Genomic DNA, 144,179 nt, shown 5'->3' with positions numbered 1-144,179 from the left:
TACAGTTTCCCTCCACCCTACAAGATCTGCTTGTGTTGGCAGCCGAAAAGGGTGTCTTTCCACACAGGCTCTTCCCTTTCTTGTGAACTCAGTGCAGAAAGCACTGCCAGGCTCCTTCCAAGCGGGAGAGGTAAGATCACTTACCTCCCTTGCAGGTCTACACAGGAAAGAGATGACGTGCCTGGGGGGCTTTTCTAGTGAGAAGGTCTGAACCTCCTTCTCAGTCACTATGAAGATAGCATGGCTCCACACACCAGGTGGCTGACAGTGGAGACCGAGGCCAACCTGAGCTTCACTGTAGTTTCATTAACTGGTTGGTGTGTGTGTGTGTGTGTGTGTGTGTGTGTGTGTGTGTGTGTGTAGAGAGAGAGACAGACGGGGGGGGGGGGGGAGAAATTAAAGAGATGGCAAAGGAGTCCGGCGTCCGGCTGATGTGGCTCAGTGGTTGAGTGCCAACCTATGAACCAGGAGGCCAAGGTTCGATTCCAGATTAGGGCACATGCCCAGGTTGTGGGCTCGATCCCTAGTAAAGGGTGTGCAGGAGGCAGCCGATCAATGATTCTTTCTCAACATTGAAGTTTCTGTCTCTCTATCCCTCTCCCTTCCTCTCTGAAATCAATAAAAATATTTTTTTTAAAAAAAGAGCAGAAAGAGAAACGGGGCGGAAAGAATACCTTTATCTGGTTGGCCTTCAGCCAAGCCCCCCGGATCTGTCACTCACCCCAGAATCCCCCACCACCGCCCTGGTGCTCTCCTCCTCCTTTAAGCTCCTGGGGCATTTTTAAATTCATATTCATATTCATTTTTTTATTCATATATTCTTAGTATATGTTCTTCAACCCCAGAATTTGGAAATGGAGTGAGTAATAAGTCATCAACTGGTAGCATCTTAGAAAACTTTTAGTAATAAGGTATTGCTTTGGTGGCATTAAAGGAGGCACAATGAAGAAAGAGGTCTGCTGTTGCCTTGCTGTGAGGCTTCCAGGGTCACCATGGCGTGGGGTCTCCTGACCCCAGAGGCTTAACGAACATTTGAGTCTGCCCCTGGATCCATCGGGTGCCTGACCCAGTGTGTGCTGGTGGACACCTGCATTTTTGTATCCTCAAAGAAACATCTTGCCACTTCCAGTTAGATCGTGGTGGGTGGCGAGAAAGCAGGTCACGGGCAAGCCGTTCTTCTTTCCCCAACTTCTGTCCAGCTGGCAGCACGGGAAACGGATGCAGCTGAGAGCACTGCCCACAGGAGCCTCATCCCTGGCATTCCTGGGGCTCTAGAGGAGCTTTGGACACTGCCCGGCAGGGCCATGTGCCCGCAGACACCCAGCTCCCTGGCTTCCATCCTCTTTCACGCCAAGCTGAGCCACCTTCTACACACACACACACACACACACACACACACACACACACACACACACTTACTTTTCTTGCTGAACCATTTGAAAACAGTTATCATGACACCTCATCCCTAAATACTTTAGACCAGTGATGGCGAACCTTTTGAGCTTGGCGTGTCAGCATTTTGAAAAATCCTACCTTAACTCTGGTGCCATGTCACATATAGAAATTTTTTGATATTTGCAACCATAGTAAAACAAAGACTTATATTTTTGATATTTATTTTATATATTTAAATGCCATTTAACAAAGAAAAATCAACCAAAAAAATGAGTTCGCGTGTCACCTCTGACACGCGTGTCATAGGTTTGCCATCACTGCATTAGACTATATCTCCTTAGAATAAGGACATTCTCCCATATTACCCTCAACCCATTATTATACATACGAAAACTGTCATTAATAGTGTCTAAAATAAGTCTATATTCAAATTTCTTTAATTGTCCCAAAAATGTATTTTATGGTTTTTGTTTTTTTAAAAAAATTATAGGATCTAAGCAAATTTCATGCACTTTGTTTGATTGTTATATCTCATTAGTTTCTAGAACAATCACCTACTTCTTTTTTATAGAGAGGAAGGGAGAGGGAGAGTTAGAAACATCGATCAGCCGCCTCCTGCACGCCCCCCACTGGGGATGTGCCCACAACCAAGGTACATGCCCCTGACTGGAATCGAACCCAGGACCCTTCAGTCTGCAGGCCGACACTCTATCCACTGAGCCAAACCGGCCAGGGCAATCACCTACTTCTTTTTGTTCAAGTCATTGACCTCTTTGAAGAGTCCAACTAGTTGTCTTGTTAAATATACAACATTCTGGCTTTGTCTGAATGCTGTCCATGACTGTATTCAGGTTCAACATCTTTGGTTAGCATGTTACATAAGTAATGGTGTGGACTTGTTACTGCAACACTTCAGGAGACGCATAATGTCAAGTTGTCCCACAGGACCAGGCTAAATAAACCTTTGTTGAATGAATAAATTATATTTATGATGTATGTATTTTTTTCCCATAGTCTTAGTAAGGCAGAGCCTTTAACCATCACAATTCTGAAACCGTGCTTAAGGGTGGCTTGCTTCCTATAACTTTAAGAAAATATGTATGTAAGATTACAAATATATTCGTGTAAATCTAAGCACTAGGATGGTATTCTCAATTCTGGCTGGAAATTAGAATCAGCTGGAAAGGCTTAAAAAATACTGATACCTGGGCCCTACCACTTCTCTTGACCATAAGTTTGCTCAGTTGTGAAGGGGGTGCCGCCAGCTGGGTCTCTCCATTGTAGAGGTGCCTTTGCCCCTTAGTATTTAATAAGTAACCTGTGTGATCCTTTAATACCATGAGAATATCCTGACACCCAATGACATTTCACAAAATGGTTTCCGTGTTCCTTGGTGATCTTTGCCCGAGTTAGCTATTTCATTGGGGGTGGTAAAATAGTGAACTTTCTAATGTCCTTTTCTCTCCATTGATTGCCTGGCATTCTTCTGTAAGGAAGAGCTTTTCCTTTCCCCTTTCTCTATTTACTTATTTATACATTTACATCATGTAGGTATTGAGTATCACTATATGGACTCAATAGGGTACTTGTTGCATTCATAAATTACCATCATTATTCTTTTCAACACTCAACATATCCCAAATTTAGATAGCACAAGCCCCTTACAGCTGCTCCTTTTGGCAAGCCCCCATTAGTCCATGAGTATCTGCCTGCTTTCCAGCAGGGATAGTTCTAAGTTCATCTTGTACCTTCCCTGTTCCAGACCTGGAATCAGCTATTTCTCGAAGGAATGTGAGCCTATTCATATTTTTTAAAGCGACAGAGCTACAGATCTCTGTATAGGAAGGAGGGAGACAGAAAACATTAAAAAATACATATATGGGTATTTACTTAGAAGGGAGGTAAGCAGTATATATCAACTAGCATATCTTTGCGGAGAAAAATGCTCAGATACTTTTCATTTGGCCTGGATTAGGGAGACCTAGATTTGTATCCTGACTCCGCATGTGATTTGGGGCAAAACCACTTACCTTGTTCCAATGTGTTTATTTAGGGGATAGGCAAGACATATTGAAACTCTTTCTATGTTCCAAAATGTGATGTTCTGAAGAGCTTAACAATACCTATTTATAAGAATGGTTTTGAGCTGATGGCAGGGGGTAGTTCCTGTAAGATTTCAATGGCAGGAACTCCATCTTCTAGCTTTTCTCTGTTGACCTAGCAAGACTCATTGTACAAAAGTGCTCAGCAAATGTCTCTGATGGTGATGGTCTGTCCTGAAGCTAGAATGAGACAAACAGACTAAGGTGCCAAGCTCTTCAAAAATCATAAGACATGGTGGCAGTGAGACTTCCAGCATCAGGATGTTTACACAGGGAGGTTTTAGTCCTTAAGGTAAGAGGTCCTGCCTGCCTGCACCTGGCCCTTCCTGATGACCAAGGACCAGACTCAATGACCACTCAGTGCTTGTCCTAGCCCCAAATCTCTCTGCTTCCCAAAGAACCCATACTTGCGATTTCTTGCAGTATTTTCTCTTTTATTAGGAAACTCTAAACTACACCAAGAAATACTTTTCTAATACTCCTCCTTACTTGAAGTCAGAAATTGCATTTTAAAAATAATTCTCCCCTGCTTTAATAAATTGGCTAAAAAGGGTAAATGGATTTTCTTTCTGTGTTTGCAGTCACAGAAGCACTTATCTCTCACCCCAAGTGGATGTCCTGTGTAATTGGATGTGAAGTAATTCCAAGGTTGCATCAAAGCCTTTTCAGAGCGTTACTATGACAATCAGACTTCCTTTTTAAAAAATGCCTCAGTGCAAACTCTCTATCATCCTACTGTCCATTCAGTGAAATTTCATCTTATGAAGTAAGTTCAGCTTTTCAGAAAGTTTGGGGGCAGGAGAGGGAATCATTATGCATTCATATTAGCTCATTCTCCAACACACCCATTCTTCGCCAAGTTGTAAAAGACAGTCCACTCATCCTTATCACAGTCTCAGAAAGTTGGCTGGTAAAGGCTTTGCCTTACTAAGACTATAAGAATTAGTGTAAGGGCCTCAAAGAGAATCCATTGTTTGGAGAAATAAGAATTTTAATATGAAGTCACTGACAGCCCTTTCTGATCTTTTATTGCTACCTTTGTGACACAGGCTCCAGCAAAGGCAAAATTTGGGCAGAGGGGAAGGAGGAGAGAAGCCTTATCAAAATCTCTAAGGTCCATGGAAGTTTGGAAAAACATATTCAAAATTGCCATTGCTTTGATTTGGTTTGGACCTCAAGTTGATCTTGACATTTTCTATGCATGTTAACAGAAGGTGTGAGATTTATTTTTTTATTTTGAGAGAGAGAGAGAGAGAGAGAGAGAGAGAGAGAGAGAGAGAGAGAGAGAGAGAAATACCAGTGTGAGAGCGAAACATCAACTGGCTGCCTCCTACATGGTACCCTGACTGGTAATTGAACCAGCAACCTTTCAGTGCACAGGACAGCACCCAACCCACCGAGCCACACTGGCCAGAACTGAGATTTTTCACAGTTATCGAATGGGGGCATGTCTTAAAAATAGTTGAAATACACTGGGCTGGTGAAGGCTTTCTGGACCACTGCCTATTTTAGAGGCTTTGGAGAATCCACTCTGCTGTCTGCATGTGATGCTGTAGCCATTACTGTTTGTTTCTACCTTTTGATTCAGTGGTTTTGAGACCTCAATAATAACTGTAGGGCCCCAGAAATCATTCTCTTCAAAGCTGTGCTTGTAACGTGAGGATCTGAGACTCTAAGGGGTGAAGGGACTTGCTCAGCTAGACACAGGGCAGAGCCAGGACTAAAATCCCATGCCCTTGCTTCTTCACAACTTCATACACATATAACTGCCGCCTTCTCTGGCAGGGCAGTTTGTCTCTTGGTGTTAGAAAATGCCTGACACATAACAGACTAGGAAATGGGCTGAAATCTGCTGCTAGAACGTGGTTTCCTTTATCTGGAAGTGAACCTTTTATGCCCGAGGGCCTACCTGAGCAGAGGCTGTTTTGGCTGAGTTTACAGAACAGCCATGTGGTCGTGTTGGCTGACAAGGGTTTGCACGTGTGGCAGAATCAGAGTTGGAACACCTTAGTTCCTGGAACAAGGCACCTGCTGTAAGGTCTGGTAAGACCTCCACAGCCTTTGCCTGTCTCTAATGTTGAAGGCCGCTGATAACCGCAGAAAGAACTTGTCCTGTGTTGCTCACAGTTGTGTGCGTGCATCTTCTTCTCAGAGCACCGAGAAGAAGAGGACTTCAATCTTGACTCTGTACTTTAAGAAGGGATGAAAGCAGACACCACAGTCCTGCTCAGAATGGCTCAGTGCTTTTGGCCTTTGAACTAGTACAGGTGATTCCATTCCGGTTGGCAGGGGAGGGGGAACAACCTTGAACCTTGTTTGCTTCACTGTGTGACCTCCCTTTGGCACTTTCGAGTGTGTAACTGAACCAGGGCTTGGCCGTAAGATACTTGCATTCCTAGTCAGGCAAAGTCAGCTACTTCTCCGAGCCAAGGAAGGTGAGTGGCAGCTGGGCCTGGGAAGGCTATTAAGAGGGATGGCAAAATGAGCAATTGTAAGTACAACAGCGGAACAAGGTGTCTTCTAAGTGAGAATCTGGCTCCAGGCTGTGGAGGCCTTCCTTTCAGTGTCTAGATAGGTGTTCTAAGGACAAGGAGTATTAATAACAATAACATTTTATGTGCTATCAAGTGCCTTTGAATGTAGCACATGAAAGTGACCTTTTGGAAAAAACAGCCTATATGCCCTAAATATGAGAATGGTTAAATAGGCAATGGTATATCCACACATGGAAATAAATCTGTGAAGTTGTTTAAAATAATGAGATAGATTTGTTTGTGCTGGTAGAAGACAATCTCTAAAACATATTATTGAGGTGGGGAGGGGAAATCAAGTACCAAATCAACACTCAGTAAGGTTGTAATTAAGCAACCTTCTGATACTTAAAAGTTTTGTTTGTAATCCTCACCCAAGGATATGTTCATTGACCTTAGAGAAAGGGAGAGAGAGAGAAAGAGACATCGATGTGAGAGAGAAATATCGATTGGCTGCCTCCCATACACACCCTGACTGGATACTGAACCTAAAACCTAGGTATGTGCCCTGACAGGGAATGGAACCTGCAACCTTTCTGTGTACAGGATGATGCTCCAACTGAGCCATGTTTTAATTTTTAACAAAAACAAATATCTATATCTCTATCTATTTATCTATAATATCTATTTATCTAGATAGATAGATAGATAGAGATATAGAAATATAGATATCACTTATATAGTTAAGAAAATATAGTAAGAAAAAGAAAATGTCTGAGTAGAGGTATCTTAAAATTTGGAAAGATGAAATCGTCCTTGGAGCCGAGCCATTGCACATGAACACGGGGGGCATCTGGGCATGTCTTTAAACCCTGGGTGGCAGCAAGAAGTGCTTTAGGCCCTGCTTCTCTGCCTCTCAGTTTCTCCTCTATAAGCTGTACACAGGTTATATTCTGTCCCGCTGAAATGCACAAATCCTGCAGGCAGTGGGAAAAGGCTCAAGAGAGAACTGGCAAAGCTCAGGGACCATTCCCCTGCTCATTCTGGTCGTGGATTGTTAGCACTGGTTGCTCAGTGATTGCAGAACCAACTTGGAGCTTTGTTGTCTCAGTTCATCTTGATAAGAAAGGGTTACGTATACTCTGAGGCTAGGATAAAGCCAAGTCTACACACTTTGGGATTTACCCTGCTAGGGGAACTTTTACGAATGGAAACTCCTTAAAAACAAGTGAGAAAGAACTCTCTTCTAGTTGAGAAGCTTTGTTTGCAATTTCAATGAATAATGATTTGAAAATACAGTTTTGTCTTATGTGTTGTTTGAGAGCTAAATGTCTAAGTGTACCTAGAATCCTCTTGGATTCTGTGACAAACAATATCAACAGGGGGAAAGGAGAGGCCCGGTGGTGATTTTGCCGGCCCTGAAGGTATCTGAGGATCTGCCCAGCTTGCGCTCTTTTTTTTTAGTTCAGCCCATTCCATCAACCCTTCCTCAAGTGTCATCCTCTGCAAAGTTTTCTCCAAGACTTCCTGGAACCAGCCAGGATTGAGGGGATGATTAAGTGACTAGCAGTGGGAATGGGCATGGTGAGCCATCCTACCCACTTTTACTTGCATTCTCTCAGGTGATCTGAACACTGAAGAGCCTTTTCATCAGTTTTGGTTGGGCGCTGAGTGGGTCTCGGTATGAACTGCCCTAGAAAATCTGCTCTGAGATCAGTGATTCTCTGCTTCTGTTGGATGGAATGAAAACTCTTAAACCTGCATCCACCAATGAGCCGTGTATCTACAGCGAGTTACTTAATGTGTCTGTTGCTCGGCTTCACTTCTGTAAAACGAAAGCACTGATCATGCTTGAACTTTGAGGGCACCAATAGCTCTGGGGTTCCATCTTCAAGACTCATAAACAGGCCCCGGCCAGGTAGCTCAGTTGGTTAGAGTGTTGTCCCAATACTCCAAGGTTGTGGGTTCGATCCCCCCTCTCAGAACATGTAAGAATCACCAGTGAATGCAGAAATAAGTAGAACAACAAATCTCTTTCTTTCTCTTTGCCTCTCTGTAAAATTAATAATAATAATAATAACTCTTAAACAATCCATGACTCTTCCCCCAAGATAACTCCTAACACTCCCCTCAGGTTGAGTTTGACATGGGACAAAAAGGCATAAGAAATGGTAGGAAAATTTAAATGGCCTCTTCTTATGTAAAGAGGCCAGTGAACATGGTAACAGCTGTCGCCACCTCAAAGAAAACACTAGGAAATTTCCTTTAGATAAAATTCCTTTAGGAGAGAACATTAGGAGATCAAAACAGGCATAGGGATTACTGGGAGGGTCCCTCTCAGCCAGTGTTTAGTTTTGGGAGTCAATGTCTCACTCAGAAAGTTCTGGAGAAACCATCCATGGGCTAATTAGTAGAAGGGGCAGGAGAGAATGGCAGCCAGTTTTGTTGAGTGGGTAAGTTTGAAGGCATGTAGACACAGAAAGGTCACTATAACATCCTAATTAGCACTCCCCTCATTAATACTCTTTCCCTCTTCTTTTGTTTCTTTTGCTTTAAAAATAGGTTTTAAATGGCTTTGAAGATAGTAACCCATTTCTCCTTTAACTATTAAAAGATATATATATATATATATATATATATATATATATATATATATATCCTCTCCCAGGGATATTTTTTCTATAGATTTTCAGAGAGAGCGTGGAAGGGAGGAGGGGGGGAGAGAGGGAGGGAGGGAGGGAGGGAGAGAGAGAGAGAGAGAGAGAGAGAGAGAGAGAGAGAGAGAGAGAGAGAAAAGAAAGAGAAACATCAATGTGAGAGAGACATCTCTCTCAAAAAACGACTGGTTGCCTTCTGCACATGCCCCAACTGGGGCTAGGGATGGAGCCTGCACCCAGATACTTGCCCTTGACCGGGAATCAAACCCGAGATCCTTCAGTGCAAGGACTGACTCTCCAATCACTGAGTCATGCCAGCCAGGATGAGACCTAAATATTTTTACATAAGGTAACACCTCAGAGATGAGAAACCTGAAACATCCCTGCCCAAAGCACAGCTCTTTGCTTCTCTGGCAATGCATCGCAAACCTTGATGCATCCCAATGATCTGAGTGCTTTGTAAATACAGATTCCTAGGGCTCACCATAAATGAACTCAGATGCTCTGAAGAGGGGCCCAGGGGTCTGCATTTTCGACAAGCTCCCATAGGAGTCTTTTACCCACAGCATCTGAGAACTTTGGCTCTATGACCTAATCGAGGTCGTACCGTTGCAAATAACTGGTTTCATATAATCTATCTCTGGACCATTTGGATCTTTTTTGAATAAAAATTGCTCCAGTAAGTATGCTGTTTTAGAAGACAGTAGTAAGCATGTCATATGCTAATTATGGCCAATGACGGCATAAAACAAAAGTGCATTACTGAATGCTTTCAATTTCTTATAATGATGGCAAGAAGGCATGTCATGGGGCCTTTTTAGCCCCAGACATCACTCCAGAGAATTCCAACAGATATAGACAAGGGCCGTGCGGACTCGGATCCTTTCCTCTCAGGCTGTTTACCCATGGGAATAGGATGTCCTGAAGTAACACTTCCCCCAAGTGAAGTGCTGATAAGTCCGGTTATCAGAAAGCTATTACCGGGAGTGTGATGTGCAGGGTATTTACATTTTCCTGATAGAGTTAGTCATATGAAAGCTGACAAAGGAGGCAAAAGAGCAGTGTTGTGGTGCAATATCAACAGGCAGCTGTCCCCTGGCTTCCCGATAAATAGGATGACTGGCATTGCTGAGCGGTGTGGTCACTGCCAAAGGAATGGCCCTCTCACATTTCCTCTTGATTCACATATTCAGTGGGGTTGCCTGTCATCTCCTCCCTCTTCTGCTTCCCAGACACTGAGTCTGGAACGAAAATTCACCTGCCTCTGAGCTGGCCACTGGTGGGGGCGGGGGTGTTACTTGGGTTCCCAGGTTGGAAGATTATCTCACCCAGCCCTGGCTATATAAGCTGCCCCGTGTGGAGGAGCCCAGCAGGGCCGACTGAAGGGATTCATTCCGCAGGAGAAAAACATACAGACGAACTTCAGGCCAACATGATGATGCTGAAAGTGGAAGAGCTGGTACGTAAGACATGTTATTTTTATGCAATGAAAACTCGTTTGGTTTTAATTTGAAAATGAAAATGTCCTTTTTCTTTCAGGCATAATGCACAGTGAAAATGTCATATATGGAAAATGGTTGGTTTATGTGATAAAATGAGTGACACTGGAAAAATGGAGCTGGGAGCAATGACTTTTCTACATGTTTCCTATTTATTACCTTTTCCTTTTTGGTTTTATCACTAAAGTGTACACTCACATGTCATTATCAAAATGCCTTAGGGAAGAAGCTCTATGGCAAGAACATGTGTCAGAAAACTTTTCAACTCAAGGCCAAGAGTTATCATAAGTAATAAAATGAAGGAATTTTAAATATTCAGAGGGGGTGGTTGTGATTTTCCTAGGAGAAATGTGACTAAGTGGATTAAGTGTATTTCAGCATATCAATCTAACCTAAACCTTGATTTAACTAAGACAGCAGGACAAGTACCTGAAGGTAGTCCTGGAACATCGCAGCAATGGGTCACACCTGAGATCTGACAGCTGCACGGGGGCGGCTGTTGCCAGGGAGGAGGACCAGGGGCCTCCTGCAGCATCCTCCGCAGAGGACGACCCCAGGACAAGCCCTGCTGCTCTGACCTGCCATCTTCTTCCCTCGTAGGTCACAGGGAAGAAGAATGGCGGTGGGGACACTGGGGAGTTCCTCCCTGAGGATTTCACAGATGGAGAGTATGAAGCTGCTGTTACTTTGGAAAAGCACGAGGACCTGAAAACACTGCCGGCCCACTCAGTGAGCCTTGCGGAGCAGCAGTGGAAAATTGAGAAACAGCGAGAGGCAGAGGTAAGAACCCTCCATGGGATCCCCTAGTGGGAGGTTAGGGATAGCATAGGGAAAAGGTGATGCCAAGCAGGAAGAAGCAAAGAGAGAAACAAAATAAATGCCACCATGCCAAAGATGTTTCATACCAAATATGAACCCCTGTAAAGAGACAACTTCTATGGGATACGTTGTGGGAATGAATTCTTTCACGAGACTATGTCCTCCAGACTCTGAATCAATGATCGAAGGTTCTTTGACCATGTTCTGATTGAAAGACTTGGAAAGAGAAATGTGTCCAGTGAATTTCTGATGTCACATGCATCTAGTTTATCCCAAGAAAGAGAGACCCCTTTCTCTCAATAACATGGTTTGTGGTCTAAGGATCATTCTTTGACTGTGTCTACTATCTGTGTTGCTAAGATCTGTGTTCCTGGGTGAATTTTCATTACTTACTAATGACAGATAAAACATGCATTAGTTAGCTGTAGTCCTCGGACAGTCTGTTTCATGGGCCCTGCTTACTGGGCCACCTGAAAGAGATTGGCATTGATATTTCAAACCTCAGCACTCATTATTAGATTATTTTGGGTAAAAAAAAAAATTCTTGAGTATGATGAAAAAATTTGACAGAAATCTGGGGTTTATGGCAGCAATTACAAAATCATGACTTAGAGACTAGATCCTATCTCCAATTAGTCAAAAGCTGATGCTACATGCAAGATAAGTGAAGATGAAGACAATTAATTAAAAAATCAGACCCCCAAATCCTCGAATAAGAAATGACTAAACTGAAACCAAAGACTTATTTTTTCTATTCTTTTGCTCATGCAGTATACATACTTATTTCAGACCTCGCAGGTTTTGTTTAGACACAACCACAATGCTTGTCAGTAGAACTCAACATATTTTGAAACACGGTTTTCTTTTTTTAGCTCAAGAAGAAAAAACTAGAACAAAGATCAAAGCTTGAAAATTTAGAAGACCTTGAACTTATCATTCAACTGAAGAAAAAGAAAAAATACAGGAAAACTAAAGTTCCGGTTGTGAAGGAACCTGAACCTGAAATCATCGTAAGGGCTTTAGGCTTTATAGTCTCACACGTCTGGCGTGTGTGCTCCGGGGGAATAAACCTGTGGAGGGTGTGATTGAATGTTGGGACGCTCACGGGTAACTCTCGCCCTATTTTGGCTTTAGACAGAACCTGTGGATGTGCCTCGGTTTCTGAAGGCTGCCCTGGAGAATAAACTGCCAGTAGTAGAAAAATTCTTGTCAGACAAGAACAATCCAGATGCCTGTGATGAGGTAAGGCTTACACAAAGCACTGCAAAACCCAGCTCATTCATTTTGTGTTTCTTCTGCTTTACTGCAGCCTTGCTAACATGGTGCCAAAAATCAATCCACCTGAAACAGCTTTCCCCAGCTGTTGCCACATATGTCAGCAGGATAACAGAAGAGTACAGTGGTCCAAAAGAAAAACGCCCCCTCTCCCCCACAAAATCCTGGATTAGTGCTATTGATTGAATAATTGTTTTGGACTCATATATTTCTGGCTTTTTCATTCGCCTTGAGCTTCTTAGATCCTTGGGATAGGTGTTGAATAAAGCCAGGCCAACAAACTACCTTTGCAGAAATAGAGTGCCCCCCCCCCCAAAATGTATATACACTTTTTCCTGATAGCTCAATTGATGTTTCTTTCTTTACAGATTTAACCCATTGGCGTTAATAATTATTCAAAGTGTCTATGCATTTGGGGGGATACCCTGTATATTATTAGCATCATCTCTGACTGGACCCAAACACATCAGCTCTAGGTGGGAAATTCAGAGACTAGTGCTCACGTGCCAGCTCTCTCTCTACTTCGCTACTTGATTTGCATTTCCCCAATCTCAGTTTCCTTATCCCTAAGGAGGGCACTGGCGTGAAATCATGCCTAAAGTTGTTGCAGCTTTAATAAGTCTAATTCACCTATTGGTATGAAGGCAATTTAACAGAAACCACTAATCCTTTTTGTATTCAGAAATGTAAATAGGGAATCACTTCTGAGGTTGAACTGAAAATGAGTGCTCCCATTTTCTTAAAATGAATGGAATACTTTTCGATGTTTAACTTACCAACAGTCCCAGATGAAAGAAAACTGTCTGATCTGCATGATAAATATCACACAACAAGGAAGGTGCAAAATACAATAGAGGGAAAGTCGTCTTGAACCTGCAAGACGTCACGTCCCCCTATGTAGATAGACTTCTAGGCACTTAGAAATGTACTTTGCAGGAAGCACAAATCTCAGTTGCAGGATAATTGTTCTAGTTCTGCAATTTTAGTGAATTTAACATTTTTAATTCATAAAGAAGCACTCCAGTTTCTATCAATTAAGTCATCAGAGTCCCCAGATTCAGACCTACTAGAAAGGATTTATGCACATTTTTATATGCATTTCTCTCTTTTAATCTCTGTTCTGACAGTATAAACGGACAGCTCTGCATAGAGCATGCTTGGAAGGACACCTGGCAATTGTGGAGAAGTTACTGGAAGCTGGAGCACAGGTCGAATTCCGTGATATGGTGAATATATTTCTTAGTTTGGAAATAAGCCAAAATGTATAGACTATATGAAGCTTGAGAAAAGCTAAAATGAAACACTGGGCTGATTGGATTGGAAATTGATCTGAGAGAACTAGGCAAAAGCTTATTTCTCCACACAAGAGATGGGACTAGGTCATGTGGAAAGTATTTTCTATACAGACTGAAAAGGAGAGAAGTGTTCCAGGGAAAAGGAGGAAGTGAAAGCTGTTGAGCAGAATTCAATATCGTCATCAGAGAGCTGGGTCATTATCAAGTCAGTAGCATTACTGAGAAGTAATACAGTCGACACTCGCCTTTCAACATCCCCGCCCTTCCATTATACACGGCAGTCTGCTCGAGGCCCCTGGGCTGCCAGCAATGAATCAGAATTCTCTCGCTGCATGCCTTATATGATAGATGCTGACTGCCGTAGACGTGATTTGGGGCTAGACTGCATACTAAATGAATTGCATCTATGGAAAGCAGCTGCTTTTTCAGACCTCAATAATTCAACACTGTGATTTCTACAAAGACCAGCATACAGCGTATTTTATGAACTGAAATTGAGCTGGGAAATGCTTTATTTATTTAAATGCAGCTCAATTTGACTTTAGAGCAAAGCGGAAAGGGTACATGAAGAGTACAAAGGATTTGGCCAAAACTGAACCCAAAAGACACACAGAAGAACAACTAAAGAAACAAAAAATAAAGTTAGCATGGAAAGACACTAACATTCATGAGTGTGGGATTTGACAGGCCAGAGACAAACCACCAGAGCAGCAAAGGGGGCCCTCTCTGAGTAAGTGCAGCATGCAGTGACCACATGGGATGACGGGCGAGGTGCAGAAGCTATGCTAGCACAAAGGAGAAATGAGGACGGGCAGGAGATAAGAAATAACAGGGGCACAGGAAGAGGTGTCAGATGCAAGTTAAAATCTTTTGGAAGGGACCACTTTTACTCTGCCAGAATTTTGAAGTACACTTTTTCTAGAACTTTTGAGTCTTCGTATTTGGCAAAAGTGATTAAAAGTGGGTTTGCATATCTATCCTGCCATTCACTAGCTGTGTGTCCTTGGGGAGCAAACATGACTACTGTGGAGCCTTGATTTTACCACAGTAGCACCTACCTCACTCATAATGTTGCCAGGAGGACAACCAAGTCGAGGGTGGCTAGCAACATGTTGGCACGAGAAATTCTCATCAAGTTGTAGCTCTTATTCTTCTTAATACATATTTATTAGATTAACAGCCTCCTAACGATGCACATGACAGACGCACACATATGCATGCACATACTCCCGTTCGCACACATAAAAGTTTAGCTAAAATGTTTGGCAAAGAGCCTCCAACTCCAATAGTTGGAATTGGGGATCTAGACGGGGACAACCACTGCTACCAGATGCCCTAGCAAAGCAGGTGTTCCCGGGCCTTAGACACCGAGTCCGCACTAATTCCTCTGACCAGGTTCTTCTTTACCTTAAGTCATGTCCTTTTACCTTCCGGGTATAGCTTGAATCTACAGCCATCCACTGGGCAAGCCGTGGAGGAAACGTGGATGTCTTAAAATTGTTGCTGAATAAAGGAGCAAAAATCAGTGCCCGGGATAAGGTATTTCTCCTCTTGCAGCCCTGCGCCTGCCCCCCGTGCACACCCCCCCCCCCCGCCTTCTCCCTCTCCTCTCCTCCTCCTCTCTCCCTGTTCCCCCTCTTCTCCCTCTCCCTCTCCCCTCCTCCTTCTCTCTCCCTGTTCCCCCTCTTCACCCTCTCCCCCGCCCCTTTCCATTCCTCATTTCCCACCTCCTCCCACCTTTGCCATCTGCTGAGAGCCCATGCTGTGTGTGGGGTACCATAGTGGCCACTGGCCTGGTCCCCCACATGCCTCGGGGTCTGGGACAACCTGGTCTTCACGCCCAGCAAATCCACCTCGTTCTTTAATCTCCCAGCTGCTCAGCACAGCGCTGCACGTGGCGGTGAGGACGGGCCACTACGAGTGCGCGGAGCATCTCATCGCCTGCGAGGCGGACCTCAACGCCAAAGACCGAGTGAGTAGTCAGAGTTTAGTCCTTGTTGATTTGGAATTACTCCCCAAGCCGGTACCCACGTACCCACCTCTGTCCTCAGGACCCCCCGCAGCGTGTTCACTCTGCTTCTCTAGGAAGGAGATACCCCCCTGCACGACGCCGTGAGACTGAATCGTTACAAGATGATCCGACTCCTGATTATGTACGGCGCGGACCTCAACGTCAAGAACTGTGTAAGTGCTCCAAACAAGGGACCCTGCCTGCAGGATTACCAATTTATAAAACTGTCTTGAAAATCGTCCCACAATGGTAGTATTTCAGGGGTCATCTCTAACGGTTTTAGTGCCCCGTTTGGTCCATTCCATCCCTGCTAACCTTGGCAGCCTCGGGTCACCTGGTCAGAGATGGGGAGAGCCATAGTGACTGCTATGACTTCAGTGTCTAATATGGTATCTAGTAATTCTTTTAGAATTTGGTCTTGATAATAAAAGATGGTCCAATTGCTCACCTCCACGGACACAAGTGCAATCTGCTGTGTCCATCCTGGCTAAGCACGGCCTGGGGTTGACAGGAATACAGACACCACCTTCCTCAAGGTGGGGGTCTCAAATTCCACAGTGGTCAATGCAGCCAGAGCCAATGAACTCAAATCAATCAATATCTAATCCCAGGAATCTACAGTCTTCCCCTCCTGACAACATCGCATGCTACCACTTTCTTCCAGGGGCTGCTGTATTGTTGCTTATATTTTTGAGATAATCTCCATCTATTTTCCACTTTGGTTTATCTGCACATCCCTCAAAATAATTTCCTATATTTAGGCCTCGAAAATGCTTGTATAAGTCCCTTTTATAAGTATGTATTAATTTAGCTTCATCTGTAAGCAGGGAACGAAACCAACTTCTCATGGTCCCAATTCCCAGGCAAACATCATCTAATATAAGCTTTAAAAATATCACCCAGAGGAAAGGGTGTAAATTACTGAAAAAATAACTTGAAAGATTTTGGAGAATCGCTTTTTTTTAAAAAAAGAAAATCCCAGTGATCATATAATGTTATTTCTTTCCTTATTGTATTACTATGAGACTGAGAGGAATATTTTATCATGGAAACAATTGGCTTGATGACAGGAACAAAGAATAAGTGCAAGAAATAGAGACTGCTGCTTGGGGTGGGAAAGTGTTAAAGGTAGAATTCCTTCACCCCTGATATTGGGATTGGCTTTATCTAATAATTTAAAGTATCAGAAAAAGAGTAGATTCAACCAAATCTCCAAAGCTGCAGAAAATATGATTTTTTTTTCCTTCAGACTGTGAGCCACTACCCGCAGAGATAAATAGCATACAGATTGGGGAGACTGTGTAACTAGGCAGAAAATCAGGAGATAGATTTCAATAGAGAGGAGTGCCAGGAATTTATGGAATAGCCAAAAATATACAAATAGGGCTCAGAGTTCTGTATATCAGTGAGACCCAGGCATGCGGGTTCTGAAACTATTCATGTCATTGACCCAATGGGTCAATGTTCCACAAAGACCAGTAAGCTATTGGAAACCCTCTTGGAAGGGATTGGAAACAACAGACAATATGTTATTGTGTTGTTGTCCAAACTGTCTTCATGTCTGCTGATAAAGGGAGATGTGTGAGAAGTTCCAAAGTGAAGGTTACAGGGCCACTAGCTCAATATGCACAGGGGCCAGGCGGATCAGACAAGTAACATAAGGGGGTGGGTGCAGGAATCTGTGCACATCACTTTGCAAGGTGGAGGCTCTTCCTCAAGCCAGCCCCTTGTTGCTCTGCGGAATCACAGTCTCATGCTGCCAGCTCTTCTGATTGTTTGTTTTTCAGAGATCACTAATTCAGTTGGGAAATCTCTTATTTTCCAACTGTTGACAATTAATTCCAATGTACAAAATACACACACACACACACACACACACACACACACACACACACACACACACAACCTAAGCTGTTTGGGCCAAAACAAAACAGGTCTCTAGACCAGTGATGGCGAACCTTTTGAGCTTAGCGTGTCAGCATTTTGAAAAACCCTAACTTAACTCTGGTGCCATGCCACATATAGAAGTTTTTTGATATTTGCAACCATGGTAAAACAAAGATTTATATTTTTGATATTTATTTTATATATTTAAATGCCATTTAACAAAGAAAAAACAACCAAAAAAATGAGTTCAAGTGTCACCTCTGACACGCATGTCATAGGTTCGCCATCACTGCTCTAGACTGATTTGCATCTCAAAGCTGCCAATTTGCAATCTCTGTGTTAAACAGAGACTTCTGAATGAATAGAGATGGAAAGTTTTAGAACTTCTCATATTTAAAGACAAGAATTGAGAGGTGCCATGATTTTAATTTTCTGTGACTATCTTGAGACATTCAAAAGAAAAAGAATTTTGGTGTCAAAAATTATTTATTCACACATGTCATTGATGTCACCTCCAGAAAAGTAAAATTTCCTGGGAGAGAGCTCAATGTAACTAGTTGTGAAAAATCTACCCCCTGGAGCAGTAATAGTTCTGAGCAGTTCCTGAGTATTTAAGCCAAGGCGTCGAAGCAGCTGGGTTACCACCAGTTTTTATCAATCAAGGAATCATTTTACAAATTGATAGGAACTGGGGATTTTTATTAATACCTGAAATAGTCCCATAGGGGGGGAAAATTGCTCATCTGAAATGCCAAAAGCATTCCCATGAGAAACAGTGAAAGACTGGTTTGAATAAAAATGGCAAATCACTTAGAAGAAAGCATAAAACACTCCAGTAACACACACCCATCCATTACCTCATTAAACATATCTTGAGAGAGGATGTGAATTTATAGATGCCTCCCATCTGGAAGTCAAATTTCCTCATCTGTTTTGATTAGGCTGGGAAGACCCCGATGGACCTGGTGTTACACTGGCAGAATGGAACCAAAGCGATATTTGACAGCCTCAAAGAGAACTCCTACAAGACCTCTCGCATAGCTGCATTCTAGGAGACACGACCGACCGACCGACCGACCGACCGCTTTCTTCAGCTGCTCCTCACCGGTGGCCCTTGGAAGGCCGGGCCCCAGAGAAGAGCAACTTAGTTACAGAACCCTGCTTCTCCTCATCAACCTATGGTCAGGCCGCACCTTGTAAAGTTTCAAAAAAGCACTGGGACATAGGCATTGAAATTTCCCTTAGGGCGACCCACTCTATTTATTTGTATCTATTCCTGTGGATTTATTTATTTATTCTTAAATGAACTCCACTATCACGGATACTCAGATTCTTTATGCTCATCCTTTGGTGGGCAGAGCTTGATTCGTACACAGTGCTCCAGAGCCTTCCCGTAGAGAGTCCGTAACCCAGGCCAATGAGCAGTGCTCAGTGGCTGCCTATGTGTCACCTCACTCACGTAGGATATTTCAAGGTGTTTCTAAGAGACAAAGGTGATTATTGCCGCCCTCTTTTCTCCTGAATTTTTACTGCTGACGTCTGAGGCAATGGAAACGCATACGGTGACGGAAACAGTAGAATGGAAGAGAAGGACAGGAAGGCCAGCCGCTCTCGGCTGGGCCTGGTGTTCCTTACCAAGTCACGCACTGTGCTAAGGTGAAGCGGATGTTGCGAGTGTGAGCGGAGTGCAGTGGAAGGAGTGGGCAACGGGGCCATGCAGCATGGGATTTGCTCAAAAAGATGAAAGTAACGGCAAATTGTAAATGTGTAAATGTATCTTATGTCGTATGTATATTTTATATTCATAATAAAAGCAAGCACATTCTAAACCTCTTTCTAAGTACTTCTATAAGTGGAAAAGGCCATTTAGATGGGGTGTTGTTATTCTTCCAATTTTATTCTTATTCTTCCAAGTTTTTCAGATTAGGACTGGCCTGTAAGAACAGTATTTCTCAGTAGTTAATATGTATGTGGATCACATGAGGATCTTAAAATGCAGATTCTGATTCTGCCAGGCTCAGAGTGGACCTGAGGTTCTAGAAGTGGTGGTATGCCACCACCACACCTTGGGCTGCGAGGCTTGAAAACCACTGATACAAAGGCGTAAGTTCTTGCCTGGCCGTGGTGGCTCAGTGGTTGAACATCGATGAACCTGGATTCCTGATCAGGGCATATGCGCAGTTGCGGGCTTGATCCCTGGTGTGGGGTGTGCAGGAGGCACGGATCAATGATTCTCTCTCATCATGGATGTTTCTATCTATCTCTCCCTCTCCCTTCCTCTCTGAAATCAATAAAAATATACTAAAAAAAAAAAAAAAAAGAATAAGTTCTTTTGGCCCCAATGATGGGGGAAAGAGACCCCTGGTGGGCAGAATGTTTACTGCATGCTAAACAATGCTCCTTAAGAAGTTCCATCAGGAATGGACTGAGGTTTAACCATTTTTAAGGACAGCTCTGGCAGTGTCAAAGGCCTCCAACAAGAAAACACACCTGGTGGATAACTCCTGATCTCCAAGGTGTTTGTTGCCAGGTTTTGGACCAGGTGCTAAGACCTGTGATGAGAAAATTCGATGAATACTAAGAAATAAATAATCACAGAAATATATATATAGTAAATGCCTGTAGTAAGTACGATGAAGTAAAAAATAGAGTGCTACCAGTCTAAGATGTGGAGGCACATCATCTGATGGGGGGAGGGGATATCTACAAAGACTGCTTAGAGGTGGTGGCTTTCAGAGGAATCGGAGGGATAATCTGGAGTAATTCAAGCACAGAACATCCCAGGCAGTGGAGAGAAGAGCGGAAAGGGCACGGGTATGGGAATAGTGTGGCATGTTAGGGAAATGTCTGAAGGCCATCATGAAACACCAGCACTGGTACCCTCCCCAGAACTCACTCCAGACATAACCTCTTAGCTATGCCTCCAACACTTTGAGAGGACACTCAGGCATAGTCCATACCAGCTCTTGCAGGCAGCTGGTCATGCACACATATGGAGTTCCGAGGATGGTGTGAAATATTTTTGAACCTTTTCTATCTAGTCTCCTAACAATCCAGAGTCAACCTTCCAGGGGCAGCTTCCTTCTATCTCCCTCCCTCCCAACACCCTCCCTCTAAGGTCCTGGCTCTAACTTCTCAGATCCTTAAGGCTCAGGGTCCTTCCCTTTCACAGGCAACATTTCTCTTGCTAATACTGACGTCTCCCATAGCATTAACTTCAGTGTGTTATTATGTGACCAAGTCCTCTCTTTATGATGATTTTCTCGAGTCTCCCTCCCCACAAGAGCGGGGGGGGGGGGGGTAAAGAAGAGAAGAGACGAAGGGGTTAAACACTTTTGTTTTGCCACATATAAAGACCTGCACTAACACAGAGGTAGAGACAACATGGGATACATCCCCTAGAACAAGGGCAACTCAGTTAGCTCTGCTGAAAAAAAAGATAAACCGTTCAGGCAAAATTTTCAAGTCTCTGTTGAATAGGAAGTCAACTTTTACAAGCTCCTTCCTTGTCTTCCCCCTGAGCCAGCTCTGCCCACAGTCTGTTGTCTTGTGTTTTCTCAGTGAAGGGAATATTCCTTTGGCCAAGAGACCCCTGGAAGTTGTTCTTGACATTCTCTCTCCCTCACCCTCTTTCAATCAACCACGGAGTCTTCTTACCAAGGACACTGCTCCGTAACCTGCCCACTTCCTCCCATCCCAGGGCCACCCCCGTCGTTCAGATCACCAGGCCCTACTGAGACCCCAGCCTCTGGTTTACTTCCCTCCAGTCTGTTCTCCAAATTGCAGCCAGAGTGATTTTTCTAAAACGCAAATCTGGTCACGTCATTCTCCTTTGGAAAATTCTTCAATGGCTTCCCTTTTCTCCTTAATGTTTTCTAAAATCCTTAAAATCAGACAGCTGTTAACTCGATTCTCATCTATTTCTCATTACTTTCCTAGCTAAACTCTAAATTTCAACTCCACTGAGTTTTCAGTTCCTTAAAAAATCCAGGCACTTGCTTTTCTGTTTTTACCTGTGGTGGCAGGTCCCTGGAAGGGTCTTCTTCCCACCCGGCCCCACCCCACCCCACCCCGCGGCATCATTCCTCCTTTGGGTTAGAGCAAGCGTGTCAAACTCGCAGCCCACATGCAGCCCACGCGGATATTTTGCGGCCCAGCCAATATAACAGTATGTAAGAAACGTTTTAATAAAATAATAAAAATTTTGTAACTTCATTTTTACAATGTCCTGTTATACATCATTAATAACGAACTACAACGTTCGCTAATGACTGATTACTATAATCGTGTTGCATTCATTTCCCTTACTCGCCTTACGTGCAGGCGCACCATTTCTCTCCACTAATACTAGCAGCAAATATTTTAGCAGCCGATTGCCACATCATTGGTCTTGTCCTGACTTGTTTGGTGTGCACAACAGGAAATATTTTGCTTTCGGAGAACAAGAAAAATAGGTTTATTTGCGTTATGCTTATTAATTTGTGCAGTTATTCAGTGTCTGGTAAGTTAATGTTCAAGAAAAAATATAAATTTTTATTAAAATGTTCTATTATTTTATGTTTTTCAGCCCTTTGTATTTAGCATGTCTCTATCAAAATAAACCTACGTTTCTATGAAAACTGAAGCTTTTGTTTTTTTGTGGCCCACATTAACTTAAACCTTGTTTATTTGGCCCGGGTTAGCCTTTGAGTTGGACATGCTTGGGTCAGAGGCATTTTTGTCCAGGAAGCCATCTGAACCCCTTCCTTTGGACTTTGTTATTCCTTCCAAGTGTGTTCTTATAATTTTCCTCCAGGTCATTACATCTATCACACTGCTTTCATCCCCCAAATGAAAAACTTCCTCTCTCCTCTTGAACAAGCAATACATACTCATTAAGTATTAAGCCAATTACAGAAACAGATACTGAAAAAAGCTACATCACACCAATAATCCTAATTTCATGGCACTCTGATTTTTCTGTGCACATTACATATGAGCACTGCACATTTAGTTTTATAACTTTGTTCTCAACTGAACCTATTCTACACACCTTTATTCTTGTTTCACTGTACAATGGATCATTTAATTAATCCTATTATTATTGGGCATAAGGTTGTTTTCATTTTCCCATTATTTAAGATATTGTTGCAATGAATATCCTCATCCATGCACCCTTTGTATCTAACCAGTTATTTCTAAAGAAATACATTTACAGGAATATCTATAAGATTGGTAACAAATTATATCCCTTCCATGTTAATGCCTTTCCCCACAATCATGAAAATACTCATTTTATAAATTTTTCAACCTGATCAGCAAAAGAAAATTTTATATTTGGTAACTTTTGCCTGATTACTAAAAAGTTCAGCTTCTTCATGTTTACTGAACATGTTTCTAGGTCAACCTTTTTTGCCCAATTTTCTAGTAAGTCAGGTTCCCTTAAAACAGCACTTGAAAAGAGGATTCTTGTGGTTTACTGAGAATAAGTGAAGGTAACAGGATGGGTGGGAGAAGAAAAGAGGCGAAGATGTGGCTTCAAGAGAAGTCTCTCTTCAGCCTAATCCCAGCGCGCCCAAGAGCACAAATGCAAAGGTGGGCCAACCTCAAGGGGTGAGAGCAAAACATTCCAGGCATCTGTGGGTAAGGTGACACCCATCGTCCAGGACAATCCTCTGGAGAAAGATGGAGATGACCATTCGTTCCCACCATCTGAAGTAGCTGAGGGCTGGGTATACCAGCCTGGAAAAACAGATCTGGGTGGACACAAATGGCATTGGGGATGTTGGATGTTTTTAAAAAACAGTTAAAAGGATGCTAAACCTCTCTGGAATCCTATATAATAAAGAGGTGATATGCAAATTGACCATCATGCCCTTGCACAAGATGGCCAGCAGGGGAGGGCAGTTAGGGGCAACCAGGCCAGCAGGGTAGCGCAGTTGGGGGGGACCAGGTCGGCAGAAGAGGGCAGTTAGGGGCAACCAGACCGGCAGGGGAGGGCAGTTGGGGGTGACAGGGCCGGCAGGGGAGGGCAGTTGGGGGCTACGGGGGAGGGCAGTTGGGGCAACCGGGCCGGCAAGGGAGGGCAGTTGGGGCAACCAGGCCAGCAGGGGCGGGCAGTTGGGGGTGACAGGGCCGGCAGGGGAGGGCAGTTGGGGGGAAACAGGCCTGCAGGAGAGGGCAGTTGGAGGCGATCAGGCTGGCATGGGAGTGGTTAGGGCAGTGGTTCTCAACCTTCTGGCTCTTTAAATACAGTTCCTTATGTTGTGTCCCAACCATAAAATTATTTTCATTGCTACTTCATAACTGTAATGTTGCTACTGTTATGAATCATAATGTAAATATCTGATATGCAGGATGGTCTTAGGCGACCCCTGTGAATGGGTAGTTCAACAGCCAAAGGGGTCACGACCCACAGGTTGAGAACCGCTGCGTTAGGGGGTGATCAGGCTGGCAGGCAGAAGCAGTTAGGGGCAATCAGGCAGGCGAGCGGTTGGGAGCCAGCTGTCCTGGACTGTGAGAGGGATCCCAGATTGGAGAGGGTGCAGGCTGGGCTGAGGGACACTATATATATGTATCTGTTGCTTTTGTTAATCCTCACCTGAGGATATTATTCCTATTGGTTTTTTTTTTCATATATTTTATTGATTTTTTACAGAGACGAAGGGAGAGGGATAGAGAGCCAGAAACACCGATGAGAGAGAAGCATCGATCAGCTGCTTCCTGCACACCCCGCACTGGGGATGTGCCTGCAACCAAGGCACACGTCCTTGACCCGGAACCGAACCTGGGACCCTTCAGTCTACAGCCCGACGCTCTATCCATTGAGCCAAACCAGCCAGGGCCCCATTGAATTTTTTTTAGAGAGAGTGGAAGGGAGGGATTGAGGGGTGGGGAGAAACATCAATGTAAGAAACATTGTTAGCCTCCTGCACACATCCTTACCCGGACAGGGTATTGAACCTGCAACCCAGGTACATGACCTTTACTGGGAATCAAGCCTACAACCCTTCAGTGTGTGGGGTGATGCTCTTGTGTGGGGTGATGCTCTACCCACTGAACATACTGGCCAGGGCCTAACAGATTATTTTCAGAGAGACAAATCAATCAAGCTTTTTATTTTCTGGCTTTTATGGTCATGTGTAGGTCTTTTCTAATTCAAACTTATTATTTTTTATTTATTTTCATTTATTTATTTTTTAAACTATTTTTTAAATTTACTTACATTTTTCTCTAGTATTTTACATGTTTTAAAAAAAACTTTATCTTTAATCCACTTGCATTTACTATAGGTGTGTGTGCAGGTATGAGATAGGAATTAGACTTGTTTTTTTCCTAAGTGATAAAATGATAGCTGATAAACAGTAGGTACATTGTACATAACAGGTCCTTCTCTGAGCCTTCTCCACACATTCATCTACTTAAGCCTTGCAATAATGCCTCAGGAAGAGAGAAGAGATGAAGGAGTGAGGCGGGAGTGGTTATGTAATTTGCCCAAGGTCACAGGAGGTACTAGTGAGTTGGTATTTTAACACAGGTAGTCTTCAGTCTTTGCACCCAACTGGCATGCTGTACCGCCTCTCCCACATGGGAAACCAGTTATTCCAGCACCACTAACCAAACAAACCATCATTGCTTCTTATAACTGGAGAGGTTCTGGACTCCCAACTCTTCCATGAATCTATAAGAATTTCTGCACCAATCATACACTGTTTTAATTACTAGAGTTCTCTTGTCCTTTGTACATTAAGCAATAAAAGTCCCTCCCAATGTTCTACAAAATTTCCTAGCTAGTCTCATATTTATTCTTTCAAAACACTGAGTCTAAAAACCAAGCACATACACAAGCAAACAAAAACACATACAGACATGTCGTTTGGATTTTGTTAAATTCATTAAATTTAGGGGAGAATTTGATGCATATCTCCTCATCCAAGAAAAAAAGAATGTCTCCCTCCCTGTATTCCAGTCTTCTTTAATATCCCTTATTTTCATTGAACAGTTTTCTTCATAGACATCCTACACATTTCTTATTAATTTATGTCTTTATGAATAGGGTCACCTTTTAAAATAGTATTTTATAAAACGTTATTGTTAATTAAAACTATTAGCTTTTGTGTATTTATTCTATAACTGACCTCTTTGCTGAACTTTTATTAAAGGTAGTATGGTCATTCTGTTTCAACTGAATCAGTAGTGGTTCATGTTCTAACAAAAGCACACATTAGAAGGAAACCCGCTGGCTGCTATTCACTGGTGACCATCATGCCCTAGTAATTTGAACAACGGGATAAGCACGTATTCCTAAATGGAAAGCGGTACAACTGCAAATATATCACACATTTTTATAAACTAAAAGAGACGTGTATTTCTAATCTTTTCCCAGTTGCTTCTCTTGTTTTTCAAAAAGACAGTCACATCCACAATAACTTTACCTCATTTCTGATAGAATATTAAAGTCCTCACTATTGTATATTGTATCTGGTGCAACTGGGACACACACACACACACCCAGTTGGCTGAAAAGTAGATTAAGGCGTGGTATAAAAAAAAAGCAGTTGAATATACACCCCGTTAAACATTTCACTTCCGTGTAAATTACAGAAATCTACACTCACGTGCGCCAATCTTTTAAAGAAAGGTCAAAGCTGTTCTTGGGAGTATGGATGCACTGGTGAGAGATCCACAGCTGCCTTTTGAGTCCCAGTCTCTTTAAAGAAGAAGGAGAACTTAAGACTCTAGTAAAGCAGGCCAAGTGCAGAATTTTTACTGGATCTCCCCCAAATCTTAGTTATCCCGTTCACACCTTTTTTGACAGCACTTCTTTAATAACTCCTCTTTTTCAAACCTTTCAAAAGCATCAACTTTCGTTTTCCTGGAAATTCTTTTTTTTTTTAAATATATATTTTATTGATTTTTTACAGAGAGGAAGGGAGAGGGACTAGGGAGTTAGAAACATCAATGAGAGAGAAACATCGATCAGCTGCCGCCTGCACACCTCCTACTGGGGATGTGCCCGCAACCAAGGTACATGCCCTTGACTAGAATCGAACCTGGGACCCTTCAGTCCGCAGGCCGACGCTCTATCCACTGAGCCAAACCAGTCAGGGCAGAAATTCTTTTTTTTGCCCCTCATAGTTCATCATAATTTTTAGCCAACTTATATAATTTTACAATGCTAACTACAAGGACAAAATGAACACACACCTAACTTTTGGTGAATCCAGGCGGGGTGTGAGCAGAAGCAAGCTGTCACTCGGGTGGCAGACTCCTGGTGAGAGGGTTCAGTAGCAGTGGCCACCAGCTTTGTGGAGTAGGCTAATCCACCAAACTGCACAAGCGGAAGTCAGTCAAAATGCTTTATTTTAGAACCATCATGGTTAATATATACAATATATACAAACATATATATATGTATGTGTGCGTAAAATAGTCGTCTACTTCTATTTTGCCAAAGGTTTTTTGTTGTTGATTAATTTTAAAATCTGGAGTAGAGTTAAAATTTTATCAAATGTCTTGCTAGTATCTATTAAGATGATCCTGATTTTTCTCATTTGACCTATTGATATTATAAAGTACATTTAAAAGAACTGAAATATTCTTAGATTCCTAGAGTAAACCTCATCTTGTCATGGTATACTCTGTTTTGATGGTTTCCCTTTATCAATATTTTAAAAGTATCTACATTCATAAGTGAGATTGTTATATAGCTTTCTCTTTCTGAAGTGATCTTTTCTCTGACTCTGTCCTTTTTCTCAGTTAAAGAATTATTTATATCAATATAGCAAAAGTGCAGGTATTTGCAAAAAGGCTACCTCTACCAAATGCAGTCAAACCTTGGTTCTCAAACATCTCTCATCTTGAACAATTCGCTTCTCAACCAGACAATCCTTTCATACTATCAGATGCTATCTAATGGCTCGTATAATCATTCATGTGTCTCTCAGGTGATAAATGAGAGGACGTGCTAGTATGAGTCAGTTTACTGTTAAACTTCACATTGTCAACATCTCAGGAAATTGTGCTGTGAATATTACTGAGGTTTTTTTTCTTCTGTTGCTGCTTATTATTAAATTTTCGGGTTTTTTTTAACCCTACATTTCATTTCCTTTTTGTTAAATTTACACTTATTTCCTCTTTGTTTTTAAAGTGTTTATTTATAGATTAAACAGTACACTAGACATGTACTGTATATAAGAAAGGTTAAAACAGAGAATCATTTGGGGGTCTAGAATGGATTAATTCAATTTACATTACTTTTAATGGGGGGAAAAAAAAGATTTGATTTTTAAATAGGCTTCCAGAACAAATTAAGTTCTAGAACTGAGGTTCCACTGTATAATAATCCTGCTCTTAATTGCTTTGATATTCTTAATAAAACTATTAGGAAAAATCAATATCAAGTTTTCAGGAGCTTCCAAGTCAAAGGAGTGAATCCTACTTTCAAGGACATCACGGAGGTGAGAAGCAGCAAAGGAGGAGGCCAAGTGTGATTTCAGGTACACTTCCCCTCTCCTTCCACCAATTTTGTAACAAGTCCTGTTAGAAAGAACTTTGATCTGATGAATAAAAGAGGCTTAAAACAAAAATAGATCAACTAAAAGCCAATCCCTTAATATAAATTTTAATAGTCCATAAAACTAACCACTTTTTGAGTAGTAAGGTTAAAAAATGTATATCAAATAAAGCAGAAAAGCATGAGTTTTTAAATGAACAAAAGAGTCTCTTGAAATATCGAAACATCTAATTTAATTATACCTGCCATTTTTATCAATTACACCAAGAATATAAGCTAGACTCTGTTTTCTCTTACACTATCTCAAAATTCATTTAGCTCAGTCTTTTCTTAAGTGCTTCACCCGGTTTCTTTTGTTAGTTTGAACGCCTGAATATAAAATCGTTTTTAGAGACTACCGATTTCTAGCTCCATGTGAAAACAGCAAATCGTGCAGAGGTTTGATTTCTGTTGTGGCTGGTGGACTATGAAAGGGAAGACGGGAGTGTCAACAGAGCCTGGGAAATCTTTTCAGTCCTCACACTTGGCTTTTTTGGAAGCTGGAAGAGAATCATCATTTCCTTCCGATGGCCGAGGTTTCTTCACGGTGGAAATAATTCCAAAAGCAGTTTTCCTAGTTTCTACAAAACAAAGAAGGAAACCAGCACTTGAAGTTCAGACATGATTTAAAGAGGTAGTTGAACAAGTATCACCATGTTGCTTTGACTGACAGCACTAGTAAATGATAAAACCATCATGAAGTACTGAGTGCTGATGGCATTTAGTGTTATTACCCCTCCCCTGTCCCAAATACACACACATCAATGTATCACCAACATCTAATTCATTCCTAAGGATTACTTCAAGGGTAAAACTGCACGGCAGGTTACCTCTAATGGTTTGTCCATGGCATCTTATACAGCCAGAACCCAAGCCACAGACCCTAGTGCAGCATATGCTTTACATATGGGAGAAAGACGGATAAATCACCAGAGCAAGTACAACCGTCAACTGTACTGCCTCCGGTGTGTGCTCACTTCATTTTACAGCATGTACCACAGCTGTCATCCCTGCTAGATCATCAATGTACCTCTGAGGATTCCACCATATTTATTGCCTGGTATGTAATAGGTGTTCAATAAATACTTGAGTTAATGAAGAAAATGAAACTCACATGTTTATCGATCTCACAGATTGGTGATGATGGACAAAAAAAAAAAAAAGGATTATAAGATGTTTAGGTCAGATTGGCAGCAGAGTTCAACTTAAATTTAGCCAACTTGTGTTAAAAATCTACTAGTGGGACAGGCACTGTGTCATCTATAGAGGATATAAAAATGCCTAACAGTGCTTCTTCCTACAACACACTGAGATAAGTTCACAAGGAGCAAATATAACAAGAATTAACTCTGCCTGGATAAATCAAGGAAGGTATCATAAAAGAGGTGACTCGCTCTAGCTGGTTTGGCTCAGTGGACAGAGCGTCAGCCTGCGGACTGAAGGGTTCCAGGTTTGATTCCAATCAAGGGCACATGCTCAGGACGCAGGCTCAATCCCCAGAGGGGGGTATGCCAGAGGCAGCTGATCAATGATTCTCATCATTGCTGTTTCTCTCTTTCTCTTCCTCTCCCTTTCTCTCTGAATCAATAAAAATACACATATAAAAAAATACAAGAGGTGACTCTAGGGAGGGAAGAGGGGGCAAATGGAGAAGAAAGTATTCCTTTGTAAAGCCATGGAGAGAGAGAGGGGAAAGAAGAACCTAGTATGGTTAGGGGACAACATGCTGGTGTGAAGGAAGAATGTGAAAACATCACGGAGAAATGAGGCTGGCAGAGTAGCTCGGGAAGAGCTATAATACCATGTGAAGAGATTAAAACTTAGTCCTTAGGAAGTGAGAGGACCTAGGGAGAGATCCATTAGCTATGAAGGAGGTAAAACCTAAAGAACTCAATAAACATAAATTTAGTTAAGAATTATTTATTTCAAGTAATAAAAGTAAAGTCAATGTTAAAGAACTAAGCGTTACCTTTTCATTTGTAAGGATTAACTTGACAAGTCTACTATATTTTTGTCAGTTCTTTAAAAGCATTTTAATATATAAAAAGGACAAAACTGCTCTTGAGGTCATTAAAATGACAACATAATCAGAGAGCCTCAAATTAAATAGAAAGTGCCAATGATTTCCATTTCACCAAATGGAAAACGTATTTAGAGATGTTTATTTGTATCACTATGGTTTAAGCAAAAATCTAAGAATCAGGTAAATAAATAAAAAATATAAAAATTAAATTGTGAAAACCAACACTTTGTAACAAAACAAAATACATTTATTTTCAAAATTCTTTTAGTTCCATCTCAGAAACGTTCTAATTTTAAATCACATGGATAATTACTTCTTAATTCAAGCTTATAATTATAAATTAGACCTTTATAGTTATCAGCTAAAGTGTAAGTCTTTTGAAAATACATTTATTTTTGTAATAGCAAGAAGTTACATTTGTATAGGGCTTTAGTTTTCACATACAGGGATTGTCAAGGAAAATCTACAACTACCTCTAAAGCACTTATTTATGAGTGCACTATTTTGTCCAAGAGGAATTAAGTCAGGTGTGCCCAACAGGTCCATCTTGGTCCAATGGCTGCTTGAAAACACCAACTTCAACCACTGGCCAGATCCTCTGGCCCTGAACCTCTTTCTTCTGTCCCTTCCCCACAACCTCAGAACTGCTATTCACTGGTTCCTGGAAACCTATAGGACCCATCTAATTCTGAATCTCTGCAGCAAGACTTCCAATGCTGAAAGCCAGTTACTGTGTGTCCCAAGTTTTCTGTTTTCAAGGTATCCATTCTTGCACTGCTTTCAATATTGCCCTCATGAGACTGTTTCCAGGCGCTCTAAGAACCCATTACCACCTTCTGGGAGAGCTCCAGGGCTCTGCTGTCCTTAAATGCGGAACTAAGGGTGATACAGAAGCCAGCTGGAACCTCATCAGTGCAGGGGACAATACTGAGACCTTGCCTCAGAATCCTTTCTTTCTTGCAATGTAACCTAAGGCTAAATTAGCAATCTTAGGAATACACCAAACAACTGTCTCATACTATCCCAATGTCAAGTGAAACCAGGGTGACTATAATTTATCCTCTAGATGTATGGTTAATTCTGCAGGACAAGCATAAACTAGGCCTATCCTGGGCACACTAGAGTGAACGGCAATGCTACCTGAAGTCCACAAGTAATTTAGTTTAGCTACTATAAAAGCCCAGCTTTACATAGTTTTTTTTTTGTTTGTTATTTTTTTTTAAGGTAAATGCAGAACTTCAGATTTTTCCCTATTTTTAAGTTCCCCTTTCTTGCTTTAGTCTACTTTGGAACACGAATTGTTATCCAAACTCTTGATGATCCCTTACATTCATTTAAAATAGACAAAAATAACCGAAGTGTGAACCAACTGTTCCCTAATTTCAAGAAAATTTCGATAAAATCCTGATTAATTTCGTCAATCCCAGAGCTTAATGTGATGGGGTCTAGGCTACATAATACAACAATCTCATACTAAACATTTGAAACCAAAAGAAAAATTATGTAATTCATGGTAAGTCAGTGCAGTAATCAATTCTCTCAATGGAAATCAGATCACTAAACTCTAGACACAACACACAGGACTTCAGTAACTTAACTAGTATGTGTATGCCAAATAACTTTGTCGATACGTAGCAACTTATTCTGAAGTTTAAATTCCTCTGGGTGATGCCAAGTACATTGTTTCTTGACCCTACCATTAGTGCTAAAAATTTCAAAGAGAATGAAAATAAAACAGAAAAGTGTAAACTAAAAAAAAAAAAATAAAACCTCATTTTCATTCTTCAAAATCTAGGCATACCATATTCTTCTAATTTAATTTTTATCATCTGATGAATGAGAAATTCAATGGCTTCTAGTAGTGAATTAATGTGAAGAGGAAGATACATGTAAATGAAATGTTAGTAAAAAATGTACAGGCTGCACATACTTGATCATGTGAACAAAAAATGCAGAAAGAATCACAAGCTGTAATACATGTGAAGAGGTACAATTTGAGTTTGTTAGTTGGGTTTTTACAATGCCTTTGCTGTTTTTATGTTCTTAATAAGTGGCATAACATATTGTTAACATTTCGGTTCTTTAAAACAGTGATTTCCAGGGGGGAAAGTGTGCTCCTCTGGAGAGGGGGGAGGAGAAAGGAAGAGGAGAAGCCTGTCAAAATACAGGCAGGGACATCCATTCAGCGCTTGAAAGGGTGCACTCAATGCTCATTTCTGTAATACAAACTATTCATCCCACAGACTCCGGAAAGTAAAGCCTGAAGCGAAAGATGGGAAAGCACTGCTGGGTACGGTTAAAGCAGGTTGGGAAAAGATGACCCTACAGGAACTCTGTAGGGAAAGATAGTAAAAGTGGATACGGCGCCATGGTCCGATAAAAATTACTGGCTCCTCACATGACCACTGGATAGTTTTGTTGGAAGAACTGGCTCACCTCCATGGAGAAGCGCTGCTCGGCAGTTGGTAGACACTGCAGCCTTGGCATCGCTTTCAGAGAGTCCAAACAGCAGCCCTCTGTGGGGTCGTTAAGGATTTTAACTGAGTCAGCCAAGGACAGGCGACTAACACAAACATAACTGACAATGCCAACTCACCTGGTCACACTGAGAGACAGACTTTAATTCTATCGCAGTTCTTAGCCCAAATGGAACATGCTTTGAAATGAGGCTCATTTAACTAAGCTTTTTAAATATAGTCCCTCATTCTTGTTCTCCTTTTTCTATCTCACCCTTAGTCCAGAAAACAAAAGGATAAAGCTATCTAGAACCTGATATAATTTGTTTTTGAAATTAATTGGTAAAAGGTTAAGAAAAATATCTTGTTAAAGTATATCGTTTCAAATTCCAATTTTCCTAAGAGAAAATTTCAGTAACTTCTGACTCAGAAAAGGATACAAGTTTGCCACATCATATGGACCTCTTATTTCTAAAGGCTAAAATAAAATGAAAAAAAAACAAAACAAAACAAAAAAACAGACATGAGTGCTGCTATTCATAACGTTTCAAAGACTTCATCTACAGTGAATTAATAAGATGATTAAGTGTCTAAAAATAAGGAATTCAATTGCATAAATTTAAGTTTTTATAATTTTGATTAAGTTTCTGAAAATATAAAAGAACCTTAAAAAGCATTCTATAACAGTATAAAAAAAACCTATTTATATAAATAAAAGTTGAAGCCCAAAAGAAATGGGGATAGATTTTACTCTTCAGCAATTACAATGAAAAAATACAGTTAAAAATGAAAACATGCAATAAACATTCATTATATTACTATTTTACTTTCTCCCCTAGAAACTTTTCCAAGTTTTATAGCTTGAAAAGCAAAAACAAAATACGTAGTGGCAGACTTACCCTTTCTGCAGCACTAGATATAATTACATTCTACAAAACAGAAAGTGATCAATATTAATCTTAGAGGCTCCAAAAAATTGAAGAGTCTTATAATACAAATAATCAGTATTCACATTTTAACATTTAAGGCTCTATAAACACCAACTTCTTTTCAAGACAAGGTAAGTAATTAAAGTGAAAGAATAAAAAGCCCTCATGTCAAACTAAAGGCAGCGTATAATAATAAGCAGAACAGGTTTTCCCAACAGATCTTAGAAAAGATGAATTCATTTTAAAAACTAGTTGAGAAGGTCATATAAACTAAATTCAACTCACTGATGACAAAAAATTATTACCTACACTATTCTTTTCAGTGGCTAAACTACAAATTCCTTATGGAAAGATAAAGGCTTTCAACACATCTTTCCCTCCTTCACATTAATCTTCTCTCATTATTTTCTTCCCCTTAAAACGTACAGAGTTCATTGAAATAGGAGAATTTATTCCTGTGCCATGACAACTTTCTTCTTTAAGGAAAACGAATCAGTTTGATAATCTAGTGGATTAATAATAATAACTGCTGGATTTGAAAGATATCCTGAAATTAGGAGACCATACCTTTCCTTTGCAGATTTGCATCAAATTGAGGGCATTGGAAATTGTGTACCTTCTCATTGTGGAGTCTTTGATGGCTGGGCTGTAGACAAGTTCAAAGCCCACACCTCGGTCAATTGCCTTCACAGGAAATAAAGAAAAATAAACTTCAAGGATAAATACACACTGTCCTACTCTATTTTCACTAAAGTTCCCTCTCACCTCCCTCTATACTCTCCACAGCCCATCTCCTGCTTGTTGAAGTATAACTTTAAACAAAGGTGAATTTACGCCCAAATAGCATCATCCAAAGAAGAAAACAGATCTGTCTCTATCTGATCACAGAGTTTATCTTAGCTGTGGGGAGGCTGACTTTATATAAACAGGAATCATGAAGAGGCTATGGTGAGCAAAGTCCCAGTGCGGTGGCAAAAAGGCTGTTACTCCATGAACTACCAAAAGAAAAGAAGAGATGTGCTCCCCATACTTAGGGTAAACTATTTGCAAACAAGTAATTTGACCCCAAAATGAAGAAACTACGAAATGAAGAGCTGAAAAATTTCCAAAGAACAGGGGTGGAAGGCCTCTTAGGTAAGTCATTTATAAGATATCTGTTGAATGAAGGACTACAAATAGCCATGGCTGAGTGTTATGTGTCAGACACTGTGCTAAGAGTCTTATATATGTATTTAGCCCTTATAATAACCACTATAAGGCATTATGGCAGAGATTGCTAATTGCCCCTGATATCTGTTCTCCCCCTTTTCTTTAGTGAGTCCCTAATTTTAAACTGTATTCATGGATGTCCAGCAAAAAAGATAGAAGAAGGCTGGGTCCCTTGATGATCTTGCCTAGCTCACCAGGCGCTTGGCCTTTTACATGAGAAGAAAAGAAACTTCGTTCTTATTTAAGGCACTGTGAAGAGGTAGACATCTACAGGTAAGAACACAGCCTGGAAGTGGCAGAGATGAGACTGAAATTCACTACAATATTCAGTTTTCTTCTTCACCCATTCACAATAGACATGTTTTAAGCCAACTATGCAAGGGGCTGTTGAGAAAAAGATGACATGGTTCCTCTCTCTAGGAGCTTACACTTTAGTGTGATCAAATAATCACATACAAATACAAAACTTTAACTGTGATAAGTGCTACCAAGAAGTCTGGGATTGGGTGAGGAAGGAATTAAGAAGTTAAATAGTAGACGAAGGAGCATTTGCAGAGGGAGGGAGGAGTATGTGGAAAGGCTCTGGGTTGGAGAGCATGGTAGCACACAAAGGTCATAGGCTGGGGAAGAGAGAATTAACGGGTAGCCTTATGGTGAAAGGTGAAGGCTAAAGAGATGGAAAGGCCAACAGTGCAGGTCTTTAGAACTGGTGACAAGATAATCTTCTAAGAGTAATGGGAAGTATCTAAGGTCTTCAGCATGAAAGCAATAATCAGACTTGCAATGGCAGTCACTACGTTACAGTGGTCTTTTGAATGAACCAAGGAAGGAAAACAGGCCCAGACCAGGTAGTATGGCCCGAGTCTCTGTCTGGCAAATGAACTTCTATTACCCAGAGGATGAGCTGGGACTGGTCCAGATTAACTGCTAGAGTCCACTCCTGAGCGTGTACAGGGAATGGAAAAACCTGTCTTCCCCCAGAACTGGCAGCTACCTTGATTTAATTCAGCTGTACCTGGCAGGCTCCTTCCGATCCTTCCTGAACACAGATTTCCTTTTTTTTACACCCCACAGTCTTCCCTTTCCTTAATCTTTTTGCTGTCTTGAGGCTCCCAGATTTTATTTTGAATTTTCCTACATATTTGATATTAGTTAGATTTTACATGCTATTTTCCACACTGTAACATTCCCCTCTCCCCTTTTTCTGGCAACTTTTCCCCACCTCTAATTCTTTGGCTTGTGCTGTTTCTAGGGATGATATGTGTTAGGATACTCTTGGGGCCACAGTTAAATGTCCACCCCATTTTTCCTGCCCAGCTTGTACATCTTGAGAGCTGGTATAATGCTTCTTTGTCACTCACAACTGCCCTTTATACAAGTGTTTAATATATTTACACTCTAAGAAAATAAATCGTAGCTTATGAAAAAGAGGCGATGTGATAATGCCTATTATCCATCATAAAAAAAACCAGGATGAACTTGGCAAATTGAAATTCAGATAAACCAAAGACACCTCCTTTAGCCATATTCTCAATTATTCCCCTAGCTATTTCTCTTAATAAAAGTACTAGTTAGCCAGAGGATGCCATTTTTTTTTTCTCTTCTCATCTTCTAGTTGCTGATCTAAAACACAAGACAGTGGGCTGGAGAAGAGGGGAAACGAAGGACGTGGATGACACATAGAATGACACATAGAACTAGATGACCAAGTGCCTAAGTATTCTTAATTGTGACTAAAATTTTCCCCCCACCACACCATGGGGACCAGATCAAAATTAAACTTCTTTTTTTTTTTTTTGGAGGGGGAGGGGGAGAGAAAAAGGAATATAATTATCAGCTTGATTATTTTTTAAGATAAAAGTTCTGATTGTGATCTTAAGTATATCAGTCGTTTACCTTAAAATTGCTAACAAAACTGAGACAGAGAAATTAAAGATAATGTGCTACTGGAGGTTGTGAACATTCCTTTCATAACACTTTAAATTTTTAGATAAAGTATATAGACTCATTACTGGGGCTCTTGCTTCTAAGACCATTTTAATGAAAATTGCCTTAAGCTCATCAAATGGTTGTTCATAACAGCCTTTCATAAAGAACGACAGTGCCTGTGTGATTGGCTTTTGTTCACTTCTCTGACCAAAGGTTCTAAAACAGGGAGATTTCTTTACTAATGAGAAATAACGTGGTAATGACGTTGCAAACCAAGGGCAGATGTGTGATACTTGAATCAAGAGATACTGACGGTGAAAAAAAGACCAAAAAAAAATATCGATGGTAAAATTCCAAGAACTAAGCTTAACAGAATGAAGAGAGAAAGAAAATAGGGAGTTGATTTCTGGGATAATATCTGAATTCCCTGCTAATTTCATAAAAATCAGTTATTTATTGAATTCAAAGGATGACACCCTTGGTGTATCACTCTTTAAGACAGGTAATTTGTGCCCTAGCCAGTTTGCTTAGTGGCTAGAGCGTCAGCCTACAGACTAAAGGGTCTCAGGTTAAGTTGCAGGCTGGCCGTGGTGGGGGCACATGCAGGAGGCAATGCGCTAACCACTGAGCAAAAACGGCGAGGGTTATCGTTAGTCTTTTAACTTTATTTCTGTAGGGTTTTTTTTTTTGTTTTTTTTTGCTATACAAAATTTTGATGCTGGCACTGGCCCAAGCATTAGATCAATGAAGTACTTAACACATTTCAGTTCCCAATATATGTGTGATAAAAAAACAAAGTTTATAGATCACTCACACCCAATCCTATATAATCCTATATAATAAAAGAGAAGCATGGTAATTAGCTGTAACTTTGCTACCCTTCCCATTGGCTAATCAGGGCGATATGCAAATTAACTGCCAACCAAGATGGCGGCCGGCAGCCAGGCTACTGACCCAAACAGGAGGCTTGCTTGCTCCAGTGACGGAGGAAGCCAACGTTCCCTGCCTGCTGCTGCTGGGCTCTGAGCTTGCACTCTAAGAAACATTGTTACAAAATATAGAAGCTAAACAAAACCCCAGAAACCTGCTTTCAGCCAGCCGCGATCTCAGAGCTGGAGTCGCAACAAAGTTTCAAATACAGAAGGTAAACAAAGCACAGAAACCTGCTTCCAGCAGCCAAGGTCTGAGCTAATGCCGGCTCTCAGCTCCAGTGACAGCCATATAACGTAAATAAATCCCAGAATTTAAAAAAAAGGAAAAAAGGAGAGGCTGGGAGCTTCAGTCACCCACCAGCCTGAAAACGGCCCTCAGCCCCTCACCCAGACTGGCCAGGCACCCCAGTGGGGACCCCCACCCTGAAGGGGGTGTGACCAGCTGCAAACAGCCATCATCTCCTCATCCAGGCTGGCCAGGCACCCCAGTGGGGACCCCCACCCTAATCCAGGACACCCTTCAGGGCAAACCAGCTGGCCCCCACCCGTGCACCAGGCGTCTATCCTATATAGTAAAAGGGTAATATGCCTCCCAGGACCGGGATCAGTGGAGCAGCGAGGCCTCCTGGCCCCTGGAGCAGCGTGACAGGGGGCAGCGCCCAAACCCCCTGATCATCCTGTGGCTCTGTGTGTGACAGTGGGCGGGGCCACAACCTCCCTATCCACCCTGCTCTGTTTGTGACAGGGGAAGGCGCCCCAACCCCCTGATCGGCCCTGCTCTGTGCCTGATAGTGGGGAGCTCCCCAACCCCGATTGGCCCTGCTGTGTGTGTGACAGGGTGCGGCGCCCCAACCCCCCCATGGGCCCTACTCTGTTTGTGACGGGGTGGAGCCGCAACCTCCCCATCGGCCCTGCCCTTAGTGTGACAGGGGGGAGTGCCCCAACCCCCCGATCGGCCCTGCTCTGTGGGTGACAGGGGGCGGCGCCCCAACGCCCCAATCGGCCTTACCCTGAGCATGACTGAGGGGGGCATCACAACCTCCTGATTGGCCCTGCTCTGTGCGTGACAGAGGGGAGCTCCCCAACCCCGATCGGCCCTACTCTGTGCGTGACAGGGTACGGAGCCCCAACCCCCCTGATGGGCCCTGCTCTGTGCGTGACAGGGGGCAGCGCTCCAACCCTCTGATCGGCCGGCTCTGTATGTGACAGGGGTAGCACCACAACCCCCTGATCTGCCCTGCTCTGTGCGTGACAGGGGGTGGCACCGCAACCTCCCCATCGACCCTGCCTTGAGTGTGACAGGGGGTGGTGCCCCAACCCCCCAATCGGCCCTACCCTGAGCGTGACTGAGGGTGGCATCACAACCTCCTGATCCGCCCTGCTCTGTGCATGACAGGGGGCGGCGCCCCAACTCCCCAATTGGCCTTGCTCTGAGCCCGACCAGGGGCTGCGGGGCAGGTACCTAGGGATTGGGCCTGCCTTCTGCCACCAGGGAGTGGGCCTAAGCCAGCAGGTCGTTATCTCCCGAGGGGTCCCAGACTGTGAGAGGACACAAGTGGGGCTGAGGGACACCCCCCCCCCCGTGCCAGTGCACAAATTTTTGTGCACCGGGCCTCTAGTCAAGTATATATGGCATGATTCCTAGAACAACCAACATCACTGCTTCAGACACTATTTACAGGACATCTCTCAGTGGGGACTAATTGGACCATGAAGATAGAAATGGATTAGGGTTAAAGGAAGTGCTGAGGGAAAACTATCAGCAAGAGAGCATAACACATACAAACACTGAAAATAACTCAATATACTTGAAGTCATTGTTGAATGGCAATAACACTGAAAAAACATCAAAGGGAAAGTAAAGGTATGTGCTGCTTAAGAAACATTCTCGAAACTCGAATTCATAAAGATTATGTTTTAAAATATGAAATTATTGTGTGCTTAAAGAGCTCTGCTATAAAGTAATTTTCCATAGCATTTCCCAGTGGTGGGAAATGACAGCAGGTAGAATAAAAGCTTGAGTACAATTGCCAATGCAAGCCTTTGTGAGAGAAGTCTATCTGTGTGAGTCACACACTACCTGAGTTTCAATTTCAATTCCATTATAGTGGAGTAATTCTAGCCCTGACCCTAAAGCTGCTGGGCTAGAGTAGGTGTAGAAGTGCTTAAACTATAAATGCTAAATAATTAGAAAACATTTGATTATCCGAGGAGCTAAATTCAATTTTTTAGAAACCCAATTATCACATAATAAATGTATGTGACTCCCATACTCTAGACCACTGGTCGCCAACTGGTGGTCTGCAGACCACTGGTGGTCAGTGAGGTCCGAAAGGTTGGTGACTGCTGCTCTAGACTCCAGAAGAGGTTTGTAGGAGTCTTTAGAAGGAATTACATCATTGAAATTATGGTGCCCCAAGCATGCGAAGATAACAAAAGGGACAAGAGCTATGAATTATACAAGTGAAGTGCTTTCGTATACCTGAGCCCAAACTTCATAATCCCAGACTTCTAGGCTGACAATTCTCACACGGCTTCTAGCCTCTAGGTAAAGACTAATGAATTCCCTGTTTTAATCTCCCACTTTTCACCACCATAAAAGAAAAGAGCACAAACCCAATCCAAATGAAGACCTATGCTGTTTCCTCCTGTGCCTAATGAAGGGATCCTTGTAAAGCCAACCTATCCCCTTTTCATGGCCAAAGACAAGTTCATCCTTAAGGCCAACGGAGCAGGCAAGGGCTAAGGCTTAAGGCTGAATTGTTAACCATTCACTCCATGTTCTGTGCTTTCATGGTGAACATACTCCCCTACACATACAGCTCCATATCCAGATTAGATATTAGCAGATACAAATAACAGATACACAGCTATCCAACTATTATTTACCCTGAACAAGCAGCTGGACATCTCTTACCGTATGTTTCCAGCTTCCTCTCTTGTAGATGGGAACTGGGTGAATAAATTAATGGGGACTCTTCTTCCTGACCAGTTCACACTGCAGCCTACTTCTATATTAGGTAGACTGAAAATAATCTCGTGCAGTCCTTCTCTCCACTCCATCATTTAGTTTTTATTAAACAACATATGTAAAATGTTCACACCAGATTTTTTAAAAAGCAGACACTGTGTTAAATACTGCATATCACTCTCACTTGTCAAATTTTCACTTTTCAGAATTCTTAAATTGAAAAATGTGGGAATTAAGCCAAAAATATCATCAAACAGCAGCAGCCTTCCTGAACTTACAGATGAACTGGGGGTGGGATGTCCTATTGCTGCTGCCTCCTCATGCCATCCCCGTGCCCCACTTCCCTCACCTGCCAACACTGACTTCCGGCTAATGACTCGGACAAGCAGGATCTGGCCGGGTTCCCCAAGCTGCACTTTGATATACTAGGCTAGACACATATTCATCCAACTGAGAAGTTTCAGGGAGGACCTACTATAGGCACAATATTGGGATAATTTTAAAAGGATGCCCATGACACAGCTGGTGCTCTCTGGAAGCTCACAGTCTGGGTTGAACAAAGGGCACTTTGGTTTGAGAGCCCTCACCAAGCAGCCACTGGGAAGCTCGCCCTGTTGTGGGACATAAGGAATTGTGTGCACTGCTGTCCAGTCTACAGATTTGGCCTCAGCACCAGGGTACTACCTTCTCCCAACAAGGACACAGCAGTGCTGTATGTGGGCTGACTCAAGCAAAGCCATCTAGAAAATAGCCTTCCTGGCTCATTAAGGTGAAGAAGAGAAAGGTAAAGGGCTTTAAGTTTAATAGCAATTTACAGAGCCGCTGCACTGGCTAACGCCAGGGGGTGCCTTTTACACAGCAACGGGACTGGCAGTGTGAGGCTCTGGCAGGCTTCTAGAGCCAGAGATGGCGACTTCTGGAGAGGAGCCACATGTGAGGCCAACAAGACTGTTGTAGGCCTGGGTACTGGAGTAGGCTATGCCTGTTATCACAGGTAGCGGGGCATGGCAGGGGGCTCACGTGACAGGGAATCAACAGAACTGTCCGGACACTGTGACTGAAGAGCTCCATGGCTTCTCCTTGCCAGTCTTCATTTCACCACATCTGCTAAGTGGGCTGTTAACACAGATCTCCAACTCTTAAACTGTGACAATTCAGGTGTTTTGTTTTGTTTTAGCATTTGCTTATTTATTTATAAGCACTGGCAAGAATGTGGGGAAATGATGATTTGAGCTTAAGCAATATTGTTATATGTTCAGTACTCCTCTCAATATTTATCAGAAAAGAGCTGTTTTATAGTATTCCCTTTAAATACATGACTTTAAAATTTTGGGTACTTTTCAAGTACAGTTTTAGTAGCATATTTTAAGGGGCAGAACATAAGCCAACTAAAATTTTTACACACTGAATTCAATTTTTCCGCACCACATAGATCAATTTTCTCCTCATTGTCTCCCCCTATTCCTGGAATCAAGCCAATTCCTTAGCAGCAGAGACAGGAAAACAACTTGAGGAGGCTGTGATTCTACAGACAAAAGAATAGGACAGTTATCTACCTTGAAAAAATAGATTAAATTTTTAATTTTCCAATTCTGACAGGATTAGGTATATAACCTGGATTGTTTATTAAACTCTCTTCCTCCTTCCATAATACTTTCTGAGAATGGGAGGCTAAGCTTTGGAAGCCACTCTTCCAAAATAGCATCCTCCCCCTTCCTAGGACCTGGCTGCTGATGAAATCAGTTAACAGCTGTTAGTGATGTGAAATATCACCTTTATGACGGAATAAGACTCACAAGACGGCATGACAGATGGAAGAGGAAGGGTAGGGAAAACAAGAACTATGTAGAAAGGTACCATATAGAAAGGTACTGAGAAAAAATCTATAGCAGAGGGAGGAACAAAAAGTCCCCGGGATGCATGGCTCCCCTCTTAGATAATTACAAAGGTAACCCGGCTTTTGTGTAAACCAGCATGCTTCAGTGCAGCTTTTCATTGCGCATGGACCATGCCTGCTATGCTTCCCATGCATGCCCTCCCCCAGCTCACTGGTGCCTCAGGGATCCCCAACATTATTTCCCTTCCCCTTCTTTCTTGACTTCTGCCCCCTTAGTGTTCAATATTCAGACAGTAAGTGTCCAACACTGTTAGCGTTCCTTCCAAGAAATATCCTTCATAGATTTTGATTTGTAAAGCCTTTCAAAAACATCTCCATAATTTACTGAAATTTTTATTTTATTTTAAGCTTTCTTTTCTTGTTTAGTCAGTTTACAAAAATAAAAATGACCTCTTAAAAACGCTTATTTAGCCCTAGCCCAGTGGTTGGCAAACTGCGGCTCGTGAGCCACATGCGGCTCTTTGGCCCTTTGAGTGTAGCTCTTCCACAAAATACCGACTTCTGCGCATGGGCCACGAAGTTTCAATCGCACTGTATGTGCGCGCCCGCACATGGTATTTTGTGGAAGAGCCACACTCAAGGGGCCAAAGAGCCGCATGTGGCTCGCGAGCCGCAGTTTGCCGGCCACTGCCCTAGCTGGTTTGGCATTTGGCTCAGTAGATAGAGCATCAACCTGTGGACTAAAGGGTCCCAAGGCTTGATTCCGGTCAAGGGCACACGCCCGGGTTACAGGCTCGATCCCCAGTAGGGGGCATGCAGGAGGCAGCCAATCAATGATTCTCTCTCATCATTGATGTTTCTATCTCTCTCTCCCTCTCCCTTCCTCTCTGAAATGAATAAAATATATATATATATATATATATATATATTTTTTTTTTTTTTTAAATGCTTACTTAGCCCTAGCTGATTTGGCTCAGTGGATAGAGGCATTGGCCCGTGGACTAAAGGGTCCCAGGTTCGATTCCGGTCAATAGCAGGAACCTTGGTTGCAGGCTCGATACCAGCCCTGGTTGGGTGCACGTGTGGGAAGCAACCAGTCGATGTGTCTCTCTCACATCAATGTTTCTCTCTGTCTCCCCCCTCCCTTCCACTCTCTCTACAAATCAATGGCAAAATATCTTTGGTGAGGATTAACAACAACAACAAAATGCTTATTTATCACCTAGCCTTTGTTTTTCTTCATCTAAGAGCACTGGTTTCTTCTGTTCCTTGTCCAGTTTGTTAATCTAAGTTTCTACAGATTCAAGTATAGAAAGGAAAGTATAACACTTACCACATTAATAGGGGGTCTTTTGAAGTAAAATGGTAGTTTCTCTGTTACAGTTATGCAGACTAAATCCACATCTAGATGTGTACAAGCAACCTGTCAAGAAGAAAAAGCAGGTAAGCTCTTTTTTGTGGCTCCTTGGAGGTGGGCAGCTGCTTCAGGATGAAGGTGAACACCTCCTTCCCAGCCACTGGCTGCCAGGGGCTCACTGAAACGGACGAGGAATGCAAACGTCTACCTTTTGTGAGAAGCGCATAGCCACAGAAGTTTTTGCTGATGCTCTGGGTGAAAAATGAAAGAAGGGGTATGTGGTTTGAATCAGTGGTGAGAGCAACAAACAAGGTTTCCTCATGAAGCAGGGAGTCTTGACCCATTGCTGTATCCACCTGCTACTGAGGAAGGCATTCCTGTTATACACCAAGGAGGATTGGAGAGAGAAAGCACAAATCTGTTCGGGGTTGCATTGTGGATGCCAATCTCAGTGTTCTCAACTAGGTCACTTAAAAAAAGATATTGCTGGTCTCACTGATACTGTGCCTTGTCATCTGGGGACCAAGAGAACAGCAGAATCCACAAACTACAAAATTTCTCAAAAGATGATGATGTCTGCATAAACGTGTGAGAAAGCCCCTACATAAAGAAGGTAAGAAACCTTGGACCAAAGCACCCGAGATTCAGCGTATTGCTACACAAACATCAGTGTATTGCTCTGAAGAAACAATGTACTAAAAATAAAATAATAATAATAATAAGGAAGAGTCTGCAAAATATGCTAAACTTTTAGCTAAGAGAACGAAGGAGACCAAAGAGAAAGGCAAAAGAAAAATTGGCACGCTAAGAATAGGAATGAAGTCAATTCTGATATAAAGAAATATAAATAGACATTACTCACTCTAAAGGTGTTATGATGGCTCTGCGTTGAAATACAAAGGCAATGGTCAGCCATTCCTGCAGGTTTGGCTTGAACGGTTTAACTGTAATCTGGCTGAAGCAGTGTGATATGTCCACAGACCTTAAACAGACAGGGCCTAGAGACCCTCTGACTCATGGTCTGCTACCTAAGGATGGGCTGCTAAGAGAGGTTCCATTTGTGGAAGTATAGATTGTTCTAGAAAGGGAAAACTAACTGAAATCAAAAAAAGAAAACAAAAAAAAAGGCCAAATGCTCCACTTTTCCCGTAAATCATTTATTTTTGTGCTAGGAATTGTTTCAGGCCTGTGGTTCCTACTTGTCTATTGAACGGCTGAAAAAACACGAACATGACACTACCAATGGCATTTTGTTCAAATACTAATGAAAACAATCTTCATAAATGGTCAACACAGAGCTGTTACAAATCAAATGATACTGAATGCATTTTTCAGATTTAATTTCCCTTTCCTTTCTTCTAATTTTTGCTATCATTTGTTGATCAATACTCCAAAAGAGATTTGAAACTGCTTACAAAAGCTGCATGCAAGATGAAATAAACAGATAAGAAAATCAGGACAGAAGGAAAATAAATTTGAGGAAAGGTTACTTGTTTAAGAGGACAAGCCAAAAGACACTGCTAGAAGATGAATATCTGGCTCTGATTTTCCATTATTTGATTTACAGTGATAAAAAGAACTGGCTGTTTTGAACTGTATTAAACATAAGACACACTCACAGTTTTGGTATATATAGAATCCATGAACAAATTCACACTGCCAGGTGGCTATGCTAACAAACCAGTATCAGGGGCAGAGACCAAGGCAAAGGACGGAGTAAGGAAGAGGAGTAAAGAGGGGGTCACTCCTACCCCCACCCAGACTCCCTGGCTTTAAGACAGTCCTAGTAACTCAGTAAGCCTGGGAAGTAGTGCTGTTTTGGCAAAAACACTTGGCTCATTAAGAATCTGCCCCATCCCAACTGCTACAGCTGCCCAACTCATAAAAGAGTCATTGAAAATTTAATAAGAATGGATGAAGAAAAGCTCTGAATAGTAGATAATACAAGTTCAGCTGCTGTCCACCATTTTTTAGTAGTAACTATCACAATGGTAAAGATAAAAATGTTCAGGAATACATGCTAACACAAGAATGAATAAACAGATACTCACAGGATCCTTACTTCAGTACAGAGTCTTAAAAAGTACTTTAGCAATAGGTATCAAAATTTTACTAGTAAGTGCATGCACCATCAACTTCACCTACAGGAATGTATCCTATAGGCTCTAGAAATATATTCTATAGCAATATACTCTACAAATGCTCAGGGATATTAATACAATGATAGTCACTGCAAACACCAATCACAAAAGACTAGATGCAATTGATCATGTATCAATTTCATTTCAATAAATTATATATAGTCCCTTTTTATAATGGAATATGCTGACTCCTAAAAAGGAAGAGGTATATCTCTAATTGTCATCAGGGACCATCTCCAAGATATACTGTTAGGTGAAAAAAAGCATGGTGTTACATAAGAAGAAAGGAAAGAGGGAAGAAAGAGGAATGAAGGAAGGATTAGGTAAATAATATTTCTGAGAAGACACAGAACTGTTAGCAGTGCTTGCCTCAGGAGAAAAGGGAGAGGAAGTTTTGGGTGGGAGAAAAGTGTACTTTCCAATGCTTATCTATTTGTACTGTTTGAAGTTATTATCATGAACAGAAATTATTTTTCACTAAAAAAAGCTGATTCATTTATTTTTAAGTCTGCTGAATATTCTTCCCCAGACCAAAGCTAAATTAGCCTACTTATTACTTATGTATTGGTCATTTTCTCCTTCTTCTATATAACTGGCTAATTAAAAAGTATCCCATGTTGGTTTAAGTACATGCATTTTAATAAACTTTCAGTAAAAGGCCAGTTCTACTTGGTTCCCTTTGACACCTCAAACTTAAAATGTTTCAAATTGAATTCTTTTGCTATTTAGCATTCTATTAATCCAAGATGTACTACCCTGACATCCATAAAAGGGACTTGGGGAGAACTATGAATCCCTATCCTTCTGTTCTCCTTGTTTTATAAAATAAAAAATGTTTGCATATGTATGTGCATTTTCAAGAATATTCTTTCCTTAAGTCCTCATAGGAGACCTTGGCCAAAGAAAAAGAACTGATATGAATTCATATACAACCTGCCAAAACCACTATAATAAGATTTTTAACCATAAATATTATTTGTACATGATTTAATCTTCTTTAATGATTTAAAAAGTACTTTAATGTGAACAATGCTTTTATTTTATGGTTATCTAAATGTATCAAGTGAACATTTGGATTAAAAGAAAGCTAAGTAGCAAAAGAATTCAGGTTGAGACATTTTAAGTTTGAGGTGCCTCCTGCATGCCCCACACTGGTGCACTTTTCTAAATAATGGATTTGAGTCTCCCATATGAGCATCAACCTATGAACCAGGAGGTCACAGTTGGATTCCCAGTCAGGGCACATGTCTGGGTTGCAGCTTGATCCCCAGTAGGGGGCGTGCAGGAGGCAGCCAATCAATGATTCTCATCACTGATGTTTCCATTCATCTCCCTTTCTCCTCTAAATCAATAAAATATATATATATATTTTAAAAAAGATTACCAGGCCCCACTCCCAGTGATAAATTCAGAAGTAGGGCCAAAGCATCCTCATTTTAACAAATATCCCCAGCAATTTTGAAGCTGGGGGAGCCATAAGGACTGTCCTAAAAAATAACCCGTTTCAAGAGCCTGAGGTACTGGTAGCATACTCTACAACAGTAGTTTTTAAAGGGAAGTAGGCATGGATTTTGGAAGCAGGAAGCAAATAGAACTTTCATTTCCATCCATTTTTTAATTCACTCTCTTAAAACTTGTTTTGTGTGTATGTTACCTTTTACAGCACACTGTTATAATGAAGTATGCAAATAATTTATAAGAAAATAAACATATGCCCTAACTGGTTTGGCTCAAAGGATAGAGCGTAGGCCTGCAGACTGAAGGGTCTCAGGTTAGATTCCAGTCAAGGGCATGTACCTTGGTTGCGGGCACATCCCCAGTAGGGAGTGTGCAGGAGGCAGCTGATCGATGTTTCTCTCTCATCGATGTTTCTAACTTTCTATCCCTCTCCCTTCCTCTCTGTAAAAAAATCAATAAAGTATATTTTTTAAAAAAAGAAAAGAAACATACATATATTGGGGATGCAGCCTCAATGCTTATTAGACTTGATAGGGTGCACAATCTAAATAGTTTGTAGACTAGACTAAATAACCTGAATTCACCTCAACCTAAATCTTTAAATCTAGTCACTTTAAATGGGAATCAGGAACTCAGAAGCTCCTGAAGCTTCTCTGAAACTCTCTGCTAATTCCCTCCCCCATCCCAAGAAACCCTGGGAATTCCCAATCCTATTAAGGTGGTTAGGTTTTATACTACTAATTGTTAACATATGTGTGTTATGATTATCTTAGAGACCTTAGTTTTAGATTATATCTACACCTTTTAAATTAATCAACTTTCAAACCAAACAAATGGAATCAATTACAGGATACAGCCTCTTAAACAACAACTGCTTGCATTTGTCCTGATTCCAGACCATGAAAGACTTTAAAAAGCTTTTTAAAATTGATTGTCTATAAAAAACAAGGAGAGCCCCAACTTGAATTGAGTCTTAGAGAATGGGTAAGATTTGGACACATCAGAGAAAGTTGTTCCAATTTTAAAAACGGTTTTTATGTAACGTTTTTAGTATATCTGTATAATCAAACTCAAACAAATACTGTGTAAATTATTTGTAGCTTTCTTCCCTCTTCTAAAATACTTGTTTCACTCACCATCATCAAACATATATCATGCTTTTAAATTCACTTTTTGAATAGTCTGAGAAAAATAAGTAATATGATAAACAACTAAGATAAAACTGCTGTACGGAATTATAATGTATTCTAAAACCTAAAGCCTTAGCTCTACTACATACTACCTGAGATTTAGAGCAAATCACTTAGTCGGAGCCTCAGTTTTCTCTCCTATAAAATGGGGAGAGTAACAAATATGTGTCCCAATTATCCCTCAGGAGTGTTGTAGTAAAGGTAAAACAATATGTAAAAGTCTTTTGAAGGTAATATAAATGTATGTCTTCCAGCCATACTGTCATGCTTTAAGGGTTCTGTTTCTCTAATCACCAGTAAATGGCTATGGAAATGTAACTTATATGCTTACATTTCTAAATCAATTTTGAAAAAAAAGTAGTACAAATTGGGTATGTTACCAGCTTTTAGTGCACAACGTAACTGAACTGTTATTTAATAACAAAGCTAAGTTACTATTTAACAAATTTGGGAACTGCCCACAGTCCTTATACCTACCATGGTTCCATCCATTAATCAGAATCTCCTGTGGAACTTGAAACAAACAGATACCAAACTCAATCCCAAACCTACGGGATCAGAATCTACAGTGGTGGGGGCTGAGCACCCTGATTTTAAAAAGTTCCACAGGGGTCTCTGATGAATATGTACCACTCCCCTTTACTGACCTCTTTTTCTGAAACAAAATTGAAAACTATTATAATTGAACATTTTATGAAAGGAGTCATCAAAAACAAAATTATTCATAGATAAGTTGTGCTGTTCCTCTACAATAATATACACATTTAAGAATTGATTTAAAAAAAAAGAATTGATAGTAAGCCTGGAAAACTAAATTTACCACAGATAAGTCTTCTTTGTCAACAGCTCCATCTACTGGATAAACTTAGGCAAAATCTTCCTATAATTTTAGAATAGACTTTGCTTAGAAATAAACTATGCTGTAAAATTAAAACATCAAAACCAGTACTTTTTTCCCCCTGCAATATACCTTTGGTGGATATACTTTTGCAGATGGATACTTTTTGGAACCTAAAGACAACATTCAGAACTTTCTAAATGTATCTATAGCTCTTTTTACAATGTAAAACATATTACTGAAACACTTCATTTCAGGTGTTTTTTTTCCCTTTTCTGTAATCATTTAAAATGTCCAGAACGTTCTGTCTTAAATTGATAAAAATGACCATACCTTGTTATATAACTTTCCCTCCTGAAAACAATCACAGATATAGCAATTTTAAAAGTACAAAAGGAATTGCATTCACAAAGGCTCTCAGATCGGGAGGGGGACAGGATCAGCAGATGGCTGACTGTGGAGAATTTCTAGAAGACCGATGCCTGACGTGATCCTGCTGGCATATGGGCCACACCTCTCAGCATGCAAAGGGGAAAGATCAGACAAGTGGGAGCTTTCACGCCACAGTAGAACCTTATGCCTTTTTTCCCTAACAGGCAGCAGCAACTAGTAAGAAGGGCAGAAATTGAAGTGATTTTTAGAACTACAAAGAGTGAGACTAACATTTACTAATAGAAGTTGCTAATGAATGAATGAATAAAGCAGAGATAAAGAAACAGGAGAAAACTTGATGGGCTGTTCAAATCTGAGCCCATCAAATGTCTAGCAGGATGAACAAAACAAAACACATGCCACCTAAAGACAGCCTGTGAAATTCCAGAACCGTAAATGAAAAATCCAAAGTTTCCAGATAGGGCGAAACAGATCATCTCCAAAGACATAATCATCAAGGCTTCATTTAAAAAATAACAAACACTATTTTCTTTTACTTAATCTGTTACTTACATGAAAAAGTTTCTCTGTCTTTGGGAAAACTGCAACAATATCATACAGCCGGACCCTCGAAGAAGTTGCTCTCTAGTAATAAAAAGAATGTTGTCATACAGTAACAAAAACAATACGCATGGGATCCTGCCTGTGGTTTGGCTGCACACCTAACATGTCGCTGACAGTTTTGCTTTGCTTTGTAGGTTGGCAGAGAAGACTTTCTAAGCACGTGAGAATTTAGATACCAACATCCATCCCACCAACCTTCTACCTTCCTTCCTACACTGTTACACTTGTATCAAACACTGTGTTTGCAATATAAAAATCAAATTAGATAGCCCTTGCTTTCATAAACTAGTGGAGGAGTTTGTCAGACACTGACTAGAGCCTGTTGTGTGGACACTAGGGGTACAGAATCATTTAAGGCATATGTCTGCCCTTCAGGGAATTCACAATTTTGTTGGGAGACAAGAAATATACTTGACTCAGTGTGAGGCATTTAGGTTCACAATGAGAATACTGTTAAATAAAAATTAAACTGCTAGATGTGCAGGAAAATACCTGAGAAACCAAGGACAGAATGAGAGAAGTATATCAGTTAAAAACAGCTTATCCTAGCTTATCTTCCTCCCATTAAAAGCTGAAATTCCTCAGGACTATCCTAGACCTTATCTTCCCACCTCACACTTGGACCAGGGAGTCTCATCCACTCCCATGAATTAAATTATTCTCTACAGGGTGACCACTTTCAAGTCATTATCTATTATTAGGATCACTCTTCTAAGGGCCATGCCTTTCCAACTGCCATTTGATAGGCTCCACTGGAACTTTTACAATAACCCACCATGTCTCAAACGCTATACCCTCAAACCTGCTTTTCTTTGTATGTCCCGTCTCAGCAAATGGTACCATCAGCTACCTAACTGGCTGCTCAGGCCACACTAAGGCGTCATCATCCTAAATCCAATTAACCACCAAATCCCATCAATCCGCCCACCTGGATGCTTCTCAAATCCCCTTCACCCCCTCTGATCCATTCTCTATAACGCAAACCTCCCTGGGTTAAGATCTGCTCACCCAGACCAACCTCCCTAACCTCATCTCAGGTTAGCCAGCTTAGCAGGCTCAATCCTAGCGGTGGTGTTCCAGTTCCCAGAGCACACCATGCTTTCCTTGGCTTCAGTGCCTTTGCATAATCCCTCCTGTCTCTGAGAACACTCTCTCCCCCACTCAACATCTATGTAACACTTACTGATTTTTCTGGCCCCAGTTTGAACATCAACTTCCTCAAACTGTCCTCCAGAGCATTCTTTATTTACTACCTCCGCTTTTTTAGCTATTTCTCACAGATTTAAAAGGATTGTGTCTGTATTATTCACAGCAATATCCCTAGCACCACCGTACGTCTGGTTCATGTGAGCTCAATGACTAACAATTGCCCAAGGACTCATAGATTGTGGTATCCTGTACATGTGCCATGAGTAGAAGAGATTCTGTTATATTATGTGAATTCTGAGGATGGGGACAGCGGGCAGGTGTCATGCACAGGAGAGGGGGTGTAAGAACGGGTGACGTTGAAAAGCAACACTTTCAATATTAATCAATCAACTTACAAGGCCAAAATGAGAGAAGAAAGGTAATTAACTTACCAAAACATTGCAGTGAGATGGATCCGAAACAATAATCGTCAGTCTAGTTAAAATTTTTATTGGTCTTGATTTTCCCTATAATCAAAAACATACCATCAGAAAAGCAGAGAATACAAATGACTGATTTTCCTCTTTACCAGTGGAGGCATTCATTAAAAAGATACCAGCAATAGGGCAGTAAAACCCAGCCTTCATGCTCAAGAAATTTATATTACAGCTAGAGAAAAAAGATGTATGTTAAGCTACATAATGAGATGACTTAAAGGTTGTAGGACTTCAGGAAAGAAGAGCACCGAGAAGTATGGAATTGATAGTAAGGGAGTGTTTCACAGAAGAGCTGGGTCCTGATGGAAAGGTAAGGCTGGTAAGCAGAGGAAGGGGCATCGCAGGGTAGAGAACCATACATATCACTGGGTGTGTCTGCATCGTAAGAATAGGTATTATGCTTCTTAAACAACAGAACACCTACCTGTACAATTGGCAAAGTTGTAAAGAGTTCTGAAATAGCGACTGGTTTTTCAATTTCCTACAACAAATAATAAACAGTTACCCTAGAATCAGCAGTGGGCAAACTACGGCCTGTGGGCTGGATCCGGCCCGTTTGAAATGAATAAAACTAAAAAAAAAAAAAAGACCGTACCCTTTTATGTAATGATGTTTACTTTGAATTTATATTAGTTCACACAAACACTCCATCCATGTTTTTGTTCCGGCCCTCCGGTCCAGTTTAAGAACCCATTGTGGCCCTGGGTCAAAAAGTTTGCCCACCCCTGCTACATGTTAATGGGACAAAGCATAATGGAAAACTTACTAGGGGTTTGCAGGAAAGATAATTTAAGAAAAGAAGTAAGAAAGCTAATTTCTGGTATTCAGAAACACTAAATTAGCTTTTTTCTTAAAAAAAGAATTAAAGAAAGCAGAGGCGCAGAGAAGCAACTGTAAACATCAATGGACAGGAAGGATGAAAAGCAGTTTTTAGACTGAAATAATCTGTAAGGTACAGTTGCTGGCCTAAAGAAAAATATACACATTTACCAGTATGTTTATGTTAAAGAGTTAAAAAATCAAATATTGTGATTATAGTCAGTCAATAACAATGCTTTTTTTAAAAAAAAAATGACTGAGTGACTTAATTAACATCAAATCAACTTTAAGACTCCTCAGAGCATGTCTATTATGTCACACAAAAACTATTATTTGCACAAATAGGCATCAACTCAACTATTATAAAATAAGAATAGTGCACAGAGAATGCATTTTTTAAAATTACAAGAAAATATGCTTATCTGTAGGTTCCATATTACCAATATAAATATAAATAATTATAAAAACTGGTTATTATTAACTTCGGAAATTATATTTTACCTGTTTCTTTTCCTTAAATTCAACAACGTGATTGATGGCAACAACTGAATAGCCAACTGAAAAGAAAAATGGAACATTCTTCTTAAATATAACAACCTCTCTTTCCTTTACCCATAGTCCCATCCCTCTTCTAGATGTCAAGACTAGGAGGAAGTTTGCAGAGTGGTATGGGCTCTGGTGTCAGACTGCCTGCTTTCAGATCTAAGCATTACCACTTACTACAAGTTTCAGATTCTTCGTCTGTCAAAATGGTGATAATAAAAGAACTTAAGATACACGTCATGAGGATTAAACGAGATAACACACATAGAGTGTTTTAGAACAGTGTCTGGCACTTAGTTAAGGCTTTGACCTCTGTGACATATTCTTAGCATGAAACTAAACACCCTTAACTTTGTGTGTCTCCTTTCCATTTATCATTCTCTTTCATATTCCTTTTTTCATTTCATCCCACCAACTTTATACTTTTTCAGCCCCACCTTTACTCTCACTCATTTTATTTGCTTTTTAGCCTTATTACTTCCTTTTGAGGCCCTTTTCCTGAGAGGAAATGGAGTAATGATGCCCTCACACCACTGTCCACTTCTCTTTTGGAGCTCTCCACCATCAAGACTGGAAACTCTTTGAGGTCAGGGCCTTGCGCTATCAGCCTCAACACAGAGCACTGTTCTGGGCATTTGACTACCAAAAATATGTCTAAATCATATTTTCAAGTTATTTTAACACCAATGGGGTGGGGTGTGGGTAATGACAGGGTATGAAAATATAATGCATATTAATGCCAAAATAGTGGGCCCCCTTTCATCAATTTGTCCAACTTCCTTCTTTCCTTCCTCATGCAAACATTGAGTATCCATTACATGACAGGCCGTTTGCTAAGTGTTGAGAATACAGAAAAACCAGAAAATAAAAGAAACTTCCAGTACTTTGTGCTTCACTTTTCATTCAATCAAATCAACCAAGCCCCATCAGCACACCCCAGCACCATTCTTCTTTACCATACTCCAAAGTCTACTCTACGTTTTCTTGTTATGCCCACTCGGGAAACCTTTTGGCCACTAAACAATGTCCCTGCTGTCCTTCAGAAATGTCAACTAGATTCAATTTCTCCACAAACTTTTCCTAGACGACCCATCTGGCATCTTAGGATTACTTTCCCAATGTCTCTGGTGTAACGTCTATTTATGTAACTTATTTCTGAAGATTATTGGTTTCTTACATCACATCATAAACTAAGAACCAGGGATCTGTCTTCTTTACTCTTTGGAAATTGCCACTCACCAAATAGCACTCCTTTATCAACTAAAATTGGGGTGACTTTCTGTCATGTTTCATTTAATTTTAATTATACACATTGGGTAACAATGTATAGACACTTTACCATATCTCCTTCAAGGATATTTGAAACTGGGGCAATTTTCTAAACAAGTCATCGTTTTCTGTATTTTTAAAAAGGTGTACGGCTTACTAACTCATTCCATAAGCAATAAGTGAGTAATCACTATCTGCCAGGGCTGAGTGACTGTGCTGAGCACAAGGAATCAAAGAATGAATAGAAAGACATGGCCGCTCTCTGTGTATCATGATTCAGTTACTAAGGAAAAAGCATCCGGAAAAGGTTAATTGAAGAAGTAATACAAACTACACCCAGAAAATTTGATTTTAAAGAAACCACCAAATAGTAGCGTTAAACGGCCCAGATCATCATGTCCATCGGCTTCCTTTTACTGGAGAGGAAAGGATTCTCGGAGAGACAATGCTAATTACTGACTGCAATGGAAAGACAAAAGGACAAGAAGAAATGGAGTGACCCACTTTGCCAAAGGCTGGCTTTATCCAGCATTACCCTCTGAAAAGTATCATGACCAGCTCCCACAGGGCTGAGAACGGAGGAATCCTGCAGAAACCTCTTCATTGGTAAACCCTTCTATCCCCACATCTAAGGAAGAAAACAGCTGTCATGATTAGTTTCAATAATTAAAACAGGTTCTTCTCTCTCAGGGCTTTCGCTTCCTTGGATTCAAATATGAATCCAGCGTTCTGGCCATGCTGCTACCCGCCACCCCCAATATATCCTCTCCTACCTACCCTTTCTATAAATATTATTCCAACACTCGCAGTCCCCCCCCCCCCCCCCCCCCGCTTCTCCGAGCCCCACAGTACTCTCCGTCCATGCACTGCTCGCGCGTTTGCTCCGACCCAGTCGTGAAAGGCAGACAGGGCTGTGACATTAAGAGCACTGGTGTCGATTACACTTGGAAGCCCTGGCTTCTACATTCCATCAGCTGTGGGGCCCTATGAAAAACCTCCACCTTCTCATGGCCTCAGTTTCCCCAATTTGCATGAAAGCAGGAGCTAGACTGGGTAACAGCTCCCCGTGCCTTCGAATTTCCCGCGTTAGGGATCCAAACAACACTGCAGCTTCCAGGGACATCCAAGAGACCCGGAAGTTCGGCCTTGCCGAGTCCTTCCAGAACGTAGCCCGACAGTCTGGGGGCCGGCGAGGCTGGGCAGGCACTGCGGCCCGCGAAGCCAGGGCGACTCACGGTGAGCGGCGTTCTCCACGAGCCCGCGCAGCGCCTTCAGGTCCGAGCCCACTCGCAGGTCCAAATCTGCAAACACCGCCATGCTGGAGTCACATGACCGATCCACGTGATCTGCGCAGGCGCTGGGCCCGCCCCCGAAGCATGCTGGGATTTGTAGTTTACTCAAGCATCTGGACCCTCCCTTCAGTTGATTGTAAGTTGATTGTAAGTGAAGGTTCCCAGGCGTTTGCTTCGCTTTCAAGTACCAGCAAAAATTAGTGTGTCGAAACCAAACACCTCACTTCACTCCTTTGTTATTCTGAATGAGAAAGTTTGCTTTCCCCCCATAGGTATTCACAACTCCTACCATTCCTCCTATTACATGGTAGAAAGTAATTCTTACGAAATAATTGCGAGCATTTATTGAGCAACTGCAATAAACCAGAAACTCTTGCTAAGAGCTGGAAATGCTTTTTTAAAAAAAGACATAAGTAACCATTTTTTTTTTTCCTACCTGTAAAGTCCATGCTATTGTTTAAAATAGGCTCAACGGGAAGAGGGGGAATCTGACCTGAAAACCTCGAAAAAGATTGCCTGAGAAAAGCAAACGGTCTTTTTTTTTTTTTTTTTTTAATATATCTTTGTTGATTTCAGAGAGGAAGGGAGAGGGAAAGAGAGATAGAAACGTCAATGATGAGAGAGAATCATTGATTGGCTGCCTCCTGCACATCCCTCACTGGGGATAAAGCCCGCAACCCAGGCATGTGCCCTTGGCTGAAATCGAACCTGGGACCCTTCAGTCCGCAGGCTGACGCTCTATCCACTGAGCCAAACCAGCTAGGGCGGGTTTTTGTTGTTGTTGTTGTTGTTGTTGTTTTTTCCCCAAACAGAGCTGGCTGTGACATAGCGCAGGGCTTTCTAGAACACTTAACATTTCCAACCACAAGATGGCAGGGCTGGGCCTAGGTGAAGAGGAAGAGAAATTGGAAAACAGTCATTGAGTATTTTACAGAGGGCCAACCAATTTGCTACATACTTACCTACGTATTTTATTTAATTTTCAAAGCAAGTGAGCTAAGTACTTTTTTTGTATGTTTTTTTCTTCTTCAACAAATGCATTTTATATCTGCATATTAAGTGAAAAAAAATTGCTCAGGCAACTAAAACTTTTCACTGAAAGAAATTTACAAGGAATACATATTGAAGGCAAGAGAAAGAACAGGTCCTAAACAGAAGCTAACATTTTCAAACATAATAACTATAAATTTTATTGCTCAGTCAGTACCTTGAGAATATAGCTAAGAACTTGTAGGATGAATTACTTTTTAAATTTAGTATATTTAAAAAACTAAATTATCTCTAGAATTTTCTATTGCAGCTGATAAGCAAGTAAATATATAAAAGCTATTTGTATTGTTGAGAACTTTGACTTGACTAAATTTTTTGGAAATGCTGCTTAAAAATGGTACATCATTAGGAAGTGACTTATTTTTGTGTATGGAGAAGAATTTTGAGAATTTTAAAGTTGACTTATTAGAATTGATAACCATGACTAACACTGACTTCTACTGGGATCAATATTAACTTCAGACTTATACAACATAAACACGATGTGACAAGACTTTAGGCAATTTATTGTACTATTAACTAGAAATGACTTTGAGCTCAAAACCTAAAAACTACATAAATAATAGTCATGGTAATTAAACATGTCGCACACACAGTTCATATTCCAAGTAGGTGTAGTGGATGCTGAGGGAATTTTGAACTGCTGAAAGATAATCATTTTCTAAGCTTTCCATGGAAGTTCTCTCTGTGAAATTTGTATTGAGGAATAGATTGCCCTCTAGGGGGTGCGCATGTACCACTTATATTCCTTTTCCCATAAACCATTTCCCATAAAATGGGTAGTACAAAGCACTGTTATAAAATAAACACATGTTCTTGGATCTATCTGTTTTCTGTTCATCTTTTAAAAAACATATATTTAAAGATTATATTTATTTTGTAAAGGGAATGAAAATTTTCTAAATGGAAGAAACCAAAGAAAAAAGGTACATTTTTATAGTTAGGGATAATGCAAAGAAAAGCAGCATAGTAAAAAAGCACCTGTATCTAAATTAAAATAAAACTCACAATTCACTTTAAGCTGAGTAATTATTTAAAAAATCATGAATGACTCTTGGTTATAGGCCATTATTCTACACTACTTCCCTCCTCCCCCCAAAAATGTTAACTAAACACCTATATGTGGCAGGAATAAGAAAACATCCTTCCTTTGGGAAGTTTATAGTCTAATAGAGAAGACAGTCATGTAAATGTAAAGCATAATGCAACACTAAGTGCTATAATAAAGATTTGAAAAATATGCTTTAAGAGTCGAGAAACAATTATATTAACTATGGTGAGAGGAATTGTCACAGAGGAGGAGATAATTCCTGTTTGTTGGACTCTTTTATCCAAAGTAGTCCTCCCCAGTATTTCTGTTGACAGATTTCAGTCCTAAGATGTGTGTTCTGCTTCTATGCTACTGCTCTATAGCCCAACTGGCATCCGACTGTGTTCGGATGTTTATACACAATAATCTTAGCACTAGTTTTCCTAGTTTTTTCTCATCCAATTCTGGGGTCTTTTCTCACCCAGACAATTAGTTTAGTTGAGTGAGGCAATGGGGTGTAAAAAAGTGAGCATCTAAACATTTCAGGAAGTGAAAAATAGTCCTGTAGGAAGTCAGCTGCATTGTCATTGGAAATTACTGGAACCCCAGTCAGCATGACATTAGTATGCTTAACTGACTAGTGAGTTATTGATTCCTATGGCACAGAAAGCTTTATTTTACCTGTGTTTTTTAAGTAAATCTAGATTGTCAGAGTATGCTGATTTATGGGAAAAGAAACTCTCTTATGCTTATGTCCCATAGGTGGGGATGTGTGGTTCTCTATAGACATGATTAAGCACATGCATTTGGATGGGCTAGATGAGTACTTGGGAAAAAGAAGAGCTTATAAAAAGCAGTTCTTGTTGTAGAATTTGCTCTTCTGTACGCCTCCAGAGCAGTTTTGCAAGGGGGATTGCCTGATGGGAGATTACATCACAAAACTGTAATTCTCAGGTGCCCTCATTGACAATTTAATGAGAATGTGGTTATAAGCAATGCGAGTCTAGACAAGGTTTGGTACTTTTTAAAGCATCAGCTATTTTTTAAATGAAACAAAAGAGATAAAATCTAAAGACATGGTTTGATTTAGATGCCAATACTTCTCTATCTCCAGTGTAAGTACCCAAGAGTGGGCATGTGGGTGGGGGATGGTGGTGGTGAAAGAAGCAACACCTTCATGTGGATTTTAAAACACCAGGAAGCCAAGGGCAAAACAAATAACAAATTTAGATGAATGCTTAGGTATTTTATGAGTACTTTTTGTGAAGCTGTATTTTTAGCTTTTTTCAGAGAAAATTATGGAAAAGCATACACAAGATTTTAGCATTTTTATGAAGATAGGATTATTTGTTAGTCAAAGTTAGGGGGAAACTGAAAGAATTCCAGATTGTTCTGTCAGGATTTTGGAATAATACAATGATAGATGAAACTTAAACTCAGCACAAGCAAGGTAATGCTGCAGAAGCTGAGATTTTCAATAACTATTTTTATACATTGTGACAGCTTATAAATTAAATCCTAGAACTCTTAGGAAATACACCCAGCCATCACCAGGGATAATATAATAGAGGTGATTGCTCTATAAAAAGGGAAGTTTGAACCTGATGCTATATGGAAATGGAAAAGGAAGTAAATTTGAAAGTAGAATTTTTCTGAATATTTGGTGAGTTTGTATGTCCTGCAATCGGAAAACAAAAGCAAAACAACATCAGAAGTTGCTATGAAATATAAGTGGGTTGGGTAAATTCTGGTAAGAGTGTAGGTGCAAATTTTATAGAATGTAGATTCAAATAAAAATAAATCTATTGCTTTTCAAGTTCTTTGTATAATTAATTAATGTGGAACATTATTTACTTATTTTTAAAAATATTTTTTTATTGATTTCAGAGAGGAAGGGAAAGGAAGAGAGAGAGAGATAGAAACATGAATGATGAGAGAGAATCATTGATTGGCTGCCTCCTGCACGCCCCACACTGGGGAGAGAGCCCAAAATTCTAGCATGTGCCTTGACCCAGAATTGAACCATGACCTCCTGGTGCATAGGTCAATGCTCAACCACTGAGCCACGCTGGCCTGGCTAGAATATTATTTAAAAGAGACAAGCTGACCTGATTACTCCAGGGGGAAAAAATGAGAAAAGTCAAAAGTATTTTGTAAAATTTATTACCGTGGGAATTTTAAGAGGCCTTGAGACAATTCCAAACCTCAAAAACAAAAAAACGAGACATTTCAATGCAGTCATGAACAATCATGGAGAACTCATTAAATTCCTGCTGGTCTCTATCTCCCTCTCTGTATTGAATAGTCAACACATGGTTTCTTAAATGGCTTTTGACTACAAACTAGTTTTCTTTTGTCTGAAATTATGTTTAATATGAACATAACTAAGGTTGAAGAAATTTCCTCATCCATTTTCTTAATAGCATTGCTTTGTGGCTTACGTATTATCTTCTACTCTTCCTCTGACTCAATGTATTGATCTCCTTATCCCAGGCAGAGGAGAGCCCCTGCCATTTTCATAATATTGAGAGAGCTGTGAACATTGGTTCACCTTTTAAGGATTTTTCCTACTTAAATTTTTTTTTTTAATATATTGCCATTTGATGGCAATAGCAAATGTGTTTCCTTCTCTGAATGAATAGGGCTAATACCTGCCTTGAAGAATGAGAGTATTATTCAGCATTCAGATCAATACATTTGTTCTTTTTTTTCTTTTCATTTATAATCTGCTAGGGCCTAACTAGAAAAGAAGATTTAATTATTTTTAGAGTCTTAAACTAAAGAAATCACTGCTGGCTTCCAATACAACCTTTAAACAAAATGAAGTGAGTCTCAGAAATAATAAAAATCAGCCACTCTGACAGGGTTTGACTACCAAGGGGATTTTCGGCAATAGGCATTAGATCAACATACACCTCCAGGATTCTTCAGCAGAACATTGTAACAGGTCATTTCTTCGTTTATTTCCAGGATGCCCTGGGAAAATTAACCCTCCTTTCAACCAATTAGGCTTTGAAGTCTGAAACTGAAAGCAGCAGGGTCTATTTTCACGACTAAAAAGTCTATTTCTAGACACCCAGAGGGGTAGTCAGAAAGGGTTTAAGGCCCCCCCTCCCCCCCGCCCGGCCCCCCAACTCCTTGGTGCTAGGACCTGAAGGCATCTTTCCCTCGCTCCTTTTCTTCTTTTTCTGAGGTTCCACCACTACCCCATTCGGGTCTCTCTCCTTTTCCATCATTGCTTTCTCCCATAAGTGATCAAAATAGGAAACGGAAGTATCTATTTGTTGCTTGGTGTAGTGCTTGAAAATGCTTTTTTAATTAAGGGGGGGGAGGGGGGGGAATTCCTCTCCAGGTTCTTAATTTTGCAGCGAGTCCGAGCGCCCGCAGGCTCCCCAGACCTCCCCCGCCGGCGGGCCGTTTCCTGCTGAGAGCAGGTGCAGGTGTGTCGGAGGGGGTCTGCGCCTCCCACGGCCAAGATCCGCCGGCCAGCCCGCTAGGGATCCCGGGAGGCGCGGGAAGCGCCACCCCCGCCCGGTGCGGCGGCGCGGCGGCGGCGGCTCCTGCCCAGTGGGGGAAGCCCGACCCGGGGGCCCGAGGGGCGAGGGCAGCGGCGAGCCGGCGGTGGCGGTGGCGGTGGGGACGCGGCGCGGCTGCCGCAGGGGAGCGGCGGTGGCGGGCGCGAGGGGCGGGGCGCACTCCGCAACTTCTGCCGCTGCCTCCCCGGCGCTCTCCGCCGAGCCGCGCGGCGGCTGCGGGCTGCGGGCTGCGGGCTGCGGTACGGCCAGCCGATCCCGGTCAGCCCGCACGAGAACCCGCGCGTCCCGGGCGTCCGTCGGGTGTCCGAGGCGCCTCCCGCAGGGAGTCCCCGCGCGACCGCGCTCCCGGGTTGTCCGCAGCGGCTGGGGCCCGGGACGTGCGGGGCCGCGAGGCCGAACCGGGCGCCCCCCAGCGGCCGGCGCGGGCCCCATGGCTGGGCCGGGCGGAGCGGAACCGGTGAGGTGAAGCCCCTAAACCCGGAGCCGGAGCGCGTGGCGGGGCGCCGGCTCCATGGGCAGCAGCGCACAGCGGCACGATGATGGACGTTAACAGCAGCGGCCGCCCGGACCTCTACGGGCACCTCCGCTCAGTCCTCCTGCCAGAGGTAGGGCTGCCGGACCTGAGCCCCGACGGCGCCGGCCCGGTGGCGAGCTCCTGGGCGCCGCACCTGCTGCGCGGGGTCTCCGAGGTGACCGCCAGCCCGGTGCCCACCTGGGACGGGCCCCCGGACAATGTCTCCGGCTGCGGGGAGCAGATCAACTACGGCAGAGTCGAGAAAGTTGTGATCGGCTCCATCCTGACGCTCATCACGCTGCTGACGATCGCCGGCAACTGCCTGGTGGTGATTTCGGTGTGCTTCGTCAAGAAGCTCCGCCAGCCCTCCAACTACCTGATCGTGTCCTTGGCGCTGGCGGACCTCTCGGTGGCCGTGGCGGTCATGCCCTTTGTCAGCGTCACTGACCTTATCGGGGGCAAGTGGATCTTCGGCCACTTCTTCTGCAACGTCTTCATCGCCATGGACGTCATGTGCTGCACGGCCTCAATCATGACTCTGTGCGTGATCAGCATCGACAGGTAAGGGCCGGACCGCCCCGTCCCGGGCACCGGCTGGGGGGGATGTGCTTGCAGGTAGCTCAGCCCGGCGCGCTCGCCTCTTTTCTGGGAGGGTAAGCCAGATTGCACCGCGGGGTGAAGGGCTTCGCTTAAAACAGCAACCCCACACATCAACCCTACCCCAGCCAAATTCAGTTAGAGCACAGTCTATATTCACCTTTTATGAAAAGAGCTGGGAATGTATTGATTTACTCGAGTGAAGATCTTAAGACCAAAGTTAAGAGTATTTCAAGCATTAGCAGTTCCACCAGGGGGTCCCTTGTCTTCGTTTTCAGAAGGAATGTGGTCCTTTCTGAGCTTGACAAACCCTTGCTGTGAGCCCTCAAGAGTCAATTCTTACTTTAAGAAATCAGTGGGAGAAGTCACCTTGCTTCCCTGAGGGTAGGAGCTACTCCCCAGGCCAATGAAAAGATCTCGGATGGTCCCAGAACTGGGGGTCTACACCTCAACGTTGCACCCCCTATGATTGCTGATTCTGAATATGACTCTTTTGGAAGTCTGCTTTTAGTGTTTGGCAACGCTGTTTGCATCTTATAGGCTTACTGACTGGAGCCTTACTCCCTGTCTGAGTGGTTGGTTCTAGCCTTTTCATCATACCCCTTGGGAATCTTCTTTTGAGAACTCCCCCACCCGAGGAGTAATTGAAACATAGGCTGACCCTCTGTCAGGGGTACTGGGGGAAAAAATTCTTGCCTTGGGTATCAGATTGGATGAGATCCCCAGGATTTCTTCAGACTCTAGGATCACAGGATTCTGCAATGGAGCTAGTCTTTTGGCCCTAGAAATATTGTGCAATTGACAACTTGAAGTATGGTCCCAATACTTTTTGGCCAGAGAACAACTCTTTGCTTCTCTTGAAATGGAAATATTAAAACTTAACATTCACACTCAGAATTCTGCTGGTATTTTAAAACCAGCACAGGACCTTCTGTTGTGTTTGATGATACAGAGAAACGGTTGCTTATTTTCTTTGGGGACCTACAGAACCTTTAAATATGTAGACCTTTTGGCGTAGGAGAAATAATTGATGCCGCCACACTTAAAATGACAGTACCTCAAAGGATGGTCTAGCATGAAACAGATTTTTCCTCCTTTTCCTCCCTGCAAACACTGCTATTTGTTGTTAGTTGGTATTTAACATATTCTGCTATTTTACTGCTTGGCCAGGGTTTATAATAACTTAATAAAGAGAATGATTGGAAAGGGGTTGTTTTCAAGGAAAAAAAAGTACAATGTAGCTGCATTTAGTTAAACAGCTAGATTATTTTTTTAAAATGGATCTTGCCATTTTATATATTATGTTAGGAGCTTCTGACAGCAAATAATTATTTTTGGTAGTAGACGATGAAACGCATGTAAGAGAATATTAGCTCCAAACTTGACAGCTGAAGTTCTGAATGACTGTAGTTCAGCATGTAAAAAACATATGCATTTATAGTCTGGTTGTGGCAACAGGAACTAGGAAAGCGCACTCAGCATATATAGTAAGTATAAACATGAATTATATGCGCAAAAATCTGACTGCTCAGCCAACCAAAGCTGTGCTTCTTGCATGAATGGAATCCTTTTAAAAGGAACTTAGTGTAGTAAAACAGATAATTTATATTGCAAGTAATGCATTTATAATCTCTTTTCATTTCATAATTGATAAATGATAACACAGTGTGCTAACTCATCTCCTAAGACATCCAGTGCTTCTGTTCGGGGCACATTTAGGTTTGGCTGGGACCACCCTGAGATTCTGTACATGAGCTAAGGTTTTCTTCACTCAGTGTGCAGTGTGACTTACCGGCAACAGGAACATCTTGAATACAGAGAAGAGGTTAATTCTTGTCAGGAGATTCGAATCCGTTCATCAGCTATGCCCTTATGATGTCACAAATTGTGGTAATAAAGGGATATAGATTCTGTCTCTTCATTTCCCAGAAGAATTGGGCCATTGATGATTTTTACTATTTTAGAAGATGAACATGTCATTTCTTTATATAATATGGAGAATTGATTACATGGGAGACACAGATTGCTTTTCTTCTAAGAACACACAGAACTAAAAATGAGAAAAAGGGAAAATGCATTTGCATCTAAGGTGCATTATTTTGGAAAATACTGGTTGGGTGTTTTTTTTCCAGTTCCATTGTAGAATTTGACTGATATATTAAAATATGCTAAGAAAATATGAAAAAAATTTAATCTTCGTTCGTGTATTCATTTCCTTTTGAGTATCTAACATAGGGTGTGCTGTGTTTTATGCAGCATAATCAGAGATGAATAATACCATTTCTGCTTTTGAGCTCATGTTATTATCAGAGAAATTGGGGTGTCTTCTTCCCCACTGGGTGCTGGGGGTGGGGTCCTTATAATATCTTGAGGAAAAGAATTTTCTGAGACTCACATAGGACGATGGGGGATTTTTATTTGTGTGGAATTGCATCTCTGTTTCTAAAGTCCCATTTCACTTAGTCCATTCATAGAAGAAGTGTAGCTGGGGTTTCAGCAGAGATAGAAGCAGAGCCAATGTCCAGAGTTTTCTTTCCATGTTGGAACCGGGTCCAGTTCAGCATCAGGCTAGCAGCAGTCTATTAGTCCATTGTGTGTGGGGTCCACCTGGCGGTGGGCCATCTGGACAAATACAGAGCAATCAGAGTGCCAGGAGCATAAGAGGAATCAAGAGCATAAGAGCACAGAGAGTGAGTTCCTTTGTTCAAGGGATTAAATATCCCAAATTCCACACCCTTGCAGTGGCCATGTCCATTTTGGCCAATGACCTGTTCCCAGATGTGACTGACAGACAAGTATCTTTCCGAGGTTACCCCGACTTACTGCACATGCACCCATCTTCTCCCTGTCCAGTTACTTCCCCCAGGGACCTGCAGGGAGTGGACTGACTGGTGGCTCCCTGGGGAGTTAAAGCTTTAGCTTCTTGGTGAAGCTGCTCAAATGACATGCCTATAGTATTTGGCCTTCCCATTGCTCCTTTCCTGTTATTAATAACTAGGCTAATTACAATGGTATCAATACTATATTGTGAGAGTTTGGATTTCTGTTGGGCATTTAACCTTTGTTACTGGAACCTTTGATTTTTCTTAACCACTCCCTACCATACCAGGATGCTATTCCAGCCTTTTCCAATGCAATTTCATGCCATTTTTCTCCACAGGTTTTATCACTTCCCATATCCACCCTTTTCAGATAGTGACTCATGATCACTGAAAAAGTAGCAACCATTGGATGGGGGAGCGCCCTTATCTTTCCACCACCAAACAAACAACCTATGCCCTTTTATTTCGTTCTAGTTAAAAAGCAAGAAGACATTATGTCCTTAGCAAAGAACAAACCACCAGCACTTCACGTCCCATCCCCTCTTACCTTCTCAAGGACTTTGTTCCTTCCTTGATTCCTCATCTCTTCTTGTCTTCATTGTTTCCGCTCGACTAGATCAAGCGTGATCTACTATTTTTAAGAACTCTTTCTTCGGCCTCACTTGTCACAACTCTTCCTTTGGTCCACTTCACAGTTAAACTGTGCCCACAACCTCTCTTTATTTCCTTACTCCTCAGATTGATGAGTTTGACACTCAACAGTTCTACAGTTCCATAGTTCCCTTTTTAGGATGCTTTTAGAAATAAAAATCAAATTACCTTTCATGTACAGTTTAAAAACATGCAAAAATAGTTCTGTATATTGTTTAGGTGAGCTTATATAAGAGGGAAAGTACAAAATGGTGCAAAGGAATGGTGAACACCAAGTTCGTGAGAGTGGTTTATCACTGGTGGAGTGGGTGGAGGTGCAGTTAAGGAGTAGCACACATATCAACTATATTGGTAATGTTTTGTTGGTTTATACAGTTTTGTTATTCTTTGTATAACTGTCGGTATGTTTGAAATATATTTTTATACTTAAAAAAAATACATTCATGTAATCTGCAACTAGATTAAGAAATTGAGAGAGAAACCAAGATGGCGGCATAGGTAAACACCGGAAATTGCTGCCTCCCACAAGAACTTCGAAAATACAACGAAAAGACAAAACGGACATCATCCAGAACTACAGGAATGCTGGCTGAGTGGAAATTCTACAACTAGAAGGAAAGAGAAAAGCACACTGAGACTCAGAGGAGCTGCGGAAGTAAAGTGCAGAGGTACGGAGGCTCGAGCACGCGGAAAGGGGCTGGCACCTGAGGACGCGGCTGTCTTTTTTAATTGGGAGGGAGTCACAAGCTCCTGACTGCTCTGAACTCCAGTTCTGGGGAGTCTCTGGGGACTCAGGACTCATACAGGGAGAAACTGGACTGTCTGGCAGCGGGCAGAACTCAGAACTTGAGGGCGGCTTTCTCTCAGAGGTGCTTGCAGCGATTACCAGGACATTGAGACACAGGGCCCCTTAGGGCAGGGCTGAGGATCAGCCATAGCTGCTTGCTCCACCCTGTTGATTACCTGAGACCCCACCCAACCCAGGCTGCGGCAGAGGATTTTGCGTATGAATACCCTGGCCCTTTGCAATCTGAAAATTACCTAACAAACTGCAGCTGGGCCAGACAGACCCAGAACTTCCAAGAGAAGGCCCAAGGCCCCACAGCAGCTTGCATTGCTTCACAGCTGGGCTTCATCTGGGCACCTCCAAACCCCAAACAAGGAAGGGGAACCTGCAGATCTCTTCATAGCTCCTGCAGGGTAGCCTCAGGCAGAGGCTAAATTAGCACCTCCTTAGATCCAAGAGCCAGTGTACCCAATGGTCAGAGTGGGACCATCCAGATTACAACTCCTCAGATCCATAAGGGACACACTCAGGGGGCAGACTCAGTGAGCACCAAAGCCCCACTGAAGGAAGTCTTGCCTCAGAAGGGTGTCTTCAGCACAGAAGTTCTCCCGCTGCAGACACAGCTGATTCTCACAGCCAATTGGCCTGGAGGTCAATTTCTCCCAGTGATAACTACAACAATAAAGGCTTAACTACAACAAGACTACAACAAGACTGTGCACAAAGGAGAACCAAGATGGCGGCATAGGTTAACGCCGGAGTTTGCTGCTTTGAACAACTACTTCAAAAGTGTAACCAAAAAACGGAAGGGACATCACCCAGAACCACAGGAACGCTGGCTGAGTGGAAGTCCTACAACTAGGAGGAAAGAGAAACACACACGGACACTCAGAGGAGGCGCAGTGCTGAAGTCAAATTCTGAGGTGCGGAGTGCGCGGAGCGGGCTGGTGGCGGAGGGCGCGGTTGGCGTTTTCAATCGGGAGGGAGTCGCAGACTCTGAGCACCAGATCCGGGCGAGTCTTTAGGGACTCAGACTCAAACGGCAGAAGCGGGTCTGTCTGGCTTCGGTCAGAGCGAGTGCAGCTTTCTCTCCGAGCTTTGCAGCGGGTGCTGGGACTCAGAGAGGCAGAGCCCCTGGGGACAGGACTGAGAGCCGCCATAACTGCTCTCTCCGGCCCACCCTATTGATCCTGTGCGACCCGCCCCGCCCAAGCCCAGCGCAGAACCATTTGCCGGATAGCCTCAGGCAAAGGCTAGATTAGCACCTCCCTAGAGGACAGAAGTTCTCTCACTACTGACACAGCTGATTCTCATAGCCACTTGGCCTGGAGGTCAAACCCTCCCTGGAATTAGCTACAACAATCAAGATTTATCTATAAGACTGCGAACAAAGACCACTAGGGGGTGCACCAAGGAAGCATAACAAAATGCGGAGACAAAGAAACAGGACAAAATTGTCAATGGAAGAAATAGAGTTCAGAACCACACTTTTAAGGTCTCTCAAGAACTGTTTAGAAGCTGCCGATAAACTTAATGAGCTCTACACGAAAACTAATAAGACCCTCGATCTTATATTGGGGAACCAACTAGAAATTAAGCATACACGGACTGAAATAACGAATATTATACAGACGCCCGACAGCAGACCAGAGGAGCGCAAGAATCAAGTCAATGATTTGAAATGCGAGGAAGCAAAAAACATCCAACCAGAAAAGCAAAATGAAAAAAGAATCCAAAAATGTGAGGATAGTGTAAGGAGCCTCTGGGACAGCTTCAAGCGTACCAACATCAGAATTATAGGGGTGCCAGAAGAAGAGAGAGAGCAAGATATTGAAAACCTATTTGAAGAAATAATGACAGAAAACTTCCCCCACCTGGTGAAAGAAATGGACTTACAGGTCCAAGAAGCACGGAGAACCCCAAACAAAAGGAATCCAAAGAGGACCACACCAAGACACATCATCATTAAAATGCCAAGAGCAAAAGATAAAGAGAGAATCTTAAAAACAGCAAGAGAAAGAAACTCAGTTACCTACAAGGGAATACCCATACGACTGTCAGCTGATTTCTCAACAGAAACTTTGCAGGCCAGAAGGGAGTGGCAAGAAATATTCAAAGTGATGAATACCAAGAACCTACAACCAAGATTACTTTATCCAGCAAAGCTATCATTCAGAATTGAAGGTCAGATAAAGAGCTTCACAGATAAGGAAAAGCTAAAGGAGTTCATCACCACCAAACCAGGATTATATGAAATGCTGAAAGGTATCCTTTAAGAAGAGGAAGAGGAAGAAAAAGGTAAAGATACAAATTATGAACAACAAATATGCATCTATCAACAAGTGAATCTAAGAATCAAGTGAATAAATAATCTGATGAACAGAATGAACTGTTGATTATAATAGAATCAGGGACATAGAAAGGGAATGGACTGACTATTCTTGGGGGGGAAAGGGGTGTGGGAGATGTGGGAAGAGACTGGACAAAAATCGTGCACCTATGGATGAGGACAGTGGGTGGGGAGTGAGGGCGGAGGGTGGGGCGGGAACTGGGAGGAGGGGAGTTATGGGGGGGGGGGAAGGAACAAATGTAATAATCTGAACAATAAAGATTTAATAAAAAAAAAAAAAACTGTGCACAAAGCCCACAAAGGGATGCACCAAGAGTGTCCACCTCAGGTAATTGGGGAGGCTGAGCCACTGGGCCCTATAGGACACCTAGCACACAAAACCACTCTACCAACACAGTGAAGCATAAAAAATGCGGAGACAAAGAAACAGGTCACAAATGACAGAAATGGAGGAAAGCAAATGACTGGATATAGAGTTCAAAACCACGGTTATAAGGTTTTTCAAGAATTTTCTGGAAACTGCCAATAAATTTAGTGAGACCCTGGAGGATATGAAAAAAGACCAACTGGAAATTAAGCATACACTGACTGAAATAAAGAATAATATATAGAGATCTAACAACAGACTAGAGGATCGCAAGAATCAAGTCAAAAATTTGAAATACAAAGAAACAAAAAACATCCAACCGGAAAAGCAAAAAGAAAAAATCCAAAAATATGAAGATAGTGTAAGGAGCCTCTGGGACAACTTCAAGCACACCAACACCCGAATTATAGGGGTGCCAGAAGAAGAGAGAGAGCAAGATATTGAAAACCTATTTGAAGAAATAATGACAGAAAACTTCCTCTACCTGGTGAAAGAAATAGACTTACAAGTCCAGGAAGCGCAGAGAACCCCAAACAAGAGGAATCCAAAGAGGACCACACCAAGACACATCATCATTAAAATGCCAAGAGCAAAAGACAAAGAGAGAATCTTAAAAGCAGCAAGAGAAAAAAAGTCAAGTTACCTACAAGGGAGTACCCATAGGACTGTCAGCTGATTTCTCAACAGAAACTATGCAGGCCAGAAGGGAGTGGCAAGAAATATTCAAAGTGATGAATAGCAAGAACCTACAACCAAGTTTACTTTATCCAGCAAAGCTATCATTCAGAATTGAAGGTCAGATAAAGAGCTTCACAGATAAGAAAAAGCTAAAGGAGTTCATCACCACTAAACCAGCATTACATGAAATGCTGAAAGGTATTCTTTAAGAAGAGGCAGAAGAAAAAGGTAAAGATAAAAATTATGAACAGCAAATATATATCTATCAACAAGTGAATCTAAAAATCAAATGAATCAAATATCTGATGAACAGAGTAAACTGGTGAATATAATAGAACCAGGGGCATGGAAAGGGAGTGGACTGACAATTCTTGGGGGGAAAGAGGTGTGGGGGTGCAGGAAGAGACTGGAAAAAAATCGTACACCTATGGATGAGGACAGTGGGAGGGGTAAGGGCAGAAGGTGGGGTGGGAACTGGGTGGAGGAGAGCTATGGGGGGAAAAAAGAGGAACAACTGTAATAATCTGAACAATAAAGATTTAATTAAAAAAAAAAAGAAATTGAGCATTATTAACCTCCCAGAAGTCTCCTCCTTCCCCTTCCCAGTTTCTAATACTCCCAAAGATAATCATTGTCCTGAGTTTTAGAATCATAAATTAGTTCTGCTTGGTCAGAATCTTATGTAAATGGAATAGCATTATTATATACTCATAAATCAGGTTTCCTTTGCTCAATAAAATGCCTGTGTGATTCATTCATAGTTTTACCTGGTCAATATTGTTTTCATGGTTTTTGTTTTCTTTTTTTGTTTGTTTTTGCTGAGTAGTATTCCATTTAATTTGTTTGTCAGTTCACCTATAAATGGACATTTGAATTGTTTCCAGTTTCGGGATATTACTAATAGTGATTCTATAAACATTTATTTGTGGACAAGTCATTTTGTGGACATGTTTTCATTTTGGGGGGATAAATATAACACTGGGTAATAAGGTAGTTTATTGAATTTTAATTCTGTTTATCACACCATTTGTATTATCCTTGTCATGAATTTTAACCTACATATTTTAAAAACCTATTAGGTGTTATTTAAACAATCAGTATTTATTTTTATTTACCCACATTTTTCCATTGCTCTTTATGTTTTCCTATATTACCATGCTTTTATCTGGGATTATTTTCTTCTGCCCAATGAGACTTTCATTAGCATTTTACAAAAGTGAGTGCTGGTGACAAATCTCAGTTTTTACTTATCTGAACATGTCTTATTTTTACCATTATTTTTGAATTATGCTTTTTCAGCACTTTAAAACATTGTTCCACTGTCTTTAAGCTTCCATCATTTCTTTTGAAAAGTCAGCCATTAACCAACATTATTATTACTCCTTTGAAGAGAATATGTCTTTTTTCCTCTGACTGCTTTTAGGATTTTCTCTTTATCTTTAGTTTTTATCAGTTTTTCTGTGATATTCCTAGGTCTATCATTATTGATGGTTTGTTGTTGTTGTTTTGCTGCCAGTTCTGCAGGGATTCTTAGTAATTTTTGTATTTGTGTATTGATATCTCTAATGACTTGCTGTTATCTCTTTAAATACTTTTATTGTGTCATTCATTCTTCTTCTATCCTCAAATTTACAAAATGTAAACCTTTTTATTTGATTGCACATCTCTTCTACTGTATTTATTTTCCATTTAGCATTTTTTCTGGGCTTCAATTATTTTAATTTTTATTTTTTAATAAATCTTTATTGTTCAGATTATTATAGTTGTTCCTCTTTTCCCCCCCATACCTCCCTCCACCTGATTCCCACCCACCCCTTGTCTTCCCCTCCCCACTGTCCTCTTCCATAGGTGTACGATTTTTGTCCAATCTCTTCCCGCACCCCCCACACTGCTTTCCCCCTAGAATTGTCAGTCCACTCCCTTTCTATGCCCCTGATTCTATTCTATTCACCAGTTTATTTTGTTTGTCAGATTTTTTATTCACTTGATTTTTAGATTCACTTGTTGATAGATATGTATTTGTTGTCACTTTGTTGTTCATAATTTTTATCTTTACCTTTTTCTTCTTGTTCCTCGTGTTATGGGTTGGCTCAACGAGATAGACCATCGACTCAGAATTTAAATTTAAGAGCCTTTATTAAGCTGGTCAGCTGACCACAGCGCCTATCTGTGGGAGATTCGGAGCATGGGGCAGAGATCAAGGGTGCAGTATGATCCTTTATAGCAAAACAGTGTTAGAAAAAGATACAAAGCATTCCATTAGCTGTTCCTTAGAAGTTCACAGAAAGTTCATAAGCACAAAAGGGGGGGTAAACAGAGTCATACCTGGCTGGAGTGTATCATAACACATTGTTTTTCTAAGACAATCTAGCAATTTTTCTTCCATGGTTCCTAACCCTGACACAATCCTCCATACGTCAGTCCCCCCTCCCAGCACATTCAATTTCTCATGTCCCATTTCTTCCCCTTAGCACATTCTGTAACATTCTGTAACCCTTCCATGCCGCAGTCCCTCACCCTAGCACACTCGTCTTAAAGAATACCCTTCAGCATTTCATATAATACTGGTTTAGCGGTGATGAACTCCTTTAGCTTTTTCTTATCTGTGAAGCTCTTTATCTGACCTTCAATTCCAAATGATAGCTTTGCTGGGTAGAGTAATCTTGGTTGTATTCATCACTTTGAATATTTCTTGCCACTCCCTTCTGGCCTGCATAGTTTCTGTTGAGAAATCAGCTGACAGTCCTATGGGTGCTCCCTTGTAGGTAACTTGACTTTTTTTCTCTTGCTGCTTTTAAGATTCTCTCTTTGTCTTTTGCTCTTGGCATTTTAATGATGATGTGTCTTGGTGTGGTCCTCTTTGGATTCCTCTTGTTTGGGGTTCTCTGTGCTTCCTGGACTTGTAAGTCTATTTCTTTCACCAGGTAGGGGAAGTTTTCTGTCATTATTTCTTCAAATAGGTTTTCAATATCTTGCTCTCTCTCTTCTTCTGGCACCCCTATAATTCAGATGTTGGTATGCTTGAAGTTGTCCCAGAGGCTCCTTGCACTGTCTTCATTTTTGTATTCTATTTTCCTTTTGCTTTTCTGGTTGGGTCTTTTTTGCTTCTTCGTATTTCAAATCTTTGACTTGGTTCTTGGGATCCTCTAGTCTGCTGTTGGATCTCTATATATTATTCTTTATTTCAGTCAGTGTATGCTTAATTTCTAATTGGTCCTTTTTCATATCCTTGAGGGTCTCACTATATTTCTCAGAGGTTTCTAGAAGATTCTTGAGTAACCTTATAACAGTGGTTTTGAACTCTATATCCAGTCATTTGCTTTCCTCCATTTCTGTCATTTGTGACCTGTTTCTTTGTCTCCACATTTTGGCTGCTTCCCTGTGTTGATAGAGTGGCTTTGTGTATTAGGTGTCCTATAGGGCCCAGTGGCTCAGCCTCCCTAATTACCTGAGGTGAACACTCTTGGTGCACCCCTTTGTGGGCTGTGTGCACAGTTTTGTTGCAGTTAAGCCTTGATTGCTGTTGGTATCACTGATACGAATTGACCTCCAGGTCAATTGGCTATGAAGACCAGTTGTGTCTACAATGGAAGAACTTCTGTGCTGGAGACACCCTTATGGGGCAGGACTTGCTTCAGTGGGGCTTTGGCGCTCACTGAGTCTGCTCCCTGAGTGTGTCTCTTATGGATGTGAAGAGTTGTAATCTGGATGGTCTCACTCTGACCATTGGGTAGACTGGCTCTTGGATCTCCAAGGAGGTGCAAAGTCACCCACTGCCTGAGGCCACCTAGTAGGAGCTACAGAGAGATCTGCAGATTCCTCCTCTTTGTTTGGAGTTTGGAGGTGCCCAGATGAGGTGCAGCTGTGAAGTAATGCAGGCTGCTGATGAGCCTTAGGCCTTATTTTGGAAGCTCTGGGTTTCTCTGACCCAGCTGCAGTTTGACAGGTTTTTAGGCTGAGAAAGGCCAGGCCATTAGTATGCAAAAGCCTCATCACACAGCTTGGGTGAGTTTGTAAATTGGGTGGTGCGTGGTCTCAGGTAGTCACTGGGCGGTGCAAACAGCAATGGTTGCCAGGGGCTCTCCCCTATAGGTCCCTGGGTCTGTGTGTCCCTTGCCCTGTGCAGGAACAATGAACGCTGCAAGCACCTCTGTGAGAAAGCCGCCCTCACATTCTGGCCCGATGCCAGACAGTCCAGTTTCTCTCTGTATGAGTCTGGGTCCCCAAATTCTCACCTGGAACTGGAGTTCAGAGCAATTGGGAGTTTATATCTCCCTCCCAATTGAAAAAGACAACAGCGTACCCATCTGCCAGCCTTTTTCGCACGCACCTCCGTACCTCCACACTTTCATGCTTCTGCACCTCCTACCAGACGCAATGCACTTTTCTCTTTCCTTCTAGTTGTAGAATTTCCACTCAGCCAGCCTTCCTGTGGTTTTGGATGATATTAGTTTTGTCTTTTAGTTGTAATTCTAATGTGGTTGTGTGAGGCAGCAAGTTCAGGTGTTTACCTATGCCGCCATCTTGGTTCTGGGCTTCAATTTTTAAAAAAATATATATTTTATTGATTTTTTTACAGAAAGGAAGGGAGAGGGATAGAGAGTCAGAAACATCAATGAGAGAGAAACATCAATTGGCTGCCTCCTGCACACCCCCTACTGGGGATGTGCCCGCAACCAAGGTACATGCCCTTGACCGGAATCGAACCTGGGACCCTTCAGTCTACAGGCTGACGCTCTGTCCACTGAGCCGAACCAGTGAGGGCTGGGTTTCAATTTTAAAAATTTTTGACCTGCCTTCCAATTTATTATCGCTTCTGCTATATTGAATATGTTTTTCAGTCTTATCTATTGAGTTCTTAATTTCACAGTCCTAGAAATTTCATTTGCCCTTTTTTTTTTGCATTTGATCCTATTTATTGATTCTAATTCTTTGATGAAATTCTTTGCCTTTTTATATAATTTCTCCAACCATTTACCCTATTTTTGGGTATATAATCATAGTTAAACTCTTTTTCTACTAACTCCAATATCTGAATCACGTGTGGTTTCTTTGTGTGTGATTTTTTTCTTTTCTTCCTCGGGGTTTTGGGACTGTGTCTTGGCATATCTAGTAAATTTTTGTTATATATTCAACATTTTGTATGAAAAATTGTAGTTGTTGTAGATAATGTTATTTTCCTCCAGAGAAAATAGCTGCTAGGCAGGCATATTGGGGGACTGATTATTATAATCCAATTAGAAACTGAGCTGACTACTATGTTTTAGTTTTGATAAAGCTCTGTCTGTCACCAGCTGATACCTCTTTCTAGGGTATAGCCTTCTTGGGATTTTAGCTAAGAGCATGGGGTTCTATTTAAAAAAAAAAAAAATCCTCACCCGAGGATATTTTTTACATTGATTTTTAGAGAGAATGGAAAGGAGTGGGAGAGACAGAAAGAAACACTGATATGAGAGAGTCACATCAATTGGTTACCTCCTGCATGCCCTCGACCAGGGCTGGGAGCCTGCAACCGAGGTACATGCTCTTGACCAGAATCAAACCTCAGATTGATGCTCTATCCACTTAGTCAAACCATCTAGGGCAGCATGGGTGTTCTTGATAACTTCTCCCCCTGGTTAGTTCAGAACCCTAATTTTTCTCTCCTCAGCACTCCCACTAAAGCTTTTTGAGAGCTTTTTCTTGGTGTCTTTGCCTCCTGCCCTGTACAGCTTCAGAATTCAGCAGATGTGTTTAAGGGACTACCAGCCAAGTGTTGTGCTTAGTTTTCTGCTTCTTACTGGGATTTTGGCCACTTAGGTCTACAATTTTTGTCTTTCTGGCTGCAAGAGACTACTAGAATTTCTTTTGGTGTTTTTGCCTCTTAATAGCAACTCTGTTGAGGCTCTTTCCCTGGATCTTCAGCCCTTTAACCCCTCACCTAGTTTTGGAACGTGTCCCATGGGAAAGCATGACTGCAGAATTTTGGCTTGCCTCTCTGTGGTTCTCTCTTTTCCAGGATTTTGTCCTCTCATCTCCTGGTTGTCTCAACTACTCTATCATGTCTTTAAGCAGGAGTTTGTGTGTGTGTGTGTGTGTGTGTGTGTGTGTGTATTTGTGCTTTACCCAGTTTTTCTAGTTGTTTTTATCAGAAGCATTGGTCTGAAGCATACAGCAACCCCATCAAAGCTAGAAGTGGCTATGTGCCTGCAATGTTTTAAATATGTCCAAAAATAGAAATATAGTCATGTAAATGTCCTGCTTAAAATTGTTCGTTGGCTTTTCATTTCCCTTGGAATAAAATTCAAAATCTTTAGCACATATCCAGGTTCCCTGATTTTTCCATCCTTACTCCCCAACATTTTGTATCATATTCCATCTTGCTTTCCATAGTATAATTATATTGATTTTTTTTTTTTTTTTTTTTTTTTTTTTTAGTTTTTGCATTATGTTAAGTGCTTTCCTACATCAGGTCCATTCTAGGCAAACCCACCAACTAATATGTTTGCAAAACTATGATTTTATGTCTGGAGTTCTATTCCCTAATATGTTTTTTGATCCCAAGTTGGAAAACTTAAAAGTGTTTAACCCTCTAGAATGGTAATAATTAAAACGTCTAAAAAATACCAAATATTGGCAAGGGTGGAGAACAAAGGGAACTTTCATACATTGCTAATGGAATTGTGAATTGGTAAACCACTGTGAAAGTAGTTTGCATTATCATGTCATGTTGAAGATACATCCTGTGATTCTGTTATTTTACCACTCAATATATATCAGAGAGAATCTTGTTTCTAAGAGTCTTGTACAAGAATATTTATAATATCAAGTAACCTGAAACCCCCACACTTGAAAAAATACACACGTATCAGTAGTAGAATGGATAAATATATTGTGGTGCATTCACACAATAGAATACTATTTAGTAGTGGTTATCAAACCTGAGTGTGCATCGGAATTATCCAGAGAGCTTATTAAAACACAGATTATTGGGTGCCACCCCAAAAGTTTCTGATTTAGTAAGTTTGGGGTGGTATTGGGGAGGGCGGTGTTCTCTCTTCCCGCGACCACAGAGAGAGAACTCGGGGGTTTATGAAATCTTGAGTAAAACGCGACGAGGTTTAAGGAAAAATGAAAAAACACAAGACTGAGACAGAAATAGAGTGAAAGCTGGCCCTGGGTGTGGCGTCTGCCCTTTGATAGAGGGACAGACACAGAGAGCTCCAGAACTGGAAGGAGTTTATTAAATACTCGAGTAACAGGAAGTTACATCACATCTGGGTGGGCCTTGAGTTCCTGGCGACATCATGAGATCCATCCCCTTAACACTCGGCGGGAAAGTCAAACTGAGTGACATCCCAATCTCTTTTTTTTTTTTTTTATTGCTTAAAGTATTACAAAGGGTATTACATATGTATCCATTTTATCCCCCCGCCCTAGACAGTCCCCTAGCCTCCCCTATCACCCAGTGTCTTATGTCCATTGGTTATGCTTATATGCATACATCCCAATCTCTTGATTAGGTCCGGCCCCAGGGCGTGGCTCTGCCTTAGCTCTGAGTTTCAGGGGACATAATTAAACGAAGTGTTTTTGCCAGCGGCCCTTAACAGGGTGGAGCCTAATAGTTCGCATTTCAAACTAATTCCCACATGATTCTGATGCTTCTGGTTTGGAGACCTTACTTAGAGAACTGTTACTATAAAGCAACGAAAATGAACAAATTATAGCTCAAATGAATCTCACAAAGTAATTTAAATAATTTTTTATTATAAAAATTTTGAAACACATTTAAAAGTCAAGAGTATAGCCCTGGCCAGATGGCTCAGTTGGTTGGAGTGTCCTGTACACCAAGAGGTAGCAGGTTCAATTCCTGGTCAGGGCATATACATTGAAGGCTTGATCCTGGTCAGGGCACATATGGGAGGCAACTGATCGATGTTTCCCTCTCTCTCTCTCCCTCTCAAATCAATAAAAACATGTCCTTGGGTGAGGATTAACAAAAAAAGTTAAAAAAAAGCCCTAACCGGTTTGGCTCAGTGGATAGAGTGTTAGCCTGCGGACTCAAGGGTCCTGGGTTTGATTCTGGCCAAGGGCATGTACCTTGGTTGTGGGCACATCCCCAGTGGGGGGTGTGCAAGGAGGCAGCTGATTGATGTTTCTCTCTCATGGATGTTTCTAACTCTCTATCCCTCTCCCTTCCTTTCTGTAAAAAAATCAATAAAATATATTTTAAAAATAAAAAATAAAAAAAAGAAAAAGAAAAAGTCAAGAGTATAGTATAAAAAGCCTATTGTTCATAACCTAGCTTTAACTGTGATTAATTCATGGCCCATTTATTCAATGTGTACTTTGCAACTCCTCCATCTTTGCAATATTTTAAATCAAATGTCAGACATCATGTCATTTCACCCATAAATACTTCCAGGTCACTAACATAATGCTGAGCAGAAGCAGCAAAGAGTACAAAGGAACACATAATGTGCTCCTATTCATGCAAAAGTTTAAAACAGACAACATTGGTTAGAGACACACTTAACTGACGATACAAAGAAAAGGAAAGAAATACATATCATGAGATAGTGATTACTTCTGGGTGGGAAGGAGAGGCTTGTGATCTGAGAGGTGTGCTTCTGAGTGGGTATAATGCTTTATGTCTTGATTATAGTGGTAGTTGCAGGAGTGTTAGCTTTTTGAAGTATCCATGTATATGTTAGGCACTTTCCTGCATATGTATTTGTTTTGTAATAAAAGGGACAAAAGTATTTATTGGAAGACATCTTGTGAAGTATATTTGGATGTGTATCAGAGGTACGATTAATCTGAGCAGATGCAGTTACTGTTCTAATGTTCTCAGCAGCCATTAGTTTTCAGCTTCATGGGTGAGGACAGGGGTCATCTTTGTGTTCCGCGCCGTTACCGGAACTCATCTGGCTTATTTGCAAGAGCTGTAATCTTTAGTTCTGACTGGTGTCTGGCCGAAGCCTTGCTTCCTGGCCAGGTACTATGACTCATTTGCTTCGATGATCTGAGTTCTGCTCTTGGCTTTAATTCTGCTGTGATCAGCAATGCAGGGGCATTCTGGCTTCTCTGGGTCTCCTTTGGCTTTGAAGGAAGTCATCCTTGCTCATCTCTAAAATTAATTTTCAGCTTGTAGATGCACTTTTAGAGTTGAAAGAATCCTCTTCTAATTCTGTGATGGGAAGGTGAAGGGGAGGACAAGAAACAGGTCTTCTGCTCTGTCCTTTGGTGAGGTAACATTTCCCACAAACTTCTTTTTTTGATTGAACTAAAGGATTGTATAATCTGACTTTGCCTATTTCACCAGATTGGGATTGGGATAGATTGTATTTTAGGCTTTTGTGATCCATGGTATCTGTTACAGCTACTTAACTCTACCACTACAGACTGAAAGCAGGCTAGACAATATGTGAAAGTATGGGTATGGCTGTGTTCTAATAAAACTTTATTTGTGAATACTGAAATTTGAATTTCATGTCATTATTTATTATTTTTAACTTTTGAACTATTTTAAAATATAAAAATCCATTCTTTTTTATATTTACAAATATAAAATCCATTTATATTTTAAAATATAAAATCCATTCTTTTCTTTTTTTTCAATCCTCACCTGAGGATATATTTTTATTGATCTTAGAGAGGAAGGGAGAGAGAAGAGAGAGATAAACATTGATCGGTTGCCTTCCATAAGCACCCTGATCAGGGATCAAACCTGCAATCTCCTGGTGTACAGGACGACACTTAAACTAACTGAGCCACCTGTCCAGTACATAAAATCCATTCTCAGCTGGGTGTGGGGTGGGCTATACAAAATTAGGCAAGGGCCAGATTTGACCTGCTGGAATTGGCCAACTTCTGCCCAAGATTTGTTTCAATTAAATTATCTACCTACCTACCTACGTACCTACGAGCTTACCAAACATCTATCTCCCTCCCACTACCACCTCATACCCCCATATTGTGGAAACTCTGGTCTTCTTTTAGTTCCTTGACATTTTGATGTTCAGGGCCTTTATTGCCTGAGCCTTGCCACCCCCAGCCACTTTTCTACCTCGTTGGCTGGTTAATTTTTATCACTCTTCAGACAGGCCTTTGATGAGATGTTATTGTCTTATGAAAATATTCCTAGAATCCTCAGACTATCTTAAAGTTTTATAACTCCTTGCACTTTTTCTCTCTAGCACTCACCTTCAGTGTTGATCCAGACAGCCTCCCCCCTCCCCTGCCCCAATCCATCTGTTAGCTTTTGGGCTAGAGTTAAGGTGAGGTCATTATGGAATATCAGGATCCATTCCTTCACATATTTAAGATAGGATCTGAGCATTGGGCCCTAACAGAGAGGCCAGGGCTGTGTGTGTGTGTGTGTGTGTGTGTGTGTGTGTGTGTGTGAGAGAGAGAGAGAGAGAGAGAGAGAGAGAGAGAGAGAGAGAGAGAGAGAGAAATGAGATTTATTTAATTAGCAAATTGTTGTACTGTGGGGATACAAAGGGTGAATAAAGACAGCCCTGTCTTCAAGAGATAATCTATTGAGCATAAATTATTTTATTTCTATATCAGAAAATTTGGATCTTTAAAAAGTTAGGTTTTACAAATTGCTTTGCAATCAATCCCTGTGTGATATGACCTTTCTTGAAGGAATTTATGAGTCATTTAGCTTTTGGCGCAGTTGGATTATTTGAGCACTTCCATCATAAAAACCCAGGTATTCTATGGTCTGTTTTTTCACAGCCTTGCTCAAAGAATTCTTGTTAAGGACTGCTGCAAAATGTGGCTCCTAGGTCAGACCTAAGTGCCCACTCTTCTGATGTTGTGTGTTGAAGTGCAGGATGCCAGCCTCTGCGAGCTGAGCAGCTGGGGGCCTTTGGGAGAACATGTCTAGTGCATCTGTTTGGAGAGCTTTATATTTGCCCATTATATATAAATGTAATCTCGCTTTCATCATGGCTCAAATTCCTAAGCATCCTATATGTGTGGATATTCTTGATATTCTCCTCTCATTCAGAGATACAGCTGGACAGCTCTCTTCCTTCGAAAGGGGGGCTATCAGTGTTCGTGGTTAAACATGGGCAGACTTAATGACATACTCTAATCCATTTATAATCAATCAGGTTCAGCTGCCTGAATATTAGAATTTTATTTTAGGGAAATGTACATTCTGTATGTTTGGTTTGAAAAATCTCTGATAATCTTAATAAACATCTTTGAAAATTCTTCCAATGTGATAAATAATTTCATACTTGATAGTTTTCTGGATACTGCAGGCAGCTACCATTCTGGCTTCTTTTGTGGGTCACAAAGGTGATAGTTCTTTATTAGCAACTTCTTAACCCATTGAAATTGACTTTTCTTATTATGGGAGTCATAGGGGATTTATCTATTCACGTCTTCAACATTTATTGATTATTTAAACTTCATTAGTTACTCTTCATATCTTAAACAAGGTAAATGAGGTCTTTCCTCTCTTGAATCTTATATTCTAGTAAGAAGAAACAAACAAGAAACAGAGAAATTAAAACATGCACACATGCAGACACAAACATATACAAATTCATTAGTAATAAATGCCACAAGGAGAATTAAAATGGAGCAATGTGTTAAAGTGGGAGATCATGGAAGGCCTTTCTGAGGAGGTGACATATGAAAATGAAATGATGGAGCTTGCTATGTGAAGATTGGAGGAAGAACATTCTAGGAGAAAGTCAGCAGCTGATGTAAAGGCCTTAGACCAGTGGTTCTCAACCTTCCTAATACCGCAACCCTTTAATACAGTTCCTCATGTTGTGGTGACCCCCAATTTCATTGTTACAAATTGAACATAATTAAAGTATAGTGATTAATCACAAAACAATATGTAATTATATATGTGTTTTCCGATGGTCTTAGGCAACCCCTGTGAAAGGGTCATTCGACCCCCAAAGGGGTTGCAACCCACAGGTTGAGAACCACTGCCTTAGACTGATGTGATTGGAGTAGAAGTATCGAAGAAAAGCCTCGAAGGAGATGGGAGTAGAGCATTGGTCACAAATCATATTGGGCTTCGGGCCAGGTAAAGAGTTTGGATTTTATTCTAAGTGCAGTGGAACCATTGGAGAGTTTGAAGTTTAGGGTGATGTGATCTGACTTATGGTTTTAATAGTTCATGTGGTTACTTAGTGAAATGAAATGGAGAGGGATGAGAGTGAAAGCTGGGAGACCAATTGCAAGGCTTCTGTAATAGTCAAGGTAAGAGGTATTTGGGAGTAGTGAAGATGGAAAAAAATAGAAGGATTTGAGTTAGGTCTTGGAGGTTCGTTGGCAGGACTAACTTACGGGTTGGATGTGTGGAGTAAGAGACAGAAGAATAAAGAATGACTTTTGTGCTTATGGTTTAAGCAGCTTAGTAGATGGTGATGCTGTTTACTGAACGGGGGAGCAGTAGAATTGGTGGTAAAATCAAGAGTTCTATTTTGAATGGTAAGTTTGATACCAGTAAGTTTGGTAAGAGTCTAGAGTTCCAGGAAGAAGTCAAAATTAAAGATTCAGCCCTCGCCGGTTTGGCTCAGTGGATAGAGCGTTGGCCTTCAGACAGAGACCAAAGGATTCGATTCTGGTTTAGGGCACATCCCTGTACCTTGGTTGCAGGCTCCTCCCTGGCCCAGGCCCTGGTCGGCTGAGTGCAGGAGGCAACCAATGGATGTGTTTCTCTCACATTGATATTTCTCTCTGTCTTTCCCTCTCTTTTCCACTCTCTTTAAAAACCAATGGAAAAATATCCTTGGGTGAGGATTAAAAAAAAAGATTAGAGGTACAAATTTGGGTGTCACTAAATATAATATTTAAAGCCATAGCATGGAAGATAAGAGATAGGAAAAGGCTGAATATGAAGCCTTATGGAGATAAAATATTTATTTATTATTTTAAATATGTTTTATTGATATTTAGAGAGAGGAAGGGAGAGGGATAGAGAGAAACATTGATGAGTGAGGAACATCATCGGTTGGCTGCCTCCTGCATGCCTCCCACTGGGGATAGAGCCTGCAACCTGGGTATGTGCCCTGACTAGGAATCGAACCAGCAACCTCTTGGCTCCTGGGTCAGTGTTCAATCGCTCTTCCCCACTGGCTGGTTGGAGATAAAATATTTAAGGGTCAGGAAAAGAGGAGGAGATAACCAAATTTAAAAAGGGATGATCAGTGAAATAATGAGGAAAACTGGAGAGTGTGCTGTCATGGAAATAAAGGGAAATGTGTTTTGACAAAGTTAAAATCAACTGTGTCAAATGCTGTTGTAAGAAAGGGCTATTAAAATGACCAATCAATTTGGTGACCTTGAAGTCGCTGGTGATCTTGGGAAGAAGCAATGGACTGGAAGCCCAGGTAGAGTGAAGTAAAGAGAAAGAGAGGAAAGAAGTAGAGACTGTGGCTAGAAACAGCTCTTTCAAGTTTTGCTGATAGCTACTCTCCTGAAAGTCAGGAAACCTAGATTCCAGCCCTATATCTGCTGCATTGGACCCTGGTGATAATTATTTATGTACATGTCTTAAATTCCATTAGAATGGACAAGAATTTTGACTTCATTTTTCACTTCTGCTTCCTAGCACTTACAAAGTTCCTGGCACACTTTGTAGGTAGGTACTAACCGTATTAATGGAATGAATGGATGGATGAATTAATGGATATTTTACTAGGGTAGGAAGCACTTTAGGCTTGAGACCATATCTGATTAACCTCCTACAGGCCGATGTTCACTAGTAGGGATGCAAAAACATTCCCGAATGAATAAATGAGTCTGGTCAACTTGGGAAGGATGGGATCTCCCTTTGATATTCTTCCCTGGACTGGAAGTTGGCCAGGGAAATATCAGAAGCCAGAGAAAGTATCAGTTTCCCAGGGAAGAGAACAGAGTGGAGAAGGGTAGAGAGTAGACCTGGGGATGTGAACAAGTTCAGGTTCCTTCCAGTTTTAACATTCTCTGATTCCCTTTGGTAATTTGTGGAGGCAACAACTTGACCTCACTTGACATCTGGCATGCCTCACCTGGAACTTCTAGGCAATTAGGAATGGATGTAGACCCACTTGCGTGCATACCAAGGTCAGCCCCTACCCTGTTACTGTACAGAGTATTTCAAGGTGCTGATATCTGCCCCTAGGTGGACCTCTCAGGTCTAGATATGTTATTTCATTTTCATCTTTACAAAAAGACACACGATCTACCAGGAATCGACCATATTTTCCATTCCCTTCTCTGTGAAGCATAAGAGTCAAGACACCAGCTCTGAAATCAGACACATCCAAGTTTGATTGCAGCTTCTGACCTTCTAAGCCTTTCCTCATCTGTAATATGGGGATCATAGAACCTATTGCATGGGGCTGTTGGGAAGATTCAGTGAGATGGCCAGCCTGTAGCTCAAGGCCTAACTGATACAAGGTAACATTCAATCCTTTGCTGGGCATTTATTTATCAACAATTTCTTGGGGAGTTGTTAGTAACTTTCACCTGAATTACCTTTCTTGTCTGACTCCGAAGGTCTCTTTCACACAGCTTTCTTGGGTTCCCAAAATGCCAACCACTATTCAGGGGTTTTTCCTGAGGTTACACATTCAATGAATTTGAAGAATTATCACCTTAGACAAGATGAAATTAATAGCTTTCAGTGGAAGAATTGTTATTTTTGAAAATAGGGCTCTTACCCATTGAAAATAAAATCAAATCTAAATAAAATAAAAATCAATCATCACATAATGCCATTTGAAAAATATAATTTAGATAAAGGAAACTTGGATTCTTCTCAAAAAGCTTTATTTTGGCTTGCGTCTTTTTATGACTGTATAATCCTATTTTTAAAAAACTTGGGGGATTTGCTGTTATCTATAGACACACTTCCTGTGGGTCACCTTGCCCCGACTGTGCCCCTGGACTGGAAGTCACTGCTCCTCCCAAAGTGGCCCCTGCTACATACCAGACCCCTTCCTTTTGGGTCCTGTAACTCCTTCCATACCTCCTCCCTTCCTCTGTTCATGTAATTATCCTACTCCCATTCTCATAATATCCTTGCCTTCACCTCCTAATGGGAACACTGTTAGAGTTTCTGCTTGAATCAGTGCCTCCTGAATTGCTTGTTGCCTCTCACTTTGGCTTCTATTTTTAGGTTAACAGCTAGGAGACATCATTTCCGTCTCTTGGAGCCTCAGTGTCCACATTGTCAGGTTGGGTTGATAATACCTTTCTCATAGGCCATTTTAGTGGTTAAATAAAAAAATAAAAAAGTGTATGAAAAAGTGCTTTTTCTGTAAATTGTAGAGATTATTTCCTTTACTGTAGTGTTAGGACAGTGGTTCTCAACCTTGGCTGCACATTAGAATCACCTGGGAATCTTGTTAAAATCCTGATTTCTGGGCCTAATCCTCCAGAAATTCTGTTTCTTTGTTACTAATGATGAGGCCCAGAAATCAGGATTTTAACAAGATTCCCTGGTGATTCTAATGTGCAGCCAAGGTTGAGAACCACTGTGTTAGGATGTTACAGCTGTTCTTTGAATCAACAGACTTGTCCTGTGGGGTCTATATTAGTCCAGATGTGTGGGCTTTTCTCCCACTATCTATAAAACTCACTTGTATTTCTTATGATTCTGAAGATATAGCTCAAGAAAATTCTCAGGAGCCCCATTTCCTATAGGGGATATTCTCATTTTGTGGGGTAGGGATTTGGCAGCCTCTACGGCAAGCATGTCAAACTCGAAACCCGTGGGCCACATGACTCGTTTATTTGGCCCGTGTTAGCCTTTGAGTTTGACATGCTTGCTCAAGGGCAGTGATGGCGAACCTTTTGAGCTCGGCGTGTCAGCATTTTGAAAAACCCTAACTTAACTCTGGTGCCGTGTCACATATAGAAATTTTTTTTATATTTGCAACAATAGTAAAACAAAGACTTATATTTTTGATATTTATTTTATATATTTAAATACCATTTAACAAAGAAAAATCAACCAAAAAAATGAGTTCGCGTGTCACCTCTGACACGCGTGTCATAGGTTCGCCATCACTGCTCTAGGGCCTTGCTCCAAGCAGTAATGGTGTTCTGAATTTACATTCAACTCCTCTTTCCATCAAAACTTCCCCCCCTCCAACAGCTCTTGCAATCAATGTATTAGGGTCCCTCCTCCCCCACTTTGCCTACCCCACTCCCCCACACCATGTAAACAAAATCTAAAAGCTGTTAACTCTTTTAAGATGCCCTGGAGCAACTTAAAAGATCTTTATAATCTTATTATGCAGAACAATTTATTTCCCTTGAGCCTTCTATTTCTCTTATCAGATTGGCCTAGAGCCTTTCCTTTCAGACCAGTGTCATCCTGAGCAAAACGATGACTTTTCCCCCCTGAAGTGAATTCTGCACTTTCCCAGAATGTAGAAGCAGCTGGAATATTTCTCCCCTTTTTAAAAATAGCAGATTTTTCTTCCTGATAAATATAGACGTGGTTATGATTAATAAAATGCAAAAGAACTATTTAAGCCATCATAGTAGCTTTTTGTCATTCTGTATTTTTTCAATCAACTGATACTAAAAGTACAATTACTACTAGGTGTGGGTTTGAAAAATGTTTTGACATTTAAAAGGGGTCCTCGTTTTTAAAGAAGAATGAGAATCCCTGGGGTATCCCTTTTAACTTAGAAGATGCTACCTGAACTCCATCCCTCCCCAGAACTAGTGGGAAGCTAGCAGGTGCCAGTCTGAATGTGGTTCTTGGCCTGGGGTCTGGCATGGTATTTAGGGTTTTGTTGCAGGTTTATGCATTGAGGAATAAGGCTGAACGAAAGCTATTGTCTAGGGCAGTGGTCGACAAACTGCGGCTCAGCAAACCACGGCTCGCGAGCCACATGCGGCTCTTTGGCCCCTTCAGTGAGGCTCTTCCACAAAATACCGGCTCTTCCACAAAATACCGACTTCTGCGCATGGGCCACGAAGTTTCAATCGCACTGTACTTGGTTGGGTGCCTGCACGTGGTATTTTGTGGAAGAGCCACACTGAAGGGGCCAAAGAGCCGCATGTGGCTCGTGAGCTGCGGTTTGCCGACCACGGGTCTAGGGCAAAAGTGAGCCTGGGAACTCACTCAGGAGGATAGATGGGTGTGGGTAGACCCTAGATTATGAAACTAGATATCAGCTTAAACCTTTATGGGGTAATTTGGGATTGTAATGATAAATTATCCACAAATGAGTGGCTTTGTGGGAGGGGTTAAAGGGTGTGCTGTTCAAACACAAGGTCCCAAACCTAGAACATTCCTATTGACTTTGGGTCACCAGCCCTAGGCTTCTTTGCTTGTCGCAGTGGATAAAGAGACAATATTAGTGATAAGGGGATAGGGGATATTTTCTGGGCATGTGCCCTGACTGGGAATCAAACTGATGACCTTTCAATGCATGGGATGATGCTCAACCAACTGAGCCACACCAGCCAGGGCTGCTCTTTTATTTTTTTACTGAATAGTATTCTATTGTATGAATATACCACTTTTAAAAAATTAATTAAAGCGCCCTAGCCGGTTTGGCTCAGTGGATAGAGTGTCGGCCTGCAAACTGAAAAGGCCCAGGTTCGATTCTGGTCAAGGGCACATGCCCGGGTTGTGGGCTCCATCCCCAGTAGGGGACTTGCAGGAGGCAGCTGTTCCACGATTCTCTCTCATCATGGATCTTTCTATCTCTCTCTCCCTCTTCCTTCCTCTCTGAAATCAATAAAAATATATTTTAAAAAATTAATTAAAGGACATTTGGACTGCTTCCACTTTTTTTGGCTGTTAAAATAGTTCTGCTATGAACATTTGTATACAAGTCTTTGTGTGGACATTGTTTTTATTTCTCTTGGGTAGATAACTATAAGTACATGTTTAGTTTTCTACGATGCTGTCTGTTTTCAAGCGTGGTTGTACAGTCTCAAAAGCAGTATATTGGGAGTTCCAGTTTCTTCACATTCACACCAGCACTTGGTCTTGCCAGTCTTTTTGATTGTAGTTACTCTAGTGTAGTGGAATTTTATCGTCATTTAAATTTGTGTTTTCCTACTGACCAATGATGTTGAGCATCCTATTAGCTAATCACATATGTATCTTCTTTGGTCAGATGTTTATTTAAAATTTCCCCCTACTTTATGATTACTTTTTTATTATTGAATTGTACTGTATATATTCTAGATACAAGTCCTTTATCAGATTTGTAGATATTTTCCTTCACCCATAATCTTTTTCTTTTTTTTTTTTAATATATTTTATTGATTCTTTACAGAGAGGAAGGGAGAGAGATAGAGAGTTAGAAACATCGATGAGAGAGAAACATCGATTAGCTGCCTCCTGCACATCTCCTACTGGGGATGTGCCCGCAACCCAGGTACATGCCCTTGACTGGAATCGAACCTGGGACCTTTCAGTCCGCAGGCTGACGCTCTATCCACTGAGCCAAACCGGTTTCGGCCATAATCTTTTTCTTTAGTAGTGTGTGAATTGTTTTTATTCACTTATTGTTGGCAAATATTTATTAGCACTTACTATGGAATGGATACTGTTCAACAGACTGGAAATAGAGAGCTAACAAAGCAACCAAATCCTCACTCTCATTGAACCATGGATCTAGTGGAGGGAGTCAAACAAGACGTACATTAAAAAAAAATAAAAGAGTAATAGGAAGTGATTCCTGCTATGCAGTAAAATAAAGCATGGTCGGGTGAGGCAGAAAAGTGCTGTTTTAGATAGAGTGGTCTGGGGCACTCTCCCCGGTATGAAGACATTTTAACAAAGACCTAAATGAAGTTAGGATGTGTGACTGTATGCAAAAGGTCTCATCCATACTCATTACAAATCTTTACTTGAAATGTTTCCACCTTCTAAATGTCAGTGCTCTGGGGTAAAGCCTTAGGTCATGAACAGCAGGGATGACATTAAAAATAGTTAACAACTACCACTGACCACAGTGGATGTGGATGTCGTAGGGCTGGGTGACAGAGAGGGGCCTCTCAGGGAGCTTGGGGAAGCAGCTGTTTGCCAGCTAGTATGGAAGCATTATAACATTTTTAGCAACTGGTAAAGCCATACTAGTTAGTATACATAACTAGTTGTACTGGGTAATGATGCGGATTTTTTGCAATAGATGGGGTTCCACATGTTGATACGTATGCGTTTTGATATGTATGCTGTTTTGTTGTATTGACAACAAGCTTCAAAACTTCATATGTCAAATTTTCTGAAGGTGTTAACATCATAGATATTTTTACGCTTAAAAATGTCGAGTTTCGTGCCAAAAAAAGAGCATTTGTGGGGAGTTTTAATTCATTATTTTGAAGAAAAGTGCTAGCAATGGACATTACTTTGAATAAAGCACTTTTGATGTTTCTCTTGAAATTATCGTGTTTTCTTTGATCACAAAATCTGCATTATTAACCAGTCAATAATCCGCATTACTAACTGGTTAATAATTAATCCGCATTATTCACCGGTTAATAATTAAACTGGTGAATAATACAGATTAATCATTAATGGGTTAATAATGTGGATTTATCATTAACCAGTTAGTAATGTGGATTAGTCATTAACCGGTTAATAATGCGGATTAATTATTGACTGGTTAATAATGCGGATTTTGTAATCAAAGAAAACACGATAATTTCAAGAGAAACATCAAAAGTGCTTTATTCTCTCTGATGCAGCTTATACGAAATAATTGTTGTTCTGTTAACTGAATACCACTCTGTAATTGCAAAAAAAAAAAAGTTGCAGCTGTTTTGTTGACATTCTGAATGCTTCTAAGTAAATACAATTTTTTTTATTTAAAAAAGTGCTTTATTCAAAGTAATGTCCATCGCTAGCACTTTTCTTCAAAATAAAGTAATGAATTAAAACTTCCCGCAAATGCTCTTTTTTTTGGGCATGAAATTCGACATTTTTAAGGGTAAAAATATCTATAATGTTAACAACTTCAGAAAATTTGACATATGAAGTCTTAAAGCTGTTGTCAATTCAACAAAATAGCATACATACCAAAGCGCATACGTATCAACATATGTGGAACCCCATCTATTGAAAAAATATCTGCATCATTAACCGGTACACCTAGTATACCTGGTGTGATATTAGACTTATACCAGATACTGTCAAGAAATTTGAGGGAAATAGGAGTTGAGTCAAGGGAGAATTCCAGAGGTGTCAGTGCCAGGAAGAAACCAAGCTAGCGTCTCACCAGTGATTAGTGGGGCTGTCAGGGATCCTGATCTGCTACAGAGGGGTGCAGAGGCTCAGCAAGGCGGAAGGTATTTCTCTAGAGCAGTGGTTCTCAACCTTGGCTGCACATTAAATCACCTGGGAATCTTTTTAAAATCCTGATTTTTGGGCCTCATTCCGGAGTTTTAGCTTGCAACCCGGGCTCCTATGAGAATAACTTGAGGATCTCTTAAAAAGTACCTACTGTTTATTTGGCTGCAGTCCAGGTCAATTAAATCAGAATATCTGCAGCTAGAGTTTTAAAAGCCTCCAGGTGATTCTAATGACATCTACATTTGAGAACCCAATATTGCTTTGGGCAGGATTGTACCTAGTCCTGAAGGAGCTACATATAATGAAGATACTGTGTTAGATTTTGCAAACATGCCTCTGGTGCTGCTTGAGGAAAAGTGGTGAGAAACAGCAATGTCAGCTCCCATTTTTGAGCACTCTTTAAAGCTTGTGACCTTATTCAATCCCTCATTTGTTGTCCCAGGTAGACTGCGTTGCCTTTTTACACCTGAGAAAACTGAGGTTCAGAATGATTACAGTTGTGGGGGAGAAAGAAAGTTTTCCTCAACCCTCCTGTGTTCTTCAGAGTGGTCCAATAATTAAGTCTACATGAGACAGAATAACAAGGAGATAACATTTAATGACATGTATGAATGGGAAACCCACAGACATTAGCAGGTCAGAGACCCCACATACATGAGATGTTCAGACAGGAAGTTAAAAATGAAGTCTATGTGGTGTTATGAGCTAAATATGAGGTAAGAAGACCTGGGGGTTTCAGAGGGCAAGAAGGTCATCTGCAGGATAAGAGCAGATGTGTAGTAACTGGAAGATTGCCCTGCCCTATAGATAGGTCATAAAAAGTTATTTCTGGTAGTAACTCTTATTATGGGCAAGACCCCAAATTTAAATTCTTTAAGATAGAGGTAAAAGTTTCTCATGATCCCACAGGGTCTCGATTGCTTTCAGTTCAAAATCATTCTCATGCCTAAGTGGCATGTCCTGGGAAGACATGTTCAGAACCCTTTCAGTCCTTCCTATCTTCTCGGGAAGTTTCACATTCCAGAAGTTGGATTGATAGACTAAACCAATTTCAGTCTTTTTTTTTTTTAATTTATTCATCTTTAGAGAGAGAAGAAGTGAGAGGGATAGTGAGATAGAAACATCAGTGAGAGAGAAACATCATCGATAGGCTGCCTCCTGCACGCTCCCCACTGGGGATCAAACCCACAACCTCGGCATGTGCCCTGACCGGGAATCGAACCAGTGACCTCTTCAGTCTTGAGCATGGCTCAGTTCAATTGAACAACTGTGTCGTATTTCAGGAGGTGGTGACATGAATGGGCTTCTAAAGTTAGTCCTATGATGCAAGCATGCATGCAGGCATTTAAGAAGAGGCTTCTCTTAAAAAAAAAAAAAAAGAGGCTTCTCTGTAGAAATATCATACTTAGACCACTCTTGAAAAATTTCTTAGACATTAAAGCAGTTAGCCATCACCTTACATTATTTTCTCTTGATAACATGAACCAGTAAAGCCAGACAGAATTTCTGATAACTGGAGACATGTTTATTTAACCAAATCCATCTCAAACTGGCTTTAATGTATAATATTGCCCAGATCACATGATCCTGAAAAGCATTTGGGTTAGTTTCTGTTATATTTTTGAGAATTTTCATATAAGCACATGCTTGTTTAAGCCCAATAAGTAGAGCTCTTAAAAATTAGCAGTACGGTGCAGAGGTAGAAAGTACCACACAACACACATTCACACACAGAGAACTCCTAGCCTTTGTTTTATTTTAATATTATTATTATTTATTTTCAGTTTCAACTTTCTAAGTAGTTTCCTTCCTTTTTTTAAAAATCTTTTTTTAAAACCCCTCCTCCCAGGCCCTCACCACTCCATTGTCTGTGTCCACAGGTTATGCATATATGCATACAAGTTCATTGGTTGATCTCTTTCCACCCACCCTCCCCTGCCTTCCCTCTGAGGATTTAAAATTACTGCTGTGAGATGGGTTATAAGTTAAGTTCATACATTCAAATACTTAAGGCTTCTCCTTATCAATATTTGTGGAGAAATCACTTAATCTTAAGGAAGCAAGGGTGTTTTTTTTAAAAAAATATATATTTTATTGATTTTTTACAGAGAGGAAGGGATAGGGATAGAGAGAGTTAGAAACATCGATGAGAGAGAAACAGTGATCAGCTGCCTCCTGCACACTTCCTACTGGGGATGTGCCCGCAACCAAGGTACATGCCCTTGACCGGACTCGAACCTGGGACCCTTCAGTGCCCAGGCCGACGCTCTATTCAGTGAGCCAAACCGGCCAGGGCCCAAGGGTTTTTTTTATTACCATTTTTATTTTGTAAAAACCTTCTCTTTTGTTTTCAGTCTTAGGAATTGGAGATGGTAAAGATAGGTGGGCTTGAAACTGCTTCCAGAGGTGCAGTTCTGGTTTCATTCACAAAGATTGGTAAGATAAGGACAATTCTCCTTAATTACTAAAGAATTGCGTTATAATTTTTTTTTTATTGCTTAAAGTATTACAAAAAGTATTACATATGTGCGTTATAATTTAAATGACATCATAGGTTGATTTACCCATCCAACTACATTATCTCTAATTTGTTTCTTTCCCTCTGGGCACATAATTTTAGTTTAGGAGAGGAGGCTTTAAAAAATTCCCATCAGGCTCGATTGGTGTGGCTCAATGGCTGAGCGTCAGCCCATAACCAGGTCACAGTTTGATTCCCAGTCAGGGCACATGCCTGGGATGTGGCCTCCATCCACAGTAGGGGGCATGGAGGAGGCAGCTGATCTATGTTTCTCTCCCATCAACGTTTCTATCTCTCTATCCCTCTCTTTTCCTCTTTCTCAAATCAATAAAATATATACCAATAAAATATATAGGCTCTGAATCTCAGGTTCCAATTTGTCCAAATTTCTGATCATAGTTATTAAATCCTTTCTAATGTCTTTTCAAGTTTCAGCCAGGACAAATAATGAATATTTCTGGCAGTATTCAAGAAGTCCATGGACTCAAGAGGGTGCAAAAATTAACTTCCAGTCATTGCCTCTCATAACCAAGAGAAAGCCAGGCCAAGCCCTTAAAATAGGCAATAGCTATCCTTGAGAGAAAAAGGATCAGTAACCAGTTGGTCTGGATTTGGAAAGGAAGGGATTCCCTCTCCACTGGGCTCAGGGTGTGATCCATTTACATAAACTTAGATCCTGTTTGGATTTAAGAACTTCTTATGGCTCTTAGATTGGCTTTAGACCAAGCAGTGGAAAGATATCTGAAGAGGATTGCCTGTAAGGGGTAATGCCAGTCTTAATGTCTCTTATTTTAGGTACCTTTTATTGCTTTAATCTTTCATTAGTCTTTTGCAACAAGTCTTTTCAATGAAACTATTTTAGAGTTTTTGAAACCTAGTGGAGGCTCTTGCATACTAATTAAAAATAGGTATCTCATTCTGATAATTTGATTCAGAAGCCATTGCTTTTAAGTACATTTTTAAATGACCTGATTAATGAAATATTCCTCATAATAGACATTGTAGTTTCAGGTTAGAATTTCATTAAGGGCTGGCAGCAGTTTGGTAGGACCCTAGCCATGGATGGAGCTTAGCCCCATTTCTGTCTGTTCATAAGTTGGAGCTTCCAACCTGACAGTTACCAAGCCCAGGTCTAGGACTTAAATTTTTAGGTTGTCTTTTAGTAAGATTTTGCCATGCTCCCCTCACCCCTTTTCGTTTTTCTTCTTAAATGAAGGGCAGTTCTACTTCCAATGTCCTGGTTTTATTTTATTTTTTTTTACATTTTCTGCAACTGAAGACAAATAGGAAGGAGTCTAAGTGGACTTTAATTTTTATTATAATTTCTGTCCTCCTGTTTTATTAAGAGACTCTTAATGGCTAGCCATCAAAGCAATGTGAGCTCTCTCTGAAAGTCTTTTTTCTTTCCTTTCAATTTAGAAGTTTTTCCAATTCAAAGGATCCATCATCTGGCCTTGATGAGTAGGATCTTAATAGCAACTCAAACCAATAAGGCTTCTTATGGCTTAACTGGATTCAGGAGGCATCCCCAAAAGGGAGTGCAAAAAGATGCAACCCTCGCAAGATAAAGTTAAAAGCTCCCCTGACAGCTGGGCACAGTCGGACAAAAAGATAAAAATGCCAGTCGCAAGGTCCAGGTAAAATCCTGTAGCTCTAACCTACTGGCAACAGCTGAAGCTGACCCAGTTTCAAGCCCCAAGTGAATTTCCATGTTTCTGTCCTGGATACCGTGGCCCAGAATTCCCAGTCTATTTTACTGGCTACCGAGGTGCACCTGGTAAGTGCACCTTCTGGGATGGTGGAAGCCAGAGAGAAAATCGTCTCATGGTCACAAAGCCAAGCTCTCAGGACATATAACAACTGAAAGGAGGTAGAGAAAAACAGAATTATCAAAACCCTTGAGTACTTATATACATACCGAATAACCAAGAGTCACTAAACCCAGGAAGGTCCTTCCACAAATATTTTCTCCTGCTAATCTAAATTTAGAAAGGGGGGAGGGGGGGAAAAGGACTTTTACCATTCTGCTTCCACTGACCTCTGCAGGTAGAGATCCAGGAGTCTGACTTGGCAAGAATTTTTACCTTTGTTGGTTCATGTTAGAGGTCCCAGGATCTTTCTACTGCAGCAGCTTAAGGGTGAGCAGTGACCAAATGGTGAGGTGTGTTGCTCACAGCACCAACTGTGTGGTGGAGCAAATTTCCTCTACCCTTCTCGGTTCTTTCTGTTGGTCTAATAGTCAAATCAACATTCAACAGATTAATAAGAGAAAACAACCAAATTTGATTGCATACATACATACGGGACCCCAATATAACACGAATCAGAGAATTCACGTACATGAGAGTTTCAGAGACAGAAAGTTAAAATGTCATATGTGACATTCTAAGCTAAGGATGAGGCTTCGGAGCTAACGTTGAAGATGCCTCGGGGCTTCAGAGAACAGGAAGGTCATTTGCAGGATGACAAGAGTAGATGTTCAGTATTTAGAAATTTGCTCTGCCCTATAGATGGGTCTTGAAAAGTCATTTCTGGTGATAATACTTATTATGGGCAAGGCCCCTAATGTAAATTCTTTAAGGGAGAAGTAAAAGTTTCCCATGAGCCTGCAGGGTCTCCATTGCCTTCAGCTCAAAATAATTTACAAGCCAAAGTTGCACATCTTGGGCAGCTTGTTCTGAACCCCCTCACAAGTTTACACAGGATCACACAGTTCATAGGGGAAGAGTTCCTCCTTCTGAGAGGATTAGTGTTCTTTATATTGACATTCCTGGGAACCTTTAGGATTATATTGTAAACACATTCCCCAAACCTGCAGAATGGAAAAGAGACGTCCAAGTTACCACAATCTATGGCCCCAGGGAACCACATTAAAATTCGTACGTTGTGTTCTCAGAATAGTTTTTCATTTAGATTATGGTTATTTTTGGTATAATTCTAATGAGGTTGCTTATCTGGTTTCCCAGTTGTCAGATTAGAAGCAGAAAATTAGCACAGGGAGAAGAGTTGCTCACGGTAGGGGCATTAACATGGCAAAATGTTGGAGCCAGAGCCTCACAGTAGAGGAAAATAGTTTCCTTCTCTGTGAGATGAGTGGGCTGAACTTGTTAATCTCTGAAGGCCCTGCCAACTCTAAAATGTGATGTGTTTAAGATAAAAGCTATAAAAAGCTCCAGAAAAACCTAAGAACGAAAACCCTAGAAATCTGGACCCAGTGGTAGGGAAGTAATCCTAGTGAATTTGTAGCTCATAGTGCAATACTTGAAGCTTTTGATAATGACATTGAATCATCAAGAAAACATTAAATTTTGTTGCAGAATACAAAAAGCACATACATTACTTTTGAAAGATTTCATTCAAAAATGCTTGCTGCTTAAACATGCACTGTTTGGAAAATTTGGTTAGTGGGACATCTTCCCTGATATATTCATTGTTTTATGGGATTTTTGTTTGTTGACAGAATAATTCTGGTAGTTGTGACAGTATCTTTTTAAAAAATATAGAATCAAACCTTGACCTCCTGGTTCATAGGTCCACGCTCAACCACTGAGCCAAACCAGCCAGGCTGTGACAGTATCTTGCATCTATCTTTTGCTTTATACTAATTCAAAACATTTTTTTCCATCTCAGTTTCCAGTGAGTACTTTGACAAGATTTCTAGTTCTTATAATGTATCTTTAGTATGCAGCCTTCTTGTGCTTCTCACAGGGTCTCATGGTGAGCTGTTAATGAGGCTGTTAGACTGATGGCTTCATGCGGGCAAGGACTGGGTCTTCTTTTGGTTCCTTTAAGTCTCTATACATGTGCGTTACATCAGTGAATCAGCGAATGAGTGAACTGCAAAAGAATAAAGTCCCTCACTGGTCCTGCTTCTAAATCCTGTAGATTCGTCCTTGACAAGGCAGTGCCTCTTCGTTACCTTCCTTTTCATTTCCATCACCACTACTCTGTTCACTGCTCTCCAAAACCACCGCCGACAAATAAACTATCACGTGCTGGTAGAAAATTTAGAAAAATACATAAGTGGATACACATAAAAAGGGGGGAAAACATCACCACTATCTAGAAATAACCAACATAGACATTTTAGAGTATATCCTTCCAGTCTATTTTCTGAGACATTTCTTATATAACCCAGGTCTCAGCTGCCACCCACCCTCCTCTCTGAGCTTTCCCAGAAAAACCTATTTACATGTAAGTATTTATAAGCAACTTATAAAATATTGCAAATTCTGTTTGGCAACGGAGTTTGGGTTTCTTTTTAATCTTCCTCTCCCTTTGGTGGACTCCCATCTTGCGAGCTCCCGTCGTCTTCCTCCTAGGTCTTCTCCAGGCTTCCTCCTGGTTCTTCCCTAGCCTTCTAATATCTGATGGCTTTTATTACTTAAACCTTTGTGCTCATTATCATTGTTCTCCTTAGAAGACAGAGGTAGTGGAGATGGTAGAGGGAGGTGATCATTTTTTTCTTACATATAAATGTCTTTCAAAAGTGGTTTATACTTAGTGTTTTTTTCCGATTTAAAAATTTGGTGAAATACACATAATATATTTACAATCATAACTATTTTCAAGTACAGTTGAGTAGTGTTAAATATGTCCACATTGTTGTGTAACCAATTTCCAGAACTCTTTTTATCTTACAAAACTGATACTCTATACCCATGAAACCACTACTCTCCCCACAGCTTTGGTGACCATCATTCTATTTTCTTTCTCTATAATTAGACTACTCTAGGTACCTCGTATAAGTGGAGATTATACATCAGTTTTGCCTTTTTCCCACTTAGCATAATGTCCTCCAGGTTCATCCATGTGTCAGAACCTCCTTTCCTTTTATGGCTGAATAGTATTCCATTGTATAGTCCACCACATCTTACTTATCCACTCATCTTTCGATGGATATGAGGTCACTTCCACCTTTTGGCTATTGTGAATAATGCTGCAGTGAGCATGGGTATATACATTTCTCTTTGAAACTTTGCTTTCTGTCCTTTGGTGTATATATCCAGAAATGGAATTGCTGGGTCATATGCTAATTTTGTTTTTAATTTTTTGAGCAACCACCATATTCTTTTCCACAGCAGCTGCATCATTTTATATCCCCAATGTAGACAGAATTTATATCTTTCTGTTTTTCAACTTAAAATTATGTTGGGAGCAATTGCCACACCATTAAGTCATTTTTCAAAATTATGACTTTGTGACTTCCGGCATAATTGTCTACCATAATTTATTTAGTATTTTCTCTAGATTTTGATATTCAGGTTGTTTTTGACTGTTATTAAGAATATGATGAAAATACTTATTTACCGCTCTGATTATTTTCTCAGAATAATTTTTTATATGTGGAAATTATAAGTTTGTATATATTTAATATTTATGGCACATATTGCCACTTTCTTCAGGAAGATTATACAGATTTATGTTCCTATACCAAGTGCATGTGAGAGTATCTGTTTCATTGCATTCTTGCCAACATTGGATAGTAGCATTAAAATTTTTTTTTTAAACTTTGACAATTTCAGAAACAAAATTAGCATCCCATTTTGGTTCGTATCTTTGATTAGAGATTTCCAACTTCATATTGACTGGTCTTGTATTTCTCCTTTTATGAATTGTCTTTTGTATTCATCTTCATTTTACTGATTTAGAAATAAATTATATTTGATTATAAGAATACTATGCTCAATTTGAGATGTATTAAAATGTATTAAAAATAAAAATTCTTAATTTTATCATGTAGAGATAAGTACCATTAAAATGGTGGATATTCAAAGAATCTTTTTGACTATATTAGAACATCTGATTCTGGAATGCATTTTTACCCTTAATCTTTCGGTTTCCTTCTTTATTATTGGTCTGTTTACATTGCCTATTTGTTTTGGGGTCAGTTTGGGAAATTTTGATTTTCCCATAGACATTTCAAGGCAGCTGACTTATATACACTACCTGAAATTAATATGGCCATCTGTACTTTAATAAAAAATTAGTGTTTGCCCAGTGAATCTGTTTATCCTTCAACTCTCTGATTTTAACAGACTATTTATTTTAAGCTATATCTTTTTTTTTATTGCTTAAAGTAATACAAAGGGTATTACATATGTAAGCTATATCTTGTTGAATATTTTTAGAGATAATCTGAGGGTCCTCGTAAATAGTTATTCACTTAGGTGACTTTATAAGATGTTGTCTTTGTTATTCATGAGGGGTGGGCGTTTTTGTGGAAAGCAGGGAGTGGCTGCTACTGGAATTTTGGCCACATGTCATTTTCAGTGACGTTTTCTTATACTGCTCTGAACTGAACTTTCTGATTTTGGTTTCCTTCCCGTTGATCTATTTTGCCTATTTCTATCCTGCTGGTTTCCCCCATTTGATTTCACTCATTTCCCTGTTGAAAGTCTCCTTATTGTTTTCAGAATAAGCTTAAGACACATTTGGTGGCATTTAGAGTTCTCTACCCAGAGTTGTGTCTTCTGTTTTCTCTCATTAAGCCCTTACACAAATTATTATTCCAGCTGAATTGATCTTTTTATTCCCTCTACTCCCTCCCCAAACCTGCCTTGAGGTTATTTTTTGTTGTTGTTTTTATTTTTCGATTATCATTTACATGCCCTGTTATTTTATGTTAGTTTCGGGTATAGAGCATAGTGGTTAGACAATCGTATACTTTACAAAGTGGTCCCCCGATATTTCAAGTGCCTTATAGTTTATGTTCGAACTTTGTTCAACTTTTATTCCCACTTGGATATTCTTTTCCATCTACTCAAATGCTACTGGTCATCCATGCTCAACTCGGATCAACTCCAGTGAGCCTCCCTTATATCATAGACGTGGGTTTTTCTTCCTGTGTGAGGGAAAGCAGAGAAAGGGATGAGGAAGGCACCCATGGCTAGATATGGTGGTCAGCATTCCGGTTACTGGCATGTTCATAGTGTTCACTGTATTATTTTTAAATATAAATAAAGTAAATAGAGGGCCATGCATGGAGCAATGTTGATAATGTGCTATAAACCAATAATTATCATTATTTCCATCTGGTACAGCAATAGCCGAAAAAGAAAAAGAAATCTCCTTCTGTTTACAGACTTGGTCTCTTTATCTCCTTCATTAGACATTGAAGTCCTAGGCCCAGGAGCTTGGTGCTGTCTTATTATTAATCCCCATTGTACCCAGCATGACACTTAAGAACAAAATTTGTTGTGGTTTTTGATTCAAAGAATGGTTTCGCATTCTGTTTCATTTCTTCCTTTCAACAGAGTCATTCATGACTTGATGGGTCATAGATGCCTCAGAAAATGAGGAGTTTGAGTTTAATCCCATGGTATCTATAGCCTATGCAGAAAATGGATTTGGAGGTTCCCCAGGTCGATACTAAAGAAGCAGAGAAAGGAGCTCTGACCAGATATTTCACATTTGAAGAAAGAACTATCCTGGCCGGGTAGCTCAGTTGGTTAAAGCGTCATCCTGATACACCAAGGTTGCTGGTTCTATCTCTGGTCAGGCCACATATAAGAAGCCTCAATAAGTGAAGCAACAAGTTGATGTCTCTCTCTCTCTCAAATCAATAAAAAAAATTAGAAGAACCAAAACTCCTGTCAAATACTGGAATAATTTTTACCTTTGTGAGAAATTGTTAGGAAAGTTCAAGAACCAGGAGGACTATCAAGCTTCCACTTATGGAAATTATAATGGTATCTGGAATGAAAGGAGAAACTGGAAGGGAATATAAGCAGTTAACTTTAAACATTTTTCTCTTTGGGCTCCTTAGACATAGAATAAATACAAAATGTACATCTTTGTTCTTTGTATAATTTTAGGGATTATGACATACTCTAATTTAGGCTGGCCTTATCTCACATTGTACTCCTTTTTCCTCTTTTCCCTTCAGTGCATGTGAACAAAAACGTATACACATACTCTCGGACAACTCATCTTTCTTGAGCATTTGCTGAATCCCCTACCTCTGAATCTCTCCTTGGCATTTTAAATTTAATCCTTCTATTGAATTCTATTGAGTATTCAGTATGTGACTTAAATACCTATTATTTATATAGCCTGCTTTTAACTTCCTAGTTGAAATTCATTATCCCCCAATCTAACTCTTTATTCTTTTACTAGTAGGTATTATGTATAAAGTGCTCACATGCGCGCGCGCACGCGCACACTCGCACTCATACATTTGGAGTCCCTTTCCTCATATTGCCTTATTCTAAATATGCAAATGTCTGTCTTCTCTGACTTAAACCTTCTTGTGGACAGGCTCCTGGTGATATTTTTCTTTGTGTTACACCTGGGAACCATAGTAGTTTCTGGCCTGTGGTAATTGCTCACTAAAGAGAATGGCTTTGAAGAAAGTTCTCCGCCACCCCGCCTTTCAAGTGAAATATCATTAGGATTCAAATATGTAGACTAGATTAAAGGAGCTATTTTATTAGTATAAATTTATTAGCTCAAATTTGACATTTGATTATTCTAAGGTCATCCAAAAGAACAATGAGCTGATTTAATAAACTTCTAGTGAAATTTTTGTTTATGGAAAACAGTTCCAGTTTCATCAACCTAAGCATCTAATTTAATTTTCTGTCTCTTTCACTCCGTGTGTCTATCTGTCTGTCTGTCTGTCTCTCTCTCTCTCTCTCTCTCTCTCTCTCTTTCTCACATATACTCACACACACTGTCTTTTCATGGTATCAAGAAAATCTGGATTCACATGGATCAGTAGTTGCAAATGCCAGTGTTTTTAAATAGCTTTTTCTCCAATTTAGCTGATACAGTTGCTGAAACGAGAAGGAAATACCTGTTTCAAATGAACATTGCAGCAAGTCACAAGTGCGTGCAGTTATTACTTGTTAAGTGTTCATTTTAAAGAGTCAATTAATAGGTTCTTGAGCCATTTTAATTTGTCACCATTTGGCAGGATATACCACATGAGTGTATCTTGTCATTTAATTGAGCGGAAAACACACATATGTTGTAGCACTGTATTTGCTTGTACGGTTTTATGTGGGTAGACTTATGTAGGTCTGAATTGAAAGTGAACAAAAGAAACCTGCAGTCTTAATCAGTGTTACATTCCCAAGAAGTTCACATATGTTCTCAAAGAAGCTTTACTCTGAAGGCTTCAGGAAGAAACAGAGTCAACCAGGCAGCACAAATATTTTTATTTTTTATTTTTCCGGAGGGTGTCTCCTTTGTGTTAAACTCGATAGAGAATACAAATGAGTGTGGGCGATGCTTTACATTACGGTTTTAAAAACGATTCATGTATTTTAACAGTGACATTTGAATCAAATGTTTGCAGAGCCCTGGAAGCACAGTTGACTACCCTATGACCAGGATAAAAGGATTGTTGACATCAGAAATGTTCACTGTGGCCCTAGCTGGTGTGGCTCAGTTGGTTGGGTGTCATCCTGTGTACTGAGAGGTTGCCAGTTCGATTCCTGGTCAGGGCACATGCCTGGGTTACTGCTCCATTCCTTGTGGGGAGGACAGCTGATTGATGTTGTGCTCTCACATCAGTGCTTCTCTCTTTCTGTCCCTCTCCCTTCTTCTCTCTCTAAAAAATCAATTAAAAATATTTTAAAAAGAGAAATGTTCATTGTGTCTGACTTTCGTTTTCTGGATGGGAACTGTGATGATGTGTGTGAAAGTCTCCAGCACAATATCTAGTGTGTGTACTAAATATTTTCTCGACATAATGACTAAATAAATGAGAAAGAATAGTAACTGTTAATAGTTATTAAATATTTACTATATGCCAGATGCTCTGTTAAGTGCTCATAATAAACCCAAGCTTGTACTGTTATTATTCCCATTTTAAAGACAAGAAAACTGAGGCATACAGAGATTAAGTTACATGTTTAAGGTTGTCCAGTTTTTACGTGGCATAAATTTGAATTTTGACTCTGTGACCATGACACTATGACAACAGTTGCATTTAGCAAGTACTGTGCTTTCTCTAGTGATTTATTTTTGTTGTGAAGTGTAGCTGATCTTATGCAGCCATGCAAGGCTGATCTTTCTGTCTGCTTTATCATTTTCATGGAACTACAGTGATTCTTAATTGTCTATTAACCTTCAGCAGTACATTCAGTACATTTGCCAACAGCATTTAAAGAAACAGATCCTGTCTGGGCACTTGGATTTATAAAGTGGGTTTGATGTTCCCAGTGAGCCTTTCCACATATTTTTTCAGTTCAGGCAGATGTACTGATGTTCGTTATATGGGGCATCCCTCCTGACAGTGTTATCGTGGGCAGAACAGATGGAAATAGCATCGAAAACCAAAGCCCTTGGTTATTTTTTTTCGACTTTACATTTCAATGATTGTTGATTTTATAGCATGGGAGGACTAGTTTTAGAAGACCAAAGAGGAAAAATAAATCACAAAAGGAAGAGGCAAAGCAATGGCTGTAAGAATTGCTGGGTCTTTATGCTACTTGTTAAGAGCTTTTTGTTGTTTAGCAATACCAAGTACTGCTTTGGAAGAGGGAAATGATATTTGTTCCGAATGATCATTATTTACTTCTGTTTCAGTAGCCATTTCACTGGCAGCTATGCTGCGAAGCTTCATAAGAAAGACCCGCGTCCCTGGAGGAGCAGGACAAGTCGGTGCCTATTTGTCACATGACAGTATATCATAGAGTTACTTAACCAGTGCTACAGGCTCTCAGTGATGGGAGTAAGTAGCTGGGGCACAGAGATGAAGAATTTCACAGCCGAGGCAACACCTGAGCAAGGTCTTGAAGAATGAATAGGAGTTTGCTAGGTTAGGATGTTAAGGACCAGAAGTGCAGACTCTTTCTGGCCTATTCCTGGGTTTCCTTGCATTTTTCATCTACCTCTTCTCTCTTTACGTTGATGTCCAAGGAGAAAAGCAACTGAAAATGCCGAGCTGGAATAAACTGTTTTATTTTTTCTGTTAGTTTTGATAAGGTCTTTTAAAAAAAGGTTAACTCAGTTTGTTTTGCTTTAAACAAGTATAGATAGAGCCTTTATTTCTATCTCATACTGGTACACTGATATCACAGTTAGCTAATACGTAGTAATAGAATGTGGACGTGGAGATCAGGAGCAATCATTTTCTTTCAGGCTTTATGTCTGGACCCAATCCAATTCCTGATGCCCAGGTGATCTGCTTTCACAAGACGGGTGCAGTTATTTGTAGATACTTATGTGTAGGTCTTCCCTGCAAGAATGGGAGATCTTCTCTCTTGTCTTGTGGCCATGATCGTGGATTTCCCAGAAGAGTTCTGCTTAAAACATTTTGCTTTGTTGATCCCTTAAGAATATCTAGGAGCTTGATCTGTTTGAGGTTTGTAATATTGCAAACTTTATATACAAGGTGACTAGCTTCGGTTATGAGATGAAATGTCAGAGGTCTGTAGAACAATGACAAAGCATGTACGTGGAAACATGCACCTGAATTACCCAGGTAATTGCTGTAATCTCAGGCTGCCTGTGTGCTATCAACCACTGGCTGATGGCTGTCCTTCCTGTGCCAGGCCTCTATCCACTAGATGGTGCTAATATTTACTGTTGCAGATCCAGCCCGGGGTAATTTTGCAATAAAAGGTGAATTACTTGCCCTAGCCGGTTTGGCTCAGTGGATAGAGCATTGGCCTGTGGACTGAAAGGTCCCAGGTTTGATTCCGGTCAAGGGCACATGCCTTGGGTTGTGGGCTAGGTCCCTCGTAGGGCGCATGCAGGAGGCAGCCGGTCAATGACTCTCATCATTGGTGTTTCTATCTCTCTCACTCCCTCTCCCTTCCTCTCTGAAAGCAATAAAAAAATATTTTTTATAAGGTGAATTATTTATTCAATAAGTATTATGAAGTCCCCGTGAACCAAACTCCCCAGGGGTTGTGAGTGGTGGGTTCCGAAGAGAACCAGAGTGTGGTCCCTGCCCTTGGGAGGGCACCCTCATTGCTGGACACAAATAGCGAGGCATCAGGTGGAAGAGGCCTTAAGAGAAAGGCAATCTAATGCAGTTGTGAACATGCTAATGCTGGAGCCAGAGTACTGGGCTCGAATCCCAGCTTGTCCACTGCCAGTGTACCAGCTACATTGCTTAACCTCTCTGTGCTGGAAAATGTGAGGAATAATAGTTCCTCCCTCAGAGGGGGTTACATGAGCTAAAAATGCAAAGCACTTAGCTCTGCAGCTGGTATATATATTGGCTTTGTATCCCCATCCCCAACTGCTGGCACACATGCCCAGTAAAGGCAGTGAAGGTGGGGTGCTTCACCTGCATTATTTACTGGTGGATCCTAGGTGTGCCAGGCACATAGTAGGCACTCCTCCTGAATAAACATGTTGAATCATAAGTGTAGGTTTGAGGATGGACTTTGTGAATATAGCTGAGTGGTTAAAGTGTGGAGCTACTAACAGGGACTCATAAGCTTTCTAATTTAATCAGTTTCTTTTAGATTTCTGTCCTGCTCATTCTAAAGATGCAGATTTTTCATTAAAGAATGCCATTTTTAGGGGAGGTGGGTGGGTGGGGGTGGAAGAGGATATAGGGGGAATAAGTGGTGATGGAAAATAATTAAATTAAATTAATAAGAAATAATGCCATTTTTATAAGAAGGTCTTCCTGAGAAAATTGCAATAGTGCAGAAGGTGGTTTTCCCCAGGTGTTCTGCTAAGGGGAAGGAGAGCTCCTACGGTGACCTCTCACCCCCTGGGGGCACCTGATGGGGGGACCTCCTGGGGACTGTTATAGCCACTCCTCTTGCCTGCTTCTCCCTTGCTCTTTCTGTCTACATTGAACAACATCTTGAAGGCAAATGTCAAGACTAGGAATAAGAAGAGCCTAATTTGTCACATCTGAGTACAGCTGTGTGTGGAACTGCAATTTGCATTTTAATGTCCTGCTTATTCCAGAAAAGTGGCATTTTACAGATTTCCTGTATTATTCATGAATTTCAAGGCTTTGTAGTTGAAAAATAAAGTTCAGGTAATGACCAAGAATAAGAGAAGTTAAACTCTATCAGGGTTTCTCCCTCTTGCCTTGTCTCATCACTTTTCCATCTGCTTAAGCACTTCTTAGCCTATTTCTGTGTTATGTACCCCAATGTCAGGAACAGACAGATGCCTCATTAGCTTCAAAGTTCCCAAGAGAACATGTGACCTGCAGAGACAAACAGGACAGGTATCTGGGAGCAGGGAGGTATCACAAGCGCTTTCCTGCTGATGGAGTGGATGAGCCATCCTTAGCCGAGGCTTGCCCCTGGGCAGGTGGCATTTCCTTAATGCCCCCATGCTGGTTATCCACCTGTGGAGTGTGTGGGCAAATGCTGGGCAAAGGTCAGGTGTTAACCCATCTGCTCTTCTAAATTATGTATTTTTTTAAAATGAAAACACAGGTTATTCAGCTCAGAGACAAACCTGGGCATAATGCCCTGGGGAAGTTTGCTCCCCAGAAAGGCCTGGAATATGCAGTAGTTAAGATGGAAGCCAGGTGGTGTGGAAGCACCTTGCAGAATAGCTCCATCCGTGTGGTCATGTGAATTTAGGTGAGAAGGGACACTCCAGGGGCAGGTACATTCCTGGGCTGCTTAGACTGCTCTTGGGCTCTCCTGGGAGGTGGTGCCATGGGGCTGGAGGGCTTGATGGGTCGCTGCATTCTGTGCTCGATCTTAGACACCAGCCATAATGGTGCAGTTTGAGGAGCAGTCAGAAATGTTGGGGGGAAATCAACCCAATTTTAAGGACTACGTAAAGAATAAGAATAAGATTCATGGTGTTATTTAAAATATGTCTCTCATACAGTGGAGGTTGGAAGTGGATGGCTGGAATCAATACGGGTTCTTGGCTGAAGTGGCTGTTGCCACAGATGGGAAGTAGGGGGATAGGGAGGGAATTTGGTTGTTCAGATATTTATTTAGTGCCTATGTATCAGGTACTAAGTCACGTACTATATAGAGGGGAGTGTGTGTGTGTGTGTGTGTGTGTGTGTGTGTGTGTGAGAGAGAGAGAGAGACAGAGAGACAGAGAGACACTGTACTAAAGTTTTTACAAACTTTCTGATTTAAACACTGACAAGGTCCTGTATTGGTGGACTTGTTATCTTGTGATGCAAATGAGGACCAGAGGCTCCAAGAGATCCTGAGACCTTGAGCATCAGAGAAAAAACAACATATTTAGTATGTGATACAGGGGCTATTAATAGATCTTTTCAAAGTCCTTTGTGATGAATTTTAAGATAATGAATTTCAGGGGGTAGATGGTTATATTTCCTGAGATGGTTGGCAACATAATGAGATAGTTTCATATGACAGATAATGTATAAAATTCTATACTGTTTTACATCATCTATTTAACAGGACTTGTCTTGGCGAGAATGTAATTAATCTCTTTCTTTGTGGAATTGGATTGTACCTGTCAGGAACTACATTTTCTAAACTCTTGCTTGAAGTTACAGAATAAAAACAATTATTATACAATGACCTTTCTTCTAAGGGCAGACCTGGTTGGAAAAATTCACGATGAAGCATCCTGGCATAATGGAAAGCGAGAGGGGAAATAAGAGAAAACTCAGGATGAGGTGAGTTAGTGGATGCTCCAAAGTCATGATTATTGCAGCAGATGACAAGGAGAGGCAAACATGTACCACTCAAATGATGGGGTCAAGAAAATACTGATTAAATGTTAACGTCCAGTGAAAATCCAGGCTATTTCCCGTAGTATTATGGGGGTGGATACATAGTCTAAAAACCCATCTAATGCAAAATAATAGAGATGCTGTCTAAGATTTAAACACTATAAATCATTTTAATTGCATGACTGATCTGGCAAGAAAGTAAGAGGAACCTGCTCACTTAAACTGGAGAGAAAGCAAGCAGTCAGAGAGGTAAACCAGTGTGGAAGCTGGTGGCCTCCCTAGAGGATGGCTGCTGATATCTGGTGACCTAGCATCCTGCCATAAAGGCTGTATTTGGGAGGCGGGGAGCAAGCAATTCAAGGGTTTTATATTTGGGGCATAAAGTTGAAACTGTCACCCAAATCTAGGACCCCTTTCTAGGGTGGGGGGACTTGCAGATGAGTTAGCAGGGGAATCTGCCTTCTTAACCCTGACACTGGGGCGTGCAAAGTACCCCTTGAGAATATTTAACCGTAAGCAGGCATTGAGGGGGTTTTGAGGTTGGGTTCATATTACTCCTGAGACCCAGGGAAAGCAAACCAAGCAAGCCAAACCACGATTTGGTTTGAAATGAGCCTAGATGGACAGTGCTGCCTGGCCTTGGAAGCTGATGCAAATCGTCTATGGAGAAACACACCCTTGATACAGGCCCAAGAGAATATCCACAGTTAAAGTTCTGGTAAGCCTGGGTTCACAGTCACCAAATCATAAAACTGTTCAGGAAATCAGGCACGGCTAGCAAAAACTACACACAGCCCCATGGATCTACAGGCTTTAGATAGAATTCTGAAATACTGACCATAAGATACCCATGTTGACTGTGTTTAAAGAAATAAAAGATGGAATCAAAAGTAGGAGGAAGGAACAAAAGTGTTCAAAAATAACCAGGCAGATTTGTGGGAAGGATCTAAAAGGGTTCTGGGATGGGCGTTAGATGATGGTAGAAGCCTCATATGAAGTCTTGGGGAGCCTTAGGGACATGGCATGGGGCAAGGAGGTCTTGTTTTGGAGGATCCTGGTTGAGTCTCATTGGCCCTTAAGGGCATTGTCATCGCTTTTTCAGAGTGCCTTTTCTTTGGAAGGATACAGGTCATCTCATTTTCTGAGACACAGGAAAGGTGATGCATGGCTCTAGGGGACTCATTGTGCAAGGAAGTGGGGAGTTCCAAAGACTTTTTTTTAATTAAAAATATTTTTATTGATTTCAGAGAGGAAGGGAGAGGGAGATAGAAACATCAATGGTGGGAGGGAATCATCGATTGGCTGCCTCCTGCACGCCTCCCACTGGGGATCAAGGCCACAAACCTGGGCATGCGCCCTGACCGGGAATTGAACCATGACCTCCCTGGTTCATAGGTCGATGCTCAACCACTGAGCCACACCTGCTTGGCTCCAAAGACTTTTTGAGAGATATAGCTTTATCGTTGCCACCATACCACCACCGCCATCATCATTATCTTCATCATTTTCATCATCGTCATCATCTCCATTAACACATACTGTGCTTCTTGCATTGTCGTGAGCACATAGTATGGATTATTTAAACTTATTAAACAGGATTTTACTTTGTTTAACCTTCTCGTTATATAGGCTATCATTCACCCTATGCTACAAATGAGGTAATGAGTTTCTAGGGAGGCTAAATGGCTTACTCAAGTTCTGAGTAGCAATTGGGTGTGAACCCAGTCAGCCTGACTTGCCAGCTCACATTCTGGAACTTTGGTGGCTCTGGAAGTTGCTCAGTGCCGTCTTGGAGAAGCATCCCAGCCAGTGTGGTTTCCTGAGGAGTCTGGGCATCGGGTGCATAGTTTCTTGTCCGTGGCCATGGAATTGGAGGTGCTGTGGACGCAGCTAGGGCAGGAACCCCTTCCCCTCCCCTCCGCCCCAGGATGAGGGATGGAGCATGCTTGCCTGTATTTGTGAAGTCCCATTAATGACAGGAATCATCTTCCCAACGGGGCCTGAGGTCTATGCCTGGCCTGGAGCACAGCCTGATGCAACCCAAGAAGAGGAAGGAGTGAGAAAGTCAAAGTCTGAAGCCAAAGGAGAAAGTACTCAGAGCGGGGAGCAGGCTGGGAGAGTAGGGTCTGAGTGAGGTCCAGATCACGGCTTGACTGCTGCCTGCACTCACCGAAGGCACAGACACAGTTATGCCGGCAACAACATAGTGGTCAAAGAACAGCAGAGAGAGGGCTTTCCCACCTAAAAGCTGTTTTTTGGTGCAGAAGATCTTGCACAAACGATGTTGATCCCTCTTCCTCTGTCTGCTCTGACTCTTCTCTCTTCTGACACTCTGCTCCAAAGGGTTGTAAGGAGGGAGAGAGCTTACCTGTGCTGAAATTCTTTCTTAAAATCTGCAAGAGGCACACACATTTCCTCAGTGAATACACGTGGAGGCTATGCAAGAAAACAGTAGCATGAGGTGGTGAATTTAAATCCTCCCTCCCACTGGCCCTTCACCAGTGTCCACAGCCAGAATCAGCGCAGCTACTCTCTCTCTTTCGAGTGGCTGATCCCCCAGGGCAGCACACTGTGTAGAAAGTTAGGGGTGCCTGATCTCTCTGATGGGCGGTATGACGCCTGCTGAGAGGACACCAGGAACAAGGCACAAAGCCTAGGTCAGGGTGCCTGAGGCTTGAGGGAGAATGTTTCAAAGACTGGACGGATATTGGAATTAAACTTGAGTTTGAAAATCAAGTTCAGAATTGAGTCAGGAGAGGCAGGTAGAAGATGACCACATGGACAATGGATGTCCAGATGTGGAGCCGTGTGTGGATCATGGAGGAAACAGGAAAGCCCAATGCCTGGGGCAGTGGGTGTGGACATGTGGGAAGTGGCCTGGGTTAAGTGCAGAGGCAGAGAGCGAGAATCCAGGGTATGCTGCTGTGTGAGACCCCAGTTCAGTTAAAGGAGCCATGTTTGAGCAGCAAAACAGTGAGACTTTCTTCCAATTTATTACAGTCTCTGTTTTAGGGTTATCAAGAGCCTCAGCATGTCCAGTGGTCTACCCTGTCAGCTGAAGTGGCTGGCGTGGGTTGTCCTTATCCTTTGAGATCTGTGCTTCAGCTAGTTAGAGTCAAGCTCAGGGGAAATGGCGTAGGAAAAGACAGTAGGGAATTGTACCCTTGGAAATGTCCGTAAAGGAATTTTCAACCTTGACTGAAGAGCAAGAGATGAAAAGGCATGTGTGATTTGAGGTGGTGTGTGGGGAGGTGACATTGTTACTTGTTGACACCAATTGCATTCTCTTGTACTGATTCTATCAGCATCTCACTTCCCATAAGACATAGGGATTCAGGAGCCAAATCCTGTTTCTCACAATTGTGGTATAACTCCCTGTGCACAACCACTGGTTGCCTCACCAAATCCATTCTTTCATTTTTCTTTCTTAATGAGGCTTTAGGATGGCAAAGCTTCCGGTTGAAGTGCTTGCCTCCCAGCCTCTCTTGGTCCTGTGGTGGTCAGATTACATTGTCCTGGTGAATGAGACTAAGATGAAAGTTCTTTCCAGGCAGCTCCTGGAAAAGTCCTTAAAATGGACAGATTTGGTTGGCTTTATCTTTTGCCTTTTGGCCTTTTCTCCTGTCTCCTTGCCTGGAACATGGATGGCACGCTTCCTTTTGTAGGAACCATCGTACGGCCACTGAAGGTCTGTTAAGAATTGTGATTTAGAAGGGGAGGGCTCCCTAATGGGGTTGTAGAGGCACTGTACCTGTTTGGGAATTCTGACCTCCAGGGGAAAACAAATTCGTATTTGGTTAAGTCACTTTGGTAAGGCCATTTATATTCTGCCAGAAGCATTCCTATCGGGCACACCCTCACTTACTCTATAAAATAATAATTGTCCTTATTTGGCAGGCCATAGGGAATTCTGGCCAGACCTCAGCTAAACTACACCCTTAAATAAATTGGATTTTCTTTCCTTTATGTCTCTTACATGGATGGCTATTATTCAGATTAATAACACCGAGGCTGTGCAACTTCTGAAATCATCAAAGAAGATTCTATTATAGTCAGTAGACTTTTCTTATATAAATTAAAATCTACCTAGTATATTTTAGAAAGTTTTTTTCCCCACAATAAAAAAACAAGCAATAACTTTAGAATTCAATTTTTTAAAAAAAATCTTATTCCCTAAATATTCTGGTTAATCAGCATTTTTTTTTACCATAAAATTTCATTTAATTCTGCTTATGTGTTGATTTTAAAATTAAAAAACAAAGTTATTTTCTTTGAACCAATGTAAAGTGTAAAGTGTGAAGTTTATAAAATTACTTATATGACTAAATCAAATTTAGGTCATCAGTCTAAGAGAAAGAAAAAGTAGTTAAGCTTCACACCTTTTCTAAGGTTAATAGAATTTATCCAGTTAATTAAAGGATATAAAGATTTAGAACTTTCTGCTTTTTTAGGTAAATATCCTGAACCAGAGCTGACCAGCTTACATATGTGTGAGTGTGTATTTGAATTAAAGCATTTGAAAATAAATATTAATGTAAAGAGAAAGTAGAATGAGCAATGTCCATCCAACAGATCTGAGTATTGCTAAGTAATAAGTTAGCCAGACCTTTATAATTAAAATACTCATCAATTTAAGATTTTTAAAGGCATGAAATAACCAAAGGAACACATTAGAAGGAATTAAGAACAGGTAGAAGCTATTGTCCCAAATTCTCAGGTCCAGTGTGGTAGCCAGTGGCCTCAGGTGACTGCTGTGTACTTGAAATGTGGTTAGTGAGAATTGTGCTGTCTGTGTAAAATATACATTAGATTTCAAGGACGTTATACAGGGAAAAGACTATAAAATATCTTGTTAAAATTCTTATATTGGTTATATATGGAAATTATAATATTTAGGATGTATGAGTTAATATGTTATTAAAATTAAGTTCAACTGTTTATTTTTACCTTTTTTAAAATTACACACTTTAAATTACATATGTGTCTCACATATTCCTTTTGGATAGTGCTGGTCTAAAACAAGTAATTGAAACAGACTCAGAAAGAAAGGGGAAAGCTAGTGAATAGAGACCATTGTTCTTGTAAATGAGGAAAAAGGATTCTTGAAAAAACAGCTTCCTAGAATGCTGCCGCCCCAGGGAGCATTACCAAACGTAAGACAGGCCTGGACTCTTCCCTGCTCTGCCCTCCAAGGCGTCTCATCTCACCTAGAGTAAAACCCAGGGCTGCACAAGGGTCTGCTAGGCGCCCCAAGGTTTGGTTCCTGACCGCTTTGCAAATCTGTCCCTTGCATTTCTCCTCACTCATCCGTGTGCTAGCCACTCTGGCCCTTTGGCTGGTTTGAACGTGCCCGTGTGCCGCTTTCAGGGCCTTGCATGTAGGACTCGCTTTCTCTGGACCCTCATGTGGCTCACTCTCTCACTTCTCTCTGGACTCTGCTCAGATCGGCCTCATCTTGCCCTCCTTACTTTCTGTCCCTGTACCCGTTTTAATTCATCTGCACAGCTCCTTACACCGCTGCCTGCAAAATCACATATAATTTGTCTTCCTGCTTTCATCACCATTATATCTTCATTGTTTAGAAAAGTAGTAGAACATAGTAGGCCCTCAATAAATATTTTTAAAACGTAAGAATGAATGAAAATATTTCAGTGAAGCAACCAAAATAGGGAAAAAAAAGAATTTGGGAGGAAAAACACCAAAATATTAATAAGCTATATCCCTGAGCGATGAGAGTATGAGTGATTTTAATTTATTTATGCTACCTACCCAAGTGCATCCCCTCTTCTTCCTTGTTAACAGAACCTTACTTCATTCAGGCACTCCTTCTGCTACACACGGTCATGTTTCACTAACTCACTCATGGATGCCTCATATTTCTGTGATTGGTTTAGGAGTAGGTATGTGATGTATTTCTTGCTGGTGAGGTGTGAACAGAGGCTGCCAAGAGGGCCAGCTGGGAAAGGCTTTATTGCTTAAAAGATATGCTGATAAAGAAACAGCTTGTCAGAGCTCTACAGGATGTAGTTTATGTGAGATACTTGAAATGTCCATGGAGCTGCTAAGTCTGAACATTGAGGATGGCAGAGTGAAATAAAAACGGAAGGAGACTAGTCCCCGATGATGTTGTTGGGCAGACAAATGAACTCTCTCAGAGCTGTCCTACTTGGTGACTTCCTGTTTGGGGAGATGATAAATAATTCTCATTGCCAAGGCCATTTTGAGCTGGGCTTTCTGATTTTCCCCCCAGATAATGTAACTGATACTATGTTATAACAAAATTCAGGTGAAACAGCCTCCAAATTATAAACCCGTTGGACAAAAGTACAGAAGCCATAATAAGCGATACTATTATAGAATAGTATTTCCCAAAGGAATAGGCTAGGGACACAATTAGCACAAAATGAATGCTTGGTGCTTAAGGGAAGAACAACTCCAAAAAAGAAGAAATACCTTGATTTATCAATGTAATTATATGAACTTGAATTATAAGTGTAACACAGAAAAGTAGAAAAACTACTTCCCTTTTCGTGTAGTCTGTGCTGATTCAGACGTGTTTGTAGTCCCGAATTCAATTCCATAGTCACATTATAAGATTACCCATAGATTCTATTGGAAACAGGGAAGATTCCTGGAACAATTACTATTTTTGCTGCCCATAATTGTCTGGTGACCCAATTTTCATCTGGGAAACTGTCTCTACCCTATGCTTACTCCATGTGTTTTGGATGGAGAGGATGTCACCCTAGTCTGGGGTATCGGGTAGAAAGGTCATTTTTTCCCTGGTCTGTATGATTGGTTCAGGATGGGTGTGTGACCCAATCAGAGTCAATAAAATGCAATAAGACTCTTCTTCTGGGTCTGTTGAAAGAGAGAAAACACGTTTGAATTGATTGAACTTTGCAAAGTATCTCTGGAGATGTAGGCAGCTTTATTACCATACACCGAACTTGATAATGAAGCCATGTTGATGAATATAGAGTTGAGAGTTGGAGGGAACCTAGATTCTGATGACATTCTGAGCCCCCGGATCAAAGCATTCCTGAAGTGTAACCTCAATTTTTTTTATTCACATGATATTACATTTGCCTTTTTGCTTACTCTTGTTTGAGCTCAGGCGTGTGTCATCTCCAAAGGAAATGACCTGATTGAATAGAAGATGTGAAATGATCATAAATGTCAATGTAAATAGTTGTCATATGTTAGTGGAAAGGAATCTATAAAAAAGCACATTTGTATTTGATATAATGTAGAACTTTTAAATATTTGGTGTTAGAGGAGTTCACTGAGATGTGACCACCACTTGACCGGAGGGCTGGACCCCAGTAATCAGAGACTCCCACCCCCACCCTTGTCTTTAAAATGTGTGCTCTGTTTGTCTTCCCCACTCCCAGAAACTGCTCCAAGGACATAGTCTTGAGATAATATGGTGATGAGACTGTCTGTGTGATTAAACCCAGTTAAGAACCCCTGTGTGGGTAACTGAACCCAGTTAAGGCCTCTGTATAAACTTTTTAAGATTCTGGCAGGTGGGTGTGGAAATCAACTCATCTTGCAGGCACCCAAGACCAGCCTTGTGAGTAAGTTCCCTCGCTTATTAAACTCATCACCTACCTATTGTTAGTGGGCTGCCTTTTTCTTCCCTCTCTCCCTGCTTCCTGAGTATGGGGCGATTTCAGATTACACCCAGGAAGCTCCCGAGGAGGGTGCAAATACTTGGGACTCTCAGCAGTGTCGCTGGTCGCTTCAAGCAGCTCTGACTTTTCTGTCAGTGTATGAGTTTAACCAAAAGCAGGGGATGCTATAAATGGGAATTTCTATATTGAATTAGAATCAGGGCTTCTAAGTTTTTTCAACTACACTTTCTTTAAAAAAAAAAAATTAATTAGTTTACTTTTTACAGTACAATGGTTAGACATTTATGTAACTTACAAAGTAATGCCCCCCAGTGAGTCTAGTACCCACCTGGTACCATACAGAGCCATTACAATATTATTGACTATAGTCCCGATGCTGTTTTTTACATCCCTCATGACTATTTTGTAACTGCCAATTTGTACTTTTTAGTACCTTCACCTTTTCACCCAATCTGGCAACCATCAGTTTGTTCTCTGTATCTATGGGTTTGTTTCCGTTTTGTTTGTTCATTTATTTTGTTTTTTAGATTCCACATATAAGTAAAATCATATGGTATTTGTCTTTCTCTGTCTGACTTATTTCACTTAGCATAATACTGTCTAAGTCCATCCATGTTGCAACTATGCATCCCTATGTTCATTGCAGCATTATTTACAAAGGCCAAGGTATTATCAATGAATAAAATACAAAAAAATCCTTTATAGACTGAAATGAAAAAGATTAAAAGAGAAAAGAAATGAAAAGAAAATGTCATGCAAGAAGATAACTTTCAGAGTAAATTAAAATATAAAACAATTTTTTAAAAGACTTTTTAGTAGGTATTAGAAATCGTTATATGTATTAAAAAATCAATATTTTGGAAGACATTGCAATTGAACGCTGATGACAAAATTACCATATTCTAATTAAATAACCTCCTAAATTCAGACAGCACTAAAACAAATTCATAAAAACAAAACCCCATATCATAGCACCATAATTTTTATTCTTATCTACTTAATGCTTTAAAAAAGTTCGGCATCAGGTATTTGGCTGGTTATTTATTCTCTTCTTTCATTCTAATCCTTTATTCTCATATCTTTTCAATATTTCCCTTAAAAAATGGCACTATTCTACTAGTTTGAAATAACATGCAGGAGTAGTAGCCTATATAGGCCATTATTATAGAGTCCATTGGCTTAGATGTCTTCCTTTTCTTCTAGGAAACCCAACATGTAACCAGAGAGTTGGAGATTATTCTTCTCTTCCTTCCCCTTTAGCCATTAAAAAACCACCACAACCGGGTCAGTGTGGCTCAGTGGTTGAGTGTCGACCCATGAACCAGGAGGGCACATGCCCGGGCTGTGGGCCAGATCCCTAGTAGGAGGCATGCATGAGGCAGCTGATTGATGATTCTTTCTCATCATTGCTATTTCTCCCTCTCTCTTCTTCTCTCTGAAATCAATAAAAAACATACAATAAAGAAAAGTACCACCACTTGAGTCCAGAAGCTACTTCTTTTCTCCCCCTAGTCCCTTTTTATATATCTTTATACTAAAGCAAAACTCTTCCAGAATTAAAAATTATAGCTGATAAAGCTCACTTTCTACCTATATGGGAAAAAATTATATTCCTTTTATATATGTGTCTACTCAGAAACTCAATCTGCTCTCTGTAAGTTTAATGAAATATGGCATATATTTTTTCCTTTAATCCCACAATGACTATGCTAAAAGATCAAGAACAAAAATAATTCTGCCTCATGTTTTCATAGCATTTGAATAATACTAGCTAACATTTACTGAACACACAGCGTGCCGGTCTTATATACAGCATTGGATTCAGTCTTTACAACCCTATATGGTAGGTATTATCACTGTTTTACAAATGAGAAAATTAAGGATCCGAGAGGTTAACTTACTCTCTCAATATCAAAACTGGGTTTCAAACATGGGTTTTCCTGACTCCAGGGCCTCCTCTTAACCAGTACACACTTTTCTACTTAATCATTTACAATGCACATCCACAGACATGCTCTAATATAATCCTATTTTTCCATGTATTTTGAGGATATATTGTTAAGTGAAAAACACAATGTGCAAAATAGTGTATATAGGATGTTGTGTTATGTGTAAGAAGTGGGAGATAAGAACATTTATTCCCATTTGCTTGCATTTGTATGAAGAAAAGCTGGAAGAGTACCCACAATTCTAATAAAAGTGAAACATTTAAGTAGTGGGGGTAAGGAGGATGAAAACAGAATTTGAAGTAAGACTTGTCAATCTATATCTTCTTATATTTTAAAATTTGAAGTATGTGAAAATACTGCTTTTTCAATGAATTAAATTCACATTACAAAATTTAAAAAGATAAATGATCAACCTGGATGCATGAAGAGAATGGAATAGGAAGGAGAAGAGTAGATGTAGAAGGTCAATTTAGAGGCTATTGCGGAAATCCATGGAGGGATGATGATTCTAGAGTGGTGGCAATGGAGACAAGTGGATAGGTTTTAGAGACATTGAAGAGGTGAAATGGAGAGGGCTGGGTTAATACTGGGAGGGGACTGATGAATGAGAAGGAAGAGTCAAAAGATGACTCTACGTTTCTGGGCCACACCTGTAGAGGAATTTACTGAGTTGGGGGAAGAGGAGGAGGCTCAGTCTGTGGAAATGATGATATGTTTGGACTTGTTGAGATGGTGCTAGACCCATAGAGAGTGTTTAATGAAAGTCTGTTGAATGAACGAGTGAATAAAATGCTTTAGTGATATCAGAGTGGAGCTGTGAATAAGGCAGGTGGAGTTTTGGGTCTGGAGCCTCATGGAGAAGTATCGGCTGGGAATTCAAATTTTGGGATTATCAGCCAACAGAGGTTTCTGAAGCACTGGTAATGGGTGAAAACAACTAGGGAATATAGAGCTGAGAAGAGTGGGGTTGGGACCCAGCCTGGAGGAATTCCAAAGCATAAAGGCCACATAGTGAAGGATAAGGTAGCAAAGAAGACTGGGCAGCAGAGGACAGAGGGTTTGAAAACCTGGGAGAGTGCGGTGATACTGAACCGAGGAAAAAGTTTCAAAAAGGAGGCGGTGAGTGCAGAGCTATCAAGTATGAAGATGGAGAAATGTCTGCTGAAGCTAGAGCAGTCGTCAGTGATCCCAGCAAAATCTCTCAGGCCCTCTGGGGGTGGACAGTGGCTTGCAGTGGATTGAGGACCACTTATTTCAGAGAATGCCCCACCGTCTTCTCAGTCATCTGGCTTGAAAACTGATGAGCTTCTTCATCTCCTCCGTTGTCTTGGTCCTTTTCCCTCATCCTTGCTAAACCATTTCCAAGTTATGTCCATTCTGTTTCAACAGAATCTTTTGCTCCTGTCATCTTTTCTCCACTCATACTGTCACTTCATTAATTCAGGTCCAGACAGCTCTCATGCCAATAAATTCCACAAACACCTACTCTGTGCTGCTCTGCTCTGCTGTGTGTAGGGCATTACCCCCGCTTTTCTTACTGCCTTTCTCACAGCCCTGTTCCTCTTATTGGATCAACTCAAGTTGCAGCCTTATTTGCCATTTCCTTTCTGTAAAATGGGGTTCTGAAGGCAGGAAGTCAGCTCTGTGTTTTGAGTATCTGTCAGGTAGTGGGTTGAGTGAAAGCCTACATACATGTTCTCATGAGATAGGTATTCTTTCCCCCTTTCTTACATGCAAGGCAGCGAAAACTTGGGGAGGCTGTGTTTTTCAGAGTACTTTAGCTGGTAAAAAGGATGGAGCTGGAATTCAGACCTAACCTGCCTGATGCAGGCTTGAAGTTGTTTTCATTTTATCTTGATGTTGAATATCGTCTAGCCACAGTGTGGAGGTGGTACTTCTCTGTGCAGCCTGAGATAAAGAAACGTGGGAAACCATGCCACAGATGATTAGAGTGAAGAACCATTCAAAAAAGGCTGGGTAGTCTTTTTCAGAGAGAAGATAAATCAAGAATTAGCAGAAATGAGAGAAAAACAACACAAGATTTGAATTAGTTAAAATAGAGGTGGCCTTGCCCTGACTGGTTTGGCTCAGTGAATAAAGCATTGGCCTGTGGACTGAGGGGTCCCGGGTTCGATTCTGGTCAAGGGCATGTACCTTGGTTACAGGCACATCCCTAGTGGGAGGTGTGCGGGAGGCAGCTGATCGATGTTTCTAGCTCTCTATCCCTTTCCCTTCCTCTCTGTAAAAAAATCAATAAAATATATTAAAAATAAATAAATAAAATAGAGGTGGCCTTTTAGAGTTAGTTGCTTGGAATGATGGGGTGGAAGCCAGATTATTGGGAGAAGCAGAAGGAAGTAGGTGGGTAGTAAATCAAAGCAGCTGAGATAGACAATGTGTTTAATAAATGTGAGGTGAAAAGGGATGAGCACGATGGAGGACTGAATGGACCACAGTCGTCCCTTGATATCTGAGGGGGATTAGTTCCAGGATCCAAGGGATACCAAAATCCACGGATGCTCAAGTCCCTTATATAAAATGGCATATTATTTATGTATAACCGATGCAATCCTCCTATACTTTGTCACCTTTAGATTACTTATAATACCTAATACAATGTAAATGCTATGTAAATAGTTGTTATACTGTATTTTTAGGGAATAATGATGGGGAAAAGTCTGTACATGTTCAGTACAGACACAGCCATCACAGGCCTCACTAATAGTACACATAAGCAACAACTACTGTTTTTTAGAATATTATTTTTGATCCTCAGTTGGTTGAGGGCTGTCAGTATAATATGTACACACAGTATACACGTATGCATCAATCCATACATTTATATCTGTAGGTGGAACAGAATAAAAGTTAGAGGGAAAGAGAGAGACAAAGAAAGAGAGAGGAAGAGAAAAAAATTGAGAAGTCAGTACCTAGAGGTAGGAAGAAGCATAGGCCCAAAGCCAGTGCTCTTTAATATGCCATTGCAGGGGGAAAGTTGGGGTCCCATAAAGGAAACTTATGCTTGAGATAGTGGGGATCTTCAACCTGAAGACACAAGCCAATTTCAAGTTTTAAGAGAAGCTCAGGCCCAAACACTTGTTCTGGAAGGTAGAGATGAAAGGGCTTTGAGGTCATGATCACAATGCAAACCTGTACTGCAACTTGCTCCCAACCCCAGTCTCTGCTCGCTGCTCCCCTCCCCTGCTTTCTTTTTCTTCATTGCACTTATAATTATCTGGCTTGTTTTCAAACTTCGGGCTATAATCCATTATTGGGTCATGAAATCCATGTGGTGTATTAAGACCAGCATTTAAAAAATCTGAAGTAGGCCCTGGCTGGTATGGCTCAGCTGATTGGGCATCGGTCAGTGCACCAAGAGCTTGCTGGTTCAATTCCAGAACAGGGGTGCCAGGTTGCCGGATTGCCAGCTCAATCCCTGATAGGGGGCATGTAGGAAACAGTATAGAGATGCTTCACTCTCATAGTGATGTTTCCCTCTCCCTTGCTCTCTCCAAAAAAATAAAATAAATATTTTTTTAAATCTGAAGTATAACAGCATGCAATAGAAGAGAGTGAATTGCAAGTTATAATGGTAAGTATGGTATTGTGAAACTTTTATTTCAATCTCAAATATAAATATATGCATATCTATATTCTTATACCTACATATATGTACACACATATATGTATACCTTCATTTCTTATTTATATACATACATACAAGTATTTGTACTGAGTGACTATGGAAATATATTTTTTATTATGAGAAATATTCATTCTTATTGTCAGAAAGTTTTGCAAAACCCTTTTGTATATTATGCATTTAAAAAAAATCTTCAACTTAAGACATGAAAACCATGCTCATTTCGTTTGCATTTAGCACAGTCCTAGGAAACAGAACTGGTATCTGAGATAATGTAGACATGAATCATGATGATTTTCTTAGGCCAAACTGGAAGCTCATTATTAAGATGAAATATATCAAGTATAAGTCAAGTCCTTGTACAAACAGTGTAAAATCTTTGAAACTGAATGAGGAGGGCTGCTCGGCCAGCAGTATGTGGGATAAAGAACTGCAGCAAGCAATCCTAAATACAAAGCCATAGGTCTCCACATCTTCTCAAAAGAAAATCATGGATGGTGGCCCAGGACTCTGTATGTTTCCAAAGCTTCTTGGTGATTCCTATAATCTGACAGCTTTGGGAGCCACCGAATGAGGCTGGAGATTCACCCACTGTGAGGGAGGAGGTCTCATGAGGGAGGTATTTTAATGTGCAAACATTTTTGAATCCTAACACTCCAAACACCACTGTATTTCAGAACAATTCTACCCAATTTCTTTTACCCCCTAAATTATTATTATATAGCAACAAAATTCAAGAGAAGTCATTTAATTAAGAACCATTTCCTATCATTTCTATGCAGTCAGAATGGAAGATAGGCAGCAGAGGTAATTTGCTCTCTAATCCCTCTCTCTATAGATTATAACTCCCTAATACTCTTTTTTCCCCCTTCAAACCTCTACTTTAATGGAACTCCTAATGTGAGTTACTTACATTCCTCAATTATATAATACTTTGGTATATAATACCTTTGTCTGTGAGATTTACTGTATTTTAGCATTTGTATGCATTTTAAAGTTAAATTCTTAAGGCTTGATAGACACCCCACTTTCTAATTAACAGTGAGCATAAAATGTTAGTGTGACAAATATTAACCATGCATAGTAGGGAATATTCATAATCAATGTAGGTTGCCTCCCCCACCTCTCCCTCAAAGGTAAGATTTATGCTATACAAGACTTGGGAGAATGAATGTATAATTTGAACATCACTTCCCTGAATACCAGTATTAATTTATACTAGTATAGTAATTATGGGATTTTAAATGCCAGTGAGTTCTGTTCCCTTTGTGTGAATTTATGAATGTAATAAAACACTTTCAGAAAGCTAATCAAATAAAACAATCTACTATTTAATTATCAGCTTTTTACAGATTTTGTGAACCAGATAATCTCTGTTGCCAAAATCACTTAAGTGACTTAGGAATCACAGAATCCTCTTAAATCTTTTATTTTGTTTTTAGAATTAAAGTGGCATTACTATTATTATTTTGACACTTTATATGCTCATTGTAAAGAAAATATGCTATTATTATAAAGTACAAAGAAAAAATTTTAAAGTATTCAAATCTCTACAACTCATATAAAATTGCTATTAATATTTTGGTAGATATTCTTCTAGACATCTCATGATATTGCCCCCCTCTCAGACAAACACCTAGTTTTGCATAAAAAGATCAACATATGAAACTATTATATGTATTTTTTGTGCTAGACATTGTTTCCTATCCACTTTTTTTGTTGTTTTCATATCAATAAATAGATATGTAGACCATAGATTACATGCCAAACATATATATGAAGTCTCACAACTGGGTAGCAACTGAGGTAAAAATAAAACTGGCTTATTTTTCTCCTTATTAAAAAATAAATCCCAAACTATTAGATAGAGAAATTAAGAAAACAATCTCATTTAAAATTTCATCAAAAAGAATAAAATACCTAGGACTAAATTTAACCAAGGAAATAAAATACCTGTACTCTGAAAACTCTAAGACATTGATTAGAGAAATTGAAGAAGAGATAAATAAATGGACTTGAAGTTCAAGATTGTTAAAATGTCTATACTACCCAAAGCAATCTACAGATTTAATGCAATTCCTGTTAAAATATTAATGGCTGCCCTAACCGGTTTGGCTCAGTAGATAGAGCGTCGGCCTGTGGACTGAAAGGTCCCAGGTTCGATTCCGGTCAAGGGCATGTACCTTGGTTGCGGGCACATCCCCAGTAGGAGGTGTGCAGGAGGCAGCTGATCGATGTTTCTCTCTCATCGATGTTTCTGACTCTCTATCCCTCTCCCTTCCTCTCTGTAAAAAAATCAATAAAATAAATAAAAAAATATTAATGGCATTTTTCACAGAACTAGAGCAAATAATTCTAAAATTGAATGAAACTACAAAGACCCTAAATAGTCACAGCAATTTTAAAAAGAAGAATCAAGTTGGAGGAATCATCCTCCCTGATTTCAAACTATGCTACAAAGTGACAGTAATCAAAACAATATGGTACTGGCACTAAAACAGACACACAGATAGAAACAGAATGGAGAGCCCAGAAATAAACCCACATTTATATGGTCAATTAATCTATGACAAAGAAGACAAGAATATACAATGGGGAAAAGACAGTCTCTTCAGTAAATGGTGTTGGGAAAACTGGACAGATACATGCAAAAATAAATAAATAAATAAACCTAGACTACTTTCTTTCTTCTTTATTTTAAAAAATATTCTATTGATTTTTTACAGAGAAGAAGGGAGAGGGATAGAGTGTTAGAAACATCGATGACAGAGAAACATCGATCAGCTGCCTCCTGCACACCTCCTACTGGGGATGTGCCCACAACCAAGGTACATGCCCTTGACCAGAATCAAACCTGGGACCCTTCAGTCCGCAGGCTGACGCTCTAGCCACTGAGCAAAACGGGTTAGGGCTACTTTCTTTCAACAGATAGAAAAATAAACTCAAAATGGATTAAAGACTTAAATATAAGACCTGAAACCATAAAACCTCTAAAAGAAAACATAGGCAGTAAACTCTTTGACATCAGTCTTAGCAGTATTTTTTGGATATATCTCCTTAGGCAAAGGCAACAAAAGCAAAAATAAACAAATGGGACTACATCAAACTAAAAAGTTTTTGCACAGTGAAGGAAACCATCAACAGGACAAAAAGGCAAAAACTGAAGGCAGAAGATATTTGCAAATGATATCTAATCAGAGGTTAATATCCATAATATACAAAGAAGTCATATAAAAATAATAATAAAGAACTCATACAACTCAATATCAAAAAATAATCCCATTGCCCTAGCTGGTTTGGCTCAGTGGATAAAGCTCAGCTTGTGGATTGAAGAGTCCTGGGTTTGATTCCTGGTCAGGCCACATGCCCAGGTTGCGGGCTCAATCCCCATTGTGGGTGTGCAGGAGGCAGCCATAGTCAATGATTCTCTCTCATTATTGATGTTTCTATCTCTTTCTCCCTCTCCCATTCTGAAATCAATAAAAAATAATAACCCCATTAATAAATGGGCAAAAGAACTGAATAGACATTTCTCCAAAGAAGACATAGAGATGGCCAACAGACAAATGAAAAGATGCTCAACATCACTAATCATCAGGAAAATGCAAATCCAAACCACAATGAGCTATCATCTCACAATAGTCAAAATGGCTATTATAAAAAAGACAATAAATAATAAGCATTGGCAAGGAAGTAAAGAAAAGTGAACCCTCATGCACTTTTGGTGGGATTATAAACTAGCGTAGCCACTAGTGACAGGAAACAGTATGGTGATTCCTCAAAAAATTAAAAATAGAACTACCATATGAAACAAGAATTGCACTTTTGGGTATTTATCTGAAAAACAAAACAAAACAATAATTTGAAAAGACATATGCTCTCCTATGTTCACCTCAGAATTGCCTGCAACAGCCAAGTTACGTATGTATAAATATACATATGTGTGTGTGTGTGTATACATACAGTTGTGAGATTTCATGAATATACAGTCTTTTACTACTAATCCATTGACTCATCCTATATAATAAAAGGCTAATATGCAAATCGACCAAACAGTGGAACAACTGGTTGCTATGACACGCACTGACCACCAGGGGGGCAGATGCTCAATGCAGGAGCTGCCCCCTGGTGGTCAGTGTGCTTCCACAGGGGGAGCTCCACTCAGCCAGAAGCTGGGCTCAAGGCTGGTGAGCATAGCAGCAGTGGTGGCAGCACTAAGGACCCCTCAGGAGATGCCTGTTTGCTGGCTTAGGCCCACTCCCCTGCGAGAGGGTGCAGGCCGGGCTGAGGGACCCCCCCCCTCCAGTGCACGAATGTCATGCACCAGGCTTCTAGTCTTCTTACAATAAACTAGAGGCCCGGTGCACGAAATTCATGCACTGGGGGAGTGGGGGTTTTCCCTCAGCCCAGCCTGCACCCTCTCCAATTTAGGACCCCTCGGGGGATGTCCGACTGCCAGTTTAGGCCCGATCCCACAGGAGATCTCACAATCCAGGACTGCTGGCTCCCAACCGTTTGCCTGCCTGCATGCCTGATCGCCCCCAACTGCACTCCCCTGCCGGCCCAATCACCCCCAATTGCCCTCCCCTGCTGGCCTGGTCACCCCTAACTGCCCTCCCCTGCCAGCTTGGTCATCCCTAACTGCCCTTCCCTGCCAGCTTGGTCATCCCTAACTGCCCTCCCCTTCCAGCTTGGTCATCCCTAACTACCCTCCCCTGCCGGCCCGATTGTCCATAACTACCCTCCCCTGCTGGCCTGGTCACCTCTAACTGCCCTCCCCTCCTGGCCTGATCGCCCACAACTGCCCTCCCCTGTCGGCCATCTTGTGGCTGTGGGCGCTGCCATCTTTGAGGGCATGGCAGTCAATTAGCATATTCCCTCCTTATTGGCTGTGGGCACCACCATCTTAGCAGCCTGTTGCTCAGTTGTTTGGTTGTCCTTCACTAACCCCCCTGCCAGCCTAGTTGCCCCACGCAGCCTGCTGTTCAGTCATTTGGTCGACCCTCATTAACCCCCCTGCCGGCCTGGTCACCCCACGCACCCTGTTCAGTCATCCGTTTAATTATGATGGTTGCTTAGGCTTTTATATATATAGATTTCCTTATATATTCGAATCTATTTCTGGGATCTATCCTGTTCTATTGATCTATTTGTCTGTTTTTGAATAATTTTTATTGAGATTTTATTTCTGTGGCTTTATACTATTTATAGAATAAATATTCTTTCATTTTAATTCATTTTCAGGTTTTCTATTTTTTCATATTTACTTGATCAACTTAAAAATCATTTGGTCAAGTTAACAAAAGCCCTGCTTTTCAACCAAGTTGTATAATTTTAGATTCATTGAGAAGAAATTGGCACTTTTATAATACTGGGTTTTCTTATTTTTAAAAAGTCGTCCCTCCCCCCCCATTCAAGCATTCTCTCAGGTTTTTTGGTAGCATTTTATGTTTGCTTATTTAGGCCATGGCCATTTTGGTAGATTTTGCTGTGAATGGAATGATTTCCTTCTATAATATTTGTAAATTGTTAATTAAGAAACTACTGACTTTTGTTTATTTATTTCCAGACAATTTAATGAACACTTTTTTTTCTAATCATCTTTTAGTTGATTTTAGCTTTCAAAAGTCTCACCAAGTGGTACCGAGGAAGCAAATGAAGTAAATATAACTTCCTTACTGTAGGGCATGACTTGAGACCATTAGAGAGTGGGGCATAAAATAGGAGAGTTTATGGAATTTAATTTGTACATTTAGGAAAGACCAAATATGGGCCAATCTTACATCATTGAAATGTAATATGTCAGACTAAGTAATATGTCAGACTAAGTATATTAGAATGAATATGTATGCTGTCCTTGTTAGATTATTTAATATTCTTAGATGTCTTTGGTACTCAAAGAATCTCTCAGGGTTAATTAACTTTGTGAATTCTGTATCATTTATGTGAACTGCAGAAAGGCTGAATTTAATTAAGTCTGTAGATACTGGTTCCTGTTTGAGTAAGTGAAGGATGGAAAGGAAAACTGGAGTAACCAGGTTGTGATTTCCTGGCTTGCTCATTTTTTTTTTTTGATATAACCTCACAAATGAAATATAACTTAATTTCTTGTTGTGCTTAATCCTACTTCCTCTTTCCAAAATGCGCCTAACTTCCCACCATCCCAACCCCCTAGGTAAGTAGGTGAAAGATGGTCTGGTCGGATAATGCCACCTTGTGGCTACCTGGGGAACTGTATGAATTAATCTCTTCCTGGTGAACCTCCAGTCTGGATTGGTACCCTGGAAGCCAGATTCAGGCTTGGGAACAAGCAGTTTTTGCCTGAAGCAACAGGCAAAGAGAGAAGATAATATAAGTCTACATCCTGACAAAGGCTGCCTTGTGGAAGCTGGGAAATAAGGAAGGAGCCAGAAAGGCTATATCCCCAGGAGTTGATAGACAGCAAGGACCGGGTTCAAAGAGAGATGTCCGTAAAGGAGTTCCATCTGGAGAGAGAGAGCTTCCGAACCAAAGCAAAGAAAGGGAACCTTTTCTTTTTCTTCTCCCTTACTGGACTGTCTGCATTCAGTCTTTGGGCAGAGATCAGCTTAATCGTGGATTTCCAGTCATTTCTAACACCTTTCTTCAGGGGTTTCCTCATTGACTCTTTTTAAAAAATATACATATATATTTTCTTAAAATTTTCACCATTGTTTAAAACTCAGGTCATATCAGATAATTCCACAGAAGGCACAGTCTACTTCACATCTTCCTTCTGTTGCTCTCTCTTTCCCCTTTCCCTTTTCCCCTCTCCCTGCTACCTCCTTTCCCTTTCCCCCTTCCTTTTCAGCTCTTATTCTCGAACTCCAGGAAAACCTCTCCCTTTCCCATCATTCTATTTGAGAGCCAAAACATAATCTCAATTACAGCTGATAAACCTAGGGATAACGCTTGTGGGTCATCTTTACCAAGGAAAAGGGGAGGCAGAGGTTGTGAAATGAAGAACGGATGCTGCTAACACCTGGATCCTTGGAAGGGATGAGGCGTTTCTTCAACATCACCACCAGGCTCAGTCCTCCCGTTCAACCCTCCGTGGTTTCCCCACGTGCTATGGGCCTGCTTTCAAGATTTTATTCACTGCTGTATTCCCGACCTTTAAAATAGCACCTGGCATATAGGAGGAGCTCTATGAATATTTATTGAAGGAATGGATAAGCCAGTCTGTTTAATTTCTTTTTACTATATATTTCAATTTTGCCCTGTAAGTGTTGCAATGATGCTCATTTTCATTCTGAGAGGATGATTTTTGACTTTTGTAGGAGAGTTTAAACTTATGTAACATGTGAGGATATTTCTAGCACAAATGTAATTATTTTTAAAATTTCAACCTACCAACTGACAGACATTCCGAAAATAACCTGTTGGGAAGTTGGGGGACTCTCTGTGCCTTTTGTTTTCATGTTTCGAGAGTGTATCTTTTATATACATAAATGAAGTAAAAAGCAAACCAGCAAAATGACCAGCTTTCACCTGTCTTGACTTCTTAAGTGCTCTTTGCATCTTTCCCAAAATAGAAGCCAAGACTGTTAAATACAGTGGAGAAAACAAATCCAGAAAGATAAACATGATTAAGCATTTGGCAAATGTCTCACTGTATATGTTTTCTGTTTGCTGATAAATCCTTGATAACAGAGACAGATACATATATTTATTCTCTGTGTAGAATTAAGCCCAGAAAAAAAAGGTTGGGTTTACCTAATATTTTTCAGAATTGTGCTCTTTCTCATGGGCCTTCTCAAGAGAGGAGAGATGAGGCAGGCTGTTTTTATTTTATAGATTGTTCTTCTGACGTTACGCTTATGTGAGAATTTTCTGGAGTTAGAAGAGTGATCACTTGCTACTTTGCATCCCCAAACCTTAGGATTTTATAAAGATCTCACACATCTCTGTAATCTTAAAAAGAATTCCTTTCGCTACAGTGCAAAGGAGCAGTTAAAATGAGTTAAAAGCTAGCCTGAAATAAGACAGCCGAGCAGTGGGTGTAAAACATCAGAGTGTGGTAGACCTTGCTTAATTCGTGAGGATGTGTCACAACATCCTACATCAGGCTTGACATTTTGTTCCTGGCAGATTTTGGTGAGAGTGGTCATGGCGGGGAGGGTGGATGTTTAACTTTCAGTTCATTGACTACATGGAGGACAAGAAGCTACAAGATATGAAAGGAGCATGGAGTAGCAATCACAGGCAGAGGGCTCTTAGACTGAATCTTGGCAGTGCCGGTTGCTAATCTGTGGCCTGGAATGAAATAGGTAGCATCGCTAACATCTCAGAGCCTTAGTTTACCTTTCTGCAAAATGGGAATAATGATGCCTATCTAGAAGGGCTGTGGTGAGGAATGGAGCTGCTAGGTCTAAGGCGTAGCATTCTAGCTCATGGTAGTTCCTAGTCCAGGACATGTGGTCACTGTGGTCACACGGTCTCTCTCCGCTTCTTTCCTAGGTACCTCGGGATCACGAGGCCGCTCACGTACCCTGTGCGGCAGAATGGGAAATGCATGGCCAAGATGATCCTCTCCGTCTGGCTTCTCTCCGCCTCCATCACTTTACCCCCGCTCTTCGGATGGGCGCAGAACGTCAATGACGACAAGGTGTGCCTGATCAGCCAGGATTTCGGCTACACGATTTACTCCACCGCGGTGGCGTTCTACATCCCCATGTCAGTCATGCTCTTCATGTACTACCAGATTTACAAGGCCGCCCGCAAGAGCGCTGCAAAACACAAGTTCCCCGGCTTCCCGCGCCACCCGGAGCCCGACAGCATCATCTCCCTGAACGGCATGGTGAAGCTGCAGAAGGAGGTGGAGGAGTGCGCCAACCTTTCGAGACTCCTCAAACACGAGAGGAAAAACATCTCCATCTTTAAGAGGGAGCAGAAAGCAGCCACCACCCTGGGGATCATCGTCGGGGCCTTCACCGTGTGCTGGCTGCCCTTCTTCCTCCTCTCCACCGCCAGGCCCTTCATCTGCGGCACCTCCTGCAGCTGCATCCCGCTGTGGGTAGAGAGGACATTTTTGTGGCTGGGCTATGCAAACTCTCTCATTAACCCTTTTATATATGCCTTCTTCAACCGGGACCTGCGGACCACCTACCGCAGCCTGCTCCAGTGCCAGTACCGGAATATCAACCGCAAGCTCTCAGCTGCGGGCATGCACGAGGCCCTGAAGCTGGCGGAGAGGCCCGACAGAGGCGAGTTTGTGCTGTAAGGTCATTTATCACTATTTTCCTTTGTTTCCCCAGCCCTTTTATGGAGCTTCTTTATATATATATATACTAGTGGCCTGGTGCATGAAATTTGTGCACATTAAAAGGGAATTAATTAGGGGAAATATTTTAATATTGCTATTTGCCCTTTCTCTATAATAGAAGTGTCAGAGATGAAAGAAAATTAGTAAAATGTATATGAAAATCTTCCTCCTGTCAGAGTCTGGGGTATGCCACGGGACCCAGAATCAAGTCCCTGCCCACCCACATGCACCTCGAAATCGTGCGAGACCCAGACCCGGCCAACCCTACCCCCATTGGGCAAGATCCAGACCCAGCCGGCCCCACCCCCATCTTCAAGTCCCCCGTCAAGCCCCGCCGGGCTGGGCGCACAGCCTCAGGTCCCCTGGCCAGGCGCAGGGGTGGGGCGCATGGCCTGAGGTCCCTCATCAAGCCCTGCAGGGTGGGGGGCACGGCCTGAGATTCCCCGTCAAGACCCACAGGGCTGGGGGTGTGGCCACAGGTCCCCCAGCCTGGCGCAGGGTGGCGGGTGCACCCTGAGGTCCTGGCCCAGCGCGAGGGCAGGGGGCGCAGCCTGAGGTCTCCTGTCAAGCCCCACCAGGTAGGGGGGCACAGCCTGAGGTCCCCCATCAAGCCCCACTTGGTGCAGCCTCAGGTCCCCCTCCCTAGCCCAGTGCCACGCAGTCACAGGTCCCTGCTGATTGCTCATCATGGCTTGTTACGGGAACCCCGCCTCTGCTGTGGGCGCAGTCATCTTGTGATGGCGTGATGGAGTGAGGGTCAATGTGCATATTACCTCTTTATTACATAGGATATTTGATAGTATTACAGATATCTACCATTTCCCCCCACCCCCACCCCTATTTACCCCACCCAGATCTTTACTACCCTATTGCCCGTGTCCATGAGCTAAGCATGTAAGTATATAAGTTCTTCGGTTTATCTCTTCTCGTCTCCTCAACCCCACATCGAGGTATGTCAGTCTGTTCCAAGCCTCCATGCTCCGGGTCTTATTTTGTTGGTCAATTCATTTTGTTCATTAGATTCCACCAATAAGTGAGGTCATGTGGTATTTGTCTTTCTCAGTTCGGCTTATTTCACTTAGCATAATATTTTCCAGATCCATCCATGCTGGGGCTTCTTGAAGTGTATCTCAGAAAGCTTCCTGAATCAGTAGCTAGCTTATTTTCTAAGCTAAGCAGATCAGATTCGAATTCAGAATTCTATGAATTCCAGTCCTCTACCAACAGACTTCTGAAGGTCGGAGATAGGTACTTAGCTGGTTTGGAAGGTGAGACTGATTTACTGATGAACTGCAACTGATATGCTTGATGACAAGGACGGTGCTGTTTCTCTTCCTGTCTCCATTAATACCATCCAAATCATGTCCTTACATCTTCAGAAATTATAACATTATCATTTTCACTGCTCTTACTCTTACATCCAGTACAATTTTTTTGATGACCTCATCCTTTACTGATGAATAAAGGAAGCAGGTTCTTTATTCACAGGCTAAAAGCTAGTTTTTAGGAAGTGTGGCCGGTCATAAGAATTGAGAACTGATAGAGGGTGGTTGAGTTTGTCTAGAGCAGCGGTCGCCAACCTTTTGGACCTCATAGACCACCCGTTGGCTACCACTGGTCTGGGGGGGGGGGGGGTTAGTGACTTTGCAGGAAGCAATTGCATAGGGAGTTGGGATCTGAAAAGGATTGCGAAGGGCCAGTGGTGCTAAGCAAATGGACCTTTCCCGTGTAACCCACATGTTAATGAATTTGTCACTGAAAAGAAGGTAAGAGACACTATTGTAATTAGAGTTGTCAGCAGGTCAAATGAAGATTTTGCTTTCAAGTAGAGGTAGAGGAGACATCTTCATGTTTGAGAGTTGAAAGGAAAGACACTGGAATGAGGAGATGGAAGGTGTTGGTGACAGATCCTGTGAGAGGAGGACGTGTTGCTCCTCACTAAACTTGGCAAGAAGGAATAGACCAGAGAACTGTGGGCCACTGGAGCTGAGAGGGACCTTCCCAGTCATCTTGTCCATGCTCTTCATGTGACAGAACAGGTGACTGATGTCTCACAGTGAGCCTATAGCACCACTAGGTGTAACCCCCATCGCCTGAATCTTACTTCTATCTACTTTTCATGTATTAGACTCTTTAGTGTGTAATGAAGGTGGCTATCTCAGGAGAGCAGCCCTGCTCAAGGTGCCCTCATGGTTTACAGTAGGAACCAGAGACTCCAAACCTGGGATGCTTCCCCAGACGACTGAAAACTTCTATCTAGGACATCATCCTGTTATCTTTCTTCACTAGAATGCAGCAGACAGAAAATCCCCTAGTCGAGATGAGGGAAACCAGACATCATAATTTCTTGTCCTGGGCACTCAAAGTTATAAGCCTACAAACATGCTAATTTCTTGAACCGGGGTGTAGCTTCACAGGTATTTATTTTCCCATCTATTACATATACTCCTTTGTACATGTGAAATTGTTCACAATAAAAAAGTTAAACACGTTTTTTTAAAGAATACAATTTTGAGTTCTAGAATATAACCAACCTATATCCCCAGGGATCTCTCCAGGACTCTAAGATTCTTATTGAATTGACCACTAGTGTCTGCTCACCAGATTCTAAATTCCTTCAGGGAAGGAGCTATGTCATAGTCAGATCTAGTATAGTACCTGATACATAATACATAATCAATAAAAGTAATGATGGCTAACAATGATTGAACACCTGTCACATGCTATCCACCATTCTACCTGTAAAGTAGGTTCTTCTAGCATCCCCAGTTTTCAGAAGAGTAACTGAGGCTCAGGGACACAAGTAACTTACCAAAGGCCACATATCCCCTAACTGGTAGATATGGTATGAATCACCCCATTGCACAGGCTATTAGCTGTTAATGCAACACTATTTGTCAAATGATTTCAGTCTGCAGTCAGTGAAGAGCTGTTGAGTATTTTTGAGCTGGGGATTGTAGCCATCAGCTCTCTAAGAAGACCACTGGGAAAACCTGTTCATAAAAGTAAGCTAAATTGGGAAGATACTTTCTTAACAGAGTCTTTGTAGTTTCTCAGATGGAGAAAGTAAGGATATAATGGAGTCTTAGGGCTTGGGCTAGGACTCCATGGTCGGCGAACTGCCGCTTGCGAGCCACATGCGGCTCTTTGGCCCCTTGAGTGTGGCTCTTCCTAAGCCTTAGGAGTACCCTAATTAAGTTAATAACAATATACCTACCTATATAGTTTAAGTTTAAAAAATTTGGCTCTCAAAAGAAATTTCAATCGTTGTACTGTTGATATTTGGCTGTGTTGACTGATGGGTTTGCCGACCATTGGGCTAGGTGATGTTAAGGTGGGAAACTGGTGAGGACTGGGCAGAGTTTATGACATAATAGCTTTGGATTGGTGGGTGTAGCTAAGCGAGGGCCTTGAAGCCAGTATTAATGAGCAAACTATTAGTCTTGATAAGTAAGCTGTATAGATTAATCAGAAGCCTTATCTTTTGGAAGCAGCTCCTTTCTGGGACAAGTAGCTGGATATTTTGCCTCGCCTCAGGATTGTTTAGTGCAGGAACAGGAAAGCCTGTTGATTTCAGTTCTCAGGAGTAGCATGCAGGGACCTGTGTTTGAGGAAAGTCTCTGGCAGCAGTGTGAAAGGCTGGTGGCAGAGGGTCCAGTTAAGTAGCCAGTGTAGAAACTAGGAAAAAACAAAGGCGGTCCTAAACTAGAAAACACCATTGTGTTTGTATGCCTCCCACACAGCCAAAGAACCTGGGAATAGCAATGATTTTTAGCTAATGATTCCCACATAACTCAGCCCACAAAATGCTAATTTTTCAAATGTCACACAATAGGTTTTCCAGTTTAAAATAACAGTTTCTCACATTTATTGAAGACTCACTCTCAGGCACGATGCTGAGACTCTGTGAATTATATCACTTAGTCCTTAAAACGATATAAGAGATGATTGGTTTTCTTCATCTCTGTTCTGCAGATGACAAAACAATGTCGATTTCTCTCTTATCGATGTTTTTGTGTCTCGCTTCCTCTTCCTTCTTCTTTACCTAAAATAAAGAAAAGCATTTTTTAAAGAAGTATGTTAAAAATTCCATAGCAGGCAGCTTTTTATTTATTTATTTATTTATTTTTATCTGTTTATTTTTATTTATTTATTTTATTGCTTAAAGTATTACAAAGGGTATTACATATGTGTCCTTTTTTTCCCCCCGCCCTTGACAATCCCCTGGTCTCCCCAACCCCCCAGTGTCTTATGTCCATTGGTTATGCTTATATGCATGCATACAAGCCCTTCAGTTTATCTCTTACCCCCCTCCCTCCTGCCCCCCAACCCTCCCCGGCCTTCCTGTTGCATTTTGACAATCTGTTTGAGGCAGCTCTGCCTCTGTATCTATTATTGTCCAAAAGTTTATAATGGTCTCTATTATCCATGAATGAGTGAGATCATGTGGTATTTTTCCTTCATTGACTGGCTTATTTCACTTAGCATAATGCTCTCCAGTTCCATCCATGCTGTTGCAAATGGTAAGAGTTCCTTCCTTTTTACAGCAGCATAGTATTCCATTGTGTAGATGTACCACAGTTTTCTTATCCATTCATCTACTGATGGGCACTTAGGCTGTTTCCAGATCTTAGCTATGGTGAATTGTGCTGCTATGAACATAGGGGTGCATATATCCTTTCTGATTGGTGTTTCTGGTTTCTTGGGATATATTCCTAGAAGTGGGATCACAGGGTCAAATGGGAGTTCCATTTGTAGTTTTTTGAGGAAACTCCATACTGTCTTCCATAGTGGCTGCACCAGTCTAGCAGGCAGCTTTTTATCTGTCCCAATGTGAGCATGCTCTTTTTTAAATTCTTGTTTATAATTGTGCCATGCACTGAGGAGGACATGGGAAATCCATGCTGTCTTTCCTGTCTTAGTACATATGTTTCTATTGGACACACTGTACATAAACACACACACATTTTTGTAATAAGAACAAAGGAAAGATGGAGACAGGAAAAGCTACAGGATTCAAAGGAGGGGATAATAACTCGGAGTTGACCCAACCCTTATCAGGGAAGACTTGCTGAAGGCTATGGGCTGGAGTATGTCTGTGAAAGTGGTCAAAGCATTTATAACTCAAGGAGAGTAGAAATGGCTTTCCAGGTGAAGAGGACATTTCGTGTAGAGGCACCAGTGTGGGACCTTATGCAAAGGATGGTCTGGCTGAAGGTAAGTATTAGTGTGGGGAAAGATTTGGAGATCACAGTGGAAAGCTAGAATAAAATTAAATTCTGAAGTGTCTTCCATTCCAGGCCCAAGAACTTTGGATTATATTGTAGACAAGTGGTTCTCAACCAGGGGTAATTTTGCTCCCAGGGGACATTTGAAAATTTCTGGAGACATTTTTGGTTGTTATACCTAGATAAGGGGAATACCTACTGATATCTGTCTGGTGGGAAGATGCCAAGGATGCTGCTAATCATCCTGTAATACGCAGGCAGGCCCCCTACCAAGACTTTCTCAGCCCCAAATGTCTGCAGTGCTGAAGTTGAGAAATCCTAGTGTGGACAGTAGTCATCCATTGACGGGATCTCTGCAGACAGGAGACTGGAATCATCAAAGCAGTGAAGACTGACTCAGCGATACCATATGAGATGATTTGGAAGGCAGAGGCTGGCAGTAAAGCGTCTTTTCAATGGCTTGTTTTCTCTAGAAATATCCAAGGGCCTACCATGTACAAGGCCCGGTGCCAGGCATGGCAGGGAATGGAAAGATGAATATGTGACAGTTCTTGCCTCTAGAATCTCATGTTTCAGTGAGTGGGATGTGGTGTGGTGGCAGATTAAAAGCCTGGTGACCAGAATACCCCACCCAATCCATGCTCTGCAACGTTGGATTCACGTAAACACCGGGCAGATAACCCCAAACAACTAGTGACTAACTCTACTTGAGTCTATGGAAGGATGAAGTGGTGTTCAATCCATAGCTCACAGCAAACGTTGTTAGAACCCTTTGTTTCCCTACCCATCTCATTAGCGCTCACACTTCTTGGGCCAGCCTAGAGACTCAGGGCTCCTCCTGCTGGTGTCTGCAAGCCTTTTCTCCCTCTCTGGCTGATTGGGTTCTAAGTCTCTTTTACTTTTCCCCCCAATTCTTCCTCCTTGGCTCTATTTTTCCCCCTACATAATAGTTTTCTTTTCCTGTGTAAACAATCTATTAGCCTATGTGTTGTTACTTTCAAATATTTACCCATTCTTCCACATTTTCTGTGTCAGCATAAGAAGAGGCTCAGGAGTCCAGCAGGCATTTGCGAATCTTCCTTGGGGTAGGGAGGGGAGAGAGGGAAAAGGCATGAACACTTCACTGGTAACTTTAATTCGCTATTCTATCATCTTTGTGCCCTTTTCACAAGTATTCAAATACTGGTACTATAGAATGAAATGTGATATAAGGAGATATTTTTTCTCTCGCCTTAATTTGTTGACTTTATGGATTTTTTCGAATCACTATAAATATCACCTTTTGATGGCTTTCGTTCTTTGACACTGTTATTGTGAGTGATATTGAAAAGCAGTTTCTAAAGTCCTTCCATAGAAAAGAATTTCACGAGTTTGTTTTGAAGTAGCTCTTCCTTTCCGTCTCCCTTCTTCTGCTTGGTGATGTATTGTCTTTCCGAAGAGACTCTTCTCATCCCGGTCAGTGGCAGTGGCTGGTCACAGTGGAGTGACCCTGGGATCCTGCAGCGAGTTCACGGCGCTGCTCCAGGGTCTCTGCTCGAGCTTTGAAGGTCAGGGCGATCCCACCGGTGATTAGAAATGGAAAGTGAAGTGGGGCCACAGCGGAAACTGGGAAGAAGCACCAAGGCCCCTGACACCCTGGATAACTGTCGTGGGGCGTTGCTTTAAAGACAAAACAAACCCCAAAGTTTGCTATTTCCTGGGTATTCCCACACCCCCCAGTAGTGTTTTCCTCACCATTAACTAGCTGGAATTCAGCACTTTATTTTTATGAAATCCTCAGTTAGTAGTAATAATAGCTTGTTTGCGTCATGCTTTGCAGTTGCCTACATTTTAACTTGGCAAAACTCTTCAAAGTAGGAAAGGTAGGCAGTTGGCCTCTTGCTTTCTCTAAAACAACTTTTTAATAGCTAGGAAATACCCATAGCACAAAGTAAAATCAGGCTGTGGGTACAGGAGAAAAATAAGCCTTGGGGGCGGGGGGGGCATATCTTAGACAAAAATACCCATGGTGGGAATTATGAAGGAGGTGATCATCCGGGTGGGTTTTGAATAGAGAGTAAGATTTTAGCAAGAAGGGATGGCAGGGGTGGAGGTGGGTAGGGGCTGTTGGAAGCAGAGGGGAGAGTATGGACTGAGGTGCACAGATGTGGATGGGGCGTGTCTTCAGTGCTGCCTGGAAGCTGGGTGGATTGGGGTCAGCATGGAGGGCCAGGTGGGCAGGATGGGAGGGTAGATGAAGGCTTTTGGTAGGAGGGAGGCCAGGACTGTAGTGTAAACAGGGCTTCACAGTGGGAGAAGGAGGTCTTTGTCAGGAGGGCCCACACAGGAGGGTAGTGTTGAGACTAGGAACGAGGCCAAGGATGTGTGGACATTTGGAAGTTGACTAGCAGGTGGGTGGGAGGGACAAGAGATTCCGAGGTGGTCCTGTGGCTCGGGGCCTGGAAGGACAGTCCTGAGCTGCTGAGCGCTGCAGAGGAAGTGCAGTCTCCCCTCCTGAGAAGAGGCAGCGCCCCGGCCGGGCTGGGAGTACCTGTGGAGGGCCAGCAGGGACACGGCCTGTGCACAGTGCCTGCTCCAAGGTACTCAGGAGCCCGGAGCCAGGGTCTGAGCTGAAGTGTGGCCTCAGTCTTCTCCTCAGGTGCCGTTGTGTGAAGTGAGGGGCAAAGCGAGGGACGGTGTCTTGTGGAGAAACTGATCCTGTCCCTGGGAAAACCCATTTGGAGTCCTGGTAGCCAAGTGAGGGGGCACTTTCAGTGGGATGGGGAAGTAGAGGCTGGGAGCACACTGCCAGCCCCAGGACCTCATAGACCTGGCTCTCAAGTACAATGATATAGCTTGGTAAAGTGAGTTCCGTGAAGGTGCAGAACGGAGGGGGGTGTGGAGGGAAGGTGGCACTACGCCAAGGAGACTTTTCCTTGGTCATGGACTTTTCCTTGTCCATGACTCATGCCACTTCTGTGAATCTGGGAGGAAAGCAATGAGGCAGGCGAGGTGGGGTTCCCTGGTCTCTGCACGCATGGCTTACTACACCGCACCCTGCTATAGTGAGTACTTCTCATTAGTAGTCATCATTATTCCTTTTAAGATGGGCAAGTGCAGTCATATTTTGCAAGGATTTTTGCGAGTAGAGCCATTTTGGGCTATGGCTTTATTATAAAAGTGAATTTCTAAATGGGTTATCTGGGGCTGATTTGCAACTATCTTAAGGCCCTGGCAACTTAGAATAGTTATGAAATTTATTAAAAGAGCTGCAGCACGTTTTCCCTTTAGAGACGCTCATCACCCCTTAGAAGCCACAAATGCTTCCAATTACTGAATGCTGTAAAAATTAAATCCACCCACCGCAAAGGAAAACAATTATGGTTCTGCTAAGTCATTTTCTTGTCTTCTCTCTCTCTCTTCCCTTATAGACAAAAGTCTGACTGCTGTAGAAAAAAAAGCCATGATTCATGATCAAAAGCAAAATCATGGAGACGAACAAAACAAGGCAAGACAGAGGTGGAAACAGAACGAAATCATGTGCTGAGACTCTGAAACGCTGCTTCCGGGTTTCCTTGGGCTGGCTCAGACGTGGCAAGCAGGGCGATCTGGTGTACACGCGTATCACGAGGGCGCTGGTGACCTTTCCTTGTTCGTTGCCTGTGGATCAGTGCTACTGTGTGCAAATGAAAATAGTTCTCAGTTTAAGACAGGCAGACCAGCTCAGCAGTAAGCTCCCGAACTGAGCTGAGCTCCAGAGAGGAAACAGTTTCTGGTGCTTTACGAATGTCCAAGTCCTTGCAAGTCCGAGCCTAGGCATTGCGGCGGATATTCAGGAATCCGTTCACGAGAGAGCGAGTTAATTTTGTTGTAGGACAGATGGGTGTTTTTCCAAGCTAACTGCAGTAAGCATAGTGTTGACTATGTTGCATGTCCCGTGTTAGAAAACAGAATCCCGTCATCAGCTCATACAAATGATTTCCCAGAGCAGTGTCTGTTTTAAGCTTCTGTCAAACCGTTTGGCTTTTCCGCAGGGTCCCTGTGACTTGCCCACGGCGCACTTTCTTTGTTAACTGGCTTACCGTTACGGTATAACTCAGGAACAGATCTCAGGATGGAGAGCGTCAGAAAACCCGAATAAAGCTTTTTCTTGCGCTCACACTTCCTCCGAGGGGTCCTGAGAGGTGAGGGGACTCCTTCCATGAGGACTTGTTACCTATCCGCACTGGATGTTAGCATGGGTGTTGGCACTGAACCTGAACTTTGGACTCTCATTACACGCTGGTGCCATGGGTCCAAGGCTGGCCCATAGCTGTGCTTTTTGGGCGGAAGTAAGGGAATAATGGGGTTTCCGTGAAAGGTTGTGATGCATCTGGAAATGGAGCATCAATATGTTAATTCTCGTTGAGCTGCCTTGTGTTAAAACTGGATTTGTGTGAGTCAGAGGTCACCTGGGACACTCACTATTGGTAAACGCTCGATTTGTTTTGTGTTCTCTGTATCTTAAATCGAATGTGTGCCTGGCCGATTCTGTTTTCCTCCCTACAGTGGTAAGCAGTATGGGCAGACAGCAGAACAGAAAAGGTCCCTTTGTGGGGAGTATGTTTTTGTAATGGAACTGTAATATTAGGCGCAAAGGAGATAGGAAGACAGTAGATCAGAAGAGTCCCTCGAAAGAGAAGAAATAAATATAGACCTTCATTTGGTAAAAGAGAACTGCAAGAGAATATTATTTTCCTACCATAAATGTAGCTGTTTCCTCCCAGAATAATGTGGAATTCCAGCGTGGATTATGGATTTCTTCCAACTCTCATTGACATTGCTTCTTGCCAGACACAGGGAAGGGCCTGCCTTTCCTGAAAGGGGAGGTGGGGCCTGTCCTTTCAGACCAAGCTGTACAAATTCCTGAGCCGCACATTTGCTCAAGTGACTGTATATACTTATATTCATAATTTAAATGATTAATTCCAGTCAGGTAAATGTTAAATTTGAAAATGTTTTATTACGTTACATCAAATAAAGTTTCTTTGTAGCTGTAATAAAGCCACTTAAGTAATGATTTTTAATTGAAGGTCTGATGTCATAAATGTTGCTCTGTGTCAAACAGCAGAAGGGCAGGCTTCCTATATTTGCTAAATCCTCACAGGTAATTAAGGCAGTTCTGTGGTTAATTGCATTTCACTGTGAGGATTCATCCATTTGGTAAGTTGTGTGTGTGTTTTTTTAAGTGATTGTTCATTTCTAGATTTGATGAATGAACGTTTCTTGGGCTTTTGCTACCTTCAGCACTGTGGACGGGGAGGGCACAGAGATGCGTGAAGCAGATAGGAGGCCGGCGTTTCTCAGGTTGTCACATGTTGCATAGTAAGTTCCATAGCAGGTTGCAGAGAGTGACATGTTTTTCCTGTCCATGAGACAGCATTCTGGTTAATTGGCTTGATTCAGGTTTTCAAGTGTGTTTGCCTCATGTATTTAATTAGTTATTAAGCAGGGCTCTTTATCCCGCCTGACTTGAACACCTGATGATTGAACTCTCTGCTTCATTCTGGTGCCAGGGGCTGGCACTATCCGCTCTGCTTTCTGTGGGTGGCAGCCAAATGAAAGGTAGAAACAGAGAATGAGAAAAATGTCAAACAGTTTATACTATTTCACCCATGGCCTAGGTTTTGCCAAAGGCACTGCTTTCGTTTTCACTAAGCATTGGGAAGAATCACTGAAATAAACATGTTACATATATGTTATGACTGTTCAGCAAGCATGACTGTTATGACTAATGTCTGTCTCACTCTCAGGTGTCAGCTGTCATCTTCTAGAAAGACCGAGTATTGGGAAACCACGCTTGGGAAGTAGAGGACCTGTAAGAGAGAACTTCAGGACAGTCGCCTTACTCTCTAGTTTTATTTTGTAAATATTAAACAGGAAACACTCACAGAGTTCCTAGGTTTCCTGAAACTCTCGTAATCCTTAAAGCATTTACCGTGGTGTCATGTGCTTGAGATGCTTGTATATGGTTTTGATGATTGTATTTTCATGCAATTTTATTAGCTTCATTGTTTGCAGGCATGAGATCAACAATAAGAATAGAAAACTCAGGCAGCTTTTCAAATCGTTTATGCTAATATAATAATTGTCTGAATTGCCATCTGTAGATGGTGAGGACTTTCCCGTCAGCATTTCGATTGTCAAGTGAGTTCACAATTTAATGGATATAAATGTTTACAAGGCCTGCATTTTAAACAGGCCACGCCCCTTCCCATCTCAGGACCTTCATACATGCTTTCCCTTCCTGTTCTCAGTTATTTATTTAATGTTTGTCTTCATCACTGTTTCGTAATTCTTCAGGGGCAGGGACCATGTCTGTGCTCCTCACCAATATGCCCAGCACCTAGCACCATGCTTGGAACGTATACACTGAGTGGCCAGATTATTATGACCACCTGGCGTTTGTAGGCAAATTAGCTATAATTGTGCGCTGAAGTTGCTAGAGGGCCAGACCATTATAAATAGGGAAGCAGGTTGTTTACCACAACAGTAGAAGTGATTTTTTTCTGAAGATATGGGTATACAATGCGATTTAACAGCCTTTGAACGTGGGAGATATATATATATATATATATATATATATATATATATATATATATATTACACACACACACACATATAGACACACACACACACAGTATAGTAGGCATACAATAACTATTTTTAATAGGAAGGGAGGAAGGAAAAAAAGGGAGGGAAGGAAGGAAGGACAGGGAAGGAGGAGCGTCTGAGTTGACCTGACACCCTTTTTAAAATTTCCAGTGAGGAACTTGAGACTGGAGTGATCAGGTGACATGTGCAGTGAGTGCGAGAGAGGGGCTGGGATTAAGCTCTCCTGTGTGCACCGAGGGCAGGCCTTCCCTTCCACGGTGCTGCTGCTTTTGCACGAGTTTCTCATATCAAGAGAGCAACTCTTTCGTAATTTCCTGCACTAGTGGAGCAGAGCCATGTATGTGTTATGGCCCATATGTTGAAACTTGTTTATCTACAGCTAGCCAGATGGTCCCTAGCAGCACACACAGAAGCCACTTGGAAACGTTCAGAGGGTCAGCGCGTGTTGAAAGCCCTGGGAGTGATGCGGATTGCGGTGTCATCCCTTACTTACAGCAAGCGCTGTAAGTCAAGAAAGGGAGACCTTGTTAGAGAATATGTGTGAAACATGCAGACCTTGGGCGCCAACTCGGGATCCAGTTCCTGAGACAGAGGCTTCTTTAATTGGATCTTTCTTGAAACTTGCTTGTCTACACTTTCTCTGGAGAAGGAAAGTAATTTCTTTTTTTATTTATTTTTTATTTTTTTATTATTAGTTAAGGTATTACAAATGTGTCCTCATCCAGGAAAGTAATTTCTTAAAGTACTTTGCTTCTCAAGCTCCTGCTGGCTAAATGAAAATCAAAAAAGAACCCTGCTTGGGCAGAGCAAGCAGCAGAGATACGATGTGACCATCAGTAAAAATGTAAAAGCGATATTTACTGTCTCATTGAGGCAGAAAATGAGAGAGGCTGACCACCATCAGAAACAGACTTGCAGGTAAAAGTTATGTTGGATATTGGGCATTTTTAGAAAAAGCCGAGTTTCAGGAATTAAGACATCTTGTGACAAGTATCACATGATCTCACTCATATGTAGACTCTAATGAACAAAATAAACTGTTGAAGAAAATAGATCCAGAGATACAGAAACATGGAACAGACTGTTGAATCTCAGAGGGAAGGCAGGGGTGGGTGGGTGAGAAGAGATCAACCAAGGAACTTCTGTGCATATATGCATAACCCATGGACATGGATAAGAGGGTCGTGAAGGCCTGGGGTGGGAGGTGGGGGCAGCTAGAAGGGGTCATTGGGTGGAAAAAGGGGACATATGCAATATTTTCAACAATAAAGATTAACAGAAAAAGATATCTTGTAACTATGGCTCCCTGAACAGAGACACATGAAATCTTTTATTCTGTTCAAACTATAGAATTTATGCTCAGACATTATGGAGCAAGAGGAAGATAATGGAACAAGAAATATGTAAGATATTATAAAGAAACTAGGGGCCCGGTGCACGAAATTCGTGCACTGGGTGTGTGTGTGGGGGGGGCGGGGAGTGTCCCTCAGCCCAGCCTGCCCCCTCTCATATACTGGGAGCCCTCAGGCGTTGACCCCCATCACCCTCCAATCGCAGGATCGGCCCCTTGCCCAGGCCTGACGCCTCTGGCCTAGGCATCCAGCCCGGGCAGCGGGGACCCGCAGTGGCAGCGGGTGGCGCTGCGATCGTGCGGGCCCCGCCCCTGCCCCTGCAGGAAGCCTCTGGCTGAGGCGTCCGGCCCGGGCAGCGGGGACCCACAGCTGCAGCGCCCCGCGATCGTGGGCTTCGCTTTAGGCCCAGGCAAGGGACCCCTAGCTCCCGGGACTGCCAGCTTCAACCGTGCCCAGCTCCCATCGCTGGCTCCACCCCTACTTCCTGCTATCACTGGCCAGGGCGGAAAAGGCACCTGATTCTCCGATCATGGCTGGGGGGCAGGGCAAAGGCGGCCCTGGGGCCGCCTTTGCCCTGCCCCCCAGCTCTTAGCTCCCCCCTGGGTTTCCGATCACTGTCAGTGGCAGGGGGCTTCTTCCTGCTTTCCCTTTCGCCTCCCTGCATTGTGCCTACATATGCAAATTAACCGCCATCTTGTTGGCAGTTAACTGCCAATCTTAGTTGGCAGTTAACTGTCAATCTTAGTTGGCAGTTAACTGCCAATCTTAGTTGGCAGTTAATTTGCATATAGCCCTGATTAGCCAATGAAAAGGGTAGCTCGTACGCCAATTACCATTTTTCTCTTTTATTAGTGTTGATGAAAGCCTACTTCATGATTCTTCCTCCAAGAATTTTGTTGATTCTCCATTCACTCATTC

General features: G+C 41.4%; 3 protein-coding genes across 4 annotated transcripts; 2 read left to right on the top strand and 1 right to left on the bottom strand.

Annotated features, from left to right (window-relative positions):
- The first annotated feature begins 9,927 nt into the window (after positions 1-9,927).
- ANKRD1 (ankyrin repeat domain 1) lies at positions 9,928-19,240 on the top strand. The gene is made up of 9 exons (XM_059662812.1): positions 9,928-10,084; positions 10,725-10,904; positions 11,816-11,953; positions 12,078-12,185; positions 13,346-13,444; positions 14,954-15,052; positions 15,387-15,485; positions 15,599-15,697; positions 18,353-19,240. The coding sequence occupies exons 1-9, from the start codon at positions 10,058-10,060 to the stop codon at positions 18,461-18,463; spliced, it is 960 nt and encodes a 319-aa protein (XP_059518795.1). The 5' UTR covers positions 9,928-10,057; the 3' UTR covers positions 18,464-19,240.
- A 7,495-nt stretch (positions 19,241-26,735) lies between these two features.
- Positions 26,736-55,813, bottom strand: RPP30 (ribonuclease P/MRP subunit p30). 2 transcript variants are annotated; one of them, XM_059662810.1, is made up of 11 exons: positions 55,703-55,813; positions 53,157-53,212; positions 52,261-52,317; positions 51,792-51,866; positions 50,161-50,232; positions 43,565-43,654; positions 33,921-34,037; positions 33,324-33,353; positions 32,865-32,902; positions 32,405-32,484; positions 26,736-28,526 (listed from the first exon to the last, which is right to left on the bottom strand). In XM_059662810.1, exons 1-11 carry the CDS (start codon positions 55,782-55,784, stop codon positions 28,417-28,419), a joined length of 807 nt encoding a protein of 268 aa, XP_059518793.1. In that variant the 5' UTR covers positions 55,785-55,813; the 3' UTR covers positions 26,736-28,416. The 2 variants fall into 2 exon arrangements, with proteins under 2 accessions (XP_059518793.1, XP_059518794.1); XM_059662811.1 differs by lacking the exon at positions 50,161-50,232.
- Positions 55,814-61,584: 5,771 nt separating this feature from the next.
- On the top strand, positions 61,585-140,295 carry HTR7 (5-hydroxytryptamine receptor 7). The gene is made up of 3 exons (XM_059662809.1): positions 61,585-62,450; positions 129,244-130,002; positions 138,687-140,295. Exons 1-3 carry the CDS (start codon positions 61,912-61,914, stop codon positions 138,727-138,729), a joined length of 1,341 nt encoding a protein of 446 aa, XP_059518792.1. The 5' UTR covers positions 61,585-61,911; the 3' UTR covers positions 138,730-140,295.
- Positions 140,296-144,179: the final 3,884 nt, after the last annotated feature.

The sequence above is a fragment of the Myotis daubentonii genome, chromosome 13, assembly GCF_963259705.1.
Source record: "Myotis daubentonii chromosome 13, mMyoDau2.1, whole genome shotgun sequence".
In the NCBI taxonomy this organism is placed as follows: Eukaryota; Metazoa; Chordata; class Mammalia; order Chiroptera; family Vespertilionidae; genus Myotis; species Myotis daubentonii.
The sequence above is the reverse complement of the archived record's forward strand: the minus strand, read 5'-3'. Positions and strand labels throughout refer to the sequence as shown.

What these genes read in the sequence shown, in the direction of transcription:
- RPP30 (XM_059662810.1), bottom strand. Translation starts at nt 55,784, where the DNA reads ATGGCGGTGTTTGCAGATTTGGACCTGCGAGTGGGCTCGGACCTGAAG. An exon ending in AAAGACCCCCTATTAATGTG is followed by an intron (nt 34,038 to 43,564) that starts GTAAGTGTTATA and finishes TTTCCTGTGAAG; the next exon opens with GCAATTGACCGAGGTGTGGG. An exon ending in CCATATGATGTGGCAAACTT is followed by an intron (nt 32,485 to 32,864) that starts GTATCCTTTTCT and finishes ACGACCCCACAG; the next exon opens with AGGGCTGCTGTTTGGACTCT.
- HTR7 (XM_059662809.1), top strand. Translation starts at nt 61,912, where the DNA reads ATGATGGACGTTAACAGCAGCGGCCGCCCGGACCTCTACGGGCACCTC. An exon ending in TGCGTGATCAGCATCGACAG is followed by an intron (nt 62,451 to 129,243) that starts GTAAGGGCCGGA and finishes CTTCTTTCCTAG; the next exon opens with GTACCTCGGGATCACGAGGC. An exon ending in GACAGAGGCGAGTTTGTGCT is followed by an intron (nt 130,003 to 138,686) that starts GTAAGGTCATTT and finishes CTTCCCTTATAG; the next exon opens with ACAAAAGTCTGACTGCTGTA.
- ANKRD1 (XM_059662812.1), top strand. Translation starts at nt 10,058, where the DNA reads ATGATGATGCTGAAAGTGGAAGAGCTG. An exon ending in ACCTCAACGCCAAAGACCGA is followed by an intron (nt 15,486 to 15,598) that starts GTGAGTAGTCAG and finishes CTGCTTCTCTAG; the next exon opens with GAAGGAGATACCCCCCTGCA. An exon ending in ACCTCAACGTCAAGAACTGT is followed by an intron (nt 15,698 to 18,352) that starts GTAAGTGCTCCA and finishes TGTTTTGATTAG; the next exon opens with GCTGGGAAGACCCCGATGGA.